Source organism: Argiope bruennichi, chromosome 8 (genome assembly GCF_947563725.1).
Source record: "Argiope bruennichi chromosome 8, qqArgBrue1.1, whole genome shotgun sequence".
In the NCBI taxonomy this organism is placed as follows: domain Eukaryota; kingdom Metazoa; phylum Arthropoda; class Arachnida; order Araneae; family Araneidae; genus Argiope; species Argiope bruennichi.
In genome coordinates, this window is record NC_079158.1 from 114,555,654 (window position 1) to 114,699,832 (window position 144,179).

Below are 144,179 nucleotides of genomic sequence, written 5' to 3' on the forward strand. Positions count from 1 at the left end.
TTCCATCCTTCTTTTTATTTAATTAATGCTACACGCTCTCTATAAAAATGCTTACTTATGCAAGTTCTCACTCTCCGAATGAAGGGATAAAAATCTGTCAAGCAAAGCGAACTCTTTTAAAAGATACCTATATTAGCCTTACTTAAATCGACACGTGTTAAAGAAATCCCTATCAAAATCTCATTATAAAATCACTGAGGGAAAATTTTCTGGCTCTTTCGCTCTTTTGCTTTTGTGTCGCGATGTGAACGGACGTCAATTTCCTCATTGATTCTTGTATATTATCTGTCCTCGGATGGAATAAATCAAATTTAAAAATTCAAAAGTGTCTGTTGGGCCACGCAACAACTTAAAAAATTTTTTGCTTCCATATTTATATCTATATTTAAGGAATTCCACATTTTAAATTAAGTATGACATAAAAATTTTTTATTTTACAAAACCTCATTTATAGATATGTTCAAGATTCATTCAGGGCAATTGCTTTTGAATGTAATGTATAGAAGTATTGCAATATTTAAATGTAACAATAAAAATTAGTATAACCCTTAAAATATTATACGGTAAATAATATCTACGGATAAACAGGAAATAGAAAACACGCACGCTTTTATATAATTTAAACTTCAATTATTATATTGCTACTCCGATTCCATTTCTTAACCCACAGTTAGGTTCCTAAAACTGATAGTAAACATTTACAATTCTCCTTTGCCTTTTAAAATGATTTAATGAATGGTGTTTTGACTACGTGAAACCGAACCAGTTTAAATTTGAATTTATTAAATTTCAAGAATAATATTTACGTATCTGATTTTTATTTTTAGACATGCAACTAGTACTTTCAGTGTAGAAGATTTGTCATTTTTTTAAAGATAACCTAACCTCTTAAGTATCATAAGGTTTACATGGTTTTTTTCGTATAATTTCACAATCATTCTGAAGCAGAATTTATTTTAATGTAAATTAAAGAATTATAAATATGAACCATTATATGAGATGCAATTTTCAAACCGATTTCTTGCAAATTCAGTCGTATAATCACTTTTAATGTCATTGCCGTAGCAATACAGATGAAAATTTAAAAATATTAAAATTATTTAGACAGTTTTACTACCCCACTGGAGGAGCAACTGAAAATATGGGAATAAGAAACTTCCAATAGGGTGGTTGGTTCTCGCCCTTCTGGAGAGTATAGTAATGTTGTCGAATTAAGTTTCCTTTTACCGATGACGGGACGTGCATCCTACGGGAGGGATTGTACAATGGCAATAACTTAGCAATAGTACCCTTTTATGTTGTCATGGCGTTCGGATAATTCAATATTACATATGCTTTCAGTTAAAATTAAGTGGATCAAATATGTCTATTTAATTTGCTTGCAAAAATAAAATTCTGTTATTTTTTTTTTTTTTTCTTGCTTGCTGTATTAGATTTTAAGAATTTTGTTTATTTATATATTCTCGATCGCAATGCAGTTTTTAAAGCTTATTTTATTAATTTTCATACATATTTGGAATTTAGTTTCGAGTTAATCAATTTATTTAATAATATTTTTTTTTTCCTTCGATTGAAATCAATTGGTTTTTGGATTTGAGAAAAAATTTACTTCAAGGTTCCATAATATTTAATATTTGTAATACAAATTTGTAATAAAATATTAAAATATATTTAATATTCGTAATAAAATATAAGAAATGGATAATAATTAAAATAAAAATAGCTGCCTTTTAAAGTATTAATGAAAGTACGATTTTCAAAACTACTTTATAAAATTAATTATTTGTAAACCACTAAAGTTACGATTGTAGGGAAAAAAAACTTATTAGCCTAGTACGACTAGGTTATTACATTTAAATATATTTTTATCAAATATATAGAGAAGGTATGTATATAAATATAGAAGATTCAGTAGAAGATCGATTCTAAAATGTACATTCTCAGAACAGAAATTACTGAATATTTTTTCAATAAATTTTAAAAAAAGTTGCTTGAAAAGTTTTCCAAACAGATTTTTTGCATTTACATTTATATAGCAACGTACAGTTTATATATGAGAATACAGTAAGTTTTTTTTAATACTTTTAATTTCAAAACATATTTGATTAGATCAAATTGTTCAGTTACACAATATTTATTTCTTATTTTATCAAAAAGTGCAAAAAGAAACACTATTTTTTAAATACTTTGATCATTGATTTTTCGGTTCATTTTTTTTTTTGTTCAAAATTTTTATAGTATAAAACATTAATTGATTTTTAATGATTTTTCTGTTCAATATTTTTACTCCTAGTTAATTTTTTTTTAAAAATCTATGATTTTTTATTTTTATTTTTAAATTAAGTTTTGAAAAAAGAATGATATTCATAGTACATATTTTATTCAGTTGAAAATTTCAAAACAGTGTGCCCACTCTAATCGTAATCCAATTGCTAATTTATAAACATTAGAGACAGATTTAAATCTCCAATTGCTTCCAATTATTATTTTTTTTGTTTACTTAATCTTGCAACAAAAATGCCAATTTATTTATTTTTGCTCAATTACAAAATGTCCAACAGTATTGTTATGACATCTTCATGACATCGTTAGGGATTCGGGATTTCAAGATGGATCCAAATTCTTATTTTATTTTTCCTGTGATATTCATATAGAATTTAAAAATGGGCTTAGTTGCATGGTTACTTGTGTTGTCTCTTAGAATTTTGCTTTTTATTAAGGAATTATTTAAAGCGTGAACAATTCTTCTATAAGTATTGGCAATAAAGTATCATTCTGATAATATGAGAAACTAATTTCTAGATTTTTTTTTTCATTTTGTAAATTAATTTTTTTAGTTACGTGCAAAACTAACAACAATCATAAATTAATCACAGATTTTTTTTTCTTTTCTTTTTTGCATTCTATGGAACAAGCTATCAAATTTTCTATGGAACAATAAATTTTCTTTTAAAATATTCGTTGATACAAAATCGGCCACTTTCCAATGCTAGCACAAACAAATAAACTTAATTTATATATCTATCCCTCCTAAAGAATATGATTTTTATAAAACATAAGTTTGTTTCTCAAATATAATATGAAAGAGAACAAATTCACTGATAATGTTCATTCTTATTTCCTAACATTTGGCATCTCTCTTCTGCTATTATGTTTCATATTTCTAAGGATATCTAGTCAGCAGTGATTAATTTCAAAATTAATCCGAGCTGGATATCATTGATTCTGGATCTGATCGAAGATTCATTTCCTTTCAAAAACCAAAATAAATGTTTGCATAAATAAATATTTCCAATAATGAAAAAAAATTTCAGATACCTATTTTCGAGTGTCTTCCAACCTGGTTAGAAAATATTTGAAAAATTTTGTTTTTGACACTGAATAGCATTGAATCTCCATTAGCTCTATTTCCATTTAATTAGACATCTGAAAATCGAATAAAATTTTTCTTCCAAGAATTCGAAATCTTAAAAAACTTGTTTCACATTGAGTTTCAGAACGCGAGATGCTTTCTGGCTACTTCTGATAATGATGCAGGTTCTTCTAATTTTATTTATTCGTATTCCAATTACTTTTACAAAGATCTGGCTTGCATTCGAATGCTTTAGCTTAATCAAACATGTTCCAAATGACATGATCTTATTACGAATTTTAAGAATTTAATTTAATATTTTTTATTGGAACTTTTTTACCGAATGTTATGTTCGTTGTACGACAAAAATGTCCGTCATGAACAAAGAGTGCATAGCGTTGAATTAGATTGAACAAATTCCACCGTATATAGCTATAATAAATGCAACGAATATTACAACAACAATTCTAAAATAAATGGTTCTTATAATGGAGTATGCTTCATATTTGGGACATGTCAAAGAAGACAATAATAATTGTAGACATTTTTTGTCTATTTTTTACTTTCTCTTAAATATAATATAAAGTAAAGTAATAGTCAAAAAATTCGAACTCTATATTTAGACGAATCTTTACGTTTTAGACATCTCTGAATTCGAAAATCCCATTTTGGAAAATGTCCATCTGTCTGTCTTTGGCGAAGATAATTCAAAAAAGCTTTTAACTAATAGGATGAAATTTGGTATACGGTCTTTACATCAAATTTGCAATCAAATTGTGAGCAAAATCTGTTTTAAAACGTTTGTCAATATGATTGTTCGATTATAAGTTAACACAATAATTACAAAACGAAGAGAAATAAATAGATAAAATTCGGTACACCGATTTAACATCCATAGAGTAGACATTAATCAAATTTTGAGCCAAATTAACTACGGGTTGACTGTCTGTCAATCTGTACTTTCAGAAATATGTAAACATGATAATTCAAAAACGCGATGACTTAAATGTATCAAATTTGGTATGGAATTTTGTCACTGCAAGTGCAATTTTCTGTCAAATTTTTGTTTGAATCGGTTGAAAAAAACGTGTCCAAAATACAATTCCGATTTTTCTTATTAATAACCACATGCCAGGACTTAATATCTAAATAATTCGGCAAGGCTAAGAAGATAGATTTAGTTTTTAAAAATTTAAGTGCTTGCTACAAATTAATATTTCGTAACTATTGTATGCCAATGCCATGTAAGATGTTCTCTGGCATGACAAGTTTATTAAAAAGCATGCGAGAAAGTTTTAAGAGACTACTCCCATTGATTAGGTATTAGAAAATTAATTATTATGTTATTTTGATTTGAAACTAAACAATTTAATGACTTCTCAACAAATTTTCAAATTAAAGATTTTCTTAAACTATTTGTAGAATTTTTTTTATTTTTTTATTTACATACTTTTTTAAAATTCTCTTTTCTGTAGATTTGAAATTGATTGAATCAGCCTATTGATTGGATTTTATACTTCATTATTAGCAATCCTATTCTGTCTTTAGAAATACTGATTCCATAATTTTTGCATCATTCTTGAACAATGGAACAAGAATATTCGTTGCTTCAGAGTAGAATATTCGTACAGGAATATGTATTGTATATATATTCCAGAATATTTTAGCATGAATGTACAGAAGTATTCATTGTTCGGGAAAAAGGAAAACATAGCCTTCTATCTATTATTTATTTAAAAACGCTATTTTATGATACCAGGTTATAATTTACAATAATTATTGAAAACCTCAAAAGTTTGGTATTGTTTTCTATTAAAAAAGTATTAATTTTTACAATAAGTGTACAGCTCCTTCTATAAGTTTGAATTAGGATCCTCCTTCAGTAAGTCAAAGTTTGAATTAGGATCAAAAAGTTCTTGGACTATATTCTTTCATAAAGAATTCTTGGCCTAGAAGTCTTTACAATTATACAAATGACTAAATTCAGATTCCTGGAAAGAGAAGAATCTGCCGTTTTGACTCCTCCAGAGGTCAAACGCTTATTTTGTAAAGGGTGAGGAATGATTGGCCAACGATGATGACCAATGGCGATGCGTAAAATGCGAGGAAGTGTTTGTTTATTATTTTTTTTCTGCTTCAGGGGGAGGAAATGAAACCGGACAACCGCTCCAGGGTTGCTTGAGGAGGCAATTCATGAATGAGAAAGATGTCCTTCAAGAAGGGACGGTCGGGTATGGTTCTAGGGTTGCAACATGTAGTTCATTCATTATTCATTCATTGTCGAAGGAAGAAAGCAAGCCCAAAATGGCCAACTGAAGTTTCAGAACCACATTGAACTTAGTTCAGAAAGTTATTGTTCCTGTATTACGTCAGTATTTTTTTTTTAAGTTTTCGACTATAGTGCATCATCTAATGCGCATGCTAAATAGATTCAAGTAGTTTGATAGAAGATACTGAAATTAAAATTGGATGAATATTCTCAACAGAAATTAAATGTTTTAAGGAGAAACAGACAATTATGAATGGAGCCGAGTCATGCCCATTTGATGCATATCAAATGCGGTATAAAAATTTGATTTTTGTTCCCATTGTGCACCAAAATGACATTAAAAATAATATAAGGTTAGAATACGAGTTAATGGTATGATACAAGAAGTTAATTGATATATATATGCATTTATATATTGTTTTGCTATCAAGTGAATTGAATAAAAAAGTTTTATCAAGACATTAATATAGATAGAAAATCCGAATGCTATTATACTTACAAAATATGCTTATATTATACAAAAATACAACTAATAAAGTTTAGTTGATAATTTACAATACTTGAAATCTGCATTTATAATTTTAAAAAAAATTACCTAAATGACCCCCTGAACACGTTCAAATGAATAAGGAAAATAAAGCATCAAAATAGTTTTGCTTTGAATAATTTTCTCCAAAATATAGATTTTAAAAAGGACAAAAAATACCTTATGTAACAGGGGTAAAAAAAAAGGATTTTATTTTTGGAATAAGCACAGAATTTATACAAAATTCAGCCGGCGTCTTGGCATAGGGGTAGCGCCTCTTCCCCGTTGTTTGGGCGTATTGGGTTCGAGTCGCGGTTTGGGCATGGTTGTTCTTCCGTTGTTCTATCTGTGAGATGTGTGAATGCGCCCTCCTGTAAAAAGGGGTTGTGCAAGCGAATGAGTGATGTGTGAGCAGCAAAGTCGTACTGTTGGCGCTACTAAAAAAAAAGAGACGCTCCCCCACCGGCTTAAATCGCTGTCTTCGTAACAGCGGGCTTGTCCATAGCAAGTGCCATAAGAAACCACAACAATGTAAAAATCAGATGTCAAAAATGTAAAGTTTGGTAACTTTTGACCCTTTGAAAAGGAGTTATGTGTTTTCTTGGAGTGTTTTTAGGATTATTGAGGTTATTCTGTAAAAGTAAATTACATGAATTAAGATATAGTTATTAAATGATTAATTTATTTGTTTAAAGCTACAGTCATCTAAAGAGATTATTCTGGCGAGAGTACTCTGCTAAGTAAATATGTTCATTTTAATGTCAAATTTATTATTTATTCAAAACGTACTGGACAAAAAAAAAAGAAAAAAAAAAAGAAGAAGATTTTTGGAATCTAAATTGTCTTCTTGTTTAAAACTGTCAAAATATGCATATTTTGCAGAAATAATGACAGATTTCTAATTAAGTTTCTGTCCGTTTGTCTGATGTAGAAGGACTGCAGTCAAGTTGATTAAAAAAAAACACTATTAGCCTAGTTGCCAAATTATTTTTTTAAATAAATTTTATCTGTGATAATAGTACTAGTACTGCGAGTTCGCAAATTGTACAGACTAAGTCTATGGCAAAGGATACCGACGTGCTCTGATTGGTTTAAGCCTTCGCATCTTTTTGGCAATGTTTTGCCTTGGCATCTTTGGCAATATATTTTTATAAAAATAAATAAAATATGTGAATCCCTCCCTTTTTTTTACGGTTTTTATGTAATATTAATCTGGAACACATATACAGCAGAAAAGACCAAATCCTGAAACCTAAATTCTGGAAATATAAAAATTACAATTTACTGAAAATATTTTTTGTGTGTGTTTCTTCTTAATATTATTTTGATATAACTAAAAAAATTATCTACGAAATCGCATATTTCGTTAAAGCTGACATATTTATACGTTTTGGGCATTAAGTAATCATATCCCCATATGTAGTTGATGGGAAAGTAACAAACATTCAGCAACAAGTTTCAATGACTGCATAAATTATCTAATAAAGGCACGAAAATCATAGAAAAATAAGAATTATTTAATTGCTGCATTATATGTTTAGTCATTACTTTCATATAGTTTTTATACTTCTGTGCGTAAACAAATTAGTTACTTGTATTGCTAGTATTATTAGTAATATTTATTATTATTAATAATAAATAGTATTAGTAGTATTACTAGTAATATTCAGAGAAAACAATCATATTAATAATAATTAGATCGTGTTGATATTCTCTCGTATCTTCCATAAAACTAATGAAAGGTACAAGGTTTGAGCGAAATAAGAGAAAACTACACTATTATGAGAGCAAAACATTGCCAAAAAGATGCCAAGGCTTAAACCATAAACCAATCAGAGCACGTCGGTATCCTTTGCCATAGACTTAGTCTGTACAATTTGCGAACTCGCATTAGTACTTCGTCAACTATAATCGGCCAGATTGTTATTTGTTTCATTTCTGTCACTAACTTATTGCAATATTTATAAATCCTAAACATCAGGTTAAATAACGTTGGGTGTAAACATGGATGGCAACCATGAGTCATAACAAATAATTAAAAAATACATTTTTACAAATTTACCGAAAAAAAAAACTAAAATGAATAATAAGAAAGTAGCTTAAATTAAATATATACTTCAGCAAAATGCTAAAATTCGCCATTGCATAAATCGCCAATCAATCAGTTTCTTTTCCGTGATTGAGATGGTCACAACGTGATCAGAAATTTCATATTATGTTAGATTTTTAAAACGTAATCACCAAAATTTATGTTTCTATATTGTAACTTAAAATTCGGATGCCTAAATTATGTTGTTTTTTAAAAAAAAAATATTATTTATTTAATTCAATTTTGAGTTTCTTGTGAACACGAATAAAAATTATCAACTTATATAAAAAATTTATACATTTACGAGTTTTTTAGAAAATTAAAAGAAATCCGAAATTAAAATCCTTACCTAAGAGGCGAACTGTACCCGTAATCGAGCACTTATCAATGAAACATTGTCCCATTTTCAACATACGATAATACAGCAGAAAATTTCTTCCCATTTTCCTTCAACTGCCTTTTTCTCAAAAAACAATTTTTTTCCCTTTCCAAAAGAATATACACAAAAAAGTTGTTTCTGTAAGGTTCCGAAAATACGTTTATGGGTCCTTTGGACCTCCCACTTCGGGGCAGTGTTTATGTGCCTCCACACACACGTGTGTGATTCAGACTTCTGCCTGCACGTGCGAAAAGCGTGGAGAAGGTTGCCTTATGACTTGTAAAATTATGAGTGCTGCTACTGTTGGGGAATGTGAAATAAAAGGGCGACGCGCGGTATTATCAAAATGATTCATATTTTCCTTCAAACAAAGCTTTTGTGATGATTTTGGGATCGGATTTCAAACCAAAATTGGCCCTTAGAAGAAATCTTGTTCATTGGAAACAGATGCTTACGATTTTTTTTTCCCCTTCATCATATTCTTGTCTATCTATTATATAAAAACAATTATGTAAACATTGCATTTGATTCGCTTTGCGATTGGTAGATATCAAGTCACCTGGCCCATGACATTTGAGGTTTATTTTACCAGTATTGTTTGAAATATTTATTGAAAATTATTATTATGTCATATTAAGTATTTATATTACACTGGACGGTGAAATGGTGATACAAAAAGGAAAAGGAAAACTTTAATTAACTCCAAAATAACAGCAAATGGGGTTAAAATAGTATTATTTGTTAATTCTACTATTAGGCACATCGTTTGTGGCAACACTAATGCTTTCCGCTTTATTTATTTTTTTCGATTAATGGAATTTTTTCTTCTCTTGGCTCTCGAACGTCTGAGTGTTAAAGTATGAAAAATTCTGATAGATAATGGAAAGACAAGCAAGGAATATTCTCACTATAGGTCTTTGAGTTTTGAATCGGAAGTAAGAATCGTGGAAAAATTAAGCTGCCAGCATTGAACGAATGGTCAGTGGAGTTTAAAAACTTGCTAACTGACTGGAACTGACAAACATCGCGTACAGTATCGGATAATATTGGAGTTCGTCTAGTGGAAAACGAAGAGGGGATGAAGCCCCCTAGTTATTTGTAGAAAATATTTGTCATACTAATGATGAGAATAGTTTCTCTAAAGTTATTAATAATGCTTCTTCATTATTTGTTTCTCAAACTTTAATTAGCGTTTCCCTAAATTCCCACTATTATAAGATTTTTATAAAAAATTTTAACAAATTATATCAAGCGGCTTGTCCTTCGAAAAAATTCTTCCACTGTTGGTTATCATTCAAAAAGATGCAGCAAATGTTAGAAGAGCAGATATAGTTCTACATTTGTCAATTCGAAACTTGATGATCTAGTTCAAGATGAACTCGCGGCCTGAAATGAAATAATTTTGAGACCTAGCCAACTTAACAGCATGTAAAAAAAAAAAAAATTTTTTTTAGTAAAATGTGAGTTACTTAATTTTTTAACTTCCTAATTACATACAATCTTTCCTTCATAGGAGTCGAAGATAAACTAATACTTACTCATCTCGGCATTAGTATTCTGCTGTTGCGTATTGAAATAATTTCTAGAAAAATAATACTAATTCTAATATAGAATTAGGTAAAATTATTAATATAGAATTAGCATCTAAAAGACCGATTAAGCCCTCTAAGGTCCTTGAACTGTCTTTATCTTGGAACAGCTTTTTCCAGACCAAGTTTGTATATCAAAGTTTGTAATTCATTTTAATTTTAATCTAAAAAAAAAAAACTAAACAGTAAATTTTGACGAAATGAAATAACAAAACATTTTATTTCTGATCACCTTCAGGAAAGTTGGTTTCAGTACGTCTCACCTCTGTAAAATAATTCAAAATTAAAATTTTAAAGTAATTTTAAGTAAAATAGTGATACAATGTTTTTAACATTATCTGAATGTTATTTAAATATAGGATGATTATAATTTTTAAATTACAATGTCTTCTAAGAATTATGAAACACTACAGTATAAAACTTGCAAGGGGTAATTAATTAGAAATTCTGTTCGAATAATGTTGCAAAATTTAATCTAGAATTGATTTTGTTTAAAGAAGTTAATTTTTTTTGTTAAACATTTAATTTTTTTTAATGCAAACTGCAACAAAAAAAAAAAAAAAAAAAAAAAAAAACCTGAACAGTAAATTTTGACGAAATGAAATAACAAAACGTTTTATTTCTGATCACCTTCAGGAAAGTTGGTTTCAGTACGTCTCACCTCTGTAAAATAATTCAAAATTAAAATTTTAAAGTAATTTTAAGTAAAATAGTGATACAATGTTTTTAACATTATCGGAATGTTATTTAAATATAGGATGATTATAATTTTTAAATTACAATGTCTTCTAAGAATTATGAAACACTACAGTATAAAACTTGCAAGGGGTAATTAATTAGAAATTCTGTTCGAATAATGTTGCAAAATTTAATCTAGAATTGATTTTGTTTAAAGAAGTTAATTTTTTTTTGTAAAACATTTAATTTTTTTTTAATGCAAACTGCAAAAAAAAAAAAAAAAAAAAAAAAAAAAAAAAACCTAAACAGTAAATTTTGACGAAATGAAATAACAAAACATTTTATTTCTGATCACCTTCAGGAAAGTTGGTTTCAGTACGTCTCACCTCTGTAAAATAATTCAAAATTAAAATTTTAAAGTAATTTTAAGTAAAATAGTGATACAATGTTTTTAACATTATCTGAATGTTATTTAAATATAGGATGATTATAATTTTTAAATTACAATGTCTTCTAAGAATTATGAAACACTACAGTATAAAACTTGCAAGGGGTAATTAATTAGAAATTCTGTTCGAATAATGTTGCAAAATTTAATCTAGAATTGATTTTGTTTAAAGAAGTTAATTTTTTTTGTTAAACATTTAATTTTTTTTAATGCAAACTGCAACAAAAAAAAAAAAAAAAAAAAACCTAAACAGTAAATTTTGACGAAATGAAATAACAAAACATTTTATTTCTGATCACCTTCAGGAAAGTTGGTTTCAGTACGTCTCACCTCTATAAAATAATTCAAAATTAAAATTTTAAAGTAATTTTAAGTAAAATAGTGATACAATGTTTTTAACATTATCTGAATGTTATTTAAATATAGGATGATTATAATTTTTAAATTACAATGTCTTCTAAGAATTATGAAACACTACAGTATAAAACTTGCAAGGGGTAATTAATTAGAAATTCTGTTCGAATAATGTTGCAAAATTTAATCTAGAATTGATTTTGTTTAAAGAAGTTAATTTTTTTTGTTAAACATTTAATTTTTTTTAATGCAAACTGCAACAAAAAAAAAAAAAAAAAAAAAAAAAAAAAAACCTAAACAGTAAATTTTGACGAAATGAAATAACAAAACATTTTATTTCTGATCACCTTCAGGAAAGTTGGTTTCAGTACGTCTCACCTCTATAAAATAATTCAAAATTAAAATTTTAAAGTAATTTTAAGTAAAATAGTGATACAATGTTTTTAACATTATCTGAATGTTATTTAAATATAGGATGATAATAATTTTTAAATTACAATGTCTTCTAAGAATTATGAAACACTACAGTATAAAACTTGCAAGGGGTAATTAATTAGAAATTCTGTTCGAATAATGTTGCAAAATTTAATCTAGAATTGATTTTGTTTAAAGAAGTTAATTTTTTTTTTTGTTAAACATTTAATTTTTTTTAATGCAAACTGCAAAAAAAAAAAAAAAAAAAACCTAAACAGTAAATTTTGACGAAATGAAATAACAAAACATTTTATTTCTGATCACCTTCAGGAAAGTTGGTTTCAGTACGTCTCACCTCTATAAAATAATTCAAAATTAAAATTTTAAAGTAATTTTAAGTAAAATAGTGATACAATGTTTTTAACATTATCTGAATGTTATTTAAATATAGGATGATTATAATTTTTAAATTACAATGTCTTCTAAGAATTATGAAACACTACAGTATAAAACTTGCAAGGGGTAATTAATTAGAAATTCTGTTCGAATAATGTTGCAAAATTTAATCTAGAATTGATTTTGTTTAAAGAAGTTAATTTTTTTTTTTGTTAAACATTTAATTTTTTTAATGCAAACTGCAAAAAAAAAAAAAAAAAAAAACTGAAGGCATTGAGGTTTCTCAGAGCTGCAGAGCCTCAAAATAATTGCCCGCTTTGCCAACATTTTATTCCCACCCTTCTTCTTTTAAGTAGAATCAAAATACTACAAATTTCAGATTTAATCAAAATTCTGAATTTTACAAATATTTGGCAGACAACGCTTTAAATCTGAAAATTAGCTTAACTTTTTTTTTAACATTTCATTTGTCACAAATACCAACAAAAATATTAACTCACCCGCATACAATGGCATATCTCGATCCATGCATTTAATTTAAGATTCTTTTAATATTTAAATTAGTAATTAAGTCAAAATAACAATAAATATAAAAAAAATTATTTTCTCAATCATGGTTATTTCAAGCCTCTTTTACAATCGTATTTTTATTGAAATAGCAATAAATTTCACTTAGTTTAATAATAAAAATTATATAGTTTAATAATAAATAAAATAAAAATCACATAGTTAAATAATAAGTTTTCTCATTTAATTAGAAGATTAGATAAATTCATAAACCCATGCAGTCTAATGTATTACTTAATATAAATAAATGAAAGCGAAACAAACATTATTACTCCAATTTTGTATTAATAAATATCTTTAAAATGTTCCCGTCGTTTACAGTATTTTTTGTAAGCCAGATATCCATCTTTCCTCTATGTTCACGATGAATTAAATTTCTCGCGTCTAAATCTGGCAATTATTCTTGCGTTGCAATATTTCCCACTGCAACATGGAACTTTTAACAACAGGTTAGACTGCTAACATGACACCTAACAATTCAAAAGGTTAAGGTGAAAAATCGAAGTAGAATGGAATCATAGCAAATCAGTTTCACCTATAGAGGATGTGTGTGTGAAATTAATAATTTTAAAGAATTTGAAATACATACAGAGCGGAAATAGGAAATAAGAGATGAAAACAAAAATTCGTTTTGGATGACACATTTCGGTAGATTGTGGCTTACATCTGGAATAAATGATTCTTAATATTACAAATATTTTTATCACTAATTGAAATTTTAAGGTTTTATGCAGAGAAAGAATTTTCATCGAAATTAGATAATTCCATAATCATCGTATAAAAGACAACCAAATTAAAAGAATCTATTACTCAATATTTTAGCTGTCTTGAAATAAGCATAATTAATTACAAAGAAAGAGAAATATCATCAATTAAATATCATCTGATATTTATCTGAAGTAAATATTAAGAATAAGAACGAAACTCTCAAAAATTTAAATAAATTATATTGATGAAGTACTTACTACTGTACGAGAGGATTTTTTATTAATGTAAGTAGTTTAATATTATTTACATTTCCACACCATTGACACTTTTATTAATCAAATCGCTTGAAAAGTGTAAAAATGGAATAAGGCTGCATTTCTTTAAAAATCGAACCAAAATCTTGTCAGTGCTGAATTGCATTAATTTGATAAAACAGTAGTTTTGAGAGTAAACAATTAACTATTGCGAAATTGATCAATTCGCAGAACATAAAGTATTAAATTTATAGAACTACAATAGCGTTCACAGCTTTTTAAATTAATCAAAAAATTATTTAAATTTTGATATTTCACAAATAAATTTTTAATACAAAATTAATTAAGAAATATGGATATAAAATATTTATAATAGCATTAGAAATTTCTCTGCCACTTCGGGGAATTTTTACAACAAAAAAGAGAATACAACGAAAAAAGCAGCGCATACTTGAAAATGCCAGTAAAGAGTAAATAATTAAAAGTAAATAAACTAATATACTAGAGCTATCGATAGGTGAATTTAATTAATATATTTTTTATTGATAAGATGTGGACATATAATTTTAGATTTTTAGGTGTTTAATGCTACAAACAAAATAAAATATTTGAGAGTATTTGATCAAAAATTTGAAAAAAAAATCATTGAAAATAACTTAATAGGAGGCAAAATTAGAAATAATTATAAAATTATGCTCTGTGTTAGGCTATAGTTAGGGATACTGTACATGAATTTCATGTTCTTTTCAATAAAATAAAATTTCCTCAACCGTAGGTTGCAATCCCAAAGGATTGCAACCGTCACCGAAATTTACTACATGGCGTCTTTTATATTCTTCTTGTAAGAAGAACTAATAAGTAAAGCGTCTTGAAATAAAATATTTTATTAAAATTCATGAAATAAGAATTTAAAAATAATTTGTACATTTGGGGTCGGCATGAAATTTTTTCTACCAAAATTCGAAGATAATTTTTTTTCCTTCCATAAAAAAGAGCACAAATCAGGGTGAAAAAATGGTTTAACACATTGTGGCTGTGGAACATTTCCGTTTCTGACCATAATATATAGCTTCTAAATGTCATTGCCATCAATCCGTCTTTCAGAATAATTTAACGATTTCTTCCTCTGGTGGGATTATCTCCCAACAATTTCCCACCAAGTCCTCCTTCCAGAAGAACTGCTCAGGAATTTACAAATGCGGTCTATCTGACAGACCAATCCCTCCCGCAATATAGAGTTACAGCGGGGCCAGCTGGACAGTTTATGCCCTCGCCTGTCTCTGTGGAACAGATTTCAGCGCAGTGCAGTAGAAGAGCGCCAATTGACAAACTACCGGGACAGTGATTCGGGGAGATAAGTGCAATGATAGCTTGTTTACTTGCAACGGCCTTGCTGCCTCCCTCTCTAGTGTTTTAAAATCAGAGAGAAAAATTTCCGAGTACTGAAAAACCTGCTGTAGTGTTCTTGCCAGTGGCGGACTTAGATATTTTGTGGCACTAGACAGTGGACAATATGACAACATTCAGCACTAAATATAATTCCACATTTTTATCTTAATCACCATAATTTATTTTAAGTTTGTCTTTAATTTTATTAACTTTTTGTAACTGTTTAGGTTTTTTTTTTATTTATTATGTGGCATCTACGCTTGTACACAAAATTACATACGCAAATGCTTGCCGTTTATAAATGTTGTAATAACAAAATGAACATAATGAAACAGAAAGAAAACTGACAATTATGTTAGATTAAATGTTACTATTATCATATTGTATAATTATTAAAACTGTACTTAATTCATTTGGCAATAGTCTATTTTTTTTAATCGACCTCTCTTAACCCCGCGGTCCTAGGCAGCTAGCTACTTATTCGAAATCCGCTGTTAGATCTTACCTCAATTTGCGAATCCATTGCAAGATTACTTAATAACTACAGACAAATTAAAATACGAACCTTATCACTACATAAGATCAAATTATCAGATAGGTGATTGTCTTGGCTCACCTACCACTAGAACTGGCCTTAATTTTTCGTATAGTAACGGTTTTGTGTTTCGAAATATCAATGGCAGAATTCGGTATTTTGTGGCCTAGAGAGAGCACATTATGAGATCCTATCTCTACTAATAATGCAGATAAATGTGAGTCTATGTTTCTTTGTATCTATATGCATTGCAGCTTTACAGGCTAGAATGCTTGATCTACATCTAGGAAATTTGGCACTAATTGAATTTTGGCACTTTTTAATGAATCTATCGCCTGATCATCTGAGAGTTTTTTGGCGATTAATACTTAATTTGGCGATTAATGTGTTTTTTCCAGCCAATTGAAATCAAATTTTTTACAAAACTGCACTTATCATTACAAAATCAGTTACCAAATTTTCTATATTTAAGTCAATGCTTTTTGGATGATCACGGTTGCATGTTTCTGAAAGTACAGATAGACAGACGGTCTACTCCTTGTTGGCTTTGGCTCAAAATTTGATTAGTGTCTAGTCTACAGATATTAAATCTGTATCTCGAATTTTATCTGTCTTGCCTTCTTCGTTTTGTACTTATTTTTTTAACTACAGCAGGACAGACAGACTTCCACTCAACAGATTTTGCTCAAAACTTCACTCGAAATTTGTGTAAAAAAAATATAGCAAATTACATCCGTCTAGCTTAAAGCAATTTTGAGTTATCTTCGTGACAGACGGACAATTATCAAAAATTATTTTTCGAACTGAAGAAGGTCTAAAAGGTTGAATATTCGTCAAAATTTGAAGTTCGAATTTTTTGACGATTACAATATTTTCTCTATACTGCGTATACAAGAAAGTAAAAAAATAGTCACTAATGTTTACTATTTTGTCACCATATTCGTTTTCACATAATATATGTTAAAATAAAAAATAGAAACAACTCATTTGTGGGAGAAAAAAACTTCGTTTTCCAGGTCAGTCTCCCACTCAGATGTAATTTTCCATTAGCAACACTATAAAAAGCTCTAATAATGAGAGCCGAAAGTGTGACATATCACACGACACGGACTTTATTTTAATAACACCTCTATTGAAAAAAACTGGATGGCTTACATACCATGGGAAGATCATCGAATAAAAAAAAACCTTCACGCTGCTTTATTTTTTCAATCTACGTGACAATTACAAGATTTTAAAAAATGCTATCATCTGATCCACCATCTTTCTACGGTTCTAACATAAAAATATCAATTATTTTTCGCAAACTTTCGGGCATTAGCATCCGCGGACAGTTGCGAGAGATATCAGTGTACAATAAAATGGTCAAGTAGCTTTGGTAGCACCTACTAATGAGCAAACATTACACCAACAAGTGTTTTTTTGCCTCCAACTCACGTGCTGACGAGGACAAATAAGGGCCCTTATGTCAGGCAAAGCCGGAAGAAGACGCAAAGAAAGCTATGCAAGTGTTGAAAGAGGATTCCGATTCAAGAAGTACTTCCGACGGAGGGTTTGAGCAGTTTTTTACGCCGTTTTTGTTTGCTGTTATCTTTTGGTTAGATAAGAATATGAAGAGATTTTAATGTGGCCATCCTTGAAAGGTTATACTGTTCGGTGGGTGAATTTTGTAACGTTCAAAGAAAAAGAGTTATCTCTTATTGAACAGAATGAAATAAGATCAAATAAGGACATTTTTTTTTAATTTTAAATATTTAAGATAAGTATAGAGGCATTATTCGTAAGATGTAAAATATTTTTGTTTATTTATTTATTCTTATAAAATTTATATTTAAAAAATTCTAATTGATACATATATACCTATATTTTTCAATGTTAATAAAAATATTAAAGCCAGTCATTCGGTTGAATTATGAATTTCGAAAAGGAAATCATATTTAAATGTTTAAAAGCTATTTTCATTGCAATAATAATTTTTTTCAGAATTATTTAAAAATTCGTATGAGTACTATGATTTTTAAAAAATTTAGTTTTACTTTATTTAGATTTTTTTTCACTTTAAACATTTTAAATATGTAAATAAAATAATCTAAATAAGGAATTTTTAAATGTATTAAAATATAAGATCAATTAACAAAAATAAATTTTTCTGTAAATTTTCAAAGAGGGTAGAGGGCAGTTATTTTACACTATTTTTACTTTCTCCTATACATTTTATAGAGAAAGTACAAAAATTGTCAAAAAATTCGAACTCCAGATATTGACGAATCTCCACGTTTTAGATCTCCCTGAATTCGTAAGACACGTTTTTGGAAAATGTCCATCTGTCTGTCTGTGACAATGATAACTCAAAACGCTTTGAACTAGACGGACGAACTTTGGTATGCTGATTTTACGCCAAATTTGCAGACTTCTTTAAAATTTTGTGCAAACTCCGTTCAGAGAAAGTCCGTCTGTCCGGCTGTTGAAATATAATTTACAAGGATAAATGCAAAACTAAGAGAGCTAGATGAATAAAATTCGGTACACTCATTTAATATTTATAGTGTAAATACCTATCTAATTACCTAATACCTTGGGATGAGATTTTATGATTCCAAGTGTAGCTTTTAAACAAGAATTTTTTTCAATCAATTGGGAAAAATCAGCATTCGAAGACATACATAACGGTAAAACAACAATAACGCAAGAAATTAATACCCTCCATTTACTAAATATACCTTGCACTCTCCAGCGGATCCCAGCTCATGTTGGAATCGAGGGGAACGAATGTGCAGATACCCTTGCAAAGGAAGCACGCGACAAAGACCAACCCTGTGCAGATGCGAATGCTGCCGCCAGGCGAAGGATCTACAACCAGCTTCTTAGCAAGGCAACAATCCCCGATCTAAACTGCCCAAGAAACCTTTCCTCTACAATAGCTAGGCTACGTACTAGACATTTCAAAGGCATGAAGATCTCACGAACCAATATAAAATCCTATCCCATCTGCAAGTACTGTCCGCAGTCGCAACTAACTCCAGATCATGTTTTTGACTGCCAGGCCATTATCGGTTCCCTCTTTCAACTTGGAGCACCCCCAATCGAAATCCTCCATAGCCATCGGGCTCCAGAACTTGCAGATCTTGTCACCAAGGCTTTTGGAGGACTGTCATCTTTTACACCAGCACTGTATGCATAGACACAACAACACCTATCTAATTTTAAGCAAATTCTAATGATGTCTTTACTTTCATAAATATATCAACGCGATTAACTAAAACACAATGAATAAAATATATTAAATTTGGAATGAGATTTTATGATTCCAAGTGTGGCTTTTAAACAAGTATTTGTTTCAATCGATTGGGAAAAAACGTATCTAAAACACACATTCGATTTTCGGATGCTCTTCACCGCATGACAGGGCTTAATCGCCAAATAACTCGCCAAGGATCGCACGATAGATTTAGTAGAAATGCCAAATCCACGCTAAAAGGTGATATTTCGTAACTATTGTAAATACGCCAATGCCAAGTCAGGCTTTCTCTGGCATAACACCTTAGTTAGAGAGTATGCGAGAAAGTTTTAAGAAAATGTATAAATGTAAAAATCACTTCCGCTGGTTTTTACATTTATACATTCATTTAAAAATATGAATAAAATAATCTAAATACGGACGTTTTTAAATGTGTTAAAAGATAAGATAAGTTAACAAAAATAATTTTTTTAGTAAATTTTCGAAGATCTCGACTGTTAATTTGCACTATTTTTGTTACTGTTATCACCATCTTGGTTTGATAAAAATACAGAATAACTCTCAGGCGACCAGTTTTTTAAAACTTAAATTCTTCCCGAATGCTTACAAAAATTAAATTTTTGAATGAATTCAATAATGTTAGAATGAAAGACTTCAGAAATAAATTTAACAAAAATTTTAAAATGTTTAAGAAAAATATATAGAGAGATGAGATGAATGGTTGGATATTATATGCATACATATTTGTAAAAATGACCAGTGGAAGTGGTCTTCCCAAAACTTTCTCGCATACTCTCTAATAAGCCAGAGAACGCCTTATATGACATTGCCGTACAAGAGTTACGAAATATTAACCTTTGGCTTGAATTTAGCATTTTTACTGAGTTATATTCGGCCAGTTGTTTCAAGATTAATTACTGGCATGAGGTTAAAAGTATCTAAAAATCAAATTTGTGTTTTCACAACCGATTGAAACAAAAATTTGATACAAAACTACATTTGTAGTCACAAAATCTCATACCAAATTTGATATAGTTAAGTCATACGGTTTTGAATTAGCGCGTTTACATGTTTCTGAAAATACAGACCGACAGACAGTCAACCTATAGTTAGATTTTGCTCATAAGTTGCCAGGTATCTATATTATAGATGTTAAATATGTGTACCGAATTTCATCCATCTAGCTCTCTTCGTTTTATAGTTATCATATTAACTTACTTTCGAACAGCCAGATAGACGAACTTTTTCTGAACTAATTTTAATTAAAATGTGATAAAAATCTTCAAATTTGCTCTAAAGACCATATATTAAATTTCAACCGTTTAGATCAAATCGTTTTTGAGCTATCTTTGTCACTGATGGCCATTTTCCAAAAATGTTTTTTCTAATGAGATCTAAAACGTCTGAGGTCTAAAACGTGGAATGAGGTTGAAAATTGGAAATGAGGAGTATGAACTATACTTTCTCTATACTAAGCATACGAGAAAGTAAAAAATTAGTTTCAAAATCATATATTTAGCTTTTGAATTTTGTCTCATTACTATGAAAGCATCATTAAAATCATTGAGTTCTAGGAAATTAAATGATATTTGAAAGCGATAAGCATTAAAAATACTTGCACTTCTGCATTTGTTTTCCAGATCATTCAAAAATTCCCGTGAATCTTAAGAAGATGTAGTTTTATTTCTTCTTAAGATTCATGAGATTTAAGAAGGATTTGAGAGATTTAACAAATTAGGTAAATTAATGGAAGCAATTTGTTCAGTAGTTAGGTGTTGTAAGTGTTAGTTTTTAAAGTTGATATTGAATCTTGAAACCTGAGAATTCAAAATATTTATTTCTTCCGTACAAATTTCTTATGTGCAGTTTTTATTCCACTTAATCAAAAATTTAAAATAGTAAAAATGAAATAATATTATTTTCTTCCAGATATTTTTTCTAACATCTTAATATACAAGTGGTGCAATTTAATCTTTTTTGCTGTGCAGCAAAAGAAATAATTGGATGTTTCAAAAAGAGTAGTATTAAAATGAATTTTTAAAAATGTTCTTGTACATAATTTATACATTTACAAAAGTGATTGAAATTTCAGAAACATTTCGAAATTTTGCAGTTTTTTAAATATAATTTTTATTTTTACCAACTTTTTTTGACAAGTACAAGCATCATTACATAGAACTTCCAAAAGTATTCGGGGGCCGCGGTTACCTGGTGGTAAGGCCTCGGCTTGTGAGCCTTAAGGTTTCAGGTTCGAGACCCGATTTCACCGAAGAACCGTCGTGCAAGGGGGTCTGTTGCACGCTAAATCCGTCATGCCAAACGTCCTCCCGCTGGTGTGGTGTAGCGTGGAGAGGGGGGTGCCAGCTCAGATGTTGTCCTCGTCATCTGACCGCGGTTCAAAATTACGAAGTCCGTCTCAAAATAGCCCTGGTGTTGCTTTACAACGGGACGTTAATATAACTAAACTAAGCCAAAAGTGTTCGGACATTTTAGGAACTTTTTCAAAAACATTGTAATTAGAATTCAATTCGAAACAAAAAGTAAATAATTATTCGTATAATCTCCATTCGATTCTGAATAAAATCAGATAGAATGCTTTTAATATTATTTAATTCTTTTAATAAAAATGTAGCTGCGAATTACCATTGAAAGAAAATATCACAAACATTTCCAGATATCAATTTTTTTGGATATACCATAGAAAAAATTATAATTTGTTGCTGCTTTTTTTCTAAAAAAAAATTCTTTGTGGAAACATTTAAATTATGGTTTGGAGTTCACATTTGTTAGTTAATTTAAATTAATTTTTACATTAGTTAATTTTAGATATTTGTCAATTAAATTAGATATTAGTTAATGAATTTTAATTAATTATTTTTGAATTTCAGAATATATGAAACCTTTGTTTTTGTACAGCTTTCACCATGAAATTCTTTATAACATAAAGGTGTTTACATTTGGCTTAATAAATTGTTATTCGAAATACAAGAAAATGAAGCTTCAAAAACTGCCACAAAGACAAATCTGTTGCAAAATACTTATTTGACAAAAGACAATTCTTTCAAAAGGCTATTGGGGATGCATTTGTATCAAAATCTTGCAATCTTAACATCCGCCTTATCAATATTTTATTTCTTCTTTACTTTCTCGTGTACGAAAAAGAGAAAAACTGTTGAAATGGTTAGAAAATTTGAACTCAAAATTTTAACAAAGTTTCATGTTTCAAACTTCCTTGAGTTCCCTTTCGAGCTAGACGGAGGAAATTTGGTATATGGATTTTAGACCAAAGTTACAGATATCTATTACGTTTTGCCGGGAGTCCGTCTGTCTGGCTGTCTGAGTACTATTTGAAATCTGGGTCAAATTTTAAACCAAATCCGCCAAAACATCAACCATTTTTCGACCTGCCCTTTCAGGTGCAAGTCAAAGCAATAATTCAAAAATACAATGATTTAAATTAATGAACCTTGTAATCACAAATATCGTTTTGTATCAAACTTTGGTTTTAATAGGTCGGAATAAAGACATCCAAATATACATATTGCAACGACAGATTCGGCATCAATGCTAGATTCGCACCAAAGATTTGTATTTTGCAACTGTTGTTCACTTTTGCTACTTAAGCTATTCGAGACCTATCCCAAGGTCCATAATTTTAGAAGAGGGAGGGAATATGAGTGAAAATTCAGGGGAAGGGATCAGCCTTTCATTTTACGTCATCTCTATTTACGTTAGTAAAAAAAAATTGAACGAGATTTTGAAATTTTTTTGGGGGGAGAAGGGAATAAAATTCTAAAATTTTGTTGCACAAAAATAAATTTACACCATATTAAAAAAATTTTAAAATTGTCAGCAGCTTAGAAATGCAGTTCCTTTTTGCATTTCGACAATTTTTAAATACCAGTAATAATAAATATTTAATACATAAATAAATTAAATCCTCTGAACCAGCTGGTCAAAGACGACTAGTAGTGCTAAGAAATTTCCTAAGTTATTTTTTTATATAATCTTAACTTGCACGTGAAATTTAATTTTCTCCTTATGGGTCCAAATTTATTTTAACTTTTATCTTTGGTGTTTTATTATTTTATTGTTTTTTTAAAGCTTTGTTGAATGAAGAATTCTGAATTGGTTTTACTGTATTTCAAATTTTTGGTGTTATGGCGTATCATTCATCAAGTAATTTTACTCAGTTCTCTTTATGTTTCAGTATTAACATCCTCAGGTATAAGAAGCAGAGGAAAATTTGTAATTTTGGTCAAATATCTTTTCACTGACACAGTCACAGTCATCAGCTCTTTGGAGTAGATTGAGTCTGCTAGGATCTCTGTCAAACAGTGGCGTAGCTAAGGTAAAAGTGTTCAGGGGGCATTAATTATTTCTCTCCTTTACTCCATTCGCATTTTTTTCAACAGACAGTGAGAGAGATTGGTAAGGAGGTATAACTGTATCGAGCACTGTTTATTTTGCAAAATTACTGTTTACTTTAGAACCGTAAAAAAAACAAAGAATACCATTTACACAATGCCTCCTTAACCTATTGTTCATGACATTTACATCTATCTCTTTTGCCGCCATCTTACTACGCCACTGATTTTCATCCGTGGATCCTCTCCCTAATAAATCCGCCAAAGGAGGACACAAATCGCCAAGAAGAGGATTTGGCGCGAAATCTGGAAAACTTTTTCTTCCCGTCGTAATTGCTGCACTCGGGGACCTATCGGAAGGGTCGGAAACTTTTTCCATCCTCTCCCATTCCTTAGTAGTTCCTCTTACTCACATTGCTGTGGGCTTAGCTCAGAAGAAAGTGCGAGTACTATTTTGTTGTGCAGAAAAGTGCCGTGCTCTAACAGTGACTGTTTTTGCGCTAAGGATTTCTTTTTTTAACACTTCGAGCCATAATTGTCAGATTGGATGTGTACACGATTACGTTTGCAATGTAAGTAGTGCACTTGATTTCTTGTCAAACATTTGTTTGTTTATCATGTAAATAAGGTAGAATTTTGTTCCATTGGGTGGATGGGTATATAAAATTATAAATTTAAAAATCTTTTTAAGATGTATATATAATAATGTATATATATAAGATGTATATATAATTTATATTAGAATGAAGATTATATTAATTTCCTTTCTTTTTTCTCCTTCTAAGAAAAAAGTTCAATGTTTTGGGCGGGGGGGGGGGTTGAGGGAGGATGATTAAATTGTGAAGTTGTATTGAGAGGATGAAGATGAGTGGGCTGTAAAGTGTAAATATAGGTTACCACTTATCTGTGCAGAATTATAAGAAATGTCATCATACATTAGAATGGTATTTATGATTGACGCAGTAATTGATAATGCATGGCACATGCATGATTTATTTAGTAAATTATAATACATGAAAAATATGATTTATTCAATAATTTCTAATGCATAAGAAATATTTGATTTATTTAGTTAAAAGTACAGGATTTACTTAAAAATTTGTATCGCATACGAAATTGATAATTTATGCATGCATTTCTTAATGCAGGTTATAATTAATGTATGAGAAATACATGATTTATTCAGTATTTTGTAATGCATGAGTATGCTGTGATTTATGGAAAGTTTGGAATTTATTGTTTGTAAGACAATATCTTGGGAAACCTTCCTGTCATTGGAATGAATGCGAAAAAGAAAATTTTAAAAATTTTACAAATGAAAGTCATTTATTTATTATGTAATCATAATTTTTTATTAGGCTCATATATACGACCCGAAATACCTAATTAATTATTTAAACGCATTGCTTTCTTTTAAGCTAGCTTATCACATTTTGAAGAAAATTTTCAAGATAATGCATGTTAAATGAACAATTTTTATCAGCTAGTTTATGACTCAATGACATAAATAGGGTCGATGCATTATATGTCTGTGTTATTGCTTTCAGCATTCAACTTTCTTTATTATGCTGAAAAATAATTTTATATGATGTATTTGTTTTATATACAAGAAATTATTTTTTATATTTATTTTTGAATGGAGAATGTGCACAAAGTAACCTGAAAAACCTCATTAAAGAAATAATAATTTTAAATAACGAAATCAGATACACTTTCGCCATATATATATATATATATATATATATCCAGAAATGACCGTTTATCGCCAAATTTCTGGCCAATTTGGCGGAGGCCGTATACTGGAGCTGAGCCTATATATATATATGCATAAAAAATTGGATTTTATCTGGAATAAATGATACAAATATCGTGCATGTACTTATTAAAATATGCCTAAAACGTTCAAATCTTGGATGCTGTCTATTATTCTATCATATTTTATATGCAATGCTTAGATGAATCAAAATATTGTTATGTGTCTTAACGAAATCAAGGGGAAAATTTAATTAAAAGTAAAAAAAGACCGGAAAAAATCGAGAAAACGTTTGAAAGTTACCAAGAAATCCATATCTGTATCAGCATTTATTTTCCTCCTTTCTTAGATTTAACATAGCCATAACTTAATATAACAAACTAATGACTTTTTGTTATTTTCTTTGATGTAATATTAATCGGGTATTAATCTTTATTCCCCACTTCTGATAAGTTGTATATCGAAACTAAAAGAAAACTATCATTGACATTTTTTTTGGAGTTTTTTTCCTCTGTTTATATAATATATGCACTATCATTTCAAGAAAATGTACTTTATTTTAATTGACCAAGATTTTTGAAATAAAAAGCATTTTAATTCCAGAGGAATTTTTCACTTCATAAAAGACAACAGAATGAATTCTGATATTAAGTTTTATAAAAAAACAAACCAATCAGTTTGGTCGTTTCTAATTATAAAACGACGCAAAAACGACAAAGGCATTCAAATACAGCATTTTGTATTCCGATTGTATTCAACAATGACTTTTTTAACATCAAGAAAATACCTCAATTTATCAGTAATTTGCGCAGTCAAAAAATCTGACTAGTCCATCCATCAATAAGTATCAACTAAACTGCTTATCAATTGTTTATAACTGCTCCTAATTGATAGCAGACGGGGTTCTGGAATCACTCTAAGGAACAACTCTTTCTAGCTAATCCAAGACTTTGATATCACCGCCTCTTTCGAGAAATGTTTTGATGACCTGCCCTGTCGCATTAACCTTTAATTTGGTTGTTGTGACCAGATAGAAAAATCAGAGTCTCTTGGCGAAGTCATACTCGTGAAAGGAGGGGTCAAAAAGTAAGATGACAGTTGGCGAGATTATGATGAATGACCTTGATGAGATCCACCTTGTTTCCGGAATCGTATGACCACGGCGGTCAGTGTGTCTTAGGGCATGAAAACTGAAGACTTCGGAGATTAGGAGACAGACACCCTGAGAAGTGAACTCAATCCCCGTGGCTTTTCTCAGAGGAAATGCCTCATTTATACTTTGAGGGGTATAGGAGTATACATTGAATGGGAATACTGTAGAAATCCAATTCTATTTTAAACGATTTTGAAAGGCAATTCATATATAAGTAATGATCTTTTATACGTATTTTATGGTGTGATTTATTTTTCATTTGTGTAAATCTTATTTTGTTAAAAAAAATTTTTTCTCCTTACGTTTGTTAAACCTAATTTCATGAATCAAAGCGAAGTTTCTTTGTACGTTCGATGACTGTTTTTCTTAACCTCTTAATTGTTTTTTTTTATAACCTAATTAGATGAGATGCACTGTCTTATTGATTCAATTAAGAATTTTATAATACTTCAGGTATTGTATACTATGTGAAATTTTTTATTATAATAGATTATGAGTTTGAAAAGCAATACTTCATTGCTCGTAAAATGCAGGGGCACGGCAATTAAGGTGTTAAAATATGGGCTGCATTTTATATCCATTTTATTTGGGTAATTGGAATTCTGCTATTTATTATGGTAATGTTATGAAAATTTCTGGGAGAATTTTTGCAGAACACTGCCCCTCCCCGAAAATGAATAAAAAATTGTTTTTAATGTGTTTTTTTTTTTTTTTTCGATTCTGTTTTTTAAGTTGTGCGCACATTTTATGATCCGATTGATCCGATTTCAGAGAAAACTTTTGTGAAAAATAACACAAATTTCTTAAATTACGTTGTTATTTTTTTTTTTTTTCTTCTCTCAATTCTGTATAAAATTTTTGTGCACATTTTATCCTCAGGTTTATTTTTGGCTCTTCACGCGGCAAATGATAATTTTATTTTTACAATCACCCAATATATTTATTGATTTGCTTAAATATTCATTGTATGAATATTTTAGATAGCTATTAGCTGTGTTCGAATTTAGGGTGGGTAACAGTAAAGTTGACACATACTGCTTCGTTCTTTGAAAATGACTTATAATTTTTATTGCTAGGTAATGGCAGAATTACACTATTTCCAGCCTTATCATTAATATATATTATTTATCGATAAATTTGTCAAAATATGATTTTTTAAAAAAAATACTAAAATTTATTTTTTAATAAATTAAGGTGATAATGATAAAAAAATTATTCCGAAAATTTTTGATAGTAAATTCTAATATAATATTGTTAGAACATTTTTTGCTATACTTTCGAATATTTATTAATTGATTTCATTTTGACAGTTTCATTTTATTTCAGAATGACAAATATTCTGTAACTTTTGACTTTGGAACATGTATTTTCCATATTTCATTGAAAGCTTTGAAATTCATTTTAAGATTTCCAATTTTAAAATTATTTTTGTCTGAAAATTTTTATTTATTGATTCATTGATTTTTCTTAACACGCATGAAAAATTCTTATCGATTTAATTTTAAATTGCTCTGAGACTTATGAGGGTTATTGTAGACCAATTAACAATTAAATTTTCTCGATTGATTTAAATCGTTGTGTAAAATTACGCCATATTCGTTGCAATTTTAGGAACTACGTTGTAACTATACATAACCATATCAGTTATTTCTAGTAAGGCGATTCATTCAGTTCTTTCCGTTTTTCACTGAAATTATAATAATTGTTTTAAGACAGAGATTATGTGCACCAGGAGCTAAGAATTTAAAGTGAATTTTTCTTTTCTCTTTGTTCAGTTCTTTGTAAAACATTTATTTATTTATTTTTGCAAAGAACTGAACTAAGATCCATGGATTATTAAAAAAGAACAAATTTTCAGCTTGAAATGACCATGTCTAATATGTTTTTAAAAAATCCTAAGTATAATTAATTATATAATTACTACATTACATATGAAAGTGAGATAATTAAAAATATTGTTGAAACTTTATTAGACTTATAATAGACGAAACATCAATGCGTCTTTACTTCTTTATTAAAATATTTCAATAAATATCAATTTGTTTGTAACTCTTTATTATAGCATTTCAATAAAATCAATCCGTCTTTATTTAATTACGTGCCTCATTTGATGCCCAGCTTATTCGTTAGAAATATTGAGTATATTAGTTTTAATTAAATATTTTAGACATAACCTCATTTTTATGATTCATTCATTGAAGTATTTTCAAACATCAAAAGTATTTTCAAATATCGCCATATTAAAAAGTGTTAGTTTAATAATCTTACACCTCTTCTGTTCATTATGTGCATGAACTATCCTATGGGAGCTAAATCCCACGGCATTACATTGCTATTACAAACGCAACTGCTCGGTTCATCTATCTTTTTCTCGCGGTACTGAAAATTTTCTTTATACCCCGCGTGTAACCTACTCAGATATTGGAAAGAATAGTCTTTCTTTCATTTCTTTAAATTTTAACTTCAGAAGAAAATCCCGAAATCTAATATTTGATGAAATAATATGAAAACAGTTTGAATTTTACTATGGCAATGAATTCTATAAATAAAAATTATGCAGAAAATTATATAAAAAAAAACACCCTGTTAAAATATAAAAATACCAAAAAAAAAAAAACTTTGCAAATAAACTGGCATCATTAAAAGGATAAATTGTTAAATTTTATAATGTTAAAAAAATCAGTATTGTTCCACAATAATTTTGTGGCACAATTGTGACACAGGAAAATGCAAAAATGATGAATTTTAATTGAAATTTTAGAAAAGTCTTTTGAAATGCACATTCCCTTTTTACAAAGTGTAAATTTGATGACTATTGCATAAATGATATTCTCCACAAAACCAAAATAGACGCAAGCGTGCACACACACACGCGCGCGCGCACACACACAATCCTTTATTATTACCAGAGATTAAGGCAGGGGCATACGAGGTAGTTACCCCGGACTCCCACATATCAGAGGGGTCCCCAAATCGAAGAGGATGTTTATTTTACGTTTCCTTCTTTAATGAACGTTCTTCATTACTGAAGTAGTGAAGCAGAAGAGGGGGCAACGAAGTTTTTGCTCCGGGCCCCAATTAAGCTAAGTCGGGCCCCTGGATTTAGTATCACCATGAATTTACAGTTATTCTGTTTAAAAGTATGTCATTATGTAGGAATGTGATACCCTTATTAAGACATTAGGAGAGATTTAGTACTAAAACTTAAAGCCTGAATCCATTGAAATCCATTCTTCTTTAACAGTTTTCAAAAACTATCTTTCCTTCATTTTTTTTTTGTTGCATTAGATGACAAATCTTGGAACACCCAACCTCTGAACTGAATTACCACTCAATCATCATTCATCCGGAACTGGATTCATCCTCAATTGTTCTCCGTCCCGATTAATTGTGTCATCCACTCGATTCTTCGATAAATCTGATGATCCTGACTCACCAGTTGCGCAGAAGAAAATGATAGCATTTCGAGTCGTAAAGGCTTAGCATACAAATTGCAAAGGAATATATAGTTTAAGTTTTCTGTCTGAGCCTATTCTATCTGCAGTATTTGAAATTAAGGGCACAAATAGGTTTTTGATAATTGCGCTCGTTTGATGAGTTGTATCCATCAAAAAGATGAAGAACACATATTTGGAATCAATTCAAGTACTCTCTGATTAGCAGTAAAGTTGGAAAATTGTGCTAAACGCTGTAAAGCAAATCGTTAAATAAAAAGGTACCAAATTTGGAACATAATTATTTTTTTTTGGTAACCAATACTCAGTTAGAAAAGGTTTTCAAAATTTTAAAGTAAAAATGAAACGAAATTTATAAAGTTTCTTTTCAATAATTTCTGAATATATTATTGCTCAAAATCCATTTTTACCTCATTAAAAAAATGTTAAAGCTTTTTATTGATAGGGTATTTATTTCCATACAATTTTCTCTGATTTTATTTTAAAGAGTATTTTAATGCAATGATTTTCATTATTTTAAGTACTTGACGTTGCGATGAAATTAAATGCATTTGTTTGCACACCACATTACAAAGAATAAATTTTAAAAATTATAATAATAAAAAAAACAGGCTAATGAAGCCTAAAATGTAAACCAGTTACAATATTTATGACCAGAGCTTCGAGTTTCCTTAAAATTTTTAAAATTATAACTAGAGGATTTCGCCTCCTGCTCACTTTCTCTCCGCAACACCGATGTTGTCCGATACTGTTTGCGATGTTCTTCAATTCTAGTTAGAATTTTTTAAAACTCCACTGGTCATTCGTTCAATGCTGTAAGCTTAATCTTTCCATCATGAGAACATACACTTTCTGATCGGCCTTTTTCCGATTCAAAATTCAAAGCCCCACAATGAGAACATTCTTTGTTTTTATCTACAATATCTAAATAATTTATCCAATATCTATAATCATCAGTTTTTTTTTTTTTCAACTCGCCAGATTCTATCCCAATCTTTCTTGGCATATTTTCTCCATTTGATAATCCCATCGCTATTAAAAAAACAATGCAGGTTAACACGTATTGCTTATTTATATATTCCGATGATGGCTAGCCAAGAGTCGAAAAAATTCCGTTACTCTAACTAGGTAAAAAAACCCCAGAAAACCATTCATCAGTCTTGCCAGAAACGGTGTTTCTAAAAATAGAATTAACAAATAATACTGTTTTAAACTCATATGATGCTAATTAAAACTTTACTTCTTTGATGTCACCATTCAAGTGCAATATAAATACTTACTATGGCGTAATAATAGTATTTATTAAATTTTTCCCACAATACTGGCTGAAAAAAGCTCAAATGTCATGGGTCAGGTGACTCGCTATCTACCATTTACAAAACGAATAAAACGCAATGTTAACATAATTTCTTTTTGCGTAACAGATAACAAACTAAAACTGACTAAAAAGATGAACCTTCAAATATATCTGTGTCAGTAAACACTGAAATGGATGTTTACTTTCAAATACAACTGAAAGTGTTCCCCATATTTGTTAGAGTTAATATGACATGAATCCCGCAGTAAATGGACACCATGGAAATATTTTTATGAAATACTTCCATTAATAACAATTAATTGAATATAAAAAATTACAAAAGTTTTTTTTTTTTTTTTTTTTTTTTTTTGCAGCACAAACCATTGTTCCTTCTTTCTATATTTGGAGCATTCGTTAATACGAACTCTAATTCCTTCATAGTCCTAATAGTCCAAATCAATTGCTCTTTTTCCTGGAAAATATACCTAAAAGTTATGTTGCTGAGTTGGCTATCCAAAACTGGCTGTTAACTTTATATCCGAAGATGTTCCTGGATAAGGGATGGAGAGGGGTGGGGGAGGGGTTGGTAGTTTTATTATTGGCGTTTAGAGTTAAACAAAAGAAAACTATTAATTTGTAGAAAAGTGTGAGATAAAAAAAAAACGGCAAATGTTATACAGACCTATAAGGTAAGTTATATAAAGTGATGATAACTTAATTAGGCGAAAAATAATTTTACAATAAGAGAAAATTGGAAAAATATAGTTTTTTTTTTATTTGTGAGAATTTTTTAAATTTCTACTTACATATATGTTATATAAAAGAGAATAATTGGTAAAAATCGATATTGGTGTAATTTTACGAAATAACTAGATCGATAGGGATGTAATTTTTTGAAAAAATATACTTTGCTGGAAATACCAGTCATCGAAAAATACATGCAAGTAATTCGTGGATAGGAAGCAAAGACTTTCACGCTCGCGAATCCTGCTTCTTAATGTTCTTCGTGGTGGTTTTGGCTTCGGAACCGGAGGGTTTCAGATTCGTGACCCGATTCCACCGTCCAGATCCGTCGTGTAAGCGGGACTGGTGCACGTTAAACCGTCAGGGCCAAACGTCCTCCCGCTGGTGTGGTATGGAGAGGGGGGGATGTCAGTTCAGGTGTCATCCTCGTCTTCTGACCGAGGTTCAAAATTACGAAATCCGTCCCAAAATAGCCCTAGTATTGCTTTAAAACGGGACGTTAATATAACAATTTCTTAATGTTCTTCGAGAATAAATCACCTCTATGTAAAACTCTTCCCATTTTCAGATTTAATTTGCACTTTTTTTTAATTGAACGTTATGACACCATTTATGATTGTAGAACAATTCTTTTAGAATCTTTTTTCTTTTCATCGGGTTCCGACTGATAAAAAAGTAATAACAAGTGTTTTTCCCATAACTTTTTTTTCTGACAAAGTTTTATTTTTCAAAACGTAATATCGATCTGAAATTTGTACCAGTTATTCACTTCAATATAGCACATTCTTAAATATTCGCTCGAATTGAAAAATAAATCATTTTCTTAACTTTTCATTTATTTTAAATTTACTTCTTACCTAATTAAATTATCATTATTATTTTTATAGCTCATTTTAAAGATATTAATAATATCTACAATTTTTTAATTCACATCTTCCTTTAAGATAAATAAATTATTTGTGAGACAGGAAAACCTACAATTAAAACTTTCACTCCTCTCCACCCCTTACTACCCCCCCCCCCCCTCTACACTTCCAATTACATCTCTGAGTACTAATCGGAGACCGGATTTGGACAGCCATTTCACCTACTTAAGTCAATAAAATTATTGTTTTGTATTTTATCCCCATTTCGCTATTTTTCATGCCTGTCCGTCTGTATAAAAATCAGTTTTTGAATTCATTTGATAGTAATTTCTATGAATAGTTTCTCCAGTTTCCTCTTTTTTCATCATGTTCGCATGTTGGCTGATTCCATACATTTTTTTATTTATTTTTTTTTTTTTTTAACCAGAGTTTGGGGAATATAATTCCAAAGCAGAAATCGAAATATTCAAAATGCTTTTTGAGAGGAAACAAAAATAATAATAATAAATAATAATAATTTTCAAACAAAATCTTCCCGTGAAAACATTAAGAAAGCCAAGTAACTGATTTCGAATGATATGTTAAGTATACTAAAGCTTGAGCAAAATAGTTTTTGTAATCATTAAATCAATAAGTTATAAGCAAATATGGTTTTTGTCTTTAAGAATTCATTTTTTTTTTCGTATATTCTTCCAGTTATCTGAATATTCGATTATCCGGATTTGGTCCCAGTTAATCCAAATAATTGGGGTTCTACTAAATTTTTTGCATTGACGATCCAGAAAAAAGACGATTTCCAAATATAGCTAAGCCTTCAATAATGAAATAATTGACGGCTTAACTAACTAACTTAACGGTTTAACTAACAAAGTTGATAGAAGTAATCAAAATATTTGCAAATTACGGCGTATTCTTTCGACCTGCGTAAAGTTTTTTGATGAGATTTCATGATTTAATACATCGCCTAAATTATACATATTGTAAAAATGATATGTATAATACTACATTCGGTATTTATCGAGTCCACATGTTTCATAATGACACTTCTAGTTGCTGGCTCATATCGTAATTTAAACTGTAAAACATTAACAACCGTTTCAAGTTTTAAATTTCTATTTGGAATAAGTACAATGCATTTAGCCTACTGTATAAATGATGTTTGCATTACAAGTATAGCACATATAGTTGAAGATAGATCTTAAAAGGAGCAAAAGTCTTGATGACACAATGCATACGCATCAAGTAAAAGACAAGAATGTAAAGATGGTACAGTGTACAACTAAGTTTTAAATTTCTATTTGGAATAAGTACAATGCATTTAGCCTACTGTATAAATGATGTTTGCATTACAAGTATAGCACATATAGTTGAAGATAGATCTTAAAAGGAGCAAAAGTCTTGATGACACAATGCATACGCATCAAGTAAAAGACAAGAATGTTAAGATGGTACAGTGTACAACTAAGTTTTAAATTTCTATTTGGAATAAGTACAATGCATTTAGCCTACTGTATAAATGATGTTTGCATTACAAGTATAGCACATATAGTTGAAGATAGATCTTAAAAGGAGCAAAAGTCTTGATGACACAATGCATACGCATCAAGTAAAAGACAAGAATGTTAAGATGGTACAGTGTACAACTAAGTTTTAAATTTCTATTTGGAATAAGTACAATGCATTTAGCCTACTGTATAAATGATGTTTGCATTACAAGTATAGCACATATAGTTGAAGATAGATCTTAAAAGGAGCAAAAGTCTTGATGACACAATGCATACGCATCAAGTAAAAGACAAGAATGTTAAGATGGTACAGTGTACAACTAAGTTTTAAATTTCTATTTGGAATAAGTACAATGCATTTAGCCTACTGTATAAATGATGTTTGCATTACAAGTATAGCACATATAGTTGAAGATAGATCTTAAAAGGAGCAAAAGTCTTGATGACACAATGCATACGCATCAAGTAAAAGACAAGAATGTTAAGATGGTACAGTGTACAACTAAGTTTTAAATTTCTATTTGGAATAAGTACAATGCGTTTAGCCTACTGTATAAATGATGTTTGCATTACAAGTATAGCACATATAGTTGAAGATAGATCTTAAAAGGAGCAAAAGTCTTGATGATACAATGCATACTCATCAAGTAAAAGACAAGAATGTAAAGATGGTACAGTGTACAACTAAGTTTTAAATTTCTATTTGGAATAAGTACAATGCGTTTAGCCTACTGTATAAATGATGTTTGCATTACAAGTATAGCACATGTAGTTGAAGATAGATCTTAAAAGGAGCAAAAGTCTTGATGATACAATGCATACTCATCAAGTAAAAGACAAGAATGTAAAGATGGTACAGTGTACAACTAAGTTTTAAATTTCTATTTGGAATAAGTACAATGCATTTAGCCTACTGTATAAATGATGTTTGCATTACAAGTATAGCACATATAGTTGAAGATAGATCTTAAAAGGAGCAAAAGTCTTGATGATACAATGCTTACTCATCAAGTAAAAGACAAGAATGTAAAGATGGTACAGTGTACAACTAAGTTTTAAATTTCTATTTGGAATAAGTACAATGCATTTAGCCTACTGTATAAATGATGTTTGCATTACAAGTATAGCACATATAGTTGAAGATAGATCTTAAAAGGAGCAAAAGTCTTGATGACACAATGCATACGCATCAAGTAAAAGACAAGAATGTTAAGATGGTACAGTGTACAACTAAGTTTTAAATTTCTATTTGGAATAAGTACAATGCATTTAGCCTACTGTATAAATGATGTTTGCATTACAAGTATAGCACATATAGTTGGAAGATAGATCTTAAAAGGAGCAAAAGTCTTGATGATACAATGCATACTCATCAAGTAAAAGACAAGAATGTAAAGATGGTACAGTGTACAACTAAGTTTTAAATTTCTATTTGGAATAAGTACAATGCATTTAGCCTACTGTATAAATGATGTTTGCATTACAAGTATAGCACATATAGTTGAAGATAGATCTTAAAAGGAGCAAAAGTCTTGATGATACAATGCATACTCATCAAGTAAAAGACAAGAATGTAAAGATGGTACAGTGTACAACTAAGTTTTAAATTTCTATTTGGAATAAGTACAATGCATTTAGCCTACTGTATAAATGATGTTTGCATTACAAGTATAGCACATATAGTTGAAGATAGATCTTAAAAGGAGCAAAAGTCTTGATGATACAATGCATACGCATCAAGTAAAAGACAAGAATGTAAAGATGGTACAGTGTACATCTAAGTTTTAAATTTCTATTTGGAATAAGTACAATGCATTTAGCCTACTGTATAAATGATGTTTGCATTACAAGTATAGCACATATAGTTGAAGATAGATCTTAAAAGGAGCAAAAGTCTTGATGATACAATGCATACGCATCAAGTAAAAGACAAGAATGTAAAGATGGTACAGTGTACATCTAAGTTTTAAATTTCTATTTGGAATAAGTACAATGCATTTAGCCTACAGTATAAATGATGTTTGCATTACAAGTATAGCACATATAGTTGAAGATAGATCTTAAAAGGAGCAAAAGTCTTGATGATACAATGCATACGCATCAAGTAAAAGACAAGAATGTAACGATGGTACAGTGTACAACTCCTATTATTCGAGCCCTATTTATCATAATAACTTTAAGGAGAAACAAAAGAAATCGGCAAACAAATCTTTAGGAGTAAGGAAAGTGTTTGATTTTTTCCCACGAAAATATTTATTGATGAGATCTTGAGAACAACTGACTGACTGATATTTTCTAGCAATGATACTTTAATTCTGCAATTAAGTATGAAAATTATCTCTGAAATTAAGTTCGTCATTCTATAATTTATAATTAAATACATCATTTAAAGTGTTTTTAGATATTAAGACGAAGATTTTCAGATTACAAACTCATCTTTTATATCGCATCGGATGTTCTTGAACTATTAGTCGGGTTCTCAAATTGGGATAATGTAAATTTATATTGATAGCCTCAAAAAATGTACAGCGTCTTAAAAATTTTTATAAGAAAAATCATTAAGAAAATTATTTTTAACACTAAACATTTCATTAAAATATCACAAATAATTATTCAAAATTAAATTTTCTTTGAGCATTTGTTTTTCAACTGCAAATTTGTTATTAAATTTCGAAATGAAAAAGGGACATTCAAAATTTTTACCTCCTCTAGAGAAGTCGTTAATTGAAAAGTCTAAACAATAATTCTTCTGTTACAGACAATTGGGAAATTTTTAGCATCTTTACTTGGAAAGCTTTAGTCTAAATACTGTCTAGCCAACGAAGTACTATTTATTTTTTTTAATCTTAAGAATCCAACCAATTTTTAAACAATCTCATGCAGAAATAGTAACATACTGTCTGGCGACATAATATGAAAAGAAGCATTCATTGTCTATTAGAAAACAACTGATTATCAGTCAAAGAATTCTGATCGCAGCAGGACTAGGACAGAGATAAGTGAATCTTTCATTCATTGACTTGGAGATATGATAAGCATAATGTATTTACTGTCCATACGATAAATCTATTGTCTGTTCGTAAAGTCTGTCAAGATTCTATCAAGTCGTTCAAAACTTCACAGCTAGTTTCTTGGGTTGATTTGAAGGCAATAATTTTCTTTTTTAGGACACATTTTCTTTGGTATAGTTTAGAACAATTATCGCCTCAAAAACGTCTAAACCATTTAAAGTCTCCTCTCAAATCATTTTATTAACTAAGCTTCTTCCAAATATTGAAATTTCAATTATCTGATGGTTCATCAATAAATATTTATAAAGCGAAAAGATACAAATGGTATCGGATTTATAAGGAATTTTGCAAAATATGTTATTTCGGATCTGAAAGGAACAATCATACTACTTTATTTTACTACTAAACTGTTTTTTCTGTTAAATCTATTCCATTCTTAAAAATTAAATTAACCTGTTATTTCTATTCTACATTTTACTACTAAGTCGATTTTATTACTAAATTTACTGCATTTTACTACTAAACCGATTTTACTACTAAATTTACTGCATTTTACTACTAAACCGAATTTACTACTAAATTTACTGCATTTTGCTATTAAACCGATTTTACTTCTAAATTTAATACATTTTGCTACTAAACCGATTCTACTACTAAATTTATTACATTTTACTACTAAATTTACTACATTTTACTACTAAATTTATTACATTTTACTACTAAACTGATACTATATATTTCCCTACTAATAATGACAAGGAAATATTTTCACTAGAAAGAATGATTAAAATATAAGATATAAAGTAACATTAGCATTTAAACAAGATTAAGTACTAATTTATTTGTACTTTTCAACTTGCTACTAGTTCTGTTTGTTAAAAGATTAGTTTTAAAATCTTAAAATGTAATAAAATATTTAAACTTGAAATATTATTCTAGTTGACTGATATTAGGAATTAGAAAGAAATGAGAATTGTGAATGGTTAGGGATCTGATAACTACTAATCGGGATTTATCGTTTAAAACATTTGTGATTTAAATAAAACATTACATTCAACGTAAAGACATTAAATAAATATTCAATCGTAAGTGAACAAAAAATTTTCCAAAATAAATGTTTTATCAAAAATTAATTAATTAATTTAAAACTATCATCTCTTTTTTCTTAGATGACCGAATTCATTGAACATTGATTTAATAATTAGATGAGATTAAGACCATCCTGAAGGAGTTTAGAGGCGCTTTATAGAATATAAAAAAAAGCTTACAAAATAAAAGTTTTATGCCAGTATTATGTTTGAATAAGAGTGCAAGAACGGAACATCATATCGAAAAATACGCCTTCGAGAGCAACTAGAAGAGTAGCAAGGAGAAGTAACGCCCGAAACAAAATATAGTTTATCTCGCTCTCTCATTTTCCACTATAAAGTGACAAAAACAACAACAACCGAACTAACTATTTGTTTCCATGATGCCTCCTAAAACTGCCACCAGGGACAACTGTCCTACTTGAGCCCCGATCAGTGCGCTATTACTAGTTAATTGATTCTATGTCTACCGAATGAGAACTTGGTGAAAACTGGGGAGTTATTATTTCTAAATGCTTTAAAATAAGATTTCAGTTTCTGTTAATGGGTTTGAGAATACCGCAACTTCACTATTCCGACTCTCCTTTCCGAGGCATACGGATTAAATATGACTGACATGACCACCACAACAGCATTATAGGCGACTAAGACTAAGAGCCATCACCGGCCACGGTACAAACCTTCCCGTGGGAAGCACGTTCCGTTAGTATCGTAAGAGATGGCCGACCCCTACCATTTTTGTATCTACCCGGTTGGCGAGAACCAACCACCTTACCGGAAGCTTCATATCTGAGATGCCCCCCTCCCCTTCTTGGAGGGAGATGGTCAGAGCATACAATATATATTCTTGTTTTGAAAATTCAGCTGATGTATCATCTATTATCAGCAACTACTTTTTTTTATTAATTTAATTTTTGTATTGCAGTCCACAATTGTTAGTAGAACATAACAAGAAAGCTTTTACTTTGTACATGGTAATCAAATGCGTGTAGATATTATTTGCCAACGGATTCTAAAACTCTCAGCGCTTTTGCGCATGCGTTAGGATTAATTAGACAAAATAGGGGTGAAAGGAAAAAGAGAAGATGTTTGCATTTAACAATAAAGTAAATTCGGGAAATATGTACATCTTTTCATTTCTCACCCCTTAGTGAAATAGAATCGTCGAAAAGTGGTCGTCTCAGAATATTGAAACAAACGTATGTATAAACACGCTTTTCAAATCGAAAATTACAAATGTTTAGATATAGGTCCCCTTGAAGACTAAATTTCAGGAAGATGACTTTGGTGGTCCCAGTTTAATTAGCAAAGTTTAATTGAATTAATATCCTATTTTGAAGTAACATGTGGTTTATTTGGGGACGAACCTGGAGATATGGAACCGTAGTCAAATAATCAGGAAGACACCTGAACCAACACAAAGGAAGAGAGGGGGCGGGGGATTGCAAAACGTTTTCGAAGGAAACGAGATTGCGAGTAATAAGAGTTTGGGTACCCATGCTGAGGCTAATCCTTGAGAGCAACTAGTGATTTTCCATTAACAATAAATATATCTTTAAGAGGTTTCTAGAAAGTTAATGGTTTCTGGCAGCAAAATTCTTCTGGGGGGGGGATAGACACAAAAGGGAAACATGTTTCCCATAAGTCACAAGCTCACAAGAAAGTGATTTATGGGACATTCTATGTTTAGCGCAGCATAGACAAATCTAGATTTTATGTTATAAAATTCAAACTAATCAATCATTTAGGGGAAGATTATAATTTCAAGCAAATCTGTAAAAGCCTTAATGTAAAAAGTTACTATAAAAGCTACTAAATTTATTTTATTAATTATTTCTAACAATAAAAAGCAAAATCAGATTATAATTAAGGTATGCATTGTATTATTAATTAGTAGTATTTAATTTATTTTAAAATTAAACATTTGTCGATATTCTTGCGTTGAAGTTTGCTTTCCGATTACGTCATATTGAACTTATAATTTCATATTATTATATATGTATTTTCTGTAGGCGGTCACATTTTCACATTTTCTAACTCGTTATTGGTTGTCTGGTGCCAGTAACGCTGTAGAAAATGTCACCTTGAACCGCCTACAGAAAATACACAGAACTATAAGTCCCACTTTATGAACAGTAATTCAGTTGGGTAGTGGTGGGATTGAAATTTCAATGAAACACTGGCCCAATCACCGTTAAAAGATGAGAAAATTCTAGATCAATGAAGTGGTACAAAATGACCATGGTTGTCCCGAATTATAATTGAATCTTCCGGATTTCCTGATTTTACCATGAATGAATAGATTTATTGGTTTATAAGAACTAATGATTAATAAAATTTAATTTAAAAATAGATTAAAGTAATAATTATTTTCAATTAGGCGTTAAAAACATCCACATCCATCCATTCCAGAGATTATCTACATCAAATCTTGCTATACATGTATAGTAACAATCTAGAAATCAAAGAATCAAGAATTTCTCCTGCAGAAATAATACCGGACTGAAAGCTATCTCATTTGAAATAAGTTTTCAGGATTTTCAAGTATTAAATTTGTTGTTAATACTTCCTATTTAAAAAAATATTCGTAAGATTAATTTAAGAAAAGAAAACTTAAAATAAACTGATAAAAAGACTTACTTAGAATATGCTGAGATAAAGTTGATTAATACTTTCTTAGTTTTATCTAGAATAAAATCTCCTTAATAACATTAATGTACATAAAACAACCTGCAGAAAAAAACAATAAAAAAATTACAATAATACTGATATATATTTTATATACTTAAAAAGATTTTTCGAAACTTTTTTCTTATTTTCCTGAATACGAAGTATATAATGAGAAAATATTGCAATCGTCAAGAAATTCGAATTCGAAATTTTTACGAATCCCAACACTTCAGACATCTCTGAATCCAAAAAACGCATTTTTGGAATTATGTCACTCTGCTCATCGGTCTGTGAACATGGTAATTTCAACAACACTTTCAGCTAGATGGATGAAAATTGGTATATTTTTAGTATAATTGGTATATATTTTCTCCATACAGTACACTCCCGATTATCCGCAGAATTGGGTGGCGCGGCCGCCGCGGATAACAAAAATCGCAGATAATCCGAAAAAAGCTAAAAACGGGTATAGCAAAAGAGAAAACAGTCATTCCAACTTTGAAAAATCGTTTTATGTACAATTAAACGTAAAATAAACAGCAGGAAATGTTTAACTAACTCTTAATATTTTATTATATCACTCAAAACTAACCTAAAATGCATTTTGTTAATGAAAACAGAAAAGGGCTTTGTACTTACGAGAGGCGTCAAGGATACACAGAAAAATTAATACATATGTACTGTTTTAATACTGTAATGTATTATGTAATTACAAAAGCATAACTGTAAAACTGCACCTTTTTGAAAAAATCAGTCAAAAAAAAAAAATCTTTGTTGCGGCAGGCGCGGATAATCCGCACCGCGGATAATCGGGAGTCTACTGTATTTTTAGATTTTAATCCAATTTTTTCGGAAATCATGTGAAAAAATTTGTGTGTTTGTTTGAAGATAAGTTAACAGTTGTCTATCAAATTGTAACCTGGATGGATACAATTTGATAGACAAATTTTAACATCTAAAGTATAAATCCATATTAAATTTGGAATCAAATCCGTCAAGGGGTTGATCGTTTGCCGATCTATTTTTTCACAAGCTTGTAGATTCAATAATTCAAAAACGCGATTTAAAATTATGGAAATTAGTATGGGATTTTGTGACAAAAATTGTAATTTTGTGTCAAATTTTAGTTTTGATCGGTCGTTAAAAGATTTTCCAAAATACACATTTGATTTTCTTATACTTTTGTATAAGACAACATCCGAGCAATTAAACAACAAAACAATCGCCGAAGATCTCACGCTCATAGGCTTTTTCGTTTAATGCATACGTTTAATAATATAAAAATATATTAAAGAGTATACGAAACGCTTTCGACGAGACCAGTCTTACTTGTTGTTGTTGTTATTATTATTATTATCAGGGGTGTTTGTGCTCCGGGGAAACCCCGGAATTCCGGGGATTTTGAACTTCCCGGAAAAGGAAGTAGGAATAATAATGAATTATTTATTTTGATCTGGGTAATTTTGTTTGCTTTGAAAGCAGAAAACGCAAGGTCAGTGTGTGTGGTCAAAACTTTTCCTTTCTTTCTCCAAAGGCAGTGATAATGCGTGAAAAGGGGGGAAAACTTCTTTTTTGTTCTTTCCTTATTGCGAGTTATGACTCATTCCCCCGGTTCTCGGACATTCTCTTCTGGATTCGTTTCGGCAAGTAGGCGCGGCAGAAAAAAAAGGGAGAGACTTCGTTCGACCAGATGTGCGATCACGTGACCTGGGTTCAAAGGTCTTAATTTTGCAAAATTAATGGTTATTAATTTTGCAAAAAAAGTAATTCATTGAACTTTTATAATTAGGTCATTCAATACTTCATAATTGTAATTTTTCATTTCTCCCCCCCCCCCCCTTCTCGAAACTCCAAAATGTAGTAAGTCCGTAAAAGTTTCAGGGGATTTTTTGGGGTCCCACAAACACCCCTGTATTATTATGTTTAAAGTCTCTGAGCTCTTCTCCTATTCAATGATTCGAATTCTACCCTTAGATTCTTGAGCTTTCTGGATTGATATTCAGAAAATCCGGTCACTTTAGTTTTGATATGATTTCTTGATTCTTAAACACGCTACCTCCACTAGAGCAATTTAACCTGTCGGACATCCCAACTAAAATGTTACAATAATCCTGGAATGAAAACAGTTCAGACGGGTTTGTTTCAAAGTCTTTTGTTCGAATTTTCTGCATTAATTGAGAGGAAAATATTATGAAACATGAGACTGAAAGATTATCCCTAGTCTGATTGAAATTTTCCTTTCACGTATAAAGTTTCTCATAAAAGGAGAAATTTTTTATACCAAGTGAAGTTTTGTATACTTTAAAGTTTATAGGAGACTACGTTAAAAAATGGATGTTTTTTAATTTTTTTTTAATTTAATATTCTTAATGTTTGAACAGATTTCTTTATAAAACTATTTCATTTTTGTTTCTAAATCTATTTTTGGAGAATTTGCACTGATTTTTATAGTTGCATTTACGAATGTTTTAATACAACTTTACATCTTTGGATTCTTTTTCTCAAATTCTAATCTTTGATAGAATTTTCTTACGAAAAAAATTAAAATCTGAGGCATATTTTTCTTGTTGAAATTTGGTATAATAATTTCTCAATGTATTTTGCAGCTCCTGAACGAGAGAATAAATGATCTGTTCATTTAGAAAAATTTTATAGTAATTTTAAAACTTCACAATGAAAAAAAAAAAATGAAAACTTCATGTTATTGATTATTCGAATCTCATTATTTAAAGAATGGCTTGAAATACAACTTATTTTTTAATTCAGGAACTAGATAATATATTTTTAAGCTATCTGTTAAATTTAAAGCAAATCATTTGATAAACCTCGAAACTAGAAGATTTTTGCTTTAATACTCTTTTTAGCCAAGAAATAGGATCTTTTTCCAATTTTTAAAAACTTTTGCCTCTTAACTGATACATTTTGGTGTCATAGATATTTTTCCAATCGTTTTTGTGTAAAACTTCAAAAATATAACTATTTTAGAATATTTTTCAAAAAAATTTATCCCGAATGTAGTTATATATCTATTTGGTTATTCAAATCATTTTTATTTGACCATAGTAATTTACGTACAAAAATTTCTGGAATTCAAAAATATTTTTGAAATATAAATGCATTACGCCGTTTCCCATAGAGCAAGGCAAGAGTATCATTTCACAAAATTTTCAAATTAAATTTCACCTTGTCCACATATTTACCAACATGCATTTAATTCATTATCATAAACCTTTAAAATATTCTGTTGTAGCGAAGACCTAGTGATAGGTGTTCCCTGCACGATAAAGCGCTTGTCTACAAGTCATCCTATAGTGAAATTACCTGTCAAAGCATCATATTCCTCTACTTCCAAAAATTCCATTACAGTACACTCCCGATTATCCGCGGAATTGGGTGGCGCGGCCGCCGCGGATAACAAAAATCGCGGATAATCCGAAAAAAGCTAAAAACGGGTATAGCAAAAGAGAAAAAAGTCATTCCAACTTTGAAAACTCGTTTTATGTACAATAAAACGTAAAATAAACAGCAGGAAATGTTTAACTAACGCTTCATATTTTAGTATATCACTCAAAACTAACCTAAAATGCATTTTGTTAATGAAAACAGAAAAGTGCTTTGTACTTACGAGAGGCGTCAAGGATACACAGAAAAATTAATACATATGTACTGTTTTAATACTGTAATGTATTATGTAATTACAAAAGCATAACTGTAAAACTACACCTTTTTGAAGAAATCAGTCATTTGTGTTTGCTCCTTGCTTTGAAAAATTTTTCTCTTTGCTTATAAGAGAAAAAAAAAAAAAACAACCTTAAGTACGGCAGACGCGGATAATCCGCTCCGCGGATAACCCGCCCGCGGATAATCGGGAGTCTACTGTACTTCTTAACTTACGCCACTGATAAGCTCTCATAAGATTTTTTTCCCCCCGTATGGGAATTTGTTAAAGAGGTGATCATTCTCAAGTTCCGAAGAAGTGCAGCGATGAAGGTAATGGAAGAGGTGACAAAAAGAGGTTTGTAATCCGCTTTTACTTTTCCGTATGGGCAATGACAAAAATATATAGATACAATTGTAAATTGTTAAAAAGATCTATCAAATAAACAGGTTCCCTCTATTTTCATTCTTCCATAACAAAATAAGTTCTGGATCTTTTTGAACGACATAATAATTGATAAAGTTTAATTATCTATTATTAATAATAATATTATTCAGAAATTAATAGTAATATTGTCGTAATTAATAATAATATTGTAATTGTTATTAATTATTAATAATAAGAACATTATTGTTTATAATATTAATATAATATTGTTTACAAATAATGCATTAATAGTAATAATAATTATGTTTACAAATTAATAATAATAATATTATTAATATTAGTATTTAATGATAGTATTGTTTACAAATAATGATAATAGTGTTGTTTACACGCGAATGCTTTTCATTCTAAAATTTAAATTTTATATAGAATTATTACCAACACTTCAAAAGCTGGGTTTTTGTTGTTGTTGTTGTTGTTGTTGTGTGTGTGTGTGTGTGTGTGTGTGTGTGTGTGTGTGTGTGTGTGCTTGGCACACAAGCTGTTACGCAAGTCTTCTTAGAGCTGGCATTTAGGGGCAAATTCAACCGCCAAAATAATACTAATAATTTTCAAAATATACGATTATTAACAACAACAAAAATTGGAGACTATTATTTTATGGATAAAACAACAAATTTCAAAGACACATTTAAAAAAGTTCAAAATATATTTTTAAAAAATTATGCGTAAAGTTATTAGTAGATACTGTTAATTTTCGAATTCGAAACCCTTCCGCGCTTTTACGTATGTGTGCTGCGGCGTTTATTTCCTCAAGAAAGGTGTGAGAGAAAAATTGAAAGGAGAAACTATTTGCATTTATTATCAAGAACTCAAATTATTCGCGGAATTAGGAGGAGTAATAACCGCAAGTGTTTTTCGTGTCACCCCATTGCGAAGTACAATCGTTGAAATCATTGTCTCGAAACTAACAGTATCAGGTATTTAATGTAATATGTTTCTTCTGTAAACCGAATATGATTATTACTAAGAAATGATTTAATATAAGTAGAAAACTAAAATTGAAGGAGAATTTCTAAAACATTCGTACCATGATGAAAAAATTAAAATGTTTTATATCCAATTTTCAAATATGCTTATTTTTAAACGTTATAGCGAACATGATATATCTTGCATCACGCAGTCCAAAATCTGAAAACAAGCCAATAATTTGATGTGTTTACATGAATAATAATAATAATAATAACAAATGATATGATAGAAATGGCACAAAACCAAAATTTTGTACCTTATCTCTGAATTTCGTCTTAAGTCTCGGTATTAGTCAGTTACTTCAGAAATCGTTTGTTTTTAAAAGCATTGAAACTTTTCCAGACGATTTACCACTACCACCTTCTTTGAAGGGATTACTTCCTCTTTGGAAAAGCAAACTCTTCGGGTGAAGTACAGGACTCTAAAAACAACAAACGACTTTTCGTAATGGGGCTTTGTCATGGCTAATGAGTGTTTTTCTCGCACCCGATTCTACTACTACACGAATTTAATTAATGGCCAATACAACAGGATTGAAGATAACAGTCAAGTCCTATAAATTGCGTAGCGATTGTTAAGTGAAATGAAATTTTTGGAGTAGTTTCTGTTAAGAAAAAGTAGTGCAGAATCTAAATGTTGATTGGGATTACGTTAGAATTAAATAACAAATAAAAATGCTTATATTTTTAGGATATTAAAGCATTAAACTGATAAAGGATAGTGATTGATTCATACATAGACGTTGGCGCATTTGATCGATCCTTAACTTTTTATTTTCCCGTATACGAAGTACAGAGAAAGTATTGGAATTGTCAAAAAATTCGGACGCTAGGTTTTGACAAACTAACCTGACGTTTAAACCTGAGTTCGAAAAACACATTTTTGGGAAATGTCCGTCTGTCTATCTGTGATAAAGATAACTCAAAAGCATTTTGATCTAGATGAATGAAATTCTCTATACGGTCTTTACACCAAATTTGTAGATTTCTATCAAATTTTGAGCAAAATCTATTCAAATGTCTGTACGTCCGGATGTTTGAATACAAAATAACTCGATAAAAATGAAATTTAAAAAAAAGTGCGTAGTAAAATTTTTGGAATTTTTTCTGTCTGATTGTGATCACTGTAATTCAAAAACGCTTTGAGTTAGACTGATGAAATTTGGTATAAAATCATTACATCAGTTTTGTAGATTTTTGAATGAAAGCCGTTCAGAGGAAGTCCGTCTATCCGACTGTTCGAATATAAGTTAATACGATTACTATAAAACTATGTGAAGGAGAAGAATAAAATTCGGTCAACAGTTTTCACGTTGTAGTGTAGATACCTGTAACACTTTGAATCAAATCCAACAAAGGGTTTGACCTTCAGAAGCATGTAAACGCGATGTTTCAAAAACACAATAACTTAAATGTATCAAATTTGGTAAATGATTTTATGATTGCAAATGAAATTTTGTACCAAATGTTTGCTTCAATCGTCCGGGAAAAAATGCGTCTAAAGCAGAGGTTCCCAAACTTTTTTTTCTCTTGGACCACTTTTACTATTTTCGGTAGACCCCCTGTTGCTACATTTCTACTGTATTCCCAAAACTCCTAAAAAATATCACCCTAAATTGGGGGTGTTAAGAAGGAAAAAAAAGTAGCATATTTTCTTGTGTCCTATTTATTAAAATAATACTTATGGTTATACAAAATTATAAACATTTATTATTACAAACAATCAACAATTGACAAAAAAAATCAACAATGAACTCTGAAATGTAAATCAACAATAAAAAATAGTCCTACTTTTAATGAGACGGATGTACTGGATGAACTGATAGCAAATTATCAATATTTGGCTTCAGTTTTGTAAGATGTAATCTCAAATCTCCCCGTTCTGTGATGTTCAATCTGCTCCTTTTTTTTGTTAACAGGTTGGTAACGGCACTAAAACTGCTTTCGACAAGATATGACGAGGGAAACGCTATCAAAAATTTTCTCGCAATTTCCCACAGTCTACGATATTTTTCGGGGATTTCTGCCTGCAGCCAAAATGTTTGATAGCCTTTTTTAAATTTCACATTCAGTTCCTCGTTGGTGCTGAGATCAAGTAACTCCTCTTGTAATACCACATTCGCTTCTTCCGTTTCATCAAATGGCGTTATGATCCATGGTGGTATTTCCATCGTCAGAATATCTTCAAATCTATATTTGAAGTCATCACGTAGGGTATTTAAATGTTCAGCGTATGTCTGAATATCCTCATCAAGACATTCTATCTGTGACAAGTGCAGAAACTGGGAGAATTCGAGCCGAATAATATTTTGCTTTATTCATTTCAATTTACCAAGAAAAGCCGAAATGACACCCTTTGTTTCTATTAAATTAAGGCTGTCCCCTTGTAACTGCAAGTTAACGTCATTGAATTTTATGAACAAATCTGTTAAGTACGCAATGTCCGCTTTATATTTAATCAGATTTTCTTTTAAATCTGCGTTGATAGGTAAATTCAAGCCAAAATTTTTGTTCTTTATTACGAAAACCAGAAAATTTTTCGTGGACCCCCACTTACAACTTGTGAACCCCTGTTTTCTTTTCACATCTACGTGGATCCCCATGTGGTCTCCTATGGACCCCTGGGGGTCCACCTGGGCCACTTTGGGAACCTATGGTCTAAAGCATAAATTTACCTTTATTAGAGAGTACGCTGGGAAATTTTGGAGGGACCATCCCTGCTGGTTTTATAAGTGCTTCTAATACAAATCATTTGTCAAAAACTGAGGAATATCCCTGCTGGTTTTATAAGTGCTTCTAATACAAATCATTTGTCAAAAACGGAGGAATAACTATAATCGAAATTAAAATTAATTCATTAATAACAAAGAGGTTTGAGAGTTGACTGTCTTGGAAAAAATGTTTCCTTTTATTTTCTTCCTTAATAATTTTTTTTTCTCCTAGCGTTTAGATAAAATCAGCTAATTCGTTTCATTCTCTTGTTTTTCGAAAACTTGCCAACATTTTCTTCTTATGGAAAATTGAGATAAGGGCAAAGCAACCAACCGATGATGTTTCAATATAGTAAGTAATTATCTGGTAACTTTTAGATTTTATCACCTGTCATGTCATATGACTGTTAATAAAAATTGTGACTAAATGAAAATTAAAAATCAAGAGTTTGTGCCTTGCTATATTTAAATATTTCAGTTTCAATTATCGAGTAGGATTCTGAATCACAAAACTTTTAATTGAAGTAGATGTTAAAAAATATTACAAATACTTAATAGACATTATCAGCTAAAAAAAAAAAAAAGAACGAGAACCTCTCAGTAAATCACTAAAGTAAAAATGACTTATATAAAAATTTCGTAATTAAAATGTGAAAATAGCGTCAAAAACTCGTAGCCAGATCTTTTTTTGTAAGTTGGTCTTTCTGGCTGCTATAGATATATAGGGCAGAGTGTATTCCTGGCAAATCTAAGCATTATGATCATATATAATAAAGTAGCAAATAAAATTTTCAAAAATAAAATAGTCATGTGCTTGCCTTGCCCAAATTTTTGATGCATTTTCTTCTCAAGACTTTGCGTAGTAATAGCCATTATCTTGTCATCTGTGCTTTATCAATAAATGTCAAACACACTTGTTACCATGTCAAAAAGCACATAAACTGAAGCCTCCTGTACTGTCTGCCATTTAGTGACAATTTCTCCCTTTTTTGGTAAGCTACAGTGGATTGCTTTAAGTGTGACAGAACTTTTACTACGCCGTTGGCTTATTTTCCAGCAGCTCGCCCGAAATGAAAAGAAATAACTTTGAACTTGGCCTTTTCCAAATTGTGTGCGCCGTAAAAAAGATATCAGGCCGCATCTTCTTTTATTTCGCCATATCAGGGTAGAGACCAAAAGAGAGCAATGCCTGGTCAGCATCAATCTGACACCCAGCCTCCTCAATTGAGACTAACGATTGGGTTCATTCGCAGAAGCCGAAAATTGCAAAGCCAATCGAATCAAGTGGATGGTGCAGCGTTTACTGCCACTTTACGGCAGGATATTCGCGTTTTCCTATCATTGGGGAAACACCGTGGAAGACGTTTCTTCTCTTTTTCTTTTCTTTTGGTGTCTATTTTGGGAAGATTGGAGAAATATGACGTGCTGAGAGTTCAGATTCGTAAACATCTCAAATGGGCAAAGCTTGTTGCACCGGTTATTCACCAGCAAATCACTGTCGGGCAGTTTTGGGCTGTTTGCGTCCAACAAATCCGCTTTTATTTCCTCATTTGTTATTACTGAAATACAGAATGGGATGCTCTACTAATAAAGTAAAATAACATCAAATGGCGAGCGACACTTCTTAGACATCAAATAAATAAAGGGAGCTTTTAGCCATTTCTATAGCTCTTCAAAATTCTTCTGGTACAACCCTTTGTGGGTATTTAATCAAGAAAAACTGCTTTTGTTTTTTAATTGTTCAGACTAGTTGCTGGAAGCGACTATGCGAATAAAAAGATCTCGGCATATCTAGTGTAAATACACCGAAAATCAGCAAGAATGGCGATATAGTTCTCATTGGAGCGTCCGATCTTGACATATATACAGTATAACTGTTTAGGTTTTCTTGTTCATTAGTTCATTCAGTGGGGATTTGTTTTAAAAAAAACCCAAGAGTGTAATTTAATTAGATTATCTTGCTTTGTCGCTCATCAAATCTGCGAAGATGGTAGATCTCTTATGAATTGGAAGTTTATATGTGTAACCCTCGAAGTCCTTCGGTTTGAAAACCAAAAATAGGAACAGACACACGGTCAGAGTATGTATGACATTAATAAATCCATTTTTTTCACAAATTAAAAATTAAATCTTTTTCTCTTAAAAATTTTATTACCAAGAAACTATTATCAAAATTGCTCTGATTAGCCTTCGAAATTATTCCCGATTAAACTCATGCCTTTCGATCTGAAAACTAAGACTGTCTCCAAACAGATTACTAAAACTAAGATAGTAATAAATTTTCTTTTTCTTTTTTTACACAATTCTAAAATTATGTCTTTTTTCTTCAAATGTCACAGTATCAAACAAACTATTACCGAAATCCATCCAATTATTAAGCCTAAACTCACGCCCTCCTATCTGCAAATAAAGATTGTCATCAAATACCAAGCAGACGGCTAATACTAAAAATGACAAGATTTTTTTTTTAATCAATTAACAATGAGATCTTTTTCAGATAAAAATTTCAGTAACAACAAACTATTTTCGAAATTTCTCACATCTTCCTTCTGCAAGTCAAGACTGTCACCAAGACGACGGCTAATAATAAGAATAACAAGAATTAATTTTTTTTTATATCAATTAAAACTAGATCTTTTTCAGACAAAATTTTCAGTATCCAATTATTTCCAAAATTGTTGAAATAATTAAGTCTAAACTCAGGACCACCGATCTGCTCTGCAAATCAAGATTGAAAAGAATAATTCTATTTTTTTCAATTAAATTAGATCTTTTAATAATTCTTTTTTTTTTCCAAAAAAAATAGATCTTTTTTAAACAAAAATTTCAAAAATAACAAACGATTTCCGAAATTCCTCAAATTATTATGCCTAAACTCATACAAAAAAAAAAAAAAAAAAAAAAACAGGAAGTGAAATACGCTTTTCTGACTTCAGAAGGAAAGGGAAAATAAAAAAAAAGCCAAGCCGAAGCACGTACACAAAACGAAGGACTCTGAAAAAGAACTTTAAAGGTTGGCTTAACGATGAGTTAGTGAAAGCAGGGAGGAGATGGATGGTTGCGGAGATTGGGAGAATCACTTCTCGAGAGCGCTGTAATTAAGAGAGGAGGGAAAATTGAATCGCGACGATGTTATCCAGCGGCTCAGTTAACAATTCCCCCAAAATAATTATCTAAAATCACACTGGCAACGTGCTTCACCGCAATTATGGGTGAAAAACAGCAGAATCCTAATTTCAGTGCTCACCAGTTTTTCTAGGAACAATTCCTTTCCTTAATTATTTTCCCAAATTTGGCAGTTTCGGTTCGGAAAGAATTGGTTTCAGTTCAGATTTCTGAAATTTTTATTATTTCTACATTGACAAGACTTTTTTAATTTGTGAACTTATATACGTGTCAAAATCAACTAATTTTAAGGAAAATTCGAAACATTTTCAGGTATTAATACACAAATTAGTAAAATAAATAAATATATATATAAAACAGAGTGAAATAAAACATATGTTTTTTACTATTATAGAAGCTTTGCATATTTATATTCAAATTTGAAAACTTTATGAAATATAAACTGAATTGGCAATTTCAAGATGGAGACAAATTCGAGAACTGTTTTCTGAGGGGGGGGGGGCGTTTGCGTTTATCAGTTATTGTGTTTACATTCATCTAAAAGTACAGATCAGCAGATGTTCATCTGTGAATTTGGTTGGAAATTTGATAAGTATTTTAGATTCTTAACCTGTGTACCAAATTTTTATCTGCCTACTTTCTTTGCGCTTAGTATTTATGGAGTTCGCTTGCATTCGAATGCCAGATGGGTAGACTTCCTTTGAATGGATTTTATTCAAATTTTCATAGAAATCTACAAATCGTAATTCCATGTATATAATTCCAGCCGTCTAGCTGAAAGCGTTTTTGAATTATCGTATTTACAGACATACAGACAGACCTAATGTTAAAAATATGTTTTTCGGACTCAAAGAAGTCTGAAACGTGGAGATTCGACAAAGTCTCCAGTTCTAATTTTGTGGCGATTAGAATTCTTCCTCGGTTTTTCATATGAGAAAGTAAAAAGTGGCAACAAGAATTTAGATGAGTCTTACACAATATAAATGTATAATATATGGTAAAAGAATGAGAGAAAACGATTATTTTGATTATTTATTAAAAGATGAAAAGTTCATTAGAAGTAATTTATCGATTCAGTGTTGGCTAAAATATCGGAAATTCGCAGAGATAGCGAAAATATGCTTAATCATTCAAAATAATGAAATCATTTTTCGCTACTTACTGATGAGCGACGGATTCCAGCACCATTTAATGTACTTTTTCGGGATTACAGTAAATTAAAGCTAAGTTCTTATATGTTAGTCCTTGCTCCTAATTAATTTGTTATCTCAACACGTTATAAACCTTGAGAAATGTAAATAAATTATCCTTGACATGATCTACTTGAAAGACTTGTTAATGTCGAAATTTTTTATCAATTCAAAACTTTTCTAATTGATTGAAAGATAATAACGGGATGTGTATTTTTCTCATGTCGATAATCTGACATCTAAAACATTCTACTCCTGTAGAAAAATTACTTGAGTAATTTTCCAGACCACCATGACGAGTGGCGACCTTTTGGAGTAAATAAATCTTCTTTTAATTCAACTTATCGCACCAACTATCGATTCATGTAATTACATCTCAGTTGAAATGGGTGGTCTCCGTGATAATCCTCTTCAGATTGTGATAGTTTTAATTGGAATGCCACTTTTTTACTTATCACTTGTTTACCGTATATAGCACATTTAATTGCTTACAGTTGTTGAGAAACCAATCTAGTCCACTAGGACTTGTTATCAATCGATGGTTGTTGATGAAAACGCATTCAAATTATTGAAAAGAGTAGTAAAAAAAACCCGAAAAAGTTGAAGATCAGTCATGCGATTTCTGTATGTAGGGTTGACCTGGGCACGTTACAATACCACCTTCTACCATCCTCACACGCATTTCACCTTGAAAATAGGAAATTCTTCCCTAAAGGAGGATTTATATTAATTCGGTAATGGTACAGTCAGTAAACTATACATGGGTTGGAAAAGTGAATTTGTTCCGAAGAAATAATTACCTAGTATTCTTCTTTTCTGCCCTTGTCGTCTTTCAAAACTGACTTTATGCAAACCCGCTGTTATGTTGGGAAGGAGATAGTAGATCTATCTCTTGAACCTGGGATCCAGGTATTTTGCCCTCTTCTTGACAGATTTATCTATATTTTATATGCAGTAACTATTTCTGCACAGTAATATAGATCAAATTTCTTTGTGGAGTATAATTCATATATTTTTAAATAACTGTGATATCATACTATAGAGAGGTAGAATCTAGTGGAGCATTCTTAAATTAATATCGGAGCGTAGGAAATTAAAAACAGATATTTTATTGAAATGCGCCTTTTTTTTTTTTTTTTTTTTGATAGGAGGGGGAAAAAAAAAGACACATCTTAGACCAAAAGGATTAAGATTCTTCCCCCACCCCCATCTTGTTTTAGAAAGGTATAAAATTTGGTGCCTTATCAAAATCTCAAGGGTTTTTTTTTTTTTTTTTAGACTATTGCAATGTACTGTGAAAAAGTAAAAATGTATTTATATGAACCTATTTATAGGAATTATCCATGAGAAATTTAAGATATTTTTTTTTTATTTACCAAGAGGCTAAGTTTTATCTCGTTTGTGTTTTTCCGCTCTTATCCTTTTTCTTTTTTTTTACATTTTTTATTCGTTTCTTTTTTCTTCTTTCGGTAACTTTTTTAAAAATTCTAGTTCTATGATCCCTCTTTTTTTCGCAGCATTATTTTTCAATTGTGGGTAATATTTTCCTCATCTTTCAGCTCTTTTCCTCATCGTCTGACCTTGTTATGGGAAAAAAAATTAATATAAGTTTTTTAAGTCTTTTTTTTTTTTGGTCTACTCTTCTCTGGTGATGATGTTCTGTGGAACATCATCTTTCGTGAAACGGTTTGAAATGCCTTTCTTCCTCATCTCGGCTTAATCAACAGGGAAAAAAAAAAAAAAAGAAATGGGGAGAAAAAATAACAGCTTGCCTTTTATTAAGGAAATTTTCTTTATAGTTTTAGCTTGTTACGGATATTCAAAAGCATCGATGTCCATGAAATAAAGACCAAACACAAAATAATTAATTTTCTCACTCAAAAGTAAATTGTGAGTCACTAAAAGAAATTGATAGAATTGCCAAATTGTTGAAGTAAGAAGTTCTAAATGATGAATAAACATGTAAACATTTTGAATCACGTGATAGTTATCTAAGACGCTAAGTGAAAAAGTGGGCAAAAGGGGTAAAAGAGGGTAAAGTGAAAAAAATGCATTACATAAGGATCTCATGGTTCTTGAAAATCATCATATATATATATATATATATATATATATATATATATATATATATATATATATATATATATATATATATATAAACCAAAATGTGCATCCTCATCTTTTGGGATATAATGGAGAATTTATAACGCTTTAGCTTTGAGAGTGTGAATGTGTCTGTGAAATAAATATCTAGAGGCTGTTGGTGTAAAATTAGCATCTGTTTGTGGCTATCCAGTGACTTATAATAAAGGTGCTTGCATTGTGATTCTGAATTTTTACTGTTAATATTGGTTTTTTAACTGCAAGATGAGAATAGATATTGCCCTTAGTGTTCTCCACATAGTCATCTCTAATAAAGGTGTTATCTCAGAGAACGCCTTGCATGGCATTGGTGTACAATTGTTAAGAAATATTAACTTTTGGTGCGAATTTAGCATTTTTTCTGAATCTATTATGTTATCATCTGGGAGTTTTTTGGTGATTAATCCTTGGCATGCGGTTAATAGTATCAAAAAGTCGGATTTAGATGCGTTTTTCCCCACCGATTGAAACAAAAATTTGATACTGAACTATACTTGTAGTCGCAAAATTACTTACCAAATTTGATATATTTAAATCAGCGCGTTTTTTGAATGACAGCGCATATATGTTTCTGAAAATGGAGATCAAAAGAAGGTCAACCTGTTGTTGACTCGAAATCTGCACTATAAATAAATATGCGTACCGGATTTTATCACCTTTACTCTCTTCGTTTTATAGTAATCTTGTAAACTTACATTCGAACAGCCGGACTGACACTGACGCAGTGATACGGAATTAACGCCCTAATTTTCTAAACGGATTTCGTTTAAAATATCATAAAAATCTGCGAATTATTTGTAAAAATCGTGTACTAACTTTGATCCGTCTACCTCAAAGACCTTTTGAGTTATCTTTGTCGTAGACGGACAAATGACAGACATTTTCAAAAAATGTGTTTTTGGGACTCGGAGAAGTCTAAAACGTGGGAAATTCGTCAAAATCTCGAGTTAGAATTTTTTTGGGGGATTATAATAGTTTTTCTATACTTCGTATATGTGAACGAAAAGCGATAATTAAAAAAAAAATTCTAAATTTATTTTTTCCCCCTACGTATTGCGTTTTTGTTCCTATTTCTTACAATTTTATTCAAAAATTTGAATGTCATATTCATAAGTATATAGTTTTCATATTTAATTCACTGCTTTATGAAATATGGTTTGCCATTACCCATCTTCCCTCTTTCTGCCCGTGAATCAAGCAAATTATCATCAATCGTTATCTGGATGTGGTTGTGAACTAATGACGTCTCGAGAGGGCTGTTGGAAATTCGTTAATTAACTCCGAAATGATTTGGGGTGCTCGTTTCCAGTTGTTCTCTTATCAGTGGATGGATGGTATATCGTCCCCGCGCGCACGTGGTAAACCGGTTCCAGGCATATGGCACAACTTCCGCTCCAATATGAAGGAATTGTCGAACAGCGATACATAAATAAAGCTCTTCTTTCAGCAACCGACCAGTCCGGATTACTGCTGGAGCGACTGAAATATGAGTATAACTTTCAGCCATAAAAATAGTGAAGATTTTGATGTTTGAAATGATTGTTATTCTTCGTTTATTGCTGGAAGTAGCAGTTTTATTACTGTTTCCTTCTTCAGCTGACACTAAAACTACCAGAAATTTGGATCTCCAGTCCGGGACTTTCCAGCATTTGGCGCTTTCCGCGGGACGTTGGCTAGAGAAAGATGGAGAGTATTAGATAAAATTCAAAATATCATGTAATTCAAAGCACATGCATCAATTGCAAATGACTAAGGAAATTAAAATTAGGCTTCAATATGAAAGAATTGTCTAATAACGATACATAATGAAGCTTTTTTTTTTTTTTCAGCAATGGACCATTCCGGTTTATTGCTGAAAGTTTCAGTCATGAAAATATGATGTTTCAGATGAATACTATCTTATGTATATTCCTGGAAATAGCGGTTTTATTCCTATTTCTTTCTACAGCTATCGCTAAAGCTCCAAGATTTTTTGAATCTTCAATTCAAGACTCTCTAGAACTTGGGCGCGCTGTACGGGACGTTGACTAGTTAGAGAGATGCACTGTCAAAGTTCAAGAGCAATGTAATTTAAAACAGTTGCACCAATTACAAATGGCTATAAATTATTTATAAACAATGACAAGTAGAAAAATTTGAACTCAATACAAAAGAAGTTTTAAGTTTTAGTTGCTTTCCTAATGATTGTTCATTGTCACATTATTTATTTATCTATTTATACACGGGCAACATCTATGCCCTTGTCCATTTCTAGCCAGACTCATGACCTTTGAGAAGATAACGACCAGACATTCTGAAGCCTGATTGCAGCCACTGATGCGGGTTTCGACACCCACTTGCTTGTTTTGTACGTGACTTTCTGAAACTTCCTATGTCTTCATTTCATTGAGGTGTATTGTAACTTTGTCTTAATATCTCCTATGCGTGAAAAATAAACAAACATAGTGAATATAGAGAATGCTTCATATCACAGGAAAATGAATGTTGTTGTTACTGTTTGACAACTGATTCTAAAGCCTTCCGTGCTTCTGCGCATGCGTTAGGATGGGTTTAATTCAAAATAGGGATGAGAGGAAAGATGAAATGAAGAGATGTCACATTTAACAATAACATTACTCGTAACTAACTCGGATTACTCGTGGACTGAATTAAAATAATCAAATCTGAATCAAAAACGACATGATACTCACATACACGTGGAAAAAAATTGAAAAAAAAAAAAAAGAGTATTAGCTCTAAAATCAAGGTCAAAGGATTACGAAGAATTTCAGATATGTGCTCATCCTTCCGCGTCTCTCCCCTTAATGAGATAGAATCGTCGAAAAGTGGTCGTCTCAGAACATTGAAACGAACAATATCAGTGAGACTAAGCACAAACACAATGAACAGTTATTACGTACGCAATCAAATTAAAGCTTCTTACTTTATTGCGTTCAAAAATCTCAATTTTTCTTTGTTTATAAAGAAGTTTATAACCATTTATAATTTTTTGTATTATATTGGGTTGGCAACTAAGTAATTGCGGATTTCACTCATAGATGGCTTCAGTTGAATTTTTACGTTTGCAGACGTAGTACAAATATAAAACACATTTTGTTATTTGATATTTGGCAATTCAGCTGTCAATCAGTAAAAAAAAGTTTTTTATCGGTTGCGTAGTTTTCGTTTGGCGTTCGTTGAAAAATGGAAAATCAAAAGGAACATTTTCGTCATATTTTGCTTTTTTATTTCCGCAAAAGGGAAAAAGCACCGCAAGCTCATAAAAAGTTATGTGTTGTTTATGGTGACGAAGCCTTAAAAGAATGGCAGTGTCAAAATTGGTTTGCCAAATTTCGTTCTGGTGATTTTTCACTCAAAGATGAAAAACGCTCTGGTCGACCAGTTGAAGTTGATGACGACCTAATCAAAGCAATAATCGATTCGGATCGTCACAGTACAACACGTGAGATTGCAGAGAAGCTTCATATATCACATACATGCATTGAAAATCACTTAACTTGGCTATGTTCAAAAACTCGATACATGGGTTCCTCACGAACTGAAAGAAACGCATTTAACGCAACGCATTAACAGCTGCGATTTGCTAAAGAAACGTAATGAAAATGATCCATTTTTAAAACGACTGATAACTGGCGATGAAAAATGGGGTGTTTACAACAATATCAAGCGGAAAAGATCGTGGAGCAGGCCAGGTGAACCAACTCAAACAACATCAAAAGCTGATATTCATCAAAAGAAGGTTTTGTTATCAGTTTGGTGGAATTGCAAAGGAATTGTCTACTTTGAACTCTTACCACCCAACCGAACGATCGATTCTGATGTCTACATTGAACAACTAACGAAATTAAACAATGCAGTTGAAGAAAAGCGGCCCGAATTGACAAATCGAAAAGGTGTTGTATTCCATCATGACAATGCAAGGCCACACACATCTTTGGTCACTCGGCAAAAATTATTGGAGCTTGGTTGGGATGTTTTGCCACATCCACCATTTAGTCCTGACCTTGCACCATCTGATTACTTTTTGTTTCGATCTTTACAAAACTCCTTGAATGGTAAAAATTTCAATAATGATGATGATGTCAAATCGTACCTGATTCAGTTTTTTGCTAATAAAAACCAGAAGTTTTATGAACGTGGGATTATGATGCTGCCTGAAAGATGGCAAAAGGTCATTGATCAAAATGGGCAATACATTACAGAATAAAGTTATTTACTTCCATGAAAAAATTGTCTTTGATTTTCTAAAAAAATTCCGCAATTACTTAGTTGCCAACCCAGTATAATATATGCAATCAGAATTGTTCTGTATTTTGTCACATATCATCATATTGATCTTTCAAATCTGAAAAAAGAAATGTACATCACCGAATGTTGTTATTTTACTCTTTCTTTTAATGATATCATTTCGACTTAGAAATATTCTATGATGCCAATTATGGAAAACAAATTTCTCACCAGGGCTGTCTTCTACTAAGGTTCCAACGGTTTCTTTTGGGTGGAAATTTCACATTCCAAGCATATGAGGGTGGGCTAATCGCATTGGACAGAGACGATTCACCGGAAACTCGCAAATTCTCCGCGTACCCCTGCGGAAATAACGTCAAGTTGATGTCGCCATGTGCTGAGCAAATGTCTGGAGGGACTAAAAAACACCTCCCCCTCCTACAAACCGACCGACGGTTGAGATTCTTAACATTTTACGCGCAACGGCGAATTGTTTTCTTCTGAGGAAGTAGATTAGGAGGAAATCCTCTTGCCCAAAGCTGAGGATTTACGCTTACCGGAGCAGATAGATCTTAAGTTCTGAAGGAAATCCATTGAATGGCGGAAAAAAATAAAAGTGACGGTATCTAGAGGGATTAAACAGGCAGATGTTCGGTACAAATCGAATTTCATGGCCTTCTCTGTCTGCAATAAAACTGGTATACCGTACGCGTTCTTGAACGATGGATTATGCTATAAGACTGAAAATAATAAAGAAGTTACTTGAGATCCAGGATTTGTCAAGAACGGATTACACTCTTAGGTATTTTATCTAATAAGATCTGAATCAGAGATAAAGAAAAACTAAATTATGATAATATTATCATGGAATTTTCTATAAAACATGAAAGAAGATAAAATAAAAATCGCATATTTTAGTAATTTATATATCTAATGAATATTTCATAATTTTACGAAGCAAGCATTTTCATTTATATTTTATTAATTGAAATGTTAATTTTATAAATATAATTTACATTTATCATTTTCATTTCCTCATTGTACCAATCTGTACATTTGAATAAAAGCGAAATGCAATAAATTATTATTATTTTGTTGCACGAAACTTGTTTCCAGGCTCACAAATCAACTTTGCTGCGCTATGCTTTGCCTTTTGTTTGAGCCAACCCTGATTGGACTACTCGAACTTTCCGTATTTACATCAGTTGAAAATAAACAAAGCATACTAAATTGTGCACAGAAAGAAACTTTTATAACGTTTGCTGATTCACAGAGCACATCTTTATTTTGCATTACTGAGTTGTGATTAATGCAGCGTTCATTCGAGGCCAACTATTGCGGGCAATAGAAGACCACGCATACCGCAGGAAGATCACGTGATCCCAATGGAACAATGGCAAATAGTTGTCCCATCGAGGCAATTATTTGCCATTGTCCCACTACGTAATAGTGAAAGAAAGAATAGGCCTTGTGTGAACGCTGTATAACAATTTTCAGTGGATACATTGAAAGCGTTATTCTAGTCTTGAAGAATTGTAAGAATTCAGAGTAAAAATTGTATATTCTTCCATAATATTTCTACATTACTTTTATCTAAAAGGAAGTGAATCTGGACCACTTTTAAAAGGAATTAGCCGCATTTACTAAGAGGTTTGGATAGGATAATTAATCGGATAAGAGGTCGCCTCATCTAACATTTTAGATTCCCTCTAGTTGTGATGTATCAAGTGTGGGATTATCTGGGTGAATTTTATAGTATTAGTTGCAACGGTTGTTGAAGGTTGATCACCAAAAAAATTGAACTACAATCAGATGCAGGAAAAGGACATCTTATCCTGTACTTTTATTCTGCACTCATTTGTAACTCTGGTATTTGATAATTTTAAAGCGATAAAGACCACATATCTGTCGAACGATTCAAATACATCATCAATCATCAGTTATATTTTTTCTGAATTCTACTCAAGACTTTTTTTTTTTAGAAATGCAATGTATAACATTCGTAAATATGACTTGTAAAAGTGAATTTGTAAGTGTTGTTTTGAAGTTGTTTGAAAGACTTACGCAAATATAATAAAAGTGCACATTAGAGCAAGCGTTAATATTTACAGTTACTTGATGCCTTGAACATCTTCACTATCGAGAGATTGCAAGTACCTTTATTAACAAAAAAATTTACCTTTACCTTTATTAACTTTATTGTCTTGTGCAAGAGCCTTTTATTTATTACATTTTCCGATTTCATTATCCTCAAAGCTTGCTTTAAGATTTGCTTGATCTCCAAAAATGCTTGCTTTGGCTACGAAACAATACCAACAACCAAACAAATCCAACTGTCGCTTTATTGAACAGACATTTGCTTACTAAAGCATCGATAGCGATATTTGACAATATCTAACGTCAAATATCGCTATCGATGTCTGCTTAATAAAGCGACAGTTGGATTTGTTTGGTTTAATCACAAAATAATACACCTTACGTGGATTTACTTTCCAATTATAAAAGAAAAAACAACTCGAAGGTCAAGACCAAATTGTACATTCTACTTGGTCTCAAAATAATCAATGAATGCTCTATTTAATCCCATTTTTCATCCAAACATAAAGTCAGTAAAGCAATTTTCTTTTTTTCATAAATAAATATATATCCTCCTCCATTTATAAAGCTATATGGTGAGGTTTTAATTTCTCTTGATTCCTTGCCAGGCCGGAGAGCACCTGCACCCCATTGCGGCTGTTGTGACGGGCGTTATTTTCGTACCGTCTGCCCCGGCCGAGTCGTTGGCATCGGATCTTAACAGAGAGCGAGATGGCACCGTTTTTACCCATATTCCCCGTCTTGCTTGCTCTCTGTTCAAGGACTGCTAATCAAGCCGCGATTAACACCGATGTCTGGAAATTTTGACGATTCCGGTGACGCTTCAAGGAGTAGTATCTGAAGGATTGAGGTCACCTTGCGTGAAAGTTTATAGCGTCACTCCGTATCGAAAACAGGATCAAAAGCAGATAATCGAAGGTGTTAGAGATGTTTCATCAAATCGAAATTTCTGTATTTCATAAGTTTACACAATGGTTAGAGCTGCAAAAGCCTCCCCTCCATTTAAACCAAACATGCGGTTAAGATAAGTGCCAATTGATTTGTAAATTTAAAACCAATGGGAGTGATATCGTCTAAACTTTCTCTTGTAAATATCCTCTTGTAAAAGTGATATCCCCTATCCCTTCTCTATTCACATAAAATTATGAAGGGTGTGTATGCTTCCAGAGTGCAGATTTTTATTTTCAGAGACCGTCGCATGAGTGTTTTGTGCCTTGTAGAAAGAATGACAATAATAATAATAAAAAATAATGGATAAATCCCCTATCCAAATATGTGTTTTCCGAACGATTATTTAAAGGGGAGGTTTTCCGTCGGAATTTTTCTTTCCGAATGACTGAAACAAAATTTTTTCCACAGACTATAATTTTAGTAACAAAATCATATACCAAATTTCATTTATTTGAATATTTTTTTATAGTTATCGCGTTTGCATGCCTGCAAAAGTACAGATCAATAAATAGCCAACTTTTTGAGAAATTTAATTTGACATTTGATAAGAACGTATACATTAGATGGTGAGCCGGCGTCCTGGCATAGGGGTAGCGCATCTTCCCCGTGATCTGGGCGTCCCGGGTTCGAATCCCGGTTCGGGCATGTCTGTTCTTCATCTGTGTTCTATCTGTGAGGTGTGTGAATGTGCCCCCCCCCATGTAAAAAGGGGTTGTGCAAACGAATGTGTGTTTCATCTTCATATGAGCTATACTCTGTTTCACCCTAACTTGGCAGTAGTGTATATTCTAGGGATGCCGAATTTCAGTCGTTGCCAGGGGAACTGGGTTACTTTAAAAGTACAAAGTTACTAGAAATGCAGATCGCTGGCGGAACTTTATCTCGCAAATTTTTCGCCAAATAGTAAATATTTATTAACTTTATTATATTATCATTTTAAATCAGAGAATTAATTTTTTCCTTACTTTCATTATTTTGTTCAATATTATTGATACATTATTTTAATAATTCATTAAAGTTATTTCATTTCGTTTCATCGTTTCTCAACAGAAAACCCTAAATCTTTCAATATTCTGTAAAGCGTAGTTCGGTTAATGTTTTTCGAAAAGATATCTGTATCATCGTTCACATCTTTTAAAACTTTGTCTAATGTTGGAATCTCATTTCTACAAAAAAATGCATGGATTTTTCGTCAGATATAGGATAATGTAAAATCATCATATTTTACAACAAGACCTGAATGTTTACCTACTGAGCTTGGTCGCTTCTTTCCAGGGCTACTTAAAGGACTGGATGCCTTTATTTCTGTTTTCATGTTGCACTTTTTGTTGATTTCACTCGTCTTGAAGGTGTGCACAGCGTATTCGGTGATAACACTTTTTCTTTTTCAGACATTTTAGAAGTGAATAGAAATGACGAATCGAATAAATATTCAACAATCAAAACTAATAAGTTGGTGGAGACGTAAAAGAAAAGCGCGCCAAATATTTGACCTTGAAGACCGGTTCTAGCCAAAGTGGAATTCATTATGTCAATCTTTTCGTTTTATTCGTTCGCTTTATTTACAAAATACTTAACAGATAAACACTTCTAACTTGAGAATAATTTTAAATATATACTGATAAAAAAAGGATTTTTGTAATTTATGATATTATTTGATAAATTTCTGAGCATTTTAACTATTTTAAAGTCGGAATTGATGGGGAGCTCTTTCCCAACGCGGAGCGTCACATTTTCTGCCTTTTACAATACTGCCAAGTTAGGGTGAAACAGAGTATAGACGTCAGACTTCTGCCCTCGGGTGCTCAGGGGTCTTTACCCTCGGAAGCTACTGCACCTCCTTTCCGTGGTAACGCGGACACGACATCATCATCATCATTAGATGGTGAAAGTGTCCAATTTTCATTTACTCAAAACGCCTCTGATTTATCGCAATTACATGCATGCGAAAGTACAAACTGACAGACTATCATCCTCTCGACGGATTTGATTCAAAACATGATACGAATTTATACTTTAGAGGCTAAATATGTGCGCTAAATTTTATTTTGCTTAGCCGTTTACGTTTTCTTCCTTTCTTTCTTTCTTTTTTTTTTTTTTTTTTGTAATTACCGTGTCCACTAGAACAGCTAAATCAACATATTTCCTATGAATTGATTAAAATTTGATAGAAATAAACAGGTTTTTATTTATTTTATTAAGACCACATACTTGAGTTCATCGATTTAACTCAAAACATATTTAAGTTAGAGCGTTCACATGTATACAAATTGACACAATTTCAGAAATGCGTTCTTCGAATAAAAGATAGCATGAAGACTCGTCTTTATCTCGAATTCGAATTTTTTGACTCGAGTTTGAATTTAACGAATGACAGATTTTCCAAATTTACTGTATTGCAAGTGCGTTTATGTTGTAGGTTTATTGGAGTTAAATTATGACAGGAAAACTTGGTGATCAACTAGAAAGGCTATAGAGACTTCGGTGATGGGAACAACTATCAAAGTGAATGGATATCGTGTATGAAAGTCGATCAATCATGTTTAAATTCATATGGTCAAATTGGGTTGGAAACTAGCACAGGTGGTCTATTGACAGATACCGGAAATGACACCAGAAATCAACTGGTAATGATGATTGAAGACATGGCTTTTCTCATACGCTACTAAAGTGCGATAAAGTTGTTTTCCCGTCTTAAAATACATACTTCAGAAAAAAACATAAATATACCATAATATACGAAAATATTGTAAACACACATTATAATTGACGCACATTGATTTATATTTATCACAAAAAAATGCATTCAATATCGTCGGAATAAACTCGAATTTAAATCTAGTAACTAGTAACAAAAGCAATGAAAACTATTGTTGAGAAATATGAATGAAATTATTTTTTAAAGTAAAAAGGGAAAAAAATATATTTACTCTAAAAAGCTTGATTTTTAAAAAAATACTTAGATCGACGTAAAAGTGATTTTGTGCTCCAAAGTTATTTTTAAAAAATATTAAATTTTGGATTAATTTTTAATTAAAAGTCTAAATAAAATTTTAAAATTCTGTTTTAGTGAGTTACCCAAAAAGGGTACTTTTCCGTTAGCCGGGCGCAAATGTCGCCAATTGTGACCCAAACGCGAGCCAAGTCGAAAGAAATTTGGCGGAATTCTACATTATTTGGCGATTTCCCGCTTGCGCCCGGTTAACGGAAAAGTACCCCAAAAAGTAACTGCCTACCAATTTTTAAGACATTTGTCGAGAACAAATATTTGGTGCTCAAATGTTCAGAGGTTGAACCAGCAGATATGGTCACCCCAAAACTTTCTCGCATACTCGCTAATAGAGATGTTATCCCAGTGAACGCCTTGCATGGCATTGGCGTACAATAGTTACGAAATATTAACCCTTGGTGGGAATTTTATCGAATCTATCATGCCATCCTTGGCAAGTTTTTTTTGGAGGTGGTGGGGACGATTAACCCAAAAATCGAATTTGGGTTTCAGGCGCGTTCTTTCCAACTGATTGAAACAAAAAATTTGACTTAAAACTTCACTTAAAACTGCAAAATCTCGAATTAAATTTCATATATTTAAGTCATTGCTCTTTTGAGTTATCGCTTTTACATGTTTCAGAAAGTACAGACTTAAGTTTAAGTGAAAACCTCTTGTTGGATTTCGCTCAAAATTTAAAAGACATCTATACTAAATATGTTAAATCTATGTACCGAATTTTATCTAACTAACTCTCTTTGTTTTATACTTATCGAGCTAACTTACATTCGAACAGGCGAACAGACAGACTTCATCTGAAGGGATGTTGCACAAAATTTGACTGAAATCTACAAATTTGATGTAAAGTTCGTAAACCAAATTTCATCCGTATATCTCAAAGCGTTTTTGAGTTATCTTTGTCACAGACGTACGGACATTTTCCCAAAATGCGTTTTTCGTACTCAGGGCGATCTAAAACGTAAAGATTCGTCGAAATCTCGAGATCAAATTCTTTGCCGATTACTATGCTTTCTCTGTACTTCGTATAAGAGAAAGTAAAAATGAATGAATGTCGAAAATTCTGAAAGAACCCAGCGTTTATTAATAAATCTTAAAAGGGAAACAAACAATAACAAAGAAGTTTCGGACTCGAGCGCAAAAACTGGGTTGTCTCATTTTTCTGTTGACACACACTTAATTTGTTCTACATTTCATAAAAAAGTTCTCCCTCCTTTTCCCTTTCAGTTAATTTTACATCCTTAGATATACTACCGCCTTAAAAAGTCCACGAAGAATCTTTGAACTAAAAGATTTTTTACGCATTTCTTCACTTTAAAAAGAACAATATCATTCTTTATTCCTCATTTTTCCATGATATTTCGGTAAATTTTTTGCAAGATCGGGCATCAAATAACAACATAGCCCATCCCTCTGTCAGTGAGGGAGTGATTCCAGCTCAGCTGTTGTTATTGCTCTGGTTATGCTGCAGGTCGCGCTACAATCGATAGTGACATCATTTTCTTGCGAACTTGGCTGAAACAATGCCTCTTTTATAATCCGCGGCTGAATTTCGGCGCTCTTTTTCGAAGGGGATGTTGATCGTCAAACCGTTTTTGCTGGGGTGACGCCTGATTTGAAGAATTGATAGTTTGTTTCTCTTCTAGAAAAAATAGTCAAGCGATGACTGGTCTTTTCTTATGTTCTCTCTCTTTTTTAAAAATCAAATCATAGTTTTTTTTATTTCCCTCGATTTGCTCGTTCTGCTAATCCTCACATCGTTCCGAACATCGCATTTCTTTGGTGAACCGGCGAGTTGACAGTTCGTAAAAAGCTGTGAGCACCTACGTCAACCATCAATGACGTCATTCATGTTTCTATATTTTCTATAAGCTGCAGAACGGAGATTTCCCTGATAAAGTTTTATTACTAAGAGTATCGATACATTATAATATATAATAGTATCGATACATTACCAAATATATTAATACCGATACATTACCAAATATAATAGCATAGTTATTTTTTGAAAATACATCAGGATAATATGTAACCATTTAAATTATCCCAATGATATGCAGAAAAACTTCCATTCATTCTTAATATTTGTGTTGTTATCTATGCACAGAGTGATCATTTAAATCCTTTCGAAACGTCGACAGCTGCAGTATTGAAAGTGGTGCCTAGACATAGTAAAATAGCTATGTGCTAGGTGATGAGAGTGCTTATTGCCCCATCTGGCTAACAACTACAGAATTACCTTTTCTATCTCGTAAACCGTATAAGGTGTTGGGGAAGTGTTGATTACAAAATTGCAAAATATTATAGATTTTGTATAAAGGACCTGTTGTGTACATTAATACTTAGAGCTTAATATTTAAAATGCACATTTGTTTATTCCCGTTTCCCGAAATGGAAACAACAGGGAAAAAATATTATTTTGTAGGGAAAATTACCCCATTATACATTTCTCCATGGAAATATTCATACAGCAGATGTATGTGATCTTTTCTTCAGTTTCGGCTTGCAATGGTTTTTGGTTTTTAGCAATGCTATAAAAATATTTCTAAGGAGATTTAATTTTTAAACTAATCAGAGTAGTTCCCCAAACTTTCTTTCATACTCTTTAATAAAGATGTTATCCCCCCCTCCCCCTCTATATAAAAGTGTGGATCGTGGATAAAGCCACGAATAGTTTACTTGGCATTGGCGAACATTAACAGTTACTAAATATTGGTCTTCAATCTATTTTGTGGTCCTTGGCAATTAATCCCTAAATTGTTGGGCCGCGGTGATCTGTTGGTAAGGTCTCGGTTCGTGAGCCGTAGGGTTTCAGGTTCGAGGCCCGATTCCACTGAAGAACTGTCGTGTAAGAGGGTCAGTTGCTCGTTAAATCCGTCAGGACTAAACACTAAACGTCCACCCGCTGGTGTGGCGTGAAGTGGAGAGGGGGGTGCCAGCTCAGGTGCCGTCCTCATCATCTAATCGCTGTTCAAAATTACGAGGTCCGTCCTAAAATATTCCTAGTGTTACTTTGAAACGGGGCGTCAATATAATGAAACTAAACCCTAGCATATTGTTATTAGCATCTAAAAATATAATTTCTGTTTTAAACGCGTTATGTCCATCTGATTAAAACGAAAATTTGACACAGAACATCACATGTAGACACAATCACATACCAAATTTCATAGATTTAAGTTTTGCGTTTTTGATTTATTCTGTTTACGTCTTTGTGAAAGTACGGATTGGCAGAAAGATTACCCGTTGACGGTTTTGGTTCCAAGTTTGTGAAGTGTCTATCCATTAGGTTTTAAGTCTAATTTTATCCATTAAACTCTCTTCGTTTTGTAATTATTCAGTTAACTTATACTAAGACAGCCGTACAGACAGACTTCCTCTGAATGGATTGTGCTGAAAATTTTATGGAAATCTACAAATTAGGTGTAAAGACATATATATCAAATAATCCAACTAGCTCAAAGTATTTTTGTGTTATCGGATTCATAGAGAGATAGACAGGCAGACAGACATAATATCAAAAATGTGTTCTCAGTTCAGAGAGAAGTGAAACATAAACTTAAAATTTCGAATTCGATATTTTTTTTCTTTTTACATAGTTAGTTTATTTACGTAGTTTTTTAATTACATTTAAAATGTATCAAATTTGTAGTGTATGATAGAAATTCCTTGTAAATTTATCAATGCTACGTTATGTGAATGTTGAAGTGATGATTCAGTAGGTGAAAGTATCAGAACTTCCTTCCCCCACTAAGTATTTCTAACCTCGCCAACTCAGCTCGATAATTCTCGTCCAAAAATAAATATCAAATAAGGTGTGTAATAAATTAACTGTAATGTTCATCGCTTTTTGCATGTAACAATTAAAAGTAATTGATGCCTTTTATAGAAATATTCATCTGAATAACATTTAAGAAAATTATCGATGCATTTTCTTTTCGAAAATCTAATAAACGAAATATATTTCTATTCGCACAATAAGAATCAAAACCAAAACTCGTTAATGGTCAGTGAAAAAATAAAATAAAAAAAAAAACAGAGATAACGGAAGTGAATTTTGATGAAAGTGAAAAAAAAAAAAGATATTAGTATTTATCCAGGATGGGTGTGGATTAGTCTGATTGCAGCTCTAGCGCCTCTGAGTTGAAAGAATTATTTCGTTTCCAAATCTATCAGTCAGCTCAGTGCTCAGTAAGTATTCTTGAACTACTCGCAGACCAACCTCGGTTTCTCATGTTCTTTCTTGCATCATGTTCTGCTTTTATTGCTTTTTATTGTTGTTGTTGTTGTTGCAGTTGATCTTCATACTTTTACAGTGAAAAAGTAAAGTAAATCAGAGAAGAAAATTAAAATGCAATTAAAAAAAAACAGAAACTGCTGCAACTTTTCAGCCCTTATGGAGGAGCCGTCAACTGCTTCCCGCCATCATTGTCGAATTCTTGCCTCGACTTACTGTAACCGTTACATGGATTTCGAGATATATACCACAAAACATTAGAGAGATCTCATCTTTCGATATTAAGGTTAAGATGCCACTGAGTCTGAATCTCCGCATGTTTGAGATAAGATCAGGGAGCTCATTATTAATATTGCGGTTTATTTTGAACACTGCAACTGTGTTTCGTCTTTCGCACCCTTGTATTTGTTTGTTTGCATCGTGGCAGTGCTTTGAAGGCATTTGTGCAGTTCTGCATCCTCTGAACCACTCTTTTAATACTGAATTAGCCTCTTTATAGTTAGTCTGATGTATCTAAGTCAGAACGACTTTTACTGTGTTTTTTTTCTTTCAAAGAAACAGTGCATGATTAATGTAATGCTTAGGTTAATTAACATCTATAGAAAGGACAAATGCTTTAAGCAAACAAAAATAAAAAAAACAACATCTGCATTTAAAATGAAATTTGTAGAGTCTACATTTAGCTAACTCCCAAGAAATATTCTATTTAATGAAATTTTCTTGAGAATCTTGACAATGAACAATATTTACATGTTATTAACTCTTAATAAGGGGATAATTAATGGAGGGGGAAAACTAACTTGGAATTTATAAATTGTTCAAAGAACCAGATATTTTTAAATTTGTAGATATGAGAGGATTAAATGGATAGGACACGCTATAAGATTAGATGACAATCGAAGCAAGAAAAAGATATCTTTGGCTGAAACATTTGATAGCCGAAAAAAGGGAAGATCAAAACTTAGATGGATTGACTGATTGGAAAAAACTCGAAGCCTATTAAATTGACAAATTAGAAAACTTCAGCGCAGAAAAAGGAGGCATAGAATGAGATTTTAAAGAAGGTCAACGCTTTCCCGGGGCTGTCGTGCTTGTGAAGAAGATTTAACTCAGCATTGTACGAAAGAAATTTCTCATATAACAAAATTTTCCGCAAGAAAAGTTTCACACTTTTGCAATGTTTTGCGAATTTTCATGTGTGGAAATTCCAACAAAAATAACAAATCGGCTGCCATGAAGAATAACTGCACCTGAAAAGTATGGGAATTTTTTGAAGATGGTACATAACAGTTTTAATTTTCTTTAAGCTGATAAAGACATTGTAATCATCACGGAGGGTGATAAAGACAGTGAGCGATGTCGATAATTATGAATAGGTTATTAAAATACCTTAATAAGATGAAATGCTAATAATAGCATCTGATACAATACAAAAAGGACAAGAGCGTCAAGAAATGTTACAGATTATGTATTTAAGTTTAATGAAGAATGTGTAAAATCTATACAGATTTCTGTCTCATGCTTATATGCGATATCATATATAAGCGTTCCGGAATATTTAAAGCATTTTACAGGAACCAGTTGCAATTTAGGTATTTTATGGTCCCTAGCAGTACCCATTTTGAAACCCTCTTAATATCTAGGCAATTTACTTGCACATTTCAACAAATTTTTAACTTAAATCAATATCTTAATGGTTTGTTTTAATTAATATATATTTTTAAAAAATTTTGTAAGCTTGTAAAAATGTATGATTTTATATTTAATATACAGATGTTGGTGAAAGAATGACCTAAATAATAAAAATCTTTAAAAAGTTAACCATAGTTTTTAGTTATTGATTTTCTTATTTGCAATAAATGCATCTGATATGATTATGATAGATTATAAAGAAAGAATAAATTTAAAAAATATTTAAAATTTTTTTTAACCTCTTAATTGTCATGCCCGAGCGACTGGGCATTGAATTATCACTTTTTAAAGTTATAAGCTGAAACAAAATCGTTCAAAAACACTTAGTCAAATTACACATAATTCACAAATGACTTACATTTTGGATACTTAATTAAACAATAGATTCCGGAAACGGAAAATGTCAGCTAATTAGATAGAAAACAAAACAGTTAAAGGGTTTTAAGGGACCTCACAAAGGTATAACTATTTTGGCGTAACCAGGATTATAACAAACAGTTAAATTACTAATAAAGTGCCAATATTTATAAATAAAAAAATTCAATTAATTGAGTAATATTAATAAATTAACTCTTTACAATCGGAAAAGTAATCTGATGCATAATTATTCACTTAATACAAGAGTTGATTGTTCCAATATATATATATATATATATATATATATATATATATATATATATATATATATATATATATATATATATATATATATATATATATATATAATTGTTCTAAGTTGAATTTCCCCGAAAAATTCTTCTATATCTTTTTACCATTCTGTAGGCATTTTTAACAATCAGAATTGAGAAATAAATAAATAAAACGTTAAAGGTTGACCTGCTGTTAGAGATATGGGGCTTTCACTATAGTAATCCTACGGGGCTATAGAAGATCCCCCATGGAGTTATCCGCTGCGCATGCGCAGATGGTTTTCGTTAAATCTCGTAAACTATATATGTTGGAGACAATGAGTTTTCTCCATAGCCCTTACCAGGCTTCATTTCTCATCAGCAACGACGAGAGGACGGAAGTAAAAGTCCATGTCATTTCAGAAACGCCAGGCTTTTTCTTCAGTTGATGCAATTTACAGGAGATAGCTTCTGTTGGAAGCGGGCTCTCCTTAACCTCCACCATTCGTTTTCACCATAGCAATCCTACAGGGCCATAGAAGACAATGAATAAATCATAAATGGGGCGTCCTAAGCTTTCTCTTGAAGAAGCCTTGCAAAGAAAAAAAGAAAGGGAACGAAAGAGCAAACAAAACCTTCAATCAAACCTTCAGAGACAAAACCTTCAATCAACAAAAACGAATGATGAAAATTTTAAAATTAGAAGCTGATCGAATTAAACATGAATGTAAAATAGTTTTACAACGGGAACGAAGAAAGCGTAAACGTACGCAGTCTGTTGCAGATTCTCAATCGCAACTTTCAATTTCAAACTCAGAAGAACGTGCCCATTTGGATTCTAAATCACAACCGTCAACGTTCAACGCAAAACGTCACCGTTTCGATTCTGAGTTTCAAATATCGCTTTCTAGCTCTAAGCAATTCATCGACAAAAATATTCTCACATGATAAATTGAAATTTAAGATAGCTGAGTTCATTCTTTTTTTTCTTTTTGCAAATTTATTTGCTAACTAGGTTAATGCCAATTTTTAATCGATCTGCCTGCGACCACTCAGACCAGCGGTGCTAGGCTGCTGCCTAATTGGAAAATCCGCCATAAGCTGGAATCAAAAAGGCGCAATTCACTAGCAAGTTATTAGATCACGTGATTGTGATGTCACATGATAGAGTCCATGTCCATCAATTTCTTTAAAAGCGCTGAGTGTTAAGAAATAACTCAACAAAAAAAGCTTGAAAACTGATAAGAATCCATTGCTATCACCGTTGAAACCGTCGATGTACATCTACCAAACGCCAAAATTAACACCTCGACACTCGTGGCGAAAGGAGGACTTGACTTTTCAAAACCAGCGCACAGGCAAAAATAAAGATTTTTCCTCTCCCTTCCCCAAAGAAATTGACGCCTCACAAGAGTTGTTTGCGGGGTCAGTGATCCTTATATTCCGCAGCTATTTAGAATCCTTGTTTATGATGGATGTTGTCGGCTCGTGGCCAATTGTAGAGCCAACAAACTAAATGGAAGAGTTACCTACCCCAAAGTTTTTTCAAGGAAGACCTACTTTGCTTCTGTGTGGTATCAGTCAGCGTACCACACAGTCAACTCGGAAAAGAAGAATGATCTGTCGAGTTTCTTCTAACAAGCCCATTTGGATACAAAATTGTTACAAAGGCATGTTGTCCAAATTATTTAAATCACAAAATAGAATGGAGAAATTTTTTGTAATAACAGTCTGAATCATCTCTGAGAATCAAAACTGACGAGAAATGAAATCGAATATTGCATTTGAATACATCATACATAATGTACTTTTATTGTAGGACAATTTTCTGAATCATATCTGAGATTGAAACTACTCAGAGGAAATTGAATGATCATAATGTATTTCAATAAATCGCCCACAATGCGATTTATGACAATAGCTTGCCACAGCATTGTCGTAATATTTGTACTCTTATCGCTGACAAGTTGATCAATTAAGTTAATGGTTGATACATCCTAAGTTTCCCAAAATTTAATATCATAGGGTAGCTTGATGATGGTAGCTTTACAAAAATGAAGTATAATTTCTACCTTGTATCAACCTGACAATGATCCAGACCCTGATGAGTTTCACAAAAAACCTAAGAAAGAAAACAATTCTAACATATGTCTTTCTGTTTAAATAAAATTGGTGGGAGTAGCTAAAGGATAGAGCTTTATAATTCATAGGGAAGGATTCATAAGCTCTCCAAGCCAATTAGTTGTTGTTCAACTATGTGGATGGTTGACAGGTCATAAGTTGCTCAAAATTTAATATCATTGGTTAAGACCTTTGATTAATCCATTAAAAAATGAATTATAATTTCTATTTTGTATCAACCTGAGTACGATTCAGACCCTGATGGGCTTCGCAAAAACCTAAAAAAGAAAGCAATTCTAACATGCGTCTTTCTGCTTAAATAAAATTTTCGGGAAAAGCTGAAGGATAAAGTTACCTACTAGGAAGTTTTTCAAGGAAATTTTATTTTGCTGCTGTGTGGCATCAGCCAACTTACCGCAGCTATCTCTGAGAAGGATCTGTTCAGTCTGTTGTCAAATAAGTAGTTGGATGCAAAACTGTTCATGGATATTACAATAGTGTTTTTTTTTTTTTAATTCTCTGAAACGAATGGGTAAATTTATGGAACAATGTTATTTGATTCTTTCTTGAGAGTCAAAACATTCACAGGAAATAAAATTGCACAATGCATTTGAATAGATCTCATAAATCGTAACTTCATGTTGTCTAGTCCTAAAATTAACTTTATTAAATCTGAACTATAATTGTTTACTCAATTACTGAACACTCATTGTTTAATTCAAACATTCCCATGGTTGATTAGTTAGGCGCGAATTGTTAGTTGACCACAAGCCTTCCAAATTTAGTGCCACTGACAATGACCTTTAATCGTACCATTACAAAATCTAACTAAATTTTTAACATTTAGGTTCTCGGTGTTCTGACGACAGATTTTAGCTGATATTAATCTTGACAAAAGATAGCATCTCTGAAAAGAATATAAAGACATTCTTTGAAATCCTTTTTCATTAAAATTATTACCTGATAAAACAAAATTAAATTACAAAAACATTTCAGAACCGCTTTATGCTCGGAATTATTCTATCGTTCTGGAGTAATTATAAAACTAGTTAATTTTATCCTTATCAATTAATTAATTGTATCCATATACATAAACTTATTAATTTTATCCATGTACATAAATTTATTAATTGTATCCATGTACATAAACTTATTAATTGTATCCATCTTAATTAATTGCACCCATTTTAATTAGTTAATTGTATTCATATTAATTAATTAATTGTAACCATATTAAGTAATTAATTGTACCCATAATCATTAATTAATTGTATTCATATTAATTAGTTAATTGTATTCATATTAATTAATTAATTGTATCCATATTAATTAGTTAACTGTATTCATCTTAATTAAGTGCATCCATATTGATTAATTAGTTAATTTATATCGTATTATTTAAATAAAAGTCATCACTCATTTCTCCACAATTCAGTTTTATTCTACAACTCATCAAGCCTTCTTGAACTGTAATTATTCGTTAAAAAAAGGCACATGAAAGATTATTCTAATGATTGCATATAAAATCATAGACCCGGAAAGGGATAATGAGGACCCATAAATTTGGAGCGAACGTTCTAGCCTCGATATCTCAAGTCAATTCTTATTCTTATATAATAAAATTGCTTAAATAAATTGCGTCGAAGAATTTTTATAAATAATTTTGGTATAGTTATATCAATAAGAGTGCTTGAAACTCTAAATTATCTTTTTTTGGGGGGGGAGGGGTAAAAAGTCTTAAAATATTAATTAATCTATGAACTATTGTATGTATTAAGCAATTTAAAAAAAATCGTTACATGTATGTTTAAATATTTCTTAAATATTTATTTCCTCTGGAAATACAAACAGAATAAGATACAATAATCCTTGTATAAATAATATTCCCATAATTTACAACATTAAAAATTTTTATTAATTTTTTGATAGGTATTAATTTTCTAAACCTAGTTAAAGATTGGCCGATTAGATTATCCGATTGGATTTTATATATATCTTAAAACTATGTTTATTGATTTGATTTAGTGCACAAAATAAAATTTTTTTATCAATTTGGAACTTTTATCAATAAGCAGATCAATCTATGGCCAATGATAATAAAAATCTACGAGCAACAGAAAATCGTTTAATTTTCCGATCGATTAAGTTACATCAAATATCGATTAATGATGTTTAAAACTACGGGTTGCTACTAAATACGTATATGTTATATTCAAATCTATTTTACTTGGCGTCAATGGTCATCTAAAACCAGTATCAACTGAATCTACGAGCAACAGACAATCGTTTAATTCTGCAATCGATTCATTCACATTAAATATCGATTATGATGCTCAAAATTATCGATTTCTACATATCGATAATATTCACGTCTATTTTACTTGGCGTCGTGGCATATCAAATATCTTTCCTTATCCGTTTGAAGATCTTTAACAAGCCAAGCAGAAGGTTTCAAGAATATCACAATCTCCTTGACTCTCAGCAACAAGTGGTACGATCGAGCTGGTATGCGATGGTAGATGATTCACTTCTGAAAAATTTAACATCCATTCCTTACTTATGCAAACAACTTCGCTCTTGAAATATGATGTCGCTGAATGACGGCGTTGTGGGTTCAAGAGTCAATGACACACTCTTAACATCGAACATCATTCAAGAAGTGAAAAAAAGAATGGGGAGGGTATCGATAACAATCTGATCCCACATCACTAACTATCCAAAGCGACACAAAGTAAAAGAAAAATACACTTGATTCTATTTAATGACCGTGTTTTTCTACAATGGAGGCTTCAAGCATTCCTGCCAAAGCGCGAGATAGATTTTGTTCAAGTCAGAACAGCATTGCTTTGGAATGATTTTGAATGATTGCTCAAATCTTTTCGGGGACAGTAGGCGGATTGGGTCGCTGGGAACTGTCCAATTAAAAGCCATCCTAGACACCGCCTTTCTTAGAAGCAAGTGATTGGATTATTTTTTTTTTTCTTTTGGCAAGCTGGGAAGTCCCAAAACAAAATGTTCTGTGTATGTGTGTGTGTATAGATGGATGCGCCGCAGCTTTTTCTGCTTTCTTCTACTTTTGTTCTTTATTGTTTGTCAGGGTGTGAGCACAGAGGAGAAAAAAAGAATGGTGAAAGAACAAGAGCAGCATTTCCATCAACAAGTTGCGAGTTTTGTTTCGCCAAAGAAGTTGGTGGGAAGGAAGAAAGAGGATTAAGAAAAACGTTTTCGAAACTTGAGTTCCAAGAAGGGGAAAGATTTTTAGAAAGCAAGAAGAGAGTTTACGGAAGTTATCTAAACTTTTAATGTTTTTCTTCTCGTTTTTCTTTTTCAAAATTCTTGGAAGAGCATGGAACAGTTAAGACTGTGACCTTGAGGAAAATAAATGAGTAATATACAATTTGATTCAGAGTATATTCAACTGTGGGATCATATCAATAAATTAGGGTTTTGCAAAAGATATTTGGTTTAAATGATTTAAATGAAATTTAGCTAAAATTTTCAGGATTTTTTTTTCTTATTTAATTAGCTCTCATTTATCAATAACGATTTCACTTATTTTTTCTATGTATTTATGTATTTTTTTTTATTTTTATTATTATTACTTCGCTCTTTCTTTCTGAAAATCGAGTTGAGTAGAATAGTTCGAATTGATTCATGCACCGGGTTTCATCTCTAAAAAGTTATCTTTCTGAAAATCGAGTTGAGTAGAATAGTTCGAATTGATTCATGCACCGGGTTTCATCTCTAAAAAGTTATAAAAATAATTTTTCAAAACGCCTTTTAATTAGTGCGCTAAAAAGTAGAAATTTACTGTATTTTAATTATTCTGTATTTTGATACTTATAATTTATTATGATAAATACTAGAGAATCTGCAATTCAGTTTTTACTGTAATCAACCGCTGATTGCACCACTAAATTGTTCCACCTTTTATTTAATTGTAGATTAACTGATAATTAAGTAAGGAAAATAATAAAATAGAGTATTGTCATCGAAAATACATAAGTGTGCTAGAGTTTCAAAATTCTAGAACATCTGGAGATGATTTTGATTTTGTATATATATAAAGGTGTGAAAATTGCGGGAATGTTTAAAGTGTTTAGTTGCTCTCCACAACTGCTTCCCTTATTTGATTTTTTTTTCCTTTATATATATTTTCTAGAGAGGAGTTTTGTTGCAATTTTTTCAAAAAAAAAATGGTATTTAATTAAAAAATTAAAATAATTTGATAAAGAGGATTCATGCATCCTAGTTTAGTCCACGACAATTTTAAAAGGTGAAACATTTAAAATAAAAGATATAAATATCTTTCTATTTGTTATTATTCATAAGCCGACTGTTGTAGATGTTTATCAAGATAATGTTCAATTTTCGTTTCTGTCAAAACTTTTGCCTTGTTTCAAAGAAAATCCATTTAAATATTTCTGTGTTAGAGCCCTGATATTATTATATACAATTCACAATTTGGCATTATGCTGAATCAACTGATGATTCTCAAATTGTGTGCGTCAGTATTCAATTGTGTGTGCCATTCTATAATTTTTTTTCTGTGCTGTTAAAAAAATTGTTTAATCAAAGCTCCGTGATGTATATGACTACGAATTTCAAGAAATTTTTATTTTTTAATTGCTTCTATTTGATATCCGAAATAAACGAAGTCAGAAAACTTATGGCGTATTTACTAACAATTTCATTTTATCTCGTCATCTTTTTATAAATAGATTTTATAAATTGGCCCTAGATGGCGCTACTATATAAAAACAAGAGACGCTCCCCCACCGGCTTAAAATCGCTGTCTTCGTAACACCGGGCTTGTCCATGGCAAGTGTCATAAGAAACAACAACAATAAATTTACTTGGGGGTTTAAACTTATCTACCTAAAGTGAAAACGAGATAATAAATTATTTATTACAAGGTATTTGAACGGATTAGTCATTGTTCTACTATTTTACGATTATCTCTAGATGATAAGGAATTTTTGTCATATATATGTCTGGAACTCATGGCCCGGGTAAGAAATTCTGACTGCCTTACTTATATAGAGCTGGTAATAAAAAATAATCTGAGAAAAAAGATCATTAACTTAGTCAGAGAATCCCAACGCGGCGCGAGCATATCCCTGGGAATAAGCTAAAGAAATTTGGGAATGCTAAAAATCATAAAATGTAGGAATTCAAACAGAAAATAAATTGTTAAGTGGTTCAGATTCATGTGATAAATGAAAGTTATATAAATTTTATAGATTATTGCAATTTCTAAAAAGAACATTATCATTTTATATGTGTATTAATAACGAATGTCACAGTTTGATTCAGTTTGAAACGTGAGATTATATGTTCATTAGAACACAGTTTTATACAATTCAACTCTATGAAATATGCTACAGAATCACATTGAAGCTACTTTCCACTAAGATAATTAATTGTCGTGACAAATAATAGTCAATATTCACCCAGAAATTATTTCATAGCTATTTTCCTTTGTATTGATATTGCTGTTAACCCTTTAAAGGGCCATTTTTTTCTAGTCATATTATGTTAAAATATTTTTAGGCTTGAAATTAGAATAAGAAAAGAGATTCATTTAGCTTATTAGATAAATTAAATTTGATTTATTAATTAATTTGGTTAATTAATAATTAAGTATCAAATCAAGACACATCATTTTGTGTAAAATAAAGGACTAAAGCATCTAAGTTTCTGTCTTTCTAAAAAAAATTGTTAGAACTTATGCCAACCTACATAAATTCATATAAAGATTGATAAATTTGGTGGGAAGCATACTTCCCACGGCCCTAGAAAGGGTTAATTTACTAAAGTTCTATTAATGAAATAAATATAATTCGAAAACAAATTCTGCAAATGCTGTTAAATTAATTTGAATATACTGATTCGTAAGATATCCTTAGTCGTTTAAATTAGTTAATAAAAAATATTCTTAACAGGATAGTCGAGGAGGGATATAACTGGGAATATCAGGTCATATTTGAATGACCACTGGTCATGCGGATTTTTAAGAATTTGGTTCTGTAGAGCCGTCATAATGTGTACTATCTAGTCTCAATAAAATGATTAATTTATTTTCACATTTTAAACTTAAAACATTAATGATTTATTCTGTTTTAATAATTTTGTAAGAAATGAATGTTTTTAATCATTTATTGTAACTCATGACTCTCGACGTTTGTGCACAAGCAATTTCTGTTTTTATAAATATTTTAATATTGAAGAAGAAAACAGATAGAAACCTGGTCATTTGCGCTATCTGTCTTGGTCATTACTAAATTGTTAATATTATCGTAATAGTTTCTAATTATTATCGCTATACTTTCAATTCATAAAGTTTTTTTTTTTTTTTTTAATTTATACTTTTGCATATGGACGAGATTCTTTATAACTTCATTATGAGATAGTTGAAAATAATAGATGAGTTTCAGGAACAGTTATTTATAATTATTTTCTAAGTACCACATTTCACAAGACAAAGCAAACACGAACACACACAAAAAAAATACACGAAATTCACTTAGAATACAATCTAATAATGACCACCAAGAAGGATCATGGGAAATATACCATGACGTTAATAAGGTAACGCCATCTGTTGTATTAAAAAAGAAGGTAATAGAGTTATGTAACCGCTACACTTTGTAATTATTTTCCCAATTTATCGAAAATATAAAATCGATTTGAAATTTTAAAAAAATTATCCTGTTAATAAAATGATAAATGCATCTAAATATTTTTATCGAAAGATTTTAATTAGCTTCATTAAATTATAGTAAACATCTTATGAATCTAAATAACAGCGCAGACTATGGCTGCTAATGGAAAGGATTTATATCGGTGTTTCTTTTTGTTTGTTAATCGACCTGCCAACGGGTCTAGGGAACAATTTTTTTTTACCAAATTAGAAACTCGCCACTGAACGACACTGAAAAATAAAAAGATTAAGTGAATTTATAGATGCATGAGGGGGGGAAAGTATAATTAAGTTGAAAAGATGTTTAAAATAAGCTTTCGTACAGTACTGTCTATATAGGTATTGTTGATTTAATTAGAAAATTATCACAAAATATGTTTCGTATAATTAACAGATTTTCACAGACCAATATAGAGAATCTTGTATAATCTTACTTCAGCGTGTATGAGAAATCGGTGTTGGGATATATCGTGGCCTTTTATTCTTTAAAGCAACAATGCGGTTGCTTTGGTGATAAAGCAAAAATGTATCTTTCACACTTTTCTATAACAGCATTTCTTATCTTCTTACAGATATCCTAATCGCCATGTAGACCCCCAGGGAAAGGGTTGACCACAGCGAAGAAGCGTTTATCAGCGGCACAAAATACAAAAAGGCTAAACAAGGGCTGAAACCAATGGATAGAAGAAGATGGACGTTTCCTGCTTGCGGGATTTTGTACCTGTTCTTCGCGTTGTGCTCTGCTGGAAAGCTCGGTGAGTTTATATAGTCTCTTAAGATTTGGGCAATTAAATAGCATGTGAATTGTATTGTATTAAACTTGGGATAGTGGAACCTGCGCTCACTCATTAACTAGTGCTATTTGCGCTCACTTTGTAGGTTTACTGGAACTTAATTACCTTTGGCAGGAAAACTTGGCGAGCATTTAGAGACATTATAGAGAGCTCATGGAAATAAATTAATTCAGTGGAACTCGCTAGAAAAAAATGGCGTAATTAAAGATTCTAAAAATATTTTTGTATCTTATATTATTTATTCCATTTCAGAATTACGCGTTTATTTATTAAATTCGGAAATTAAAAAACGGAGGAAAAGCTTTTTAAGTTTCGGTTTCTATCTTTATCAATGAGCCGGGGTTCAGGATTCCCAGGATCTTCCAGAGATAGCTTCTACCTTAATTTTATTTTTATTTAAAGTGAATATTAATGTATTCTTTGCCGGTGTAACGCCGTTGTTGGCACATACCCTATATTCATCAATCTTAGCAATCTCGCCTAGTTTTAAAACGAATCGGTAATATGACTAAAACTATTATTTTTTTTCTAAGTTTTAACTCAGGGTGCTGCTTTGGACAAAATCCAAACATGAATATCACAAGAAAAAAAATTGCAGAATCAGAAAATAGTAAATCTTTGGAAACACAAGAGAAATAAAGCACAAATTTAATATTTTTGTATTACTTCAGGCTTTTTTTTTTTTTTTTTTACATTCAAGATCATTTATTACACTTTTATATTAGGGTAATCTGATTTTATGTACATAAAAAAATTCTGCAGGAATTAATTTTTTAACATTGAATTTACAGCAATTTATTGACAAGATTAGAAAAATGATGAAAAAAAGAATTTAAATTCAAGATTATTCCGGTTAATCCCATTTTATAAGTCTTTAATTAGGCCAAATTAAATCTGACTTACAAAATTCGTTTAAAAAAAAAAGAAACCTTCAGTTCAATATCTTTTAAAGCTCTATTCTAGACGACTGCAATGAACCAGTTATCATAAAATCAAAAAGTGTTTGTCTTTAGTTCTCTGATGTGAGGATGTTCAGTCTAATTGGACAATGAACGAATGTAATTTAAATAATGATTTCTCTTAAAATATGTTTTTGAAATAATTTCTGACATTAAATGTCCCAAGGGAAAGCGTTATTTGTGTATTTATATTCGATTAGAATTTCAACCAGAGTAATCTTATATAGAATATAGTACCAGAATATTATATTTATATATAATATACCATTTACTTTTAAAAACTACATTTTTTCGTAGCCAATGCTACATGAGGCGTGGGTTTTTTTTTTTTTTTTTTTTTTTTTTTCACCTGACTATAACAGGAACATATAATCAGCAGTTTTTCTTCTTCTTCAAGTTAAAATTAATTTTTTTAGTTTAAAGAATATTCTTCATCGTAATTCATCACTTACATTTAAAATTGCACTCTTCCCCCCCCCCCCCTCCTTCTCTCAAAAGATCTCGATTATTTTTTTAATTCCCTACATTGCGCATGTTTTTTCTACACAATGGATTGACATAACCACCGCAAGCCTCGTGAAGGCAAGCAGCTGCAGGCCTCAGCAGGTGGCCAATATATTGCTGTAAACCTGCATCAATATGATATAAGCATAAAACCCTGTATGTAATGGCGGCTTGAGGACCTAAATAAGTTTGCCACATTCTGTATTGGTTGCCGAAAATTCATTGTTTTCCCCTTGTAAAATTGCACGATATTGTGTGAGTGTTTTTTCTTTTTTTAGAAATCTTTACTAATATTTCTTTTCAATCACGAATTAAAAAAATAAATAAAAACATTAGCTAGACATTGAATGTACATTTAAAAATTTCATTCAAGTAAAAATAATTTCATCACAAAGTGTTTTCTTTGAATCACACTAAAAAGAAAAAAGAAAATAATACAATAATCTTTGGGAAAACGATCAAGACAATTACACAATGCTCGTTCCTCATGTGCATGTTACAGTTTTATCTTCGGCTGCAGACTTTCCCATGTAAATGAGGGAAAAAAACAGCCTCGACAAGGCTGTCGATGGCGATAAAAACATGTTTGGAAATGTTGACACTCTTCTTCCTTTCCTTGGCGCCGCCATGAAGAGACAACGAAAGCGGCGCCTCGTTCCGTTCTCAAAATCTCGATCGTCTGAGAACTTCGGTTCCAACTATAATCCCGATGCTTTAAATACGTTTGGGTTTCAACCCTAGAAGCCAAAGCAGAAGATTAAGTTTCTTATCTGAGTGATCAAAATTGTCGATAAGAATTCCCAACATCTGCTTATCTTAAACTACCTTTCCTGATTATAGAAATGAATAATAAATGGAATTCTGGTTATTCCAAAGAAAGATGACGTGCAAATAAGCAGTGATGTGAAATTAACATTTTATGTAGTTTATCATTACTTTTCTAATATAATAATACAATGGTAATTCAATGTTACAAATATAGAATTATTGCTCGGTTAATTCCTTCTGGGATGTTTAATAATTTTTATACTTATAATTTTGCATTTCAGGAAATGACCTTGAAATTTTTAAAAATGATTATCTGATTTTAAATTTAAATTATATTAAGATTTTCAGAAGAAATAAAATATTTCTAAATATGATTTTTTTTTTCCCTTTCATTATTATGATTGTTGATAATGGCTTTCATAAATGTTTCTTTAATATACAATTAGAGAAGTTGAAGAAAGTTTATTAAGGTTTTGTCATCTAAAAAAATATTATTTTAACCCCCCCCTTTTTTTTTTAAGAAATAATATCTTAACTGATTTGAAACTGAATTCATTTTGTTAAAAAAAAAATTAAAATCTTTGTCTAATACGGATTTTTTTTTTAATGCTTCAGATCAGATTTCTATAATTATTGCCAGGTTTTGGTTTGGCAAAATAGAAACGGTGAAATAATTTTGTTGTTCTCAGTATCTTTTTTTTTTTTTTTTTTGGTTTTGTTTTTTCAAAAAGTTAATATGGAAAAAGTTCAAAATCATGAAAAAAAAAAAATCATTGATATTTTTCATTATTTACCTAAATTTAATTCTGACTAAATGTGTTTACATGAAAATGATCCACTTTGAAATGTCAGTATGATGACTAGGAAAACCAAATAGCTTTCCCATAAAAATAAAATTGGGATTTCTCGAAATTCGTGATTATTTACTTTTACGTGAAAATGAAAACCTACCTTAACTGTTTTGTCATAATTATCAGAAACTAATTCCATAAAATAAGAGCCTAGTCTCTTTGATTGTCTCCCTATCCCTGTCTTCATTGGGCTGATTCTATAATATAGAGCAATTACAAGGCTAAGTACTATTCCCTATACTACAACCCCATGCTTGATATTATAGTGCTGATAACAAAATAAAATTAATTTTAGACATTATTTCAGATTTTTTTTTTTTTTTTTTTGAAAAATGGAAGTTAAAAAGAAATAAATGCTATGGCTATTCTTATTCTTATCTCATTATTATTTTTTTTTAAATTTGAGATAGCTGCGCTCAATCGCTTTGCATTATTCTTTCCCTTTTTTATTTTTAATATTCTTTGAAGCAGTGCTTTTTTTTTCGAACATATTTTTTACGAAATAATCGAGTATATACAGGGCCAATTCATTTTTTTTATAGAAGTTCCATTGTTAGAAGAAGTTAATTTAATTAATTACTAGTAACTACTTTCTTCGTTGCCATTGAGATTTTTTTGAATCATTCTTTGGTTCTTCTCTTTGCGAACTTTATTCTTGTCTTTAAAAATATGTGAAAGTAAAGTTAAAAAAAAAAAAAAGGAAAATATAATTTTGCAATTTTATAAGGAATATTTCCGAGTTCAGATAGATTTCATTATAAATATTATATTCAAAGAGAATTAAGAAGAATTATATTTCATTTAGGAATCAAGATAATACGAACTTGCATAGTAGTGCCGGAATTCATCAGTGATGACATGAATTTCTTAGTTAAAAATTTGTGAAGATTCATGGATGAATGTCAGATTTGAAAACTAATACACTTCTGTTTTAAAAGTATGAGATTCCTTTCCTTGACAATAGAGGGCGCCACAAGAAATTACCGGTTTCTGACAACAATGAAATCGCCGGTTACTAATATCAAAAATCTTTTTACATTTCAAACGGATTATTCAAATAATAATAATAATACAAAAGAATTTTGATTTCACCCCCAATTGCCATACCTTTCTCACGTTCAAAGCTGATGAAATGCTTACTACAATTTTCCTTTCTACTTTTATATTTTCCATAAAATTTCTTTTTTAAAGATTTTTTTTTAATATTATGCTTATTGCATGTATTTGCGATAGTCACTTTTAGTTAATTCTTCTTTTTTCTTTATTTTACTCAGTGCTTTCCTTCATTTCTTCTAGCTGCGCCAAAATTTAAGGAGGTCAACCCAAAATATCTCGAGATACCTCTCGGACAAAAATGCAAATTGCGCTGTCCAGTATCTGGAAATCCTAAGCCCATAGTAGAATGGTTCAAGCAAAATGTAAATGGAACATTAGAATCACTTTCAAATACATCGACCACTTATTATATTAGTCGGAATAACAACCTCCACATCGACAATTTTACAGAGGCCGATGAGGGTATTTACACGTGTAAAGCTTCCAACCAACTAGGGACAATATCCACCAATTTTACTGTCAAACTTACTGGTGAGTATATGACTATACATGTGATTGTTTAACACGTGCTGTTTAAAAAAAAATACATATTAGTGGGAGAAGGAAGAGCAGAATTCAGGGAAAAAAATAGTGTAATCTGAAAATCAAATACCACAAATGTTTTGAATCTACTTTTGTTAATCTTGGGAGGAAAATTCGCTCCTTCAAATAGAAATTGTTATGATTTTTTGGACCCCCCCCCCCTTCACCGCTTTCATTGTCTGAGAGATTTGTACAAAACTCTATAAATTCAAACAATTTTGTATAGGACCAAAAAAAAAAAAAACGCTTTTCGTTAAGCCAAAGTACCTCTTCTACTTAAATGTGACTTTTTCTCGAACTCTCTAATTCAATTTTTTTTCTGATAAAAAAAAGCCTAAAAGAATGGAATTTTCAAAGATTATAAATAATGCGCTTTCAAGTATAAAATAATTATATTTTCGTTCTGTGCTAAAATTAATCTTTTCAGTTCTTTTTTTCAACAAGTAGTTTAATTTTATTATACTAGATGGCGCCACATAACAAAGTCCATTTAACATGGATACTATTGATAACTCGGAAGGTCAAGAGCAGACACATAAAACAGATTTCAGATTTCAAGTTATGTGTATGCCTTGTCAAATCTTAAATACGTAATAATTTAAAATATATTTTTCAAAGAATCGAGTTGATATTCAACGAGATTTTCTTTTTCGCATTAGTACTGGTGATCAAAAATAAAAATAAATAATATTAAAACTTAAAAATCTAAAAGTTGCTAATTTTTTTAAAATAAATATATATTTAAATTTTTGTTTTTGGAACCAAAAAAATTTTTGATCCCTGTCTATGAAAATTATCAGCGTCTATGACGAGGGTTCTTTGTGCATAACTACTTACTAAGTAATCTCATTGTCATGCCATTACTCTATTCACCTCTTAAGCCCGGAGGTTAAAAACTTGCCATCAAATCGGCAAATCAGTCGTTTGTGCTGTCATTAACTATTTCATAAAGAATTTGTATTGGTTTTACATTAAATTATAAGTGTCCCTCGTTTATTCTTCTAGTGGTTTTTAACAAAACATCAAGCATATCTTTCTTCATACTTTTTTAATTTCATGTTCTTATAATATTTCTATGGCAAAAGATAGCAATTTCTGGAGGGGGGGGGGAAATCAGCAATCGTCAGTTGCTGTAACGAAATGCCCAACTTTGTTGTAGTTGTTCCCTCCTCCATTCTATCAATAGTTCTTTTACACAAATAAGCAATATCTATATCGGTAATATATGCTAATGAGTTACACAAGAATAAATCTAGAAGAAATTATCATTATCTATTTTAGAACCTTACCTTGAGGACGAACCAGCCACAACGCAAAAAGAAGCAGATGATCATCTAAATGCTGAAAGAAACTCAAGTAATTGTAAGTATTACCATTGTTATTTTTACATTTACATTACTCAGGCAATTGCCACATTGGAGAGCCTGGCTCTGAACTGACAAACGCAACCTTCATACAGCTGTCGTGGCGCCACCTACCCGCAGGAACCAAAAGTCGTCAGACTCACTTAACGCAACAGCAACAACTCGCCGTCGCTCGCCATAACACTTGGCGCAATAAAAATCGTTCATCTCCACCGACTCACTGGTAGGGAAGTATTGTGGCGCTAGCTTCATAAGCCAGTTGACAGCCTCTGGGCAGTGGTGATCACTTTTGTCTAGTGGTTATGTTACGCGGCTACGGAGCCTCGCGTCGCAGGTTCGATCCTCGCTCATACAAACTACCACAACGAAACATATACCAAAAGAATGCATTGCATTCATCATTAAATTCCGTCTCGATGTAATTTTACGTTTGAGATCTCCCCAAGTCGGAAAAGCACAATTTTACTTTCTCATACCTCAAGTATAAAAGAAGTACTGTACTCGTCAAAAAATTCGAATTCGAGATTTTGAAGAATTTCTGCTCTTTAGATTTGTCTGAATCAGAAAAACTCATTTTTGGCATTTTGTCTGTGAACACGATAATTCAAAAACACCTTGATCTTTGGTTTTGAAAAACTCTTTGACTGAAATTTGGTATATAGAATTAGAACGAAATATGTAGATTTCTATCAAATTTTGAATTAAATCTATTCACAGAAAGTGCCTGTCTGACTGTTCGAGTATAAGTGAATCTTGGCAGCTACAAAATGCAAAGAACAAGATTGATAAAATTTGGTATACAGGTTTAGCATCTAAAATATAGATACTTATCAAGTCTTGAAACAAATCTGCTGAATGGTTTACTGTCTGTCGGTCGATACCTTTATAATCATGTTAAAAAAACCAAAAAAAAAAACCTTATAAACGCAATGCTTTAAGTCATAGAAATTCGTTATGTTATCTTCAGACTACAAAAGTAGTTCTGTGTCAAATTATTTAATAGCTATCACATTTAATGCCGCCAAATATACTGCCGAATATAATAATGCCGCCAAATGTACTACTAAAAATTTCTATTTCAAATATAGGAATAGGCTCTTTATCTTTTGCAGTCACTGTTCGTATTTCAGCTGTAGTTTATTTTCTTTTATTTAATTGCAATAAAATGTTCTTTTCGCAGTTGCACCATACTTTACGGGGCAGATGAACCAGCTGATCGCCCATCCCGCAGGTGCTGCGGCAGTTTTGAAATGTTCAGCCAGCGCTGTCCCTCCTCCCAGCATAGAATGGTTCAAAAATGGAACACCCATGGTCAAGTATTCCAGAAAATTCGATAAAGAGGTCAGTACATGATGTATTTATTTTTAAATTGTATAGTTATGATCTAAAAATTATATATGTAATGAATTTATGAATAGTAAACCTACGGAAGAGGAGAAATAGTATTTGTGTTGTTTTGTTTAAATGGACATGTAATTGGACAGCATAATAGGTTCATTATATTTCGCTTATTATAATAGGTTTATGAATACCTACTTTTACCTCTGGACTTGTGGCGTTGTATCTATTGCATGTATTCTTATTTCGATGCTGCTGAAATGAAAGAAAACAGAAATTTTATTTGTGATCAATAGGTGCTTCAAGAAATAATACTGTTGAATAAATAACACGCACGTCATTTGTATCGAATAAATCTTTAATAAGAAATTTCTGACAAACGATGAGTAAAATGTTGGAGAAATGATTAGTAGCTTGTAAGACATCGATAATATTTGACTAATGCACACATTCCTCTGATTTTCCTTTGATCTTTGGAAAAGTGTTGAACCGAACTGCCGCTAGTAATTTGTCTAACACATCTGAACCATGTGCACTAGGTAACTGTAACTGTCTCCCCTTCTTCCTCGCCAGTGATATTCGAACCCAACTATGAAACGGGAAATATGAAGCACCAATTATTACCAATCCACCTGAAGTTCGCTTATCCAATAGGGTTTAACGTGTGAAAGTCAAAGGGGGGCACCAATTATTACTGGAAATAATTTTCCAATCACTGTTTCTAATTTAAGTCCTTCATTCCATACAACAATAATGAATAGTACCTACACTAACAAATAGGAAAAGATTTTTTAAAAAAACAACCGTTATCTAGTTTGATTTTAAATCGGGTGGCAGTAGATGAACACATTCAGAGGACTTCAACAAACTTTTTAAATAGAATCACAGCCTAATGTGCCAACAAAATCCTTTTATTGAAAACGTGGGAAAATACAGATATCTTTAATCACAATGCCCTTATTCTCTTATTAAAACGACCTTAATTATTTATTTCAAATGCAGTTTACTAATACTATACACCATATCAGAGGCTTATGATGTTATTCTTCTTCTATCCATTTTCATATACTATTAACTGAAGATTTACCTTTTTTACTATCCTCTACCCCCCTATTAATTACTATCAATTTGAGTCTAACAGAATGGAAGTAATATTTTGTTGATTACATAGCACTGAAACTGAAGGTGATGGCACGAACCCATCAATCTCAGTCCAACAGTACACAAGCAATTTTCTGCTGATTACGTAGCACTGAGGCTCAAGATGATGGTGCGAATTCATCAGTCTGAGTCCAACAGAATGCATGTAATCTGCTGATTAAGTAGCACTGAAATTCGAAAGTGCTGGTATGACGTATCCATTCATGCGTGACTACCGATAATATAACTTAATAAACCATCTCGTCTTACTTATGTTGACAGGGTGAATAGCCAAATATATTGTGTTAGTGGATTGAATATCCAAACAGGCAATGATATTTTAAACTCATTCATAAAGAGTTTCACAGCCAATTGATTGATTTATTAATCATTATTTTTTCAGGTAGTCTTCAGGAAGTTTTCTCTCGTAATGGACCAACTGGACACAAGCGACGCCGGTAACTACACTTGTGTGGTAACGAATCCCGTTGGGTCCGTTTCCTTCACTTTCAAACTGGACGTCCAGGAGAGGGTTTCTCACAGGCCCATCTTCCAGGAGGCCCCTGCCAATCAGACGGTGGTAGTGGGGGGACGGGCAAAATTCGAATGCAAGTTCATTTCAGACCTCCAACCCAGGGTGATATGGCTGAGGCATTTTGCCGTGAATGGCTCCTACTCGGACCAGAGCGAACTGCCATACATCAAGCCAGTGACCAGCACGGACACCAATGAGACGGATCCATATGTGTTAGTGATTCAAAATGTCAGTTTTGAAGATGAGGGCTACTACACATGTCTTGCTGCCAATGAGATAGGTAAGGCTTTAAGATTTAAGGATGTTAAATCATGTTAAAACTTAGTAGTATTTTATAAATTATATTTTTATGCTTTTGGTTTTTATTGTTTATTTTTGAATGCCTCTATAAGAAGTACCATTCCCCTGAGTTTAGATTTCCCTGCCTACGATTGGCGTCTGCCTAGGTGTACGCCACTGCTTAATCATGAATGCTGTATCGAGCTATATTTAGCTATACAGGCTAGAGAATGCATGCCCAATATATGGCCTCAAGCCATGTTCATATTATTAAATGGGCTACTCATCTTCAATGGGTAAACTCAGTTAGGAATTTTAAATATTGGCTGTCTGTCAGGAGAACTTATCCCGCTAAATGTCTTCATTTACGGACTAGCTTATGTCCCAGCTATTTTCCCAGTTCTAGAAAAATAGAACTGCAGTTGATAATGTCTATATTAATTTTCCGTTTTTTAAAACTCCGAGGATTAACCTCGCCTTTGCCAATCTGAAGGATTAAATTTTTATCAAAATCTTGTTTCGAATCTGTATAGATACAAGTTACTGCACGTTTGAAATTTCTTGATATTTTATGCCAAGCCCTAAAAATAATAATAAAATTTAGCAAAACCAGTCCTAAAATGTATAGGCATAAGCAGCGTAATTAATTAAATTCCTCACTCTCCCATAAATAATTTATATATTATTTTTATTACTATAACCCAAAAAAATGAAATGAAACCCGATGTTAGAGTTTTTCGTCTAAATTAGATAAAGGAAATTAAATCTTAACCCCAAATTTACTAATTCTAAGGTGCTATTCCAAATTATGATGTTGTAGGTGCTTTTGACCACTTTGTCACAACGCGGAACTCCGAAACATCACGATGTTGCCGTTTACCAAATCCAGCGACCTTAGTTGAACTTTTACGGCATAAAACACAAAATTTAGTATGATAGTATTTTCTTGACAATAACTTTATGGCATGCTGGCTTCTTTTGACGACCAACTTGTTCGCCAAGATTATTGACTTTTTAAACTGTTAAATGATTCGCATAGGATGCATATATTCTTTTGAAAAAATTTGCCTTGTTATTTGATTGGACTGAAAAATTTGAATTCATTTGAATCGGTTTACTGCAAATTAAAAAGTGTGTATAATACGAAATTAAGACGGAAATCGAAATCCTACAACGGAATGAGTGGCGAAAGCATGCTTTTTGATTGGCCAGTTTCAATTCCATAGAATTTTAAAATATTGTATCAAATCAATTGTGTGTCAAACCAAATTTAAAAAATATTAAAATTGAAAAAAATATTGCGTGAAAATGAAATTGATATAATTAAAAATGATTTTTTTTAAAGTTTAGTTTTAAGATAATACAAAGACCATTTTTTGTAAGATAATCGTTCTGGAAGATTTAAACAAACAATTTTCATAATTAAGTCATAACGTTTACCAATGTGTCGACGATTAAACCTATTTTTATTCTATTAAGCTTTCTGTTAGAAGCCTATGACTTGATTTTTTTAAAAAATATATTCTTCGAATATATTTTTTGATTGAATGGATTTTCAAGGGATTGCTTTGGAATGAATTATTCACAATTGAATGATAATTGTTTTGGAAGATATGAACATCAATTTCCATTAGAAAATCATAGCGGTTATTCATCTGGCGACGATAGGCTTATTGTTGTGCTCGATTAAACTTTCTCTTTGAAGACTATTTCTTAATTTCTTTTACATCGTCTTTCCTTTGACTGAATACAATTTTTGGTAAATCCGCGAACCCTCCCAGAACATTTCTAATAATATTTTGCATCTCCATTAATTAACTAAGAAAATCGTTGAATTCAACGCAGCTGTAAAAACATTCAATGAAGTAGTCTGAAATTCACAGGATGATTTGTTTGCATTTAATTGTTGCCACTCGACAGTAAATAATAAGAGCGATTTCTGTGACATGTACATTTGGGTTTTATATATATATATATATATATATATATATATATATATATATATATGCCATTTATATTATTATACATTTTCGGATTTATTATTGCAATAAATAAGACCGAGTTAATGTTTTGCTCAGGTGTTTCGTACCGAAGTGGGTACCTGAAGGTGGTGGACAAGATAAAAGAAGGGGCAGTGGCCAAAGAGAGGAAAAGCCTATTTTTCTTCGAGACGGAGCATGCCATTCTGATCGTCGTTATCTTATTCTTCCTCGTTTTCATCCCATCGATATGTTTCGTCGTATTCCTCCTCCGGTGGAAGTATTCCCTCCTTTGGTGCAACTATTCTAAAAAGAAAATCAAACCAGAAAACATCATTTTGACAAAGAAAATTATTTTGGAAAGGCCAGCTCGGATGGTACGTATTTAATTTCTTCTGTTTCTACTGATAAATGCTTTAAATAAGTTAGATATCTATTAAATTTTGAGCCAAATCCAAAAAGAGTTAGACTGTTTGTACGCCCAGAAGCATGTAAACGCATTGGCTTATATATACATCAAAAATGGCTCATATATACATATCAAATTTGGCATGTGATTCTGTGACTCCAATTGTAGCTCCCTGTCAAAAATTATGGAAAACGCGTCGAAAAACAAATTTAATCAAATCCCAGGGATTAATCTCCAAAGAAACTCGCCAAGAAATACACGACAGATTCAGTAAAATACTATTAACCACACGCCAGGGATTAATCTCCAAAGAAACTCGCCAAGAAATACACGACAGATTCAGTAAAATACTATTAACCACACGCCAGGGATTAATCTCCAAAGAAACTCGCCAAGAAATACACGACAGATTCAGTAAAATACTATTAACCATACGCCATAGATTAATCTCCAAAGAAACTCGCCAAGAAATACACGACAGATTCAGTAAAATACTACTAACCACACGCCAGGGATTAATCTCCAAAGAAACTCGCCAAGGATCACACGACAGACTCAGTAATATTATTATTACATTTAGGAAGGTTAATATTTCGCAATTATTCCACGCCAGTGTCATGTACGGTGTTTCTCTGCTGTACCCCAGGTCTACAATTTTTTTTCTTTGTAGGGAGTGGGAAATGACGCCATTTATTAGAATAGAAAGTATCGGAGAAATTAGTGGTGAGACCACTTCGGCTGGTTTCATAAATTGAATGTTTTTCTTCGCATCTTTGTAAATCTATTGTAGCTATATTCAGTTCATCTCTACTACGTAACTGATACTCTGTACCAAGATCAATTTATTTTGAAATCTTCTGCTAAATCACATGAAATTGGCTCATTTATTTGTCTGTTCCTCCAGGGCGACTCGAACACCATATCTATGCCTATTGTAAAGATCGACTACAAGATGGTTTGCCGGCCACCCCACTGGAAGGATTCAGTGACAGAATGCTTTCCCGAATACGAACTGCCCGTCGACAACAGGTTTGAATTCCCTAGGCAAAACCTGAAGCTGGGCAATCTGCTGGGTCAAGGAGCCTTCGCACAGGTGGTCAAAGCCGATGCACTCGGTTTGAAGGGTAACGTGAAGCAAGACAAGAAAGAAGAGCCTTCCGTGACAGTTGCAGTCAAGATGTTGAAAGGTTAGGCCTGAGGAATTACACTTGTGTATGTTAGTGCATGCGTGCGTGTGGGAGTGTGTGAATGTTTCTTCATATAGACATTTACCATGAACAAATATATATATACATATATAGCCATATTTTAATCCTATTGGGTAGAAAAAATTACAGGGAGATTCAAAACGCTTGCATCGATTACAAATTATTGTTAATCCTTATCAACAGCGATAGAAAAAGAAAATCAAAATCTTAGCACATTCCAGAAAAATTTGTTTGCGTATGTAATAATTCCTTATGTGACTTTTCTAGATCACACACTATTGCATGAATGATACCCTTGTGACCACGGAAAGTCACATAGGAAGTCACAATTGTCCTGTTTCTTGCCAAAAAAAAAAAAAAAAAAAAACGTTTCTTTCTGCACTGTGTATAGATTTTTCATCTTACTGTTGTAATAAGGAAGTTAGAGACATAGGTAATTGGTGAAATTGTTTTAAGTAACCCTGTGTCACAAACACATATTGGTAAATAGTAGAATTATTTTGAGTAAGCATGTACCAACGTATTTTAAATAGGCATGATGATTAATAGAAGTTAAATTTCTGATACTAAAATATTTACAACTGAAATAAAATCTTCATCGAGGCGTTAGCGTATATCACGCGAGAAGTATTAAAATTTCATTTAAAATAAGAAAAGATAGAAAAAGTGAAAGTTCTACTTATTCAAGTAAATGTTTCATTGTTGAGTCTTCTTAATGTATCGTTTGCCAATAAAATTATTTTTTAAAAATTCATCAGTATAAATACTCCGTATAGGAATCAAAATATTATACTTAATATGATCGTCGTCGATTACCGCAAATATTTTATGTACCTATAAAACTAGTCATGTCAGGAATATATTTTTCTCAAGTGCTAATTGAAGATTAAACATGGTAAAGATTATAAATACAGAAAGTGGAAATTTAAGGAAATCGCAATTGACTATTCGATCAGCTCGTAAGAAACACCACTTTACAGATCTCTCTACAGAATCTTTTGAATAATTGTATAAAGGAATTCTTGGATTTTTTTTAAATATAAAACTTTGTTCATTTTATACATTAACCATTTTTTAGCACTTACATTATTTGTCATATTTAGTCTTCAGTAATATATTAATTAAAACATGCAATTTCACAAAATTCATTTTTACTATTATGCGCATAATTGTTTGCTTTGGTGTTGAACTAACTCAGCCCTTTTTTTTTCTTGTATTTTCTTTCTCCTACTCTAATGTAGAAATTGAAAAGGAAAAATCTTTTTTATATATTAGGAATGTAAAGCCATTATTTAATAATGTCACGGAATATATGTTTAAAAAATGAAGCAAAAGTATACAAATGAAGCCAATTTTTTTTTCTTTTTACAGATGTCCATACCGATGCTGACATGTCGATGTTGGTGCAAGAGCTGGAACTTATGAAGGTCATCAGCGAAAGGAAACACAAGAACGTTCTCAACCTTCTCGGATGCTGCACCAAAGGAGGTAATCTTCATTTATACTAATTGCTGCTTATCATTTGGCAATTAGTCTTTGGACTTTTATCCTTTGTAGGGCCCGATTAATTCTTCTAGAGGCCCTTAGGTGATGAAAATGTGAGGGCCTCTTCTCCCCCTCCAAACTTTCAAAATCATTTTTTTTATGGATTTTTATTCAATTTTTATATAAATCATTTTCTGTAGAAAATAGTTGCAAGCTGAAATAGCAAAACGTATTGTGGCATATCATTTTCTGAAAGGTTGGTTTCAATATACTGAGTATAAAAAAAACGCGCAAGTTAAGTTTAAAAGTAATTTTAAATAAAAAAAAAGTAAAATAAATAAATAAAAGTTTCACAACATAATAATATTTAACAATGACATGGGACAATTTTTTAAAATTATTAAGCCCATTTTTTTGAATTATAAAATAAAAATACAGTACACTCCCGATTATCCGCGGAATTGGGTGGCGCGGCTGCCGCGGATAACAAAAATCGCGGATAATCCGAAAAAAGCTAAAAACGGGTATAGCAAAAGAGAAAACAGTCATTCCAACTTTGAAAAATCGTTTTATGTACAATAAAACGTAAAATAAACAGCAGGAAATGTTTAACTAACGCTTAATATTTTAGTATATCACTCAAAACTAACCTAAAATGCATTTTGTTAATGAAAACAGAAAAGTGCTTTGTACTTACGAGAGACGTCAAGGATACACAGAAAAATGAATACATATGTACAGTATTAAAATACTGTAATGTATTATGTAAATTTTTATAAGCATAACTGTAAAACTACACCTTTTTGATCAGTCATTTGTGTTTGCTTCTTGCTTTGGAAGCATTTTCTCTTTGCTTGGAAGCAAAAAAAAAAAAAAACTTAATGCGGCAGGCGCGGATAACCCGCCCGCGGATAATCGGGAGTCTACTGTATATAAAATTTGCAAATGGTAATTAATTAGAAATGTTACTAGAATATTGTTCTAAAATTAATTTAAACAGTACTTGATTTTAATTGGCACAACTTCGATTACATGCTCTTTATAATTAAATGAAAACATAAATTTAAATAATTTTGAAAATAGAACAAAAAAATATCATCTCGACTGTTTGGGGCCCTTGGGTAACTACCTATTTAATAGCCCGACCCTAATTACCTGTATAGTATTTGGTATTGATACCTTCTTCAGCGTCATCGGTAAGGCGTCTTAATACTAACATTATAAGGACATGTTTGCAAATTTTTACGAATTTCTGCTGATGCTTTCCAGCACAGCAAGACTTCTAGTAGAAATGGTAGTTTTATAGATAGCTCTGAATGGTTGCCAAGTCAGTGACACTCGGTATTAGCGGTGCCTCTTTGGAGACACCTACAGAATCTTGATGATAGTTCCATTGGGACTTAGGTCATGTCGCTTGTGTTAGAAACGTCTGTGCCCTCTCGGAAACTATAAGTCAAAGGAGTTTGTAGGATAATCTGAAGAAGAGTCAGAAGCGAGTCTGCAGTTCAATTCAAGCAAGTAGTTAGTATTGAGTCCGTTGACAACAGCAGACGAGTGGAGGCACACCAATAATTGAGTGAAGACACTTTCCTGCGAGTTCTGTCTGAGCGCTTTGTTCCTGAGCGCAATTGTTTGAATAGTTGTTTACGGCCGATTGTCTACCTGGTGTTGCTGTTTTTTGGGCGTACAGTTCTTTCGTAAGCTTCGGTCGTATTTTGCAATTGTGTGTTCCAATTTTCGTATACAATAAAGCATTAATATTTTGTTATTGAAATTGTTAAACTTATTTACATTACAAACCACGGATGGAATTTCTCTAAATCTGAGTGACAATATTGTCTGGATTTTATACCTCTAAGCTTCTTTTGGGGGTTCTTATAGGCCAACTGTCTAGATAAATGCTTACATTTAAAAGATAAGTATGAAGTGCACTAGAATTTACTTACCAAAAAATTCCTAACTTTTATAGCACTAATATTACATCGAAATAATTTCGGCACTGCTTGGTTAAAATGATCAGAAATCTAAAAGCTAGAGGGAAAAGTCAATATCTTTATTATTAGATTCTCTTTATTACCTTTCTTTCATTGTTTTGAATATATTATCAAGATACGCGAAAATTTCATCATTTGTTTCTTCATCAATTTAATTATTACTGATTTTTTCAAACAACTAAGATCTTACATATCGATAAATATATCTAAATGCTGAGTAACGACGTAATTCCAAAACAGCGCCCCCTAGAATTTTATCATTTCGATTTTTTTTCTGAAATTTATATTTGTCTCGGAGTTTAGTTAGATTATATATCTGTAAAGGAATTCGATTAATTAATAAATATCAAAGATTGTTCAGCAGTTAAATGATTATTACTTGAAGAAATCAAAATGAACCAGTGCAACAGAATTTTAACCCTAATGAAGAACTTATTTTCTATCTCACACTGATATGATTGGGAGTGGGGGGTCAAGATTTCTTTCTGGTTGCTGTGATTTCAATTTACAACGGAGTAAACTCATTCCAGTCATCCACGCACGCCATCTTTCGTCACATCATTGTTGTTTTTGATTTATTTTTGCATATAATATCTGAACTTAGCAACGTTCTATACCCAGTTTTTTATTGCAATTCTTAACGATTTATTGCCTATTTCAAAATATTAATTAAAAGCTCTATTTATATAACTCAAACAACTATGATTAAACTTTAAATGACAAATAATAAATTCCTTCCAAGAATTCTTGTCTTAATAAAGTTACAAATTATAAATTACCTAAGTTACAAAGTTACGTAATAAAGTTACAAACTATATCATCTATGAAAGATAGTACCAATTTATTATAAAATGAATAATTTCCCTTGATCGCCGAAGTTCCTTCTTCATGAACACTTCGTATATTTCCTTGGATTTAGAAAAGTATATCGCAGCTACGCTTCCTGCTTATATTTAATAATAATGAGCATGGCTTTTTTTCTCGTTTCTAGGACCCCTCTATTTGCTCGTGGAGTACTGCGAAAAGGGTAACCTCAGGGACTTCCTGCGATCTCACCGGAACAATGCCTTCAACGGTTACGAGGAACCCATCGGCACCAAGACCGGCTGTCTGACGTTCAAGAACCTGATCCGGTACGCATACCAGTGCGCCAACGGCATGCGCTACCTGGCGGACATGAAGTGCATTCACAGAGATCTGGCTGCGCGGAACGTCCTGCTCAACGATGAAGACGTCATCAAGATCGCCGATTTCGGACTCGCCAGGGAAATAGACGAGACAGAGTACTACAAAAAGAAATGCAATAATGTAAGTGCAGGGTGTTTCAAAACTCTAGGTAGTGAAGTTAAAAAGATTATAGAATATAATTATATACTGCACACATTATCGTGTATTGTATTTTCATAATTCAATCTGTGGGGCGATAATGACTCCTTTCATGCTCATTTTATCATAAAAACTCGATACCAAGAGTTAATTTTGATTGGATTTAGACTGATGAGGAATACGCTGCAGGAAGGAGGAAAATCTCATCTGAATTCGCAGATAGACCATCCATTTCAAAAGGAGTGGAAGTGGTTTTGGGGTTTGAAATATTCGATTCCTTTATGATTGAAAGTGCAGTTTTGCAGGAATTTTCCTGAAGAGGTATCCTAAAAATCATTACAAGAAGTAGCATTCCTTTAAAGAATCAGAAAGAAATCCGAATTTAATAAATTTTATCTGATATTTTAAATTTAGAGCAAAACTTTCACAAATCTGTTAAAAAAATATGATTATCAAAGTCCTGAGAGGCATCAAACCACACTTTCGGCTCCGGAGCTGGATTAAAAACCAGGTAATCTAAACAAAATCTTCAAAATGCACATGCAGCCTCAAATCAAGAATTATGCAATTTCTGTTGGGCCCCTAAAGCTTCACGGTTTTTTTTTTTTTTTTTTTTTAAGATAAGCATACACAACTACACTGACCTAATTGGAAGCACACGAATAAATCTGAATGTCCGGACTGCCGCAACAGAATTGACGGAAACTAAGGTTAAATCCTAAGGTTTCACCCGGCCAAGGCACAATTCTTTCAGTAGGAGGCACATGCCGTTATCTATGTGGGGGAAGGTAACTGACCCTACATCATTTTTGTAGCTACCAAGGAGCAATAATCAACCAGAAGAATCTCATCCACAAATCTGAAATGCTGCTTGTGGGAAAGTATTTCAGGATAATTTGATGATTCGAACTAATTCAAATTAAAATCAATTAGCATTTAAATTTATTTCTTTGCTTAACATTTTTTTCAATGCTAACAAATCATTTATCTTTTTTTTTCACTTTTTTTTTTTCCTTCTGAAATTAATCTTCACCAAGTAATATTTTTTTCCACTTTTTTTTTTTTTTTTTTTTTTTTTTACATTTTATTTTCACCACTTTTATTAGCAATCGGTTATTAGTATGCCATTTGAAATCATAAAGCTACTTCATTTGAAAATAATTTCTTTTTTAATCTATGAATTCGGACAGATAGAAAAGTAATTGTTTTTCAACTATAAGTACAATTTTGAGGGGTATTATTTTTTTTCCTTCTTTTTTTTCTCTGACAAATGGAAAAATTTTCTTGAAAAATAATAGAGGCATCCATTTGCCCTCCTGTAAAAAGGGGTTATGCAAGCGAATGAGTGATGCGTGAGTAGCAAAGTCGTACTCTTGGCCCTAGTTGGCGCTACTGAAAAAACAAGAGACGCTCCCCCACCGGTTTAAATCTCTTGTCTTCGTAACAGCGGGCTTGTCCATTGCAAGTACCATAAGAAACAACAACAAAAAGATATCTCCTATGCAACACAGAAGTATTTTCTTGTATCAAGTAATTGAAATTTCCATTCTTTATTCGATTCAGGGTAAGCTGCCGATCAAATGGATGGCTCCGGAAGCTATCTCCAGTAGGGTATACAGCGAGAAGAGCGACGTCTGGTCGTACGGGGTCTTGCTGTACGAGATCTTCACCTTTGCCGCCACCCCCTATCCTTCCATACCGCACGAGAGGCTCTACGAGCAACTCATACTGGGCCACAGGATGGCCAAACCCTCGGAGTGTCCCATGGAAGTGTAAGTTGGAATTTGGTACTTCTCTTTTTAAAAATATCTGTTACCGTGCCATCAGTATATTCCATAGTTATTAATGTAGCCATCTTACAGTGGTTGAGACACGGATGCAGTCGGCGGTATAATATAATCTGCTATTTCAAGTGCAGCAGGAATAGAGAATATGTCAATAAACTACACTAGCCTGTTCTAAACTTGCAGAAACTTTGTAGAAAAATATTTATTTAAACCAGTTGGAGTTGGTCTCCCCTAAACTTTCTCATATACTCTAAGAAACGTGTTTGCATTTTATTAACCTCATACCATTGGTCAATAATAATCACAAAAGAGACAGTTAATGCTCGATCTTTAACGATTAACCACTGGGATGCGATTGATACACATGTACCAAAAATTCCGGTTATTCCGGAATTATTATTATTGATAATTATTTTTTTTACCGACTGATTGAAACCAAAATCTGATACAAAATTACAATTTCAGTTACAAAAACACAGACGAAATTTCATTTACTTAAGCCTTTGAGTTTTTGAATCATGGCATTTACATGCTAATAAAAATACAGGTCGCACAGAGGTTCAAATCATTGTTGGATTTGGTTTCAAATTTGATTGGTATCTACTCTTAATAAATTAAATAGATGTTAATAATAATTAATAAGAATAATGCTAGTAATTAATTTATTACTCCTTTGCATTTTGAATATATCGTGTTCACTTGAATTCGAACAAAGAGATTGACAAACCTGTTATGGATAGATTTCGTTCAAAATTTGAAAGAAATCTGATGTAAAGATCGTTTACCAAATTTCCTCTGCTAGCTCAAAGCGCTTTTCAATTATTGTGTTTTCAAACACAAGATATAATTCAAAAATGTGTTTTTCGGAGTTGAAGAGGTCTGAAACGAGAAGTTCTCAAACGTCAAAAACTTGTGTTCGAATTGTTTGACCATTACTACATTTTCTCTCTGGATATTTCGTGAACGAGATAGTAAAAAATCGCACTAAAATTATTCAGATTGATATCAAGGGCCGATATCAATCTGATTCCAATATCAATAAATAATTCTTACTAAATAATGCTTTATACTATCGGATGCAAGGGTTTTCAAGATTTTCGCTACAAAGTTGGTTTAAAAATTCCTAATTTACGTAACATTTATTAGATAGAATAAAGAAATAATATATTTAGTACGTAATTTTACCCCAATCACCACAGTCATGTTTGAATTTGAGAGCATCACGTAATAATTCATTTTTCGATTGCAATTTCTTTTAATATATATGATTCCGGATGAGATAATAGAAAAGCGTAAAAATATTACATAATATCTCAGTTTTCGATTGCAATTTCTTTTAATTTATACGATTCCGAGTTAGATAAGAAAAAAATCGCATTTGATTAGAAGTCATTGCTCAGTTATATTTTCTTAATAACAATTTTTACTTACTTTTTTTTTTTTCTTTCTGTCTTGCGGTTCGATGTTATTCTTTGCCTCTATCTCTGTGTGCGAAATATCTATTACATCAGAATCTTGATCTTGAATTTATTTTTTTATGTTGTTATTTGTATATTTACATTTTTGAAAACATTCTTTGTTTCAGGTACATGCTGATGAGGAGGTGCTGGAGCCTGTTGCCATCCGACAGACCCACCTTTGACGAGATAGTGAGGTGTGTCGATGGAATACTGCTGAATTCCCTGGAAACGGTAAGTTTTGTCGTAGAGTTTTGAAATTTTTTTAGGTATGTGTCATTCCAAAGAAGTTATGGATTCAAAAGTAGTTCGTCTGCTTTTAATCTTACATCTTCAACAAAATGATTTATGATGCCCTAGATTATAAACATTTAGAAATTTTATTAGAAAGTAATGGAGCTTAACACTCCAAGGATAACATACTTTATCAACATATGACGAGTAATAATGTACCCTTGGAATTCAACATATGACTATGAAAAAAGACTATGAAATTTTTTTATTCCTTCATAGCGCAAAATTTACAAAAAAAATTTAAAGAATAATTTTAAAAATTTCAGTATATCTCTTAATGCTCAAATAAGCTTCTTTACAATCCATTAAGTTTCGTAATTCGATTGTAAACAACAGTAATTTATGGCTTTTTAACAGATTTCAAGCCAGAGCTGCCAGAGTAACCGACCCTTTAAACCAATCCAAACCGCTCTTATCCAGATCCACCTCCATGAAAATATAACACCCAGATTTTCCCCATAGTGCAGTAAGGAACTCCATAAATTTCAATTGCTAGTTAGAAATGATGGATCGGTATATTCTGTACATTAAAACTGATAACTTTAAATAATCTAGTAGCCTCATTAAACGAATATTTTTAGGTACATTTGAATACTCGGGACCAGAGGATTTTAATAATATAGAACAAATAATAATACTAATTGTGATCCCATTACGTAATGGGATCACAATTAGTATTATGGGATTACTTATGGTAATGGGAATATTTCAGTCATTCAAAACTTTTGTTCAATAATTTAAGATTCTTGTGGTATGTTATTTGTATAAATATGTTTTTCTACATTTAATGTTTATCGAACTTATTTCTTGCAGGCTTACCTGGAGCTGAATCTACCCGTTCTAGAGACACCAGAAAACAGCAGTTCTGGTGAAGAGAGCTAATCGTTCGATTCCGAGAGCGTCCTTCTTCCAGTACTTGTTTTTTAGAAGTAGTTATTTATTTTTCTGGAACAATATTGCTTTTAGCAAGTTGAGAGACTGACTTCGGCACATTTCACAAATGTGATTGCAGACGTCCTGTGGCAACTAAAATTGTATATAATTTTTGTTGCGTCCTGTACAGCATTCGTTTCTGTGTTGACAAACTGATTTTGAACAGATTTCTGGAACAATATTTCTACAACTTGAGAGACAGGCACATTTCACAAATGTGTTTGTAAACATTTACAGACTTCCTGTGGCAATTAAAGTTATATATAATTTTTGTTGCGTCCTATAAAACATTTGTTTCTAGGTAGGAAAGTTGTAATTTTTAACAGATATTTTCTGGAACAATATTATTTCTAATGAATTGAAAGACTTCGACACATTTCACAAATGTGATTGCAGACGTCCTGTGGCAACTAAAATTGTATATAATTTTTGTTGCGTCCTGTACAGCATTCATTTCTGTGTAGACAAGCTGTAATTTTTAAGAGATTTGTATATCGTTCGAGTCACTTTCATGTTGATGAGACAGTGTGAATATTGTGGAAACTTGTTTCGACTGTGTATCATGTTAAACTGTTGAGTAAATATGATAAACTGAGGTAAAAATGGAACCCCTTTACCTTTCACTACTCACCAGGACTTAAAGTGTAATATTCACTAATCAGTGTTTTACTTATTATTGTTTGAATTTGAGAATAGAAGGAATGAGTTAAAACAGGCATTTCAATATGTACTGCCATAAGATTTTGTCTCCCTCCCCCCCTACACACATAGTTCTGCTTTGGAATTTAAAAAAAAAAATGAATTTCGAAATTAAAATAATTCTCTATTAAAATAAAGGCATTTATTATTAAATTTAATTTAATTAACAACCTTTTTTTCTAAATTTTAATAAAGGATTTTAAATACTTAATATTTTGCAAATAAATTCTCTGAATTAGTTATTATTATTCCGTCATAAGAAGACCAAAAATTATTTATTTGTTCAAAGATAATTTTTAATGAAACATTTGTTATAACTAACATTGAATAATTGTTTCCTAGTAATGATATATATACAAAATATACTTAGGATATTTATATTTCAATTTGGACCATTGGCTATTTTTAAACCACATCTTAAAATATAATATATATTACAGTGCGTAAGATATTTTTAAGATTTCTTTCAGTTTTAAAATTTTCTATGAGAATGTCTGTTTCTAAAATACAAGTAAGTTCATTATAGGACAACTTTATCCAATATGCTATAGTAGAGTGAACTATTTCTTGTTTTCTAATCGTTATATATTATTTTTTATAAAATTATTTTTCATGTTGAAAATGTGAATATGCATTTCATATCATGTCCAAAATGCATGGCAGTTGCATTTGAATGAAATTTAAATGTGAACCCTTTTCCAATGGATTTTTGAAATTATCGAAAATGTATGCCTTAAAATTCGTTTAAAAATCATTAATATTGTCCAGAAATTAGCTGGATTCACTAAGGGAAAAAAATAACAAGGTATGAATTGCATCTATATATGACAGAAAAAATTCACTTGCAAATGTGACTTTTTTCAATATATCTTAAAATTTCTATTAATGCTTAAAAATTCCTTATGTGTAACATTTTGTTAAGTATTGCAACTGTGACTTTTTCAGTTTAAAATTTCGGCTTTTAAATTAAAAAAACGAATTGCAAAAGATATTCTATATGGTCAAAATATTTACAGCAGCCTTCATTTTTTTTAGACACTATAAAACAGATTTTTTTTTTTTTTTTAACTTTACCGTAATCGGAAGCATTATTAAAATCTGAAATACGCCTGCTTATATTGTAATATACATTTTGAATAATTTGGGAACACAACATGGTTATGGGTTAAAGAAGATACGGTTCCTGTTATCTCTGAGACCACTTATCTTTTTAACTTTTTTCGAGCAAAAAAAGTCCGAATGATCATTTAAAAAAAAAAAAAGAGATCAAATAAGCGGAATAGCAGACGATAAATGTTTGTTAATGAAAGGGTGCACAGACAGGTGGAGCATAACATATACAGTGATACAAGAGCTGAGGTGCTACAAATAACTGCGCGATGCATCTGTGGAGAAGTAAGATTCGCCAAATTTTCATAGAAAGAAATGACAATTGCGGTTTTCTGTGCAGAAACATCATTCTGATAAACGAAATTCTAGGGTGTTAGCCCAAAATTGATAATTCCATATTTTCTGGTGAGCAAACCCTCTTGGTTCGTTCGCCCTTTTTTATAGGTTGTTTTTAATGACAAACAGACATAAACACGTTTGATATTCAATAAAAAGAGTTATCATTTTGTTGGCAGGTACTAAAATTCCATTTCCTTACTAAGAGTTGCTATAATAGCAGATAATCTTTTAAGCATTAACTCCACAAGTTTCAACAACCTGTAGAATCCGTGCATAGAAGAGTATCTGCTGCTATCAAAGCCAGAAATTGCAATTTGTGCTCCGTGGTGTGATGTTCCAAATATTTTGAACATTTAGAGTATTGTGATTGGGCTAGAATTAACCACTCAGTTAGTTCGGATTTTCGATGCTGCATTCTATATTCATTGGATGAAAATGTAACAGATGATTGTTGCATTTCATTTCCTTTTCTACATATACGTGCAGTTTGACTGCCCATTGGATGAATAATTTTCTTAGTGCAATATGTAAAATGAATTTTTATTTCAATAGGGCTCTGTCCACTGATAAGAAAATTTAAGTTTAAAAATAAATAAAAATATTGTCATCAATGTCAAGCCGTTTATTGGGACAGTAGGTTCAATACAAATGTTTCTAAAATGTATTTATTATTTTTGACATCATTTATTTATTGAATTTCGTTATTTATGAAATTAAATTTTTATAATATTTAATTCCAAAAATTAAAATTATTGAAACCATAAAATTTCCCTTCTTGTCGAAAGGGTGTTTAAAATTTGCACAAGGGAATTAATTTCATGAAAAAGCAAGCATTTACAGTTCTGTTTTTAACTTACTATTTTTTCACAGATACAGACAAAAAGTTGAAAAATGATGAACTACAACATATCATTCGAAAGTAGATGCAAAGTACCCTAAATCCATCCATCCACAAACTTAAGGTGCAATACTATTAATATATGCTTCTATCAATGACCTTATATTCAACAATTAACATTTCGCATATTCTCCAATTGTGAAATCTCCAATTAATCGTATTACAGGATTAAAGAAAACTTCGCTAATGAACTAGCATAAGTTATTATTTCCAATGTACTGAAAATGCTTCTGTAGAATTGAAGATGTGTTCATCCTTCCTACAATTAAACAGCTTTTAATGATGAACATAAAAAAAAATAACTAAACTCAAATTATGATTTAATTTCAAGAAATCATTAATGATGGAAATAAATATCTGTGTCATGATTTTTGATTTAAATTATCTTGAACTTTTCTTTGCATAGCTGTTACTTGTCGTCATAGTTATTCATTTTGTACATGTTTCATATGGATTTAGGTATAACATACTCACCCATGTTGTATAAATTCTTTCATGATTGTCTTTAACTGCATAGCTTTGTATACTCATCAGTAAATTATTTAATCATTATTTTAGAGAGCTTAACCTTGCTATATATATTAAATAAAAATGTTAATACCATATTTTTGTATTGATAATTCAACAATAATCCCTTGCAGATTTTTCCAGTGCCTTAATTTGTTAGATTATCACAACGAAAAAAATGTTTTAATTCTATAATAATCATTAATGAATTTTGCAAGTGCCTTAATTTGTTGATGGCAATGTAATTCGAGGGAAAATGTTATTTCTTGTTGATAATTCTGTAACAAATGTTCGTAGATTTTTCAAGTGCCTTAATTTGTTAAATGTGAAGTTTTTAAAAGAAAAACTTGTTCCTTCATAACAATTTTTATCATTACGTATATTTTTTCAACTGCTCATTAGCTTTATCTTCTTATCATTGCAAATATTATCATGTCCATCAAGTATTTGATCTTGAAAATAAATTTCTTAGAGATATGTGTGCTGTGTAACTTTATTTTTCTACTCTATTTAATTGCTTGGAATCAAATTTATTTCACTTTTTAAAGGATGATTATTTGCTACAAAAAACCTCGTTGCACTAGAATTAGAAAAATATCTAGTCAGGATGGTTTGTTCGCTAAAGTTTTAAACAAGTTTTGAATAAAATACAAAAAAAAAAAAAAAAGATGTTATTTCAAGAATCGAATAAACCAGCGATAATAGCCCACACGGAACTTTCTTGTATAAATTCCAATAAAAGGCGTATCCGCCCCTCACCAACGTAACATTGTGGACTTCGGATAAGGCTATGATTGACTTTGCGCGGCATTGGTGAACAATAGTTACGAAATATAAATCTTTGGCTTAAATCTAGCATTTTTACTGAATCTATTTTATGAATATGTATTTTGAATGTTTTTTTCCCAGCCGATTGAAATTAAAATTTGTCACGAATTATTATTACATTTTATTCATTGAAGCATCTTAATACTCAAGACTACATAATATTTGACCGAAAAATAAGGTTCTTGTTTCAGTGTCATTTGCGATATATCAAAATGTTGAATTCAAATTTTATCCTCGAAATCACGTGAATTCGTTCTGGGTTTACATGGAATCCAAATTTAAAATCAAAGAAATTTTATACAATCCTGCAAAAATTATTGCTAGTATCGATTATTTTGGCATTTTTCTACAATGTATTAAGTATGCAAAAAAAAAAAAAAATGATGCGAGAATTTTACATGTGTAAAAGCTAAATATTCCAAATTTATAATAGACATTTGTATTCTGAGAGTTTCCATTTACTTAAAATATGAAGAATGTAATAAATAAAGAGGCAACAGAAGAGGTTGCATTGTCTCAAATATTTAGAAAGAAGACATATTTTATGGGAAAATAGCCTGTTCGAATTTTCAATGTTATTACAATTACAATTTTATTATTAGTAGCCATAGCAACTTTGACAGTACCTGATTTCTTCCATTTTCAAACTGCGCTTGCGGATGAATTTTATAAAAATGTTAAGATTTAACAATTGACGTTTCATACTTTTCTTTAAAAATACTCAACAATGAATTTTATTTCATTTCAACGAATTTATTTCCTTCAAGTTTCTCGTTAAAGAATAAACATTATTTGCGTATTACGAGAGTGCAAAAATAAAAACGTAAAAAAATTATGAAAATCCCAAACGATATTCTCGCGTTTCTTTCTAGCGCGAGATTAATTATATAAAAGCAAAAAACCAAATGAAAAATTAGTAGCGTTATCTGAAGATGACGTCACTTCATAGAAATGCCGAACAATATCCATGAATTAAAATTCCATTTGCAGGTTTTGTGAAATTCAGTAAGCTATGGTAGGAATTTCTAAATTTTCATTTTCTGCTTGAAATTATCTGAGAAAAGGAAGAATTAATATTAATTAGTGATATTTTTTATTGTGTTTTTGGAACATGAAATTATTTTTCGTTTTCATTTAATTTGATTAAGATAGCTGGGCACCAATTCATCTGATTACTTTGCCCAAGACAATATATTTACTGAAATAATCTGTAATAAAATTATATTTTTAATAATTTATTGATAAAAATCAAATTTCCTAATCTAATTAGCACCATATAACTTAATGATATCGTATGGAATTTTAAACATGCCTCAAGAACTGTTGGAACCTGGGATCTTTCCACCCAAAATTGTTTAAAACTGAACCCGGAGACCATAGTTCAAATATGCCTATAGCCACTTAGCAGAATACAAATTTGAATGAGAAATTGTCTTTAAAAACCAAAAGGATTAAAAAGTTTTAAAATTCAGTATGGTATCATGTCAAGATCAAGAGGCATGGAAGGTAAATCGTAGATTTATTTATCGGAAAATCATAGGTTCGGTTTTTGCGGTTAGATGCGATTTCTTCTTTCTCGTAGATGCTTTATTAATAAGTGGCGCAGTTTAGTTAAGGTTGGCTCTTGCGCCACTAAAACTTTATTAATAAGTTTATTAACTTTAAATAAAAACTTTATTAATAAACCAACCAACTTTATTAATAAATTTAGTACATTAAGGAATGGGACTACGTTCAGAATGAATTTTTTGAAAAACGTTCAAAAATGGTTATATTTTTGAATACTTGCATAAAAAAGATTAAAAAATTATCTATGAAACCAAAATATGGCAGTTAAGTAGTAATTTTTTTTTTTTTAATTAAGGGGGAAAAGGTGACTTTTTTTTTCTTCCTTTTTTGCTAAAAAAGAGGTATGAAGCAAAAATCTTCTAATTTAGAGGTTTATCAAATGATTTGATTAAAATTTTGCAAATAGTTTAAGAAATATATTATCTAGTTCTTGAACTAAAAAATAAAACGTAATTCTATTCATTCATTAAATATTGGAATTCGGCTGATAAATAACATGAAATATTCAATTATCTTTCACATTGGGAAGCACTAAAAGAACTATGAAATATTTTTTTTAATGAATTGATTCACTTGTTTAGAAACTTCAGAACATATTGAGAGATTATTATACCAAATTTGAACAAAACATATACATCAGATTTAAATTTATGAGATTTTTTGTAAGAAAATTCTACCAAAGATTAAAATTTGAGAAAATAGCATGTTAAGATGTAAAATAGCATTAAAACGAAATGTAAATACAAATATAAAAAACAATGTAGTTTCCCAAAAAACAGACATAAGAATAAAATTCTAAAGGTTTTATAAAGAAACTTGCTCAAACATTAAGGATATTAAATAATAATTTTTTTAAAAATCAAAATTTCGCAAAAAAATAAAAAAGGGCTTTTTAGAGTAGTTTTTTTTACCTTAAACTTATTTAATCATTCTTAAAAGTTGTCGAAAATTAAATATTGTATTTCATTTTGCTGCTTTTTCTGACATAATCAGTTTTATTTCAGACACATTGAAAATAATTCCTATTATTGCTTTCCCTCCCCATTGTAATAATTGAAAGCATTCAAAACTATAAGAAAAATTCAAAATCAATGTATCAAAAATGTTGAATTACACCAAAAGATAAAAAAAAAAATAATAAAACGAAACAGAATGTACTATAGCCATAATTAACGTTCTATTGAAAGTTAGGATATTTTTAAAAACACAATTTCCAAAAATAATTATTTTCTATAACATAATTTTTCGCAATATATTAAAAATAAGTAATTAGATATGTATAGAAATACGAAAATGGTTTCAATCTAAGCAAAACAATCGAACTTATCATTGAAAATTATATTAAAAACTCTTTAAAATTAAGGAATAGCTGAATTATGGGCAAAATAATTATTTCTTTAAAAGAAAAAAAATCCAGCAAAGACAAAATAATTATATCTTTAAAAACATTAAATAATTTTTGATCCACAGATATTTTTTTTTATTTCTAATGCTAATCGATATAAATTAAAAAGAAAATGCTAATATAATCGGACACTGCAGTTAAGCAACTTGCAATTAACCACGGTTATTGTATTTACAAATAAACTGTCTTTAGAAAAACACGCCTTTTTCTTATTAGATGGAACTGAAACCAAAATATTTATCCAAATCTAGTAGTCGAATAATTTTTAATAAAATTCTTTGAAGATTATTTTCAACGTAGTGTGAAGGAAACAATTAAAAGTAATTTTATAATACATATTTTTGAACGATCTTTAGAAGAAATTCATTAAGCCACTCTGATTTATAGATTCTTTTCAAAAAGTCATTCGGGAAATGACATACAAACCAAAAATGTTCCATTCTGTTCAAATATTAATGAAAGGGATTTCATTCGAAAAGAAAATTAATATCTGTCTATTAAATTTTAGAGATTCTAATTCTTTTTCCTATACAATAAAATGTAAATAACTAAAACTATTTTTATACTATATATTTCCGGACGATATTTCGAAGAATTTCATTAAACCACCTTCATTTATAAATTCTTTTTAAAAGAATTTATAAATTACCCATAAAAAGTCATTCGGAAAACAAGTTACAAACAAAAACTTACCACGCTTTTTAAATATTTATTAAATGGGTTTTATTCGGAGAGAAAATTAATATCTTTCCATTAAATTTCAAAATAAGTTTGTGTATGCCCTGTGTTAGGTTAATGATTCTACTGCAAATTAAATTTTGTAATTTCAATTCAATATATGCCTTCTGTTTAAAAGAAATGGAAAACATATTAATTTGCATATGATAAACAACGATGCAGATTTAAGTATTGACTTTTTGAGATTGAAATTTTCCGTTCACGAAATGCCTTTGTTTTATTTAATTTTTAAAAAATATAATCTGTTTCAATAAATCAATAACCTTGGCTCATTTAAACATATTTCCTATCCAGTACCGCATAATGTTTAATATTATTCTAGTTTGAGAGCTGATGCGACCACAATGCTGACTTCTAACGTTGTCCTCGAAATTATACGCTTTATGGGTGTATTTGAACTCCAAACTTCTAATAAAAGAAATTTCTATAAAATTCTACAAAAGTCATTATTAATATGGATTCATTTTGGCATTGTTGTAAAATGTATTGAATACATAGTAAGAATTACATTTTGCCAGCATTTTTCTTGTGTAAAAATTAAATGCTCCAGAATTTTAGTTGTCATTTTTATACTTGGAGCCTTCTTTTCGTTCTACTTAAAGAGGTATGAAACACAGAAAATGCTGCTCTGTCTCGATTATTTAGAAAGAAGATATCCTTCAACAAAGAAAAAGCTTGTTCAAAATTTTAATATCACCACAATTATAATTTTATTCGTCATAATAATTGCAACTTTGGTAGCTGCAGCTTTGTTTGGATTTCAAGCTTCGATTACCAATGAATTTTTTCAAGAATGGACGTTTGCAGCAGTGACAGTTCCATACCTATCTTTAAAATTGATTTATAATGTGTTTTATTTTATTTCGACTGTAACGCTACCTTTTGGTAGTTCAGCAATTTTCTCACTTTTTTACATTTACTTGTGCATCTTCTTGAAAAGATTGCTCACTGAGTGTGCCCATCGATTACGGCATGAGTATTGTCTGTCAGGCCCAAGTTATTCCTCCTTAGATTTTATTAAAGAATATTCTTGCATGCATGAATTTGCAGAACTCCTCGAATCAGCTATGTCACTACAAATACTTTTTCTTTTTTCCTCAAATTTTTCAGATCTCTTTTCCATTTTCTCATATTCGTTGGGATTCAACAAGGAACTAAATTCCGTGGTGACCCTGTGTAAGATAGTGTTTGGCACGCTGAATTTCGCCGCATTTTTCGCCACGTCCTACTCTGCCGCTCAGGTTTCTCGGGAAGATGAGAAGATAAGAAAAAGAATAAAATCAAAAGCGTTTAGATTATCTATGCTGAAAGGCGCCAAAGAACAGGGAGATGTGTTGCACAGATTCATCCAGTCGAGGGCAAAAATCATACTCAGTGCAGGTGGAATGACGCATTTCAGCAGACGTTTCCTGCTAACGTCTGTTGGGGTGTTAATAACTTACAACCTCCTGTTGATTCAGTTAAACACAATTGGTTAACGTTGATTGAAAACGGAGCGAAGTTTGTCCTTTCGATTTCCTTATGTATTTAAACAATACAGAGATATTTTATTTTTTCATTTTGTGAAACAGAGGACAAAATTAAATATGAATTTTCAATTACTTTGTTTTTGACCATTTTGATAAAAAATTTAAGGCAATAGTTATACCTATATTCCTATAGTTATTTTGACCAAGTACCAAATCTGTTACATCTTGTTTATTGCGTTTTACAATTAAAGAATTTACAAACACACGAATATAAACGGAAGCAGATTTATTTATCAGTGCAGGATTTAGTCCAAATTTAGATACACGATTAAATATAAATCTTAAATCCGACTTAATGGATGTACGGTGGAAAGTCTATCTAGCTTAGATCATACTTACATAAAGCTCAATGTGTGTGTGTGTGTGTTGGCACTCTACAGGCCAGATCGTTCGACAGCTACCAAATTTGGCACATGCATATACCTTGGAAGTCGAAAATGTGCACCTGGGGTTCCTTTTTTGAATTTATAATTAGAATTTTAATTATTAATTAAAAACTAACTTTCCCGCCAAAAAATCTTTTCGTTTCCCCACCGCCAAATGAGTAAGGCTTCAGTTTTTTTTTTTCAAACACTAACGAGGATAGGCTTAACTTATTTTCGGCCGATTATTTCAAACGATTCTGTTTATTTTCTTAGTGTTTGATGCATTTAAAATTAAACATTGTTAATTAATCGATCTTCTAGATTCATTCTGAAGTACTTTTGAATTAAAACAAAACAGAATAAAGGAAATTAAAAATTTCTACACTGCGTAGCGTTACCCCAACTGGCGTAGAAAATTCACGCATGCGCATTGTGTTCTGATTTTTGACAACTCTATTTTCAACGGATACAAACTTGATTTTGAAGGCTTAACATGTTTCCGAACCGATTATTTCAAACGATTCTGTTATTTTCTTAGAGTTTCATGCATTTTAAACTAAGCATTGTTAATTAATTGATCTGTTCATAATGAACCTGAGAAAATTTTGTAGAAAACTTCTTGAGATATTACATAAATTAAGAAAGATGTTCTTTAGTGCCCATAAGGTTTAAATGCTCAGCGACACTGTTTTCAGTACTCATATTTTAAAAAAAAAAATGCTTCATTTCAGTAAAAAATGTTCTTATATTAATTACAATTTAACCATTTCCACTTTAATTTAAAGTATAAATTCTACTGGAGCTAACAGAAAATGAGAGAGATACATATTACGTTATGGCTGAAGGCCTTTATAATATTATGAATGAATTATATGACTATCAAAATGTGAAGATTTAAAATATTTTGATGAAGAAGCTATTAAAATAGAAGTTACATAAAATATTTAATTATTAAAATTTTAACGAGCATTAAGATTGGCGAATCGACTGATCGCCAAAGGCGGCTAGTAATGAATATAGTACGCTTTTTTCTGCTCGAAACTCGAATTCACTGACTAGACATTAGAGTATATCTACAACTCTCTTCCTTAGCATGAAAGCAATTGTGCTGGAAAACAATATTATAAATTCGTAAGAATATGTGATAAAAGATACTAAAGAACAAGGAGATTTTTTTTTACGTAGGTTCGGCCAGACGAAAACAAAATTAGTGCAAATGGGGCAATGGATTTCGACTGGAATTTCTTACTTGCATTGAAGCTTTAATAACTTGCAATCTCCTGCTGATTCAGTTACATACTTTTACATGAAAATGGAAGAAAAATAATAAGCAGAAAAGGTAACCTTTTTTACGATTTACTCATGAATTCAATAAGAAAAGGCACGATTTTTGTTTAGCTTAAGAATTTAATAAAGAAAACTGAATATGCATTTTCATTTCTTATTTTTTTTCATTGACCAATCGGATCTAAAATTTGATACAAGAATATAATATTATTATCATAACCACATACCAAATTTCTTTCATTTCTTTGTTGCATTTCAGAAGCAAAGTATGCTCAGACACATGATCTTAGAAACCAACAGGTATTTTTATAAATGACGAACTTAATCCTAATTTAGACTTAAATTTACAATTCTGTTGCAAAGATGCCATGCTGAAATTCACTCACCTTGTTTGGTGTGTCACACAGAGAAGAATAAACAGATTAATGGACAGTTGTCAAAGTTGGGCCACAATTCGTAAACCGATTCATTTTCCATTCCATCTGTCTGTTTACTTAACATATTTATACGAAAAATAAAACAAAGCAAATATAAAACCATTCTTAATATAAAATAATCATTTATATGTACTTAATGATTAAAAGATTCGGAAATTTGGGATTTACGCATTTTCCGAATTTCTCCAAAAGGTTTAGACAAATTGTAGTTAAACTTTAACATTGCAAAAAAAAAAAAAAAAAAAAAAAAAATGCTTGAATTTACCTTGTACCGTGAAAATTCTATCAAAAGAATTGTCTATCGAGGCGTATCCTATAAACTGATGAAAAATTTGTAAAAAATTGATTCATTTACATAATATTCCGTTTCACACAAAAAAGATAAAAATTTAAAGCTTTCATCACTGATTGAATTTGTTCTGAGCAATATTTGAATGTATTTTAGTGATAATAACATAAAAATTTAGAAAGATATAATTATTTTTTTGTTCCCAAATTTTTTTCAGTAATTCTTTGCTTGCAAAGAATGCAAAGTTTTTAGCCAAATTATATGAAGCTTACATATCATGTAAAAAACATTAACAAAATTTTGTATTAAAATTTAAAAAATAGACAAATATAAGAGAAAAGATATTTTTAATAAATAAAATTTAACTACATACGAGCGAAATATAACTTTTTTTTTCTTCTTAATTTTAAAGCCGAATATATAGCAATTTTAGTAGAAATCGAAGAGAAACTAAATTGGGAAGGTTTTTCCTCAGCCTGATATTTTTAAAACCTCAATCACCGAGAAGTTAGATTGAATTCTATAAAGAATTAGAAAGTTATATACCGCTTCCCGCTTATAAATTAAATACTTATATATTGCAGTAAGTTAGGCATTATAAATAACAGAAAAAAAAATATTGTTCTTTATTATTAGCTCCATAATAATATTTGTTTCAACTGTAAGTAACACTTTCTAGAAAGAAACTTCTCGATATCATAATTTTTGGGAATGGATAAAAATAGAAAATTAATATTTATAGAAACATGGAAATTATTAGAATCTCAGCTCTTTAATGGAAAGAATAATTAAAAAAAATGTTCATATTCTTCTATTAAAATCTTTCCCATTTTACTAGTAGCTATATCTATCTATTATATACAAAAAATATGTAAACAATACGTTTTATTCGCTTTGTGATTGGTAGATAGTGAGTCACCTGACCCATGATATTCGAGACTTGTTTTGCCAGTATTGCTTGAAATATTTAATGAAAATTATTATTACGTCGTAGTATTTATATTGCACTTGACGGTGATATGGTGAAAATATAAGAAAAATAAAGCTTTAAATAACATTGAATGAGTTTAAAACAATATTATTTGTTAATTCTACTTTTAGAGACATCGTTTGTGACAACACTAATGAATAGTTTCCGGTTTGTTAACCATTTTGGAGTAACGGAAATTTTTCGTTTCTCAGCTGCCAATCCTCTGAATATCTAAGCAATATACTGACTATAAGCAATACACATTGTTTTTTTAAGCAGTAATGGGATATCAGACAGTGATATCAGATGAAGAAAAAAATGCAAAGAAAAATTTTAAAGTTTTAAGAAAGTTTTTATTTTATTGTTTAATTTTTTTTTTTTTTCATGTTTTTATTCTTCATTCCTGACGTAAGCGTTAAAATTATGAAGCGATTTTTTTTTCTGAATTTTTTCTAATGCTAAAATATTTCTTTTTTTTTTTTTTTTTATTTGAAATTGTACTTTTGTGTTCATGATATTTTTAGAACAGTTTGTTTGCATTTATTTTGTTGACTCGAGGGAGAGAAACAATCCCTCAGGAAACCCCACTAACCTGATGACATGCATGATTCCAGGACAACATCAAGGTTGGCCAATGAAGCCTCCTAATTATTTCTAAATAAATAAATATTGAAAAAAATTTATTTGTTTTTCATAAATAGAACTAAGAAATTCATTAAAATCTCTACATTTAATTCTTTAATTTATTTTTTTGCGGAAAATCATTCTTTGAAGATTCAAAGCAGAAAAAATAGGATCTAAAAATTTTTTCCAAAAATGAATATTTATTCTCGATCCTTCGAAGAATTTGTATTATGCATGTAAATAAAAAAATTAAATTCAGAAAACCTCTTCAGAAAGACATTAATTTATCAATTTATTTTAAAAAGTAAGTTACCATTTTTAATGGGCAAGTGGCATTCTAAAAAAAAAAAAATTATGCACGCTATCCATGCATTAGTTCAATAAATTTCATTCGAAAAGACAATCAGCATTTCCATCAAACATTAAAAGAAATAATTTGATATATCCATTAAATTACTGATTTTGCTTCAAATCATATTTCAAAGTTTGAGCTTAATAGATTCAATCTATTTAAAAAGAATATGAAATACACTTTAAATTACATATAAATAATAAAAAAGATGCAGATTTATCAATTGATTTTCAAATTAGGTACAATTCTTGCTTATCACACTGTTTTGAAATCAATAACATTTGCAATCTATTTCAAAAATATAAAAATAAGATTGCTATTTCACTCAGATTGCAGACGTAGCAATAATGCTGAACTCAAATTCATGCAAATTGTAAAGTCTCGATCCAATAAAAGGTAGCGTTATGATCAAATTCTTTATTTACAGCTTTATTTACATAAAATTACAGTTCATCATCTAGGTTAAATGATTCTTATTCGACACAACAAGGATAGTTCCTCGAATTCTTTCGGAGAAACCTCCCTAGGAAACAGATAGCCGACTCTTTAGCGTTCTCGCAAACAGGCCGTAGCTCCAGGGATCCACTGAATCTTCTCGGGCGGAATTCTCGTCTGACACTCCGCTCTCTGCCTCCTTCTCCACAATTCTTCTTCTCTCTCTCAATCTCCTCGCACTTTTATCCTGTTCTCACCCTCATTCACATCGGACCATTTTCCCGGTTATCCAATAGTCGTTCAGCAACAACTTCACCGATCTACCGTCGACCGTGGGAATCCGTTGGGGAGCCACCCTCCACAATGTAAAGAATGCAGGTTTACATCTGTTTCAAATACAATGCAGGTGGGGTCCCTTATCTGGACTCGCACTAATTGCCCAGATGTCCTTACTTTAAAGGGGCTGACCACCTGGCACTTCTGGAAGCACTTACACTGCGGTAGGACGTCGCTATTGCTGATACTGCTGCCTGGATGCTAATTATGGAGCGTGGGAAAAGAAACGTCACCATAGTCAAGCAGAGAAGAAGCTGAATCATTACAAAATTCTAGCTGCATTTAGAATCCAAACTTCATTTAAAAGATATTGCTAAAAAATTTTGCAAAAAAACGTTACTTATATGGATATATTTTGGTATCTTTCAAAGATGTGCTGATTATACAATAAATATGATATTGTGCAACAATTTCATGTGTGTAAAAGTTGCATGCTTCTGAATTATAGTCAGCATTCTTATGCTGGGAACCTTTATTTCTTTCTACTTAAAAAGGCATGACATGCAAAAGATGTAGCTTTGTCTGGAGCATTTAGAAAGAAGACATCTTTCATTGAAGAAAAAGCATGTTAAAATTTTTAATGTTATTAAGACTGTAAATTTATTGATAATAACACTATGAGCTTTGATTGTTCTCGCTTTGTTCAGCTCTTAAACAAAGCTTAAAGATGAAATTTTTAAAAACTGGAAATTTTCAGCAGTTGCCGTCCCCTCTTTTTCATTAAGAGGGCTTTGCAATGAGTTTTATTTCATTTCGGCTGTAACACTACCTTTTGCTAGGTCAGCTATTGTCTCGCTATTTTACATCTACATGTACAGTTTCTTGAAAAGAGTGCTTACCGAGTGCTCCTATCGACGTCAAATTCGTCTTTCAAACCCAAATTATTCCTGTTTTGATTTCATTAGAGAATATTTTAACATTCCTTATTTTGCTGGGCTCATCGAATCAGCGATGTCCTTTCAAATATTCTTCCAGTGTGCCTCAAATTTTGCATATCTATTCGTTATTATCTCACTTGCTCTAAAATTCATCGAGAGGTTTAGTCCCATATTGACTCTGAATAAAATAGCGTTTGGTACGCTGAATTTCGCTGCCTTCTTCTTCTTTCGCTGCCCCTCAGGTTTCACGAGAAGATGACAAAATAAAAGAAAAGAATTAAATCGGATGCTTTTAATTTATTTGTGCTGAAAGATACCAAAGAACAGGGTGATTTGTTGTATAGATTCGTCCAGTCGAAAGCCAAAATCGAGTTTAGTGTAGGAGGAGTGGTGAATTTCAGCAGAGGTTTTCTGTTCACATTTGCTGGGGCTTTGATAACTTACAACCTCTTGCTAATTCAATTAAATACAGTCGACTAATTTTGCGTGAAAGTGGAAAGAAGATGATAACCAACAAAGATGTTCTCGCGCAATGTGCATTTTGCACTGTAGAGCTAAAAAAAAATATTAGTCTATATTTATATAGACAAATATTTAATATTAAATATTAGAAAAAATATAGTCTATATTTATTGTTTCGTCTTTTTGATCAGTAGGATTCAAAATTTAATATAGACTATAATATAGTTATCATTAAGAAATACTGATTTTCCTTTCTGTAATTTGTTGATTATGCAATTATAAATTTTACAACTACACCAACACACAAATAAGTAGATGTTTTTATTGGTGACGAATTTATTCTAAATTTAAACATAGATCCACAGTTTTGAGTTAAGGATGCTATATTAAAATTCTCCCATTTAGTTTTTTGTGTTTGTATGGTTATATTCACTATATCAACATATCATCATTCACAAGAGCGTGTATTTCAATAAATAAGGATTATTTCTAACCATTTTCAAATTCAGCAAACTTATTTTTAAATTACCTTTTTTTTTTTTTTTTTTTTCGTCCTTTATAAGTTTTTTTTCTGTTATTTTCATAATTTTTTTAAAAAATATTTTAAAATATATTTAACATCAATATCCTCATTGTTTTAATTACTGCATTTATATTCATCCAGACTGCAACAATATTATATATATATTTATTTTTTCATATACGAAGTATAAAGAAAATATTGTAATTGTTAAAAAATTTGAACTTGAGATTTTCAACTAATTAAAAAAAGGGCTTCTTTTATAAGTCAGAATTAAAGCCTAGCTAATCTTCAAAAATCCAGTTGTAGAATATTTCTTTCCACGGGGAAAGTAAAAACAATTAAAAATATTTTTCTTAAATGTGCATTTCTTAAAGAGACTTCTACGAATTTTATTTCAAAGTTCAAATACATGCAGAAACAGAGTGCATCAGAAATTCATTCAAACTTCAAATAAATTCATAATAAAAGAATAAGTGCGCGGAAAAAATTTTAGTTTGAGCGAATATGATCAAAGGGACATTGCATTTTTATTCCATGTATAAAAAAAATGATTCCAAAAGTAACCAAAAGAGGGCTCTCACACATCATACTTAACGATTCTGCTACAAACTATATTTTATTGTTTCAATTTAATATATGCTGCTTTTTAAATGAACTTGCCAAACATTTTAATTTGCATATGAAAAAACAAAAGATTGACTTTTGGAGATTAAAATATTTTCTGCTCGAAATGTAGTGCACTTAAAATAAAAAATATGCCTTTAATCTACATAAAAAAAATCAATAACTTGAGCTCATTTAAACCGACTTCCTATTTGGCAATGCATAATGTTCAACATAAAAAAAAAGAGTTTTTTTTCCCCAATTTTGATAGTTGATGTAGTAATAATGCTGACCTCGGATTTTGTCTCAGGAATTAAGTGAGTTCTGGGTGCATAAAATTCTGCAAAAAGCTTTAGTGATATGAATTCATTTTGTTATTTTTCTAAAATATACTGAACATGGGTCGAAAATAATACGGGAGTTAAAGTTACAGTGAGGACGGAATTCGAGTGATTAGATAAATAATTTTTAGAAAATTAAATGTTGGTTATTAAATTCAATTAAAATTCAAAAAACAATCAGCTTCTGACACTGAATGAAAAAAACTCATCCCTTCTAATAATAGGTGTGTGTGTGTGTGTGTGTGTGTGTGTGTGTGTGTGTGTGTGTGTGTGTGTGTGTGTGTGTGTGTGTGTGTGTGTGTGTGTGTGTGTGTGTGTGTGTGTGTGTGTGTGTGTGTGTGTGTGTGTGTGTGTGTGTGTGTGTGTGTGTGTGTGTGTGTACTCTACATGCTATATAGCTAGGAAAGTAAAAATGGCATCTCGGAGAGATTTTTTAAAATTTTATTTAATTAAAAATTAATCTGAAAATCAGTGTTTTTCCGGAATCACTTAGTGATACAAATTTTTGAAAATTGTTTTTTTAATGATACCAATTTAATTGTGATATAAATTTTAAAATTTTGCCTTCTTTTCAGCAATAGATTGCATTTTTGCCGTGAAACTCAAATCGTTTTCATTATTTCTTTAAATATGTGATCACGTGGTTTTCTTCTATTGTTGAAAACTAAAGAAGCTGGATTCTGTATAATATTTGTGTAATTTACAAGACGAATTAAAAGTAAAATTCTATACCGCAAAATTCAGAAAATAGATGAATTGGATCTTTACATTTCCAATAACCAAACAAATGTAATACAAATAAAATAACACGGTTTTAATGTTTAACAACTTGATGCCATTTAGGCATGTATATACATATAAACGATTCAATTGAAATTTAATATGACTGATGTCCCCGGTAAAGAAGTTGATCGTCAAAGACAACTACTGCTTAATGGATACCACTTAAATGGAACTAATTTAACCAATTTAATGGAGTGAACAGCAAACATCAATTATTTCAATAGAGACATGATACGTTCGGTAGCTATTAATGTCATTTTCAGAATACCATTGGCATATAGGATGTAATATAAAATATTTAAATCATTTCCTGTATGTACGAAGAAGCATTGTTAAAAAGTTTAATTATAAAGCGTAAGAAGCAAAATTTAAAAAAAGTCTTAAATTGTAATATCGGCCACTAAAATGATAATATGCGGGAATTAGTTAAATTACCACATATTATTCTATTGCTGTAAATTTATTTGAGTGCTAAAATGGTCATTAAATTTTAATCAATCAAATACAATGTTCCTTTATCAAATACAATGTTCTAGCTATTATACCTGCTTTACTCTATTTACTCTACTTAAATTCACCCTACATTGATATTTTTGTTCCTGGTGCAGAAACTAATGAACTTTTTTCTTTGTAAATCGATTTCTCATAGTTTAAATGATATGCACTCGAAATGCCTTGAGGTTTGAAGCAGTACTTACTTTAAAAGTGAACTTTAAAAACCATCGAGATCCAAGTAAAATGTATATTTCAACCAGCGGGAATGATCCTCCTAAAACTTTCCCATAATTTTTTAATAAATGTACGCATGCCAATGGTGAACAGTAACCATGAAAGAGCCTATCATTATTGACTTCCTTTTGTGCATTAATCGCTGGGCTGCGGTTAATACGCAAGCATCACAACACTGGATGTGTAGTATAATCAGTTTTTTTTTTGATCGATTGATACCAGAATTTGACACAGAATTACAATTGTAATCAAAAACTCACATACAAAATTTCATATACTTATTGAAGACATTGCATTTTTGACCTATGTTCTCGAGAAAGTGCAGACTGATGGACGGTCCATTCCTTCACAAATTTGGTATCACATTTGAGAGGCACTTTGGATGTTATATTTGTGTATCATATAACATCACGAAGATGCAAAGAATAATAAGTCACAAAATAACACTATATCAAGTTTATTGGCTTTAAGCAACTCGTAACATGCAGACAAAGAATTGATCCCAAATGCTTGTGGAACTCAGAATTTATACATTTACAGAATAATCTAGAATTACAAAGAGGGTTATAAAAGTTCTAGAAGCTTCTAGAACATTAACAAATGAATAAAAAGAAATTCAAATTAAAGTTCAACCTTTAAACTAAGACGAGGCTGGGATTTGAAAACCCGACCTTGAGCTTTCCAAGCGCATACTTTACCTCTGAGCCACACTGGCTATGGGCTGATCTTCCTTTTGCGACAGTATTTTATCTATCTAGCTTTCTTCGTTCTGTAATTACCGTGTTAACATACATTTGGACAGCCGGATAGACAGACTTCCTATGATTTGCTTTCATTCGAAATTTAATAGAAATCTACAAAATAGGTGAAATAATTTGATACCAAATTTCATCAATCTAACTCAAAGAGTTTTTGAATTTCAGTGATCACAGACAGACAGACATAATTCCGAAAATGTGGTTTCGAACTCAAGGTCTTGTATGTGGAGATTCATCAAAATCTCGAGCTCGAATTTTTTGACAACATTTTCAAAATCTCGAGCTCGAATTTTTTGACAACATTTTTGACAACATTTTCAAAATCTCGAGCTCGAATTTTTTGACAACATTTTTCTCTGTGTATATTTCGTATACGAGAAAGTAAATATACATACAGCAAGTATTTTGTACATATGTACAAAATTGGAAGCGAATTGAATCTAAGCATAACAATCGATATTGTTGAAATTTATGCAATACAATGTAAATTTTAAACATAGGAATCATAAATTTATAGCAGCCTTTAATAATTCTGTTTTATCTTATGATCGAGAGGCGTTTCATTGCCACAAACTTTCTGCACGCACTTTCAACATTAGTGGAATAGATTTCATTAAAAAAGAATTATCAATACGTTTCAACTAAAATTAAAAAGAAATGCGGTATTATTATTCAGTAAGTGGTTGATTCTGCCCAAAATTATGTTTCGATTTCTTCTATTTGATAAATACTGCCTGTCCATTTAAAAAGAATTTTAAAAGCGCTTTAATTTGGTTACAAATTGCAAAACGATACAGATTCATATATTAACTTTTCGAGATTGTTGCATTTCGAGTATATTATGTTTTTATTCTTCTTAAAATTAATGAAATAAATAATTTGCATTAAAGATCGATATGTTTTTTTTATGCTTACGTCTTTAGTAAAAGTGTTCCACAGCTTTTAATTAAAAAAATAAAATTGTTAATTCCACTTTTCTAGTAATTGTAGCAATAGTGTTGATTTCAAATCTTGTTCTAGAAATTATGCAAACTCTGGGTGCATTTGCAATTTCAAATACTGATAAAAGAAAATGTTATATAATTTTTCAAAAAGCATTATTTGTATGAATTCATTTTGGACTTTTCTTAATATTTGCTGAATATTCTATAGATTTGGTACAATGCTGATTTGCTTGCATAAAAGTTAAATGCTCCAGAATTATGGTCAACATATTCATATTCAGCGCTTATTTTTCCTTCTACTTAAAAAGAAATAATTTACAAGAGATGCTTCATTTTCTCATAAATTTAGAGAGAAAATACCTTTTAACGTGCATGTTGAAATTTTCAGTACTGCTGCCAGAACAATCTTATTTTCAATAATGATTAAGAATTTGATAGTGAATGCTCTATTATGTTCTCAAACTGATCTTGCCAATGAATTCTTTAAAAACTGGACATATTCAGCAGTTACATTTCCTTCCTTTCCATTCAAAATACTCCTCATTGAGCTTTATTTCATTTCTACGATAATGCTCACTTTTAGTATTTCAATATTTTTCTCCTTGTTTTATATTTACCTGTGCATTTTTTCAGAAAGATTGCTAACAGAATGCCTCCGAGGACAACGACATCATCGTTCTTTTTCAAATCCAAGTTATTCATCCTGTTGTTTCTTTAAAGTGCATTCTTGCATTCATAATTTTACAGAGAAGCTTTCGGCATGGTTGTTTGTTCTCGCCAATCTTGTGGATACATGAAAAAGTGGGAGTTTGGCTCCTCCCATCGATGACGGGACGTACTTCCTTAGGGAAAGGTTATACCGTGGCCGGTGATGGTCCTTAGGACTCAACCACAGTTTCCGCCAATGTTGTTGTCGGGACGGTCAGGTCATTCAAGTTTTTCCCTGTGTCCTCCGACTGGTCGGAGTAGCCAGTTTGTGGTTTGTGGTTACTCTAAGATGCAGCAAATATCCAAATATCGCACTGGTTCCAAGTAAAATACCGCTTGGTGTGCTGAATTGTGCAATTTTCTTCACCACGTCCTACTCTGCAGTTCAGGTTTCTTGAGAGGATGACAAAATAAGAAAAAGTATGAAATCTGTCGCTTTTAGTTTATTCTTGTCGAAAAATACCAAAGAACAATGTTCCGACCTGTCACTGTGCTGCCCTCTTGCGGCAAAGGGAAAAACACTTCAGTGTATCGTGTAGTGTGTGTGCGGTAGCAAGGCAGTGCCTGCTAAGCAATGATGACCAGAATAAAAGGAAAAAGAGTCCAAATTTATTCTTGTGTTGTGATTTTTTAATAATGTGAGAGCTATCGACATAAATTTAGTGCATGTGTATTCATATGGTCCGTCTCGGAGGAGTGGAAATAGCGATCAGCGATGGATTACGTTTTTTTTTGTGTGTGTGAATATATGCGAAGTGGATTAGCGTAGGCTTAGGAAACGAAAGTTGTAGCTTGAGTGGTGTTTTCTGCTTCTGTTCTCTGTGTTTTCGCGTATTCTCTCGTCCCAATTCTCAAGGATAATTATTGTGGGTAAGTGTTCAATTACTTAAATTTTCATTATGTCTTTGTCTAGTTTGAAGAAAGACGAATTAAAGAGTTTGTGTACAGAACTAGATATTCAATTTGCATCTTCCGCTAAAGTTGTAGATTTGATCAGTATAATTGAGAATAGGGACATTTATAAGCAAAAAATTGAGGTTGTGAAAAATTTAATTAAAGAGATTTCAGACGAAAGAAGTAAAAATTCGGATCAAGCCGAAAACGAAAGGCGTTCATTAGAACAAAAATTGGAGATTGAGAGGCTTTCGCTTTTGCGTGTAGAGAAAGAAATAGAGCTTTTAAAGCTCAAATCCTCATCGCGTGATCTTAGCGATAATGAACAGTTTTAGTTTAGAGAATTTAATTAAGAGTATCAAAGTTTTGACGATTCCTGTTCCCAAAAATGCTGAATGTTTTAATCTCTTTTTCAATTCGCTCGAAAAAGCTTTCAAAACAAAAGTAGTTAGTGATAAATTTAAAGCGGAAATTCTATTAAATCTATTAGGGGATAGAATTGGCAATTTAATGGTTTATATCAAAGAAGAAGAGTTGAGTGACTATGAAAAAATTAAATCTATTGTCTTAAAACAATTTCAACCAACTTATCAAGAATGTCTAAAACAATTTAAAAGTGCAGTAAAATTGCCAACAGAAAATTATGTGCAATTTGCTTCAAGAGTTAGATCTGTTTTTGAGTATTACATTCAACTTCGTAATGTGAATGATTTTTCTAAATTGTGTGAGTTAATGGTTTCTGATCAGATTTTTAGCAATCTTCCTCAAGATTTAAAAAGTCATATAAGTATTAAACAAGGAGAATCTGTTTTTAATGTGCAGGAATTAAGTAGAGAATGTGATTTATTTGTGGCTTCTAAAACCAAAACTGAGTGCGGTTCGTTTTCCCGCGCATTCGTTACGAATAGAAATGAGCAAAGGAATTTCGGTAAAGGAAATTTTGAGAATCGTAATAGAAATGTTTTTAAAGTGTTCTTATCGAATACTAATTCTAAATGCGTTATGTGCCAGAACAACCACTCAATATTTAAATGTCAGGAATTTTAAAAACTTTCTGTTAGTGATAGAGTTGCATTTGTGAAATCCCAAAACTTATGTTTTAAATGCCTCTCACCAATATGCAATGTGAAAAAGTGTTCTGCAAGAAATGGCTTTTGTAATAAACCTCATAATAGGTTACTTCATTATCCCAGAGAGTTTGATCATTTCAGTGGGAGTGGTAAAAGCGTAACTAGTACCATAGTTAATAAAGGAGAAAGTTCAACTTTAAACCCGGAAGTTAATTCCTTTTATCCAACTTCTTGCGCAACTAATGAAAATGTGCAATCGACATTTTCAGCTACGAGTACGGTTGAAAATAAACAAATGAGAACTGAATTGTTAAGCACGGCTAAATTTTATATTCGAGATAAATTTGGGAATCTGCAATGTGTTAGAGCGTTGCTGGATGTAGGAAGTCAGTCCGATATTATGACTTCGGAGTGTGCAAACAGATTAGGGTTAAAACAAGAAAAAATAAATGTAACAATTTCATGTTTAAATAATTCCTCAATGACTGTTACCAAATTTATTAAAGCTGAAATTTCAAATGCTGATAAGAGCTTTAAGCAAAATTTTGAGTTTCTTGTTGTAGATAAAATCACTGAGTTAACCCCAGTTAAATACTTAAGTGTTAAAGAACAAATTCCTTCTAATATTAATTTGGCTCATAATTTTATGGTTCCCCAAAAAGTTGATTGTCTCCTAGGTGCTAAATCGTTCTATCATTTGTTGAGGCCAGAAAAGATCTACTCATCAAATGACGAGTTGTTTTTTCAAAATAGTGTTTTTGGATTTTTGGCTTGCGGTAGTGTAATGGAATTTTATTCCCCAAAAAATTCATTGTGGGTTAATTATTGATGAAGATTTAAACAATACCATGAAAAAATTCTGGGAACTAGAAACTGTTGAGTTAGAGACCCCTAAATTCCATGAGGCAAAAATCGCTGAGGAACATTTTGTTAAAACTCATTATAGAGAGCCTAGTGGAAAATATGTAGTCACAATCCCACTTAAAGAGGAACCTAGTTGTTTAGGCGAGTCTAAAAGTATAGCATTAAAAAGATTAAATTCACTTTGGAGTAAACTATCTCGTGATAAAACTTATTTAAAATTGTATGAAGAATTTATTAATGAGTATGAAAAGTTGGGACATATGAGAGACGTGACGCATGAGACAGAACCAGAAACAGTGTATTACATGCCCCATCATGGAGTTTATAGACCAGAGAAAATGACCACTAAGCTTCGTGTAGTATTTAATGCTTCTAGTGAAACTACGAATGGAAATTCATTCAATAGCTTGCAAATTAATGGGGGAATTGTGCAGGAGGACTTAATTTCAATTATGATGCGATTCCGCAAACATCCATATGCATTTATTGCGGACATTGAAAAAATGTATAGGGTGATTTACATTCATCCCAGTCAGCGAAACCTACAAAGAATACTTTGGAAGGACAGTGAGTATGGTTCAGTGAAAACGTTTGAACTGTCGACAATTACTTACGGTACTACTAGTGCCCCATTTTTAGCTACTCGAACGCTAATTCAAATTGCAAGGGATGAGGGACACAATTTTCCCCTTGCAGCACCCGTTGTTGAGAAAGATTTTTATGTGGACGATGTGCTATCTGGCGCTAAGACTTTACCCGTATGCATAGAGATGCAACAGCAGCTCACTTCCATGTTAAAACGAGCTGGCATGAACTTGCATAAATGGCGAGGCAATCATCCTCAGTTGTCTACCACTTCTGGATGCAACTACGACTTTGCAGACTGTGATAACAAAACTTTAGGTGTCACGTGGGACCATACTAATGACTGTTTTTGTTTTAAGGTGTCCATAACTTCAACGGATATTCATACTAAACGAACAGTTATATCCACAATAGCCAAGTTGTTTGACCCTCTGGGCCTCCGTGGTCCTGTGATTTCACTAGCGAAAATCTTTCTACAAAAATTGTGGCTTCTGAATCTTCAATGGGATGATCAGCTTCCTCCTGAAAATCATAGTGAATGGGAGAAGTTTTCAAACGAGTTACAGTGCATCAACAACATCAAGGTGAGCAGATGTATTCTTCCATTTTCCGACGTCGAAGCTATAGAGCTTCATGGGTTCAGCGACTCTTCTGAAGCTGCCTTTGGAGCTGTTGTGTACTGCAAATCCCAAACACCTGCTGGTGAGGTTGTTGTCAAGATGGTGGCCAGTAAATCCAGAATGGCTCCACTGAAGAAGCTCACGATCCCGAGATTGGAGCTCTGTGCTGCTGGTGAAATTGATGCAGCGTATCCAGTCGGCTCTTCGATTGAAAGTGTCCAATGCCTATTACTGGAGCGATAGTATGATTGTGCTGTCATGGATTAAAAAAAGAGACGTCCCAGTTAAAAACCTTCGTGGCAAACCGTGTAGCCACACTTCAAGACCTTTCGTGTCAGGAGCAGTGGAGACATGTTTCGTCAGAAGATAATCCAGCTGATCTTATCAGTCGTGGTGTAAATCCGTCCAAAATGCTCGAGAGTCACTTGTGGTGGGAAGGCCCTGCCTTTCTAAAAAACAGTGAGTATCCGTGCAGAGAAATCTCTGACTCTGTGATAAAGGACGATGTAGACTGTGAACTCAAAAAAGTTGACTGTGAAAGTGTTTTAGTTATTACATTGAACAATTCATGTGTTACTGATATTCTTAATTGTAGTAATAGTTATACTAAAATATTGCATGTAATAAGTTATGTTTTCAGATTTCTCCACAACTTGAGGAGTCCAACTGAAAGGAGACTGGGTCCCTTGACAACAGAGGAAATTAGGAAGGCTGAAACCTTCATAATAAAGGAAATCCAGAGTAGGGAATTTTCAGAAGAGTTAAGGTGTTTAAATAAAAATAAACCTGTTCTTGGCAAAAGTATGTCATCGGATGAAAGATTTAATATTATTATGGATTGATGAAAATTGTACAACTTTCGATTCTGTTTCACCATTATGGTAATGTGATCGAACTGCTGTTTTATGGAAATTATTCTGTTACAGCAATTTTGTGAAATTTTTATATATGAACTGTTAAACTGCTTCATAGTATTGCATAAGAAATTGTGATTTAAATTAATGCAGCTATTTATATCAAACTCATGTGAAAATTGAATATGAGATTAATATCTGTTAGTAATATATAGAAAAAAATATTTTGTTATGCATATTACTTACTTTATTAAATATTTTCTATTCTCTAGCTTTATCCAAGTGGAAGGTAGAAAAGGATAATGTAAAAATCAATGAGTTAGTGCTTCTTAAAGATGAAAACCTACCCCCTCAAAAATGGGAATTAGGTAGAATAATTGAGTGTTATCTGGGTGAAGATAAAAGGGTCAGAGTTGTAAAAGTTAAAACTCAATTTGGAGTTTATAAAAAAGCCATTTCAAAAATTTGTATTTTACCTATTGATGTGTAATCTTATATTAGTGTTCTTTATTGTGTGATTAATGTTATTCCCTTCTAATGTGTAGTGTTTAAAATCTGAATTAGTGTGTTTTTATTCAGCATTGTGCATTGAATTGTGATATTCCATAGTTTTTCCTTGTGTGTGTGTGTTGACAACATTATGTCAAGGCGGGCGGTATGTTCCGACCTGTCACTGTGCTGCCCTCTTGCGGCAAAGGGAAAAACACTTCAGTGTATCGTGTAGCGTTAGCGAGTGTGTGTGCGGTAGCAAGGCAGCGCCTGCTAAGCAATGATGACCAGAATAAAAGGAAAAAGAGTCCAAATTTATTCTTGTGTTGTGATTTTTTAATAATGTGAGAGCTATCGACATAAATTTAGTGCATGTGTATTCAAACAAGATGATTTGTTGTGTAGATTCGTCCAGTCGAAAGCGAAAATCGTGCTCAGTGCAGGTGGAGTGATAAATTTCAGTTGGAAACTCCTGGCGACATCTGTTGGGATTTTAATAACTTATAATATCCTGTTCATCCAATTAAACAAAATTGATCGATATTGCTTGAGAATGGAAAGGAAATAATAGCCAATATTATGTTATTTCTGCTGCGTTTTATAATTAGCTTCGTTATATGCTGAAAAGAATTGAATATACGATTTGGATTCGTTTTCCAGTTGGTTTCAGTAATTTGATATTGATGTCGAATCAGAAATAAATACCAAATTTCATTTATCTTTCGTATAGTGTTCTTATTTCATTAGATTCATACACTCAGAACTGTTTACTGATATATACAGACCAAATATGGAAGAAATTTTTCCATAGCATTCCTTCTAAATAAGACAATGCGTTTCATTCCGAAAAAAACACTCAAACCAGATTTATAATAATGGAATTTATTATTTATTATGCATGCTATTTTGTACCACAAAATCTCCTAAGAAATTTCTCTTTAGCTACGCTTCAAAATTTAATGAAAATAAGACACTTTAAGACCTTTAAATGAATTTATAGGACGCATAGCTACTGCGATGCAAACGTTTCCCATACTCTCTGCCCCTCCCTTATTTTACAGAAAGAATGTTTCTCTGTTGAGTGAATTATTTCCTCCTCTCTTGACCGCATCTCCTCCGCATCGTTTTGATGTGACACAGAATACAGCTCCATAAGCTTTTCGGTAGTTCTGACTGCTTTCTTCCACCGGCTAATCAATGTCGTTGCTATCCTCCTCTAACCCCAAATTCTCGATTAGAATTAAAAATAGTTTCTATTAAAGTTCTACAGGCACTTGCTCAAACATTTCGAAATCGCATTCGACAACGCTATCCAGCCAAAATTTCTACCATGTAGATATAAGGAAACAAGCGCTTAACGCAGACCGATACAAGCCAAATCAGCATGTGACATCCCTGTGCCGTTTCGCTACTTATTCTGCAAAATATAGCTCATTAATTGAGTCACATTTTTTTTTTTTTTTTAATATTTTGTTTTGCTAAACGAGATTTGACTATACTATGAAATTCAGTACGCGGCGAATAAGTCTGATGAAGATGACTATCATAATAAATCTTCAAATTTTTCATGCTGTTTTTTTATCCACTATTTGCTTGAATGTAATACATTTATAACTTATTGTAATGCAAAAGTTTTATTTGTAAATATGATTAAATAATAATATAGAATATTTTGATTTTTTATTTAAAAAAACTCTTTGAAGAACATACTTACTCGCTCTGCGAAACATTGTTCGTTAAGCGAGTCACTTTTTTATCTTTTGTTTTACTCGTTATGCAAGATGATCGTTAAGCGAGGTTTGACTGACAATATTCAAAAGCTGGGAAACAAAATAGCACAAAGAAGAACTGTATCATGTATTTCCATAGATTTCTTATCTTTATAGAACTAGACAATTTTTAGTTTCATAATTTTCTCAAACAGTCCAATGAATTGTATTTTATAATCTAATCATTTTATAATCCATTATCGAAGGAAAATCATTGCTATAATTTCTGTTTTCGTTTCGTGAGAAAGTATTAGAGTTGTTGTTATTTGTTATGTTTTATATTCTTTTTTTTAACTATTAAAAGCATCTCTATTCATATAGAAATCATGAATTATTCAAACACAAATTTCAATATATTTTGTTCATCATTACATACTTCTTGTTTTGTCACTAGATGGCGACATGAGAAAATTAGACCTGTAAGTTGAAAGTCAATTTTTAAAGAAAGGTAAGAGAGTTAAATTTCAAATACATATATTTTAATTACAATCCTGATTTATTCATTATTCGATCTTTTATCTAATATATATCTGAATGGATATACCAAGTCTATAACACTTTCTTTTTCTTGTACTTGTACTTGTCTTAATAAATAAATATTTTGAAAATACAAGAATAATATTAAAAAAAAGAAGAAAAAAAGCTGACAATAATATATTTTACTTCTTTTTTTCAGTCAGCATGCAGCAGCATTCAGTCAGTAGTTTTCAATAAATCTTAAAACATGAATTACATTTGTAATTAAAATTAATAATGACTTTGAATGGACAGCCGTTTTCTCCGAGAGCAAAAACTACTATTTCATAATTATTTCTCTCTAAATTGCTACTTCTTTTTAATAACAGATGTAAGAAATAATTGTATAAAATGAATTTTATTTAATATTTAAAGAAATTGCTTAATATATCTTCAAATTTCTCTTGCAAAATCAATATGTAACACCAAACAATGTGCATTTCAGTGCATGAAATGTTCAGCTTAAATTCAAATAACAAGTTAAAATTCATATATTTTATTCATAATTTTCAAATCATATTTATTAATCGATCCTTTTTTTTTTCTTTTTTTAATTGATTATTTTGGTTACTTTTTTCTGAAATTCTGTGGCGAAACTTTTTTACACATATATATGAACTGGATACAAATTGTATAGAGAATAAAAATACGACACAACTTATTTACAAAATGAACACACGGTCAATCTCAAGCTTCATATATAAAGAATGATGGAAGAAGATGGCCACCGTCCGCAAGAAAGAAAAAAAAAAAAATCACACTAGTTGTAATTAAATATATGTATAAAAAAAGGTTTAAGACTCTGATATGATAATGTTTTAGGCTTGATTTGCCAACCTTTATTTTATTTTTCAAATTCACTCTTAACTTCACACTTGTGCTACAATGATAGCATGCAGAAAAAATTATTTTTTATTACGGTTACAAAGTGCGTGAGTATAAATTCAGGCAGAAAAACAACAGAAAGCATTGCAGTAAAATAGATTTAAAAGTATTTTTTATTTTATTAGATTCTGAGTTAAAGAAAATAAAATTAATGTTTTTATTTTAAGGAAAATATTATCAATGTTTAGTATATTTATAACATAAGTGAAAATATTGTTTTTCGCTAATAGATGGCAGCACGATCGTTTCATTGTTCCATCTTTTTGAGATGAATTAGATAACTTTTGCTATGATTTTCAGTACCTCAAAACGTTGTTTATTTTTAACCGAACATAGCAATTCAATCTTTATTATTTATTACAAACTGTTTTTCAAAAATGACTCATTAGATTTAATAATCGAAGCACAAAATTGATTTTTATGTTTCTTTATTATTTTTTAATTAAAAACTGTATGATAACGATTGGGAATGAAACATTTCTACATAAATTGATTATGCTTAGATGACTTCCTTTTTCGAAATTTATATTGTGAAATGGCAAAGTAAATTACATTTTGATAATTTATTTCTGTGTATCTTTACTTTCTTTACTATTTATTACATGAAAAAAATGAAAAGTGCTATATAACTCGACATTGAAATAAGGATGAATTTTTTCTAACTTACTTGCATGTGAAAAAAAAAAGCATTTTCAGCTTTTTATCTGTCCGTATGTCCATCTATAAGTGTATATATGAATAAAATAATTCAAAAACCCAACTCACAATCAGATGCAAGCTATAACAGAGGGTGTAAAAGTCGTAAATGTGGGGGGAAATTCGTCAATGAGAAATTTTTCTTAAATATATTTCCAATTTTCTTTAACTATGGTATATTAAATTTCACAAAAATAAAAAAGAAGACTTGCAAATTTTTTTAACAATATGTGCGTTTATGTTTATATTATACTAATATATTATATATTTTTGTTAATTTTTTTTATGTAGCTGGTCAATAGGAGTGGGTCTTGATTGTAGTCATAGAGGATACCGTAATTTGCAACACACAGTATGATGATATCATTCAATAAAACTTAAATTTTTTCCTCTCTTATTAATTTCAAATATTTCAATAATCTGATAATAATAATAATAACAAGCTTAATCTCTTTTTAAAAAATGAACCAAATAGAATTTCTGCATTATACTTCCTTCAGCAGAAAAGCGGTTGACTAATTTAAAAAATTATAAAATTGCAAGGATCAAGCAGAGATGCAGCGATGTATGTTGTTTTAATATTTATTGGAGGAAAAAAATCAGGGCATAACTTTTTTTTATTGACTTTCATATTTGTTTTATTATTACTAATTTTTATTTTTTTTTTATTTTATGCATTTTACTCTCTTTCACGCATACATATAAAAACTTGATAACACCAAACGATAATAATATGATTAAAAAAATTTCCTCTTTTCGAGATGATATATGTAATTTTTTATTGCATTTTTCGCCTAAAAATTTAAAACTGTAAAAAATATATATATATTTTAAAAGGTTGTTTTATATATATATATATATATATATATATTTGTATTTTTTATTGTATTTTCCTCACAGAAAAGAGAGAAAATGAAAATTTCAAATTTAAATAAAATACACTGAAAAAAATACATAAATAAATAAATTCTTCTATTGAAAGTTTAAAAAAAAAATGTTCCATTTCATTGCAAAAAAAAAAAAGCGGTAAAATACGTGTAAATAGTAAAAACAATAATGATTTCTTTAATTATGGTAGGAATATAAAATGAATAGTCAAACATTTCAAATCAGAGGGTCGCATGTTCGAAACCTATTTCCATCGAATATCTGGGTTGTAGGTAAACCTCATTGAACAGGATTACATGTTATTAATATACTAAAAAGCCAAATCATGTTTTTTAAAATTATTTTTTACTTTTTGGTCTTTAATTTATAATTGATTATTGTAAAGATTATGGAAAATGTAATTGAAATTTATTTTTCTTAAGTTCAGTAACATACTCTGGGATCAAAATTTAATTAAATTTATCAAGATTAAAAATATATTCAATACTAATAAAAATTAAAGATGCTATCACATCATAGAACGATTCAAAATTCAATCACAATATTCCATTTTTGCAAAAAAAATTAAATGAATCAGGCTTTAGAAAAAAAATATTTAAATTACCTCAATGATCAACTATCAACGGGTATTTATTTATTCAGTTTTTCATTGAGATTATTTGATGTTTAATTGCATAAAACTAGGGTTAAATTATTTTTGATAACTGATTTTAAAAGCTAGGAGACGACAGAACTTTCGCGATGCTTTTAATCACAACAATATTTTATTAATAATATAGAAACATTTCAAACAACAAAATAAAAGTTAAATAATACTAACAAAAATAAACTTATTCAGATAGGGAATTGAGGCCAGGAAATTTAATGAGTAAAAAATATCGACTCACTAAAATAATTAGTTTTGACTGTTTATGAAACTGTTATTTCCGCGCATAAAAACTACTTTTTATGCTGGCAAACTCATTGGCATCCATAAACTAGTTCAAACATCGTAGCTAAGGGCGTAGCTTCTGCTAAACTATTTTCTTATTCTCATTTAAATTCCCTCAACATTTTATAGAAATCTACAAATTTGATTTTAAGCCTCCATACCAAATTTAAACCGTCTAGCTCAAAGCGTTCTTGGGTTATCTTTGTCATGGACAGAGAGACGGACATTATTCAAAACGGTGTTTTTCTAACTCATGCAGGCCTAAAACGTGGAAATTAGCCAAAATCTCGAGGTCGAATTTTTTGGATAATTTCTATACATCCTCTATACTTCTTGTACGAGAAAGTAAAAATGATATCAAACGCTTTCAAGTATGATTTAAATTAAGTTCGATAAAAACCGCATCTTAAAAATTTTAAAAAATACTAATAAGCATAATAATGTAACGGAATCAGGTCTCAAATTTGGACTCCGAGTCAAGATCTTGCCAATAGGCCATCGCGGCCCATGTTATAATATTTTTGTTGTTATTTTTTTGTCAAAGGATAACTTTGTATCTACCAATAACACCAATCATAACTATTTATTCATGGGATGACAATAATAATCTTTAGATTTGATATTTAGTTTTCTGTTTGCAAATATATATATATATATATATATATATAAATGCTCATTTAGTAGAGCTTCCAGACAATAAACCAGTCATTAAAAAACAAACAGAGATGAATTACGAGAAATGCATGTCACAATCGAGATAGGTTACTTAATTATTAAATCTCCGGAATTAAATGTGGTGAATTCACAATATAATATTTATTTAAAAACTTTGAACTGTGTTACCTAATTTAATGTTTCGAATCTATATACAAATAAAAATAATAACAATAATTTTATGCACATTTATAAAAAAAATCGGCGGATTTCAATTAGACAGCTGTTTAAGGCTTTATTTTCTTAGATGCAAAATAAATAAATTTGTGAAAGGTGCAATTTTTGTCAATAATAAAATATAATGATAATATCAGCACTTAATCAAATAGAATGTATCAGGTCTCTATAAGTTTTATTACATTCTTCTAGTTATTAGAGTATTTATAAATGCCGAGCCTCTGTTTCAAGAATATTGAGTACAAATGTGTAAAATTTGAAAGAAATCATAATAGATCAAGAAGTAATAATAAATTAAGAGATCATAATGGATCAAAAGATAAATCTAAAATAAATCATTAATATGTTGAAAATAACCAAAAATAAGAGACTGTGTGTGTGTGTGTGTGTGTGTGTGTGTGTGTGTGTGTGTGTGTGTGTGTGTACGTGCGCGCGCGTGTGTGTGTGTTTGCTTACTTGTATACCGTGACCTACATGTATACCTTAAAGGTACCTAGGAGTGATTTTTTAAAATAATTAAATTGGAATTGTAATTAATTGAAAAGGAAACTAAATTGTGACGATTTCAGCGATAATTCTCTAAAATATTATTACTGCCCAAAAATTAATTGTACACTGTTCCCACTATCTTAAAATATATATAAAAAAAAATGTTCTTCTAATAATAGCAGTAAAATGTAATAGCGGCAGTTTAATTTTCTTGGGAATTATTGCTGCATTTTGTCAATTTTTAAAAATATTTTTGCTTAATTTCTAACAATCGGTTACGTTGTTACCCAGAAATTTGAATCGTTTTCACTTTCAGTCAAATATTTATTCGTAGGATTTTTTTCCATTGTTGAAAGCTAAGGAAGAAGCAATTCTGTTTAATATCTGTGTAGTTTCCAAAACAAATAAAAAAAGTCAAAAAAATTACAATACCTCGAAATTTGAAAGATAGATGAACTGAACACTTTATATTTTTAATAGGTCTGCGCCGTTATGGAATTGGAGAAAGGTTATGACACAGTACACAAAACGTAAGAAAAATAATTAAAATAATAAGGCTTGAATGACAAAGAATTTAGCGAAATTATGGACATGAAGTCATATTTTAGCAATTTATCTGAAATCTACCAATATTTGCAGCAAATCAGCTGGTCGCCTAAAACGACTAGTATCACAATAAAAGATTAAGTTTTTCTGTCGCGCGCATCATCTTTTTGAATAAGAAAACATAGCAAAACACAATCAGAATCGATACATGAAAATTGCATAAATGTGTCAAATTTCCTTTTCATCAAAATTGCAGAATTCCTTTGCATCAGATTTACAAAATTACATTCCTTACGTCAAAATTGTGGTCTAAATCCATCAACTAGTAAGTTTTCCGTTTGTTTACCTGTTTTATAGACGCAAAATAGCTTAGAAATGGAACAGTTCATAAGTATGAAATTCGGTATATTGTCTTTGCTCACAAAATATAGATTATGTTTGGATTCCTATAATAACGTATATATATACATATAGTTTTAGATTATTGTAGTTTTATTATATAGTTTTCTTTTATATTATTATAGTTTTTTATTATTTTTTTATTATTATATATAGTTTTATATTATTATACTATTATATCTAATAATATAGTTTTATGTACAATAATATTATGATAAGTTTTATAACATGACGTACAATAATATAGTTTCTAATAGTTCAGAATGAAATAAATGCACGATCGGGAAAAGGGAAATTTTAAAATCCCGAATAAATATAAATAAAATAAAAGAGCGTGAAATTAAATTCCAGTTGTGTGTTATTAAGAAATGCGGCTGAAATTCGTCATTAAATAAAAAGTAGCAAATAAAAATGCAGTACATTTTCCTTGTAAGCCATGTCAAAAATCATATCTTGCATTTATGTTCCGTCAGGTTAATGTTATACATGGGTGCGGCGATCACATACTCCAAAACAAACGTCAGAGTCTTTTTGGGAGGAGTTCCAAGTAGATAATTATAAAAAAAAAAGTTTAGAATTTCAAAACGACTAAATGAATCGCTATACCATACGTGAAAAAAATGCTAAAATTCTGAAATTATAGCTTAAGAACTGAAGAATGCACGTAATGATTCTCTGAATTAAATTTTTGTAGGTTCTAGATCTTAGAAGAGCAAACAAGACTCTGTTGGAAATTTTATTAACAAAAAAAATCCGAAAAATAAATAAAAAATTAAGTTGAATTAAATGAAAAAATAAAAACCAATGACGAAACTGATTGTTAAAAATATTTTAAATACAATAAAAGGAAGGCACTCTGCATTTTTGGATTCTAAAATTCTCAGAACTTTTGTGCATGCGTCAGGAAGAATTTATTTCATCAAATAAGGGGTGAAAGGAAAGATGAAAAAAGGGGATGTTTACTTTTAACAATGGGGTGAACTCTGATTATTCACTGAGTAAGACGTACTAAACGCTCATCTTTCTGTGTAGGAAAGTGCTGTTGTAGGAATCCTAAAACGAACAGTAAACAAACGATTTATTTTGCTCTGTCTTTTCTGATTTTTAATATGATCATGCTTATAATCTGACGTACTGCTAAAAATTTTCACATGTGTAGTGGAAAATATCATCCAGAAAGCTCTACGAGGCTGAGAGCTCTACCTAGCTCTACAAGGTTCAGAACTCTGCCTAGAGCTACCAAATTAGGTACATCGTTACATCTTGTGTAGTAGAAGCACACTAAGAACGGATTTTTCAGAATTTTAATAAGATCTTTAATTAAAAATAATAAAAGGGACAGTAGTTTTTACTCAATAAGTTTGGACCATGGTGGAGTTAAAGTGGTGTAAAATCATTTTTGCACCATTTTAAAATTCAAAATATTATATTTTTCAGAAGTATCAAGTCAATTTTCGCACAAATCTTTTCACTCATTTTAATAAATTTTTAAATTTATTTTTATGTATATTTTACAGCAAAAGTTTTCCATGGTCTTAGTTATTGGATTCATTCTTACACTTCTAATAACGATATTATTAATGTATTTTTTGTGTGCTCGTTAAGTCTACTTTATAATTAAGAGAAAATTTTAAGAATAAAATAACAGTAGCCAAATAAAATCTAAAATATTTTCAAATTTCTATATTTTGGTGTAGAGGTTTGAATCTCTTTTCAGTTTTCTATCAGGCGTATTCAGCCACTTGGATCGAAAATTGATATTCTCATTCTAATCATAATAAAAGAGTCTTCGAAAACTAACTATTTTAAAGATAAAATTTAATTATATCAGCTTTTTTTAATACGTGTTATTAACAAATAAATATTTGAAAGGAGAGGATATAATCCAATGCATGTAATAAGGATTTAAGACGATTCCTTAATATTTCCAGGACTGAAAATCAAATAAAGGGAGCGTCTGAATGCTTGAAAACGCTCAGTGAAAGAATTTTAATATAACCCTTCTGAATGAAAGAAGAATGAAAGTCTCCAAATTAAACGTAATCGTATTTACATATTACAGGTTTGTTATTTATCCACGATTTGCTCTCCGCTTTATACTTTTCTCTCTATTTTTATGAGGTCAAAGGTAACCGTCCTCTCGTTAGAGCTTAACTATATAAAGGGAAATAGTGGTCTAGTAGTAAGATCTCTGTTTAGAGTGAGGGGCTACGGGTTCGATTGATTCTAACATACACCTGTCCAAAATGAACATATATGACGCAAAACAATTTTCGTATTGCTTCAAAGCAATATAATGTGCAATTAATGTAACCAAACTATATGATGTAGAATGCAAGGACACAATTAACCAATATGTATGCGTAGTTCATTGATTCGAAATTCGAGAAATGTGGTGACTGGTCAACACACTTTAGCTATTTACACCGTTAATCTCATCTTTCGCTATTTACATTTGTTTTCGTTATTTACATCTGTATTTGTTATTCATATCTTTTTTCGTCATTTACATCTGTACTTGTTTTCATATCTTTTTCCTTATTTACACTTGTATTTGTTATTCATATTTTTTTTTTTTCGTTATTTACATCTGTATTTGTTATTCACATTTTTTTTCCCCGTTATTTACATCTGTATTTGTTATTCATATCTTTTTCGTCATTTACATCTGTACTTGTTATTCATATCTTTTTCGTTATTTACATCTGTATTTGTTATTCATATCTTTTTCGTCATTTACATCTGTACTTGTTATTCATATCTTTTTCGTTATTTACATCTGTATTTGTTACTCATATCTTTTTCGTAATTTACATCTGTACTTGTTATTCATATCTTTTTCGTCATTTTCATCTGTACTTGTTATTCATATCTTTTTCGTTATTTACATCTGTATTTGTTACTCATATCTTTTTCGTAATTTACATCTGTACTTGTTATTCATATCTTTTTCGTCATTTCCATCTGTACTTGTTATTCATATCTTTTTCGTTATTTACATCTGTATTTTTATTCATATCTTTTTCGGTATTTTCGTCTTTTCATTACTTACATCTGCTTTCATTATTTGCATCAGGTTTCATCATTTTTTATCTTCTTTCATTATTTACATCTTTTTAAAAGCATTTTGAACTTAAGTAAAAGTATTTGAAGAAAAAGTATTTCCACGACATCATCAACGAATAAATTATTTTTGCTGCTCTTTGCATATAAATATCAAAGAAGATGAAGTACGAACCAATGATGAACGAAAAGTTTCGTTATCTGCGTAAATTCACGAATTCTATTGATGATATTAGTGACTTATTTAACATTCCCTGGTTTAAAACTTTCTATAACTTATGTGTGTCGAAAACGATATGGAATGTGTGCAGAATTTAGAATAGAACACAAAATAATACATAAATATTTTATAGATGTACAAATAAACGAAATTTATGTACATAACAACAATAGAACTTAATATACATTAGTAATTCATCAAAACATGGCAAGCAAATAGTCAAACTAGGCAATTGCCTAGAGGTCAGCAGTTCTACGGGTGAGGGGGGGGGGATCTCTTGAATTTTTTTGGCCTTATTTTCGGCAAAATTTAATTTGCCAGCGTCGTGTACTCAAATGTTTTTATATAAAATCAGGTATCGTTTAAACTTTGGAAAATTATTTTTATAGTTTTCCTAATTAATTACAGCTTGCAAATTTTAGTCTTTTTTTTAATTTATATAATTCTAAAAAGTTATGTTATTTTATCCTTTGACTTTCCTTTGATTCTCTTAGAAATATTTTCAGGGGAATTTAATTTACGAGCAGAATGTATTCAAACGTTTTTAAATAAAATCAAGTATTGTTTAAACTTTGGGAAATTATCGCCTACTTATCATTTATAAGTTTTACATTCATTATATATATATATATATAAACAATTTTAAAAAGTTATGTTGCTTTGTCCCTCAATTTGCCTTGATTTTTTAGGGATATTTTCAACGAAATACCCCTAAAGTTACCAGCATCGTGTGCTTAAACGTTTTTACATAAAATCAGGTATCGATTAAACTTTGGAAAATTATTTTTATAATTTCCTAATTAATTACCGCTTGTAAGTTTTATATTCTTTATATATATATATAATTTTAAAAAAAAGTTATGTTGTTTTACCTTTTGACTTTCTTTTGATTTTCTTAGCAATATTTTCAAGGGACTTTAATTTACAGGCACCGTGTACTCAAATAAAATAAAGAATCGTTTAAATTTGGGGACATTACATTCCTATAGTCTGTGTATTTTCTGTAGGTGGTTCAAGGTCATATTTTCTACTGCGTTACTGGTACCAGACAATCAATAACGAGGTAGAAAATGTGACCTTGAACCACCTACAGAAAATACACTGACTATAATTAATTACTTTGTATAAGTTTTATACACCTTTTTTTTATTTCTAACAAGTTATATTGTTTTGCAATTAAAAAAAACTATCCAATAATGTGATAAAATAGTATTTAGACGGTATTAAACAACTGAGTCATGCTTTTCCTTATTTTGTTTGAAATTACTTTTAAATTTAAATTTTGAATTCCGTTATAGGCAAGATAGTGAAGTTAATTTTCATGGAAATAACAAGGAATTAAATATCTTATTTCATTTTATCAGAATGTGCACTTAAAACTATTTATACATAGATTAAAATTAAAATCAATAAAAAAATATAGCTCGTTTTGAAAGTTGGGATCACCTGGTAAGGGTGCCGAAGTAAATAAGGACGCAATTCAAACGGATTTGCACCAATGTATAAAGACATGAAAGTTAAAAGTATAAATAGAATAACAGCGAAATTTAAAACTACACAGCTTCTAAAACTAAACAAAGTATTGAGAAACAATTGTTTAAAAGTTTAATAAAACAAATAATAACTAACAATCGAGACCAAAGCAATAGAGAATGGAATTGGGAACATAATGGATATATTACATATCAAAGAAATTTAACACATATCTATAAAAATAAAATTCATTATAATTTTAACCTATTATAAATTTTGATACGTAAAATTAAATTAATAATTCAGGAAGATATCTTAATTTAAATATATTACAAATTTAAATAACTTTCTAAACTATTTTGCTTGCTAAGATTTAAAAATTTGACAAAATCCTCCCCCTCCTTTCGATGTTTTATGTCATTCCACTTGAATCAGAAATTAGAATTTAAAAGCTTTGAGGCATGCGATCACTCTTTTTTTCTGAATATCCTTTCAAAGCCGATATAAATAAAAACGTTTTATGTTAAACTGAGGACCGAATTGCGC

At 30.8% G+C, this 144,179-nt stretch overlaps 1 protein-coding gene across 2 annotated transcripts; it reads left to right on the plus strand.

The window, feature by feature from the left end:
* Positions 1–23,901: 23,901 nt before the first annotated feature.
* LOC129981293 (fibroblast growth factor receptor 1-like) lies at positions 23,902–108,060 on the plus strand. 2 transcript variants are annotated; one of them, XM_056092068.1, is made up of 13 exons: positions 23,902–24,124; positions 81,576–81,758; positions 86,176–86,466; positions 87,799–87,879; positions 89,062–89,222; positions 90,763–91,174; positions 93,252–93,529; positions 94,466–94,748; positions 96,141–96,257; positions 99,240–99,556; positions 101,138–101,346; positions 102,947–103,052; positions 103,926–108,059. In XM_056092068.1, the coding sequence occupies exons 2-13, from the start codon at positions 81,680–81,682 to the stop codon at positions 103,992–103,994; spliced, it is 2,403 nt and encodes an 800-aa protein (XP_055948043.1). In that variant the 5' UTR covers positions 23,902–24,124; positions 81,576–81,679; the 3' UTR covers positions 103,995–108,059. The 2 variants fall into 2 exon arrangements, with proteins under 2 accessions (XP_055948043.1, XP_055948044.1); XM_056092069.1 differs by lacking the exon at positions 86,176–86,466 and having other exon boundaries at positions 103,926–108,060.
* Positions 108,061–144,179: the final 36,119 nt, after the last annotated feature.

Coding starts and splice junctions, on each gene's coding strand:
- LOC129981293 (XM_056092068.1), top strand. CDS start 81,680: ATGGATAGAAGAAGATGGACGTTTCCTGCTTGCGGGATTTTGTACCTG. Junction 87,880..89,061: donor TGAAAGAAACTCAAGTAATT/GTAAGTATTACC, acceptor TTCTTTTCGCAG/TTGCACCATACTTTACGGGG. Junction 96,258..99,239: donor CGGATGCTGCACCAAAGGAG/GTAATCTTCATT, acceptor TCTCGTTTCTAG/GACCCCTCTATTTGCTCGTG.